At 42.0% G+C, this 137174-nt stretch overlaps 7 protein-coding genes across 11 annotated transcripts in view; 5 read left to right on the top strand and 2 right to left on the bottom strand.

The window, feature by feature from the left end:
- Positions 1-4156, bottom strand: part of LOC308135381 (nuclear receptor subfamily 2 group F member 6-like) — a 9648-nt gene extending 5492 nt beyond the window's left edge. The window contains 5 exon segments of the mRNA XM_080503335.1: positions 534-591; positions 593-651; positions 2234-2441; positions 2443-3074; positions 3421-4156. Coding sequence (XP_080359461.1) covers positions 534-591; positions 593-651; positions 2234-2441; positions 2443-2502 — 385 coding nt within the window. The 5' untranslated portion in view covers positions 2503-3074; positions 3421-4156.
- An 11595-nt stretch (positions 4157-15751) lies between these two features.
- plvapa (plasmalemma vesicle associated protein a) lies at positions 15752-21180 on the top strand. Its single transcript, XM_080503869.1, has 6 exons — positions 15752-16409; positions 17078-17144; positions 17248-17960; positions 18647-19499; positions 20412-20469; positions 20893-21180. Exons 1-6 carry the CDS (start codon positions 16014-16016, stop codon positions 20924-20926), a joined length of 2121 nt encoding a protein of 706 aa, XP_080359995.1. The 5' UTR covers positions 15752-16013; the 3' UTR covers positions 20927-21180.
- Positions 21181-28567: 7387 nt separating this feature from the next.
- Positions 28568-41708, top strand: LOC308135212 (anoctamin-8-like; the record flags this gene model as incomplete). The annotated part of the gene is made up of 18 exons (XM_080503091.1): positions 28568-28697; positions 31430-31540; positions 32420-32552; positions 33727-33865; positions 33977-34073; positions 34153-34269; positions 34427-34554; positions 35089-35250; positions 36468-36620; positions 37032-37158; positions 37357-37412; positions 37511-37585; positions 38393-38890; positions 39581-39754; positions 39844-40035; positions 40129-40260; positions 40509-40619; positions 41052-41708. Exons 1-18 carry the CDS (start codon positions 28607-28609, stop codon positions 41706-41708), a joined length of 3153 nt encoding a protein of 1050 aa, XP_080359217.1. The 5' UTR covers positions 28568-28606.
- Positions 41709-42664: 956 nt separating this feature from the next.
- Positions 42665-45625, bottom strand: LOC308135625 (DET1- and DDB1-associated protein 1-like). Its single transcript, XM_080503703.1, has 5 exons — positions 45343-45625; positions 45050-45130; positions 44893-44944; positions 44717-44778; positions 42665-44523 (listed from the first exon to the last, which is right to left on the bottom strand). Exons 1-5 carry the CDS (start codon positions 45349-45351, stop codon positions 44419-44421), a joined length of 309 nt encoding a protein of 102 aa, XP_080359829.1. The 5' UTR covers positions 45352-45625; the 3' UTR covers positions 42665-44418.
- Positions 45626-51750: 6125 nt separating this feature from the next.
- abhd8a (abhydrolase domain containing 8a) lies at positions 51751-53554 on the top strand (the record flags this gene model as incomplete). The annotated part of the gene is made up of 4 exons (XM_080503056.1): positions 51751-52568; positions 52689-52859; positions 53026-53242; positions 53342-53554. The coding sequence occupies 4 exons, from the start codon at positions 51751-51753 to the stop codon at positions 53552-53554; spliced, it is 1419 nt and encodes a 472-aa protein (XP_080359182.1).
- Positions 53555-57273: 3719 nt separating this feature from the next.
- On the top strand, positions 57274-75146 carry kdm4ab (lysine (K)-specific demethylase 4A-b). Of its 4 annotated transcripts, none has more exons than XM_080503898.1 (23): positions 57274-57405; positions 59736-59897; positions 60247-60422; positions 60526-60640; positions 60757-60950; positions 61187-61236; positions 61931-62034; positions 62903-63040; positions 63174-63391; positions 63666-63829; positions 63916-64586; positions 65580-65687; positions 65892-66006; positions 66174-66349; positions 66988-67201; positions 67450-67529; positions 69086-69141; positions 69642-69750; positions 71226-71417; positions 72504-72674; positions 72824-72943; positions 73365-73457; positions 73553-75146. In XM_080503898.1, exons 2-23 carry the CDS (start codon positions 59757-59759, stop codon positions 73688-73690), a joined length of 3543 nt encoding a protein of 1180 aa, XP_080360024.1. In that variant the 5' UTR covers positions 57274-57405; positions 59736-59756; the 3' UTR covers positions 73691-75146. The 4 variants fall into 4 exon arrangements, with proteins under 4 accessions (XP_080360024.1, XP_080360023.1, XP_080360026.1 ...); XM_080503897.1 differs by having other exon boundaries at positions 65889-66006; XM_080503900.1 differs by lacking the exon at positions 65580-65687.
- A 17848-nt stretch (positions 75147-92994) lies between these two features.
- Positions 92995-134541, top strand: st3gal3b (ST3 beta-galactoside alpha-2,3-sialyltransferase 3b). 2 transcript variants are annotated; one of them, XM_080503643.1, is made up of 13 exons: positions 92995-93212; positions 95762-95909; positions 101516-101578; positions 102084-102125; positions 103314-103356; positions 105323-105415; positions 108983-109077; positions 114226-114289; positions 114382-114477; positions 115565-115751; positions 127420-127566; positions 129406-129552; positions 131442-134541. In XM_080503643.1, exons 2-13 carry the CDS (start codon positions 95801-95803, stop codon positions 131529-131531), a joined length of 1176 nt encoding a protein of 391 aa, XP_080359769.1. In that variant the 5' UTR covers positions 92995-93212; positions 95762-95800; the 3' UTR covers positions 131532-134541. The 2 variants fall into 2 exon arrangements, with proteins under 2 accessions (XP_080359769.1, XP_080359770.1); XM_080503644.1 differs by lacking the exon at positions 92995-93212 and adding an exon at positions 93501-93721.
- The last annotated feature ends 2633 nt before the right edge of the window (positions 134542-137174 follow it).

Genomic DNA, 137174 nt, shown 5'->3' with positions numbered 1-137174 from the left:
TTCAGAGATTCCTCATTGAAGCGCTGCCACTTAAGGAGAAAAATCCCCATATTGGATTTTTCCCGATTGAGCCAACAAAGTCAGAGAGTTTCTGCAGCTTCAACCAGCAGCTTAAGGCTCTGGGACACAGGTGTCTTAGCTCTGTATCCTTTCCTAGTCTTACGCAGGCACTAGATTAAGCCACTTACGACATGGCATTGAGCTGACGCGCATGGCTAACTAAGACATGATAGGGCTTCGCCAGCCATGTGTGGCATTTCCTTCACACTATGGGGCGGAAAAGGCAAGATAACGACAAAGGCAAATTACTACTCCGCCACGATTGATATTTTTCTTTTACACAAAGCAACTTGATAGCAGTAATGAGGAGACACTCTGAGGTTTTGTAGATGACCTCTTTCAATTTATATTTTTTGTATTAATTCAATTGCATATTTGTAGTATTGCATGGATTGAAGCACCATACTCGACGTCTCGGATTATTTCTGAAGAGACGGGATGGAGGGCAAATGATTCATGAACCACATAGATACCTTCTTTGCGCATGCCCACGCGGAAACACTTCTTCAGGCGACAGTATTGACACTGGTTTCCTGTGGTGCTGGTCAATCTGACACTCCCTGTTCGACCTGACAATATAAAGAAAGAAAACTATGTGAATAAAGTCCATTATCAAATTGGTCAAAAACAAGGAAAGTGCGATTTTCCCCCCCCAGAATTTTATACTAATGTGACAGTAGAGTTGCTCAGGATGTCAGACTTTGTGATCCGTTTCTGTCACACAAATTATGAACACTCTGAATCTAATGACAAACGTACAATAAATCCTTATTGTTCAATGACTCACAAGTAACTTCTCTTCAATTAAATTATGACAAAAATTCAGTTTGTAGATTAGATCAGTCTGGCTCCGATACTCCTTTTCACATGATGGCTCAGTATTAGCATTATGAAACTATTTTTTTACAAGAGCTTGTTTACAACATTATCATGTTTAAAAAGCAGATGGCTGTACAAATCATCCAAATATATCAAGGGTTCTTGAGTGTACAGACTATCATTTAACTCAAACAGAGCTTAAATGATGACTCAATTATTGACTGTGTAGATCAGAAAGAAAGTATTTGGTCAAGTAGGTCTTTCATTCATTTCTGAATGAGAAATGTCTGGCAATTAATTGGAGTGAAATTATCTTTTTACTGTTTGCATGACAAAACAATCCATTTAAAAGCCTCCCATACATGCTGTAGATAACTAAACTCTAATTATGTGGGGTATAATTATGGCACATGTGACAGTTTGGGAAATTATGCCAAATTGTTTTGTCAGTCATTATCTATCAAGTCTTTCATGAAGATGTGAATCACAAGAGAAAAGAAATATGTGCAGTGTCTCAATGTCCTAAAGAAGAGCAAGACATTTGTTTTGTACGCGAGAATTATATTTGAGAATGCACCAAATCCAGCTTTGTAAAACCAAACATGGGATAACAAAATGCATCTACATAACCTCGTTGTTTTCAAATACAGATTCTACTGGCAAGTGAGATTAAACTTGTTACAAAGTTGTTTTTAAAGTATGCTCATTTATGTATTATATTTTCCTTTCCTGTCACGCATGCCAGTGACTCTCAAAACAATGTCATACAGCAAAAAGGGAATTTCTGTGTAATTCTCCTCAGATTCACAATAAATAAACTGAAACATTTGTGTTAGAAATTGAGTCGGTATTCAAGTATTGGGGGGAAAAAACATCTGAAGATAGATAGATAGATAGATAGATAGATAGATAGATAGATAGATAGATAGATAGATAGTAGATAGATAGATAGATAGATAGATAGATAGATAGATAGATAGATAGAGATAGATAGATAGATAGATAGATAGATAGATAGATAGATAGATAGATAGATAGATTTTACTTTGTAGAACAACATTATAATTTAAAATTGAAACAATAATGCTCTGATAGAAGAGTCCAAACATCTTTAACAACGTCCTGTAGCTGTGGTGACTCCGTTAGCTAAATGGGTGGACGGAATAGAATAGAATAATCCAAAGTTAATTAGAGAATAATTATCTGAATGAATCTACCACGAGATCTAAACGTTGACTCATCACGATGCTGCATTTGTAACCAACGTGATCCACTGTTGTCTTTTGTAAACAAATGTGCGTATTGTCGCGCGCCCAAACAAAAACAAAACTCCATTTCCCATGATGCCCCTCACTGCAGGTGTAGCTCAGGTTGCGCCTCACGCTCCGCTTGAAGAAGCTCTTGCAGCCCTCGCACGTGAACACGCCGTAGTGCTTCCCGCTGGACTTGTCCCCGCACACCACGCAGTCCACCACGCAGGCCTTGTCGTCCTCCCCCGCCTCCATGTCGCTTCCGCCCGCCTGGGGGGAGCCGTCCTCCTCCTCGCCCCGCAGGTAGCCCTTTGTCCCCCAGCCCGTTGGTGCCCCCGTTGGGATCTCCCCAGCCCCCACTCACCATGGCCATTGCTTGGTTACCGCACCGCTGCAGAGGAAAATGGGACAGCCAGCCGAAGGTTTCTGGTTGCTGTCAAGGTAACATAAAGAGCAGAAAGTCCGCACCGTGTGTGTGTTTCCCCCCCTCTCTTTCACCTGCAGGGGCTTCAGCGTGTCCGCACGCTCATTTGCGAGGTCTCTGGGTTATTTCGGCGCGTGCGTTGAAGGGGAAAGGGGGTGGAGGGGGCAAACTACTCTCGGGCGAAATGGACAGACATCAACGAGAGGAGAAGGGGGGGAAAAAAGCCAGTAAGCTTCGAGGAGGAGGCTGTTTAGGAGAGAAAACAAGAGCAGCTCAGTCTCCGCCCCCTCCACTATGACCTGGAAACAGTCTCGATGTGGCAACTTTTAGATTTGCATGCCTGTGGATTTCAAGATTCCTCCTTTTTTGGTTTTGGTTTTTTGTTTTTGTTCTGTTGTTCCCCTCCTCCCAGACCCCCCCCCTCCAGTCTCGGTGTGCTGTCCTCTTCCTTTTGATCCGGTCCCTGGAGGTGGTTCAGCAGGGTCCTGCCGGTCAATGGTCGCACACTTCAGCCAGGGAACCTTTTCACAGGAAACAATGAATCAAATACACACGGCACATCCTCCAGAAACAGCATAAACAGACAGATTAGCATGTGAATGACATGAGGAGGGAGTTGTTGTATGGCTCAGCTCTGCACACTGTTTCCCCTCACACACACACATATAGCTCTGTCTCTGGAGCAACAGCAATGGCTGAAAAAGGGACCTCGGTGTAGCTCGCCTCAGCACATGCCTGGAGAGGATCTGACCACCCCTCTTAAAGTACCCCTCGGCCCTGAATTTTCCCTTTTGCTCCCGCCAGTCATCCTGCATAAAAGGGAACATGTGGAGCCAAAATTATGGCAGAAATGTTGCCCGGCCTTACCTTGAACTGTGTGTGTCCGTCAGAGAAAATCCTCTCCCTCGCTCTAGATCCTCCTCCCCATGCAGCGGCGAAGAGAGAGCAGACACGGCTCTCCTACTCTGCCATAATCCTCTCGGCAGCAGCATTGTGACCCACTGGTGAAGATCTTCCCCGTCAAAGCAGAGCGAGCGACAACCACTCCTGCTCCCGAAGCGGCTGCAGGCTGCGGCGGGCGACGTGGACCGCCTGGGCTCAACACGAGTAGATCCTCGGCACAAGGAAGTGCTGTCTCCCCTCGGCTCGCTTGTGGCACGAGTGCTCGGGTTGTGACATAAACCTCTGAGCTGATTCCTTACGCGCGCGCACATACACACACACATGCACAAATGGAGAAAGCAAGAGAGTGTCCGTCTGCTCAGCCCTCCGTAGTTCCTGTGGTTTCTCTCCAGGCACTCACTGGGGCTTCTCCCTTCAGCCTTTTGTCAGTGCTTGCCCACCAAGAACTAATGACTTGCGGCCTAGCCCTGTGTGCGTGTGTGTGTGTGTGTGTGAGTGTGAAGCGTTTCCCTATGGCTCAGGCGAAGAGAGGGAGGGGGTGGAAGAGATGGGTGCTCCTCTTCCCCCCTCTGTCTCTTTCTCCCTCTCCCCTGGCTTCAGAGTCCACAAATCAGATTATGATTCAAGGAAACGGCCGAGACCCGACGCAGGCTGGACGTCTCTGCGTTTGCTTTTTGTCCTCTCCTCTCCTCTCCTCGCCTTGCCCGTCTTCCCTCTCCTCTGTCTGTTTTCCTCCAACCTATTTGTGTGTTAGAGAGAGAGAGAGAGAGGGAGAGAGAGAGAGAGATCAAGCAAAGCAGAGCAAGGGGGGGGTAGGAGTGTATGCAGAGGGGGAGGGGGCTGTGTGTGTGCGCGCGCGCGTGCGTGCGTGCACTCCCAGGGATTTGACACTGCTATTCAAGCCCTGTGGTTACCATGGTGCCGGCTGCCTTATATGGCCATTGGAGTCAAAGAGCAAAGAGAGTGGGCTGTGTGGGGCAGCGTGCACACACACACACACACAGGAAGAATGTGGAGGATGTCTCTCCTCAGAGATGCAGAGAGCATGACCCCGAGGCCTCGAAACCCACCCCGACAATACCAGATTACCCTGAAGCCTTGCAGCAAATACAAGCGAGCCCATCTCCCTCCTGCCCTTTGTCTTGTGAAAAGCAATCAGATGTTAACTGCGGATGTTTTCACGCCGCAGCAAACTATTTCAGAAAGCCAAGCAAGGCAGCAAATGTAGGTAAACTTTATTTTCCAACGCCAAGACACATCTTTTCTGTCTGTCTCTCTCTCTCTCTCTCTCTCTCTCTCTCTCTCTCTCTCTCTCTCGAAAGACACTCTGATCCTACATAGGTTGCGAGCAGCCCGCTCGAGAGCAGGTTATTGTGCCGGAAAATAAAAGGTTACCGCTCCGTGGCTTGTTGTTCATTTCTCAAAGGCCCTCTGTCTCGACACTTTGTGGAGCACACGGTGATTTGTGTCGGAGGTTACCCCGAGAGGTCAAACTGACTTTCACACCCCCACCCGCCATGTAAAAAGCCCAGGGTCAAATGCTGATAAAGGGGAAGAGGAGGATGGACAACAACCCTGGATAAGGGCTTTAAGAGATAAGTGATGAATCTGCTTGTAAATATGCGGCTTCTTGGGCTTTGTTTTTTTTTTTTGTTTTTTGAGGAGGGGAGGGGGCAGTCACAGATATGGACAGATGAAAGTGACAATGCACCGGCAGACTCAATGTATGCAGCTTGTTGTCTTATCAAGCCCTTGATGAGAGATTTTAAAGGAACCCCCCCTCCCTTGGCAAATTTTATGACATTCCTAAATCCAAACCAATCCCCCCGCCCCCGGGAGAACACAAAGTGTATTTTGTGAGACAGGGACACATTGTCCCGACCATTGTGTCTCTAATGGCTCATCAGAGTGTTGTGTGAGAGAGAGTGTGTGTTAATTTGAATGAAAGTCCCTTTAATTAGGCCTCTGTGTCTGTTTATTGTCACTTCTTGTGTCGGCAAAGATTAGGCTTGTCAAATAAAGGGTGGTTGTAAAGGACTGTGTGTGGAAGAAGATGAGATATCCAACTGGGCCGTTAATCAATACTTTTGTGTCTCGAGAACTTTACATTCAAGCCGTCCCCTCATCATCACTCGTTAAGTTTTAGTACAGAAACAGTGGAGTGGAACCGTTTTATTTTTATTTTCTTAGTTTATGTACCCCAATACAACATGTTGAGGCTTTTTTTGTGTCATGTTGTATTTTAGTCTCTAATGAATGGGTGTCAAAATAATTTTTGTCCAGAGGCCACATACAAGCCCAGTCTCATCTCAGGCTGGCTGCACACGTAAATGATGATATACAAACCTTTGAATGTATCCATTTGCAGGTTACAAAGTCTCTATTTAATCCTCGCTTTTCAAAACCTAAACTGGTTGACATTTTTAAAGAAAAATACCGGCAAGCTCAACATGTCTTCCTGAGAAATTGGGTGTTATTTCTAAACAACCTCTCGTCTATTTGCGGCTTGTATTCAATCTATGAATTTTGTTGCTTCCAAAATTGTGACAAAATCACTTTCCGCAAAGTTTTCTAAAAAGTTCTGAAATCCCACTTCCACGGCATTTTCTCTTCAGGCTCCGTTTGGTGAAAGTCAGACTGCATGAATCCTGCAACTTTCAGCAGGCATGCTTTCACAGTACCTCACAGCATAGCTGCTAATCCGAATACCACGGCGTACAGTAACCTGTCACTACGGTATTCAAATGCTGATTTATTTGACGTTGGTTTGTGTGATGCATGGTGAAGAATCCAGTAACAACAGCTAATTTTTAGAAAAGTCTTTTGTAATTATTGCTGTTTGTCAAATCCATCTCATGGGCCAAAGCGCCCTCAGGTGTGACCATATGTTTGAGACCCCCGCTACAATGGTTGGACTGAGTCCAAAGTATTTTTAGTAGAAATTGCTTTACTCCAACTACTTGCAAATCCAAATTCACCCCACCTCCACTTTGTAATGCCGTGGATGACATCATACGGTTTCTGCAGTAGCCAGTCAAGCAATTATTTTACCTTTGTTATATGATAGAGGCCAACCCCCCCCCCCCCCCCCCCAAAAAAAGATTCACAGTTTAGTTGTAATTTAGATAGCTATAGTTGGCATGCACCAGCGGGAGGGAAGTGTGTGTGTGAGACTCCTTTTTTACTTTTACAAGTTTAATTTAAAAAGGAAAAAGATGCTTTGCATGCCTTCTGTGTCCACTTCATTGTGCATGTCTGTTTTTGTGGTACTGTCGGGGGCAGGAGTGATGTGACCTTTGACTTACCAGTCAGGAATGTGGTCACTCCCATCGAGAACTCCAGAAATGCAAGGCGGCAAAAAAACGCCTGTCAAACCGCCACTCTCGCAGTTTAATGTCACACATACGCCAGTACAGAAAGCAGTAAAGTACAGCAATGTAACGGCAAGTTGGCGCTCAGACAAAGTGTAAAATACTGTAACCTCAAAGTAATCGCTACTCTTGGGTGTCACCTGAGGTTTATCAAACAATCTGGAGAAATTTGTTCCTGTATGTTTTTTTTTTTTTTTTAGAAAGACACAACTAGCCACAGTTTTGCAGCTTCTCCCATCGTCAGCTGGGATCAGCTCCACCGCTCCATGTTCTCATAGAGATAAGTAGAGAGAAGTCCAATGGCTGCCATGCACTTATTTGTAGGTACTCTCAGCAGGAGGATGAATAAGCATCATTTTGAAAGAGGTGTGTTTGAAACGGAGACATCTGGAACATGCTGCGCTCTCCGGGACCAGGATGGAGGAAAAACTGGCCTGTGCACCTAAATCAATGAATGCCAGAGAAGATGAGCTAGAAGTGTATCGTAAATCCGTGATCCCACAGCGCAAAGTTTACTGGGAATTGTTGTGGCTTCCTTTTCTTGTTTAGAATACTGTGATCATTGGCTTATCTTATTGAAATGCTTCAGCAAACATGTTGAGTTCATGTAACGCCAAGAAATGTGAATAACAACAATGTTCACATCACAAGATATGTTTGCAGACGATGGTTTGTCCATGTGGGAACTTGTTTTTTTTTTTTTAGTTTACCTAAATAACGTTCTTCTTCAATAATCTGTTGGTTGGTCCACAGGGTGATGGACTTGCAACACACAACATCACCGCAAAAGCTTGTCAATGACCCAAAGTTGCATCTTTGTTCAGCTGGCTGCGTCGCACTTTATTGGGGTGAGAGGTCTCCATGTTGGTTGTGGATCAGGAGAACATCATTACCAGGTCGTGGCTGTAATCTGAAACCTTTCTTTTGAGGCTGAGCATGCCCGAGTGGGATTGTTTGCACGTGGACTACAGCTCCGTGGAGGAGTTGGAGAACGTTGTGGGTTACGATTTGTTTTGAATGTGAAAATAGTGGCCGAAGACACCAAAACAGTTTTTAATTTATAACTTCATGTTTCCATATGTCATATTCCCATGTATATTCAAATGTGTGACCTTAATCCTAAGATTATTTATTTCCCCTAGTTGAAGCTCCCTGAATGTCTCAACAAATACTTGTCCCCCTTCGGTGATCAGAGCAGATTCAAGGTTTGACTCTAACGTTATCAGCATTCTTTATTCATCTTTAAACAATAATTGCCAGAGGTTTCTTAAGCTTGGCAGGCTGTCCATCCCATCCAGGATCCTGTCCATCAGAGTCTGAATCATGCCAAGTTTTCTCTCGACGTCAAATTGCAGGATGCGTTGTTGAACCCATCATATTGGTGTCATCAGACGGGGCCAAACATGAATCGCACAGCTATTGATTCAGTGAGCATTTTCAACTACTCGCGTTAACCTTTAATGTCTAATGCCGGTCCGGTTCTCCCCCAGAGGCAGTAATTCAATCTCAGGGTGTTAGCTGTGTGCGCTCAACTGCATCAGCATATGGAAAGTAGGTCTTTACTTGAAGACCTGAGGCGCCGGCGCAGTCTTCTCGCGAGCACCGCGTTTTCATCACGCTCCGACGGCCGTCAAATGTTTAGACTCGCGGTGACAGCTTCACCCTGAGACCAGGGTGACCTGTGACCTCTGAGGAATGGACAAGCCTGGTAACAAAAACAGAGGCCTTTTGTGCGGGTCAAAGGAAAAACATCTGCTGTGTTGAAGACACAGAGAGAAGAGGGGGATTAACTCTTGGGTATTCATCACTTGGTCTTTTCAGCCACCTTTAGATGAGAGGTGGCCTGGTGGGAACGTGCAGAAAGCCACTGTACGTGACATCATTACAGCCACAATCCTCCTTATTTCATTGAGTAATGCCCGCAGCTGCTTCTTGGGCTCTGCAGGAAAAAAATGATTAAAGAATACACAGATAAATACAATATGAGGGGAAGGGGGGGGTTCTTTGATATGAATGCTGCAGTCTCTCTTATCACATCTCTGCAGGAGATACTAACCGCAGCTCGCCTCTCATTTTTAAATTAAATTTGAGTTGGAATAAATGATCTGAGAGGATTGCAAATTCATTTGAACACTTGAGTCGTTTGATATCATCGTGCATTGTCATGATAAATGAGCGTCTGAATTTCTTAACCCCGCTGGAGAAGGACTGTGTCTTTTCAATTCAGCCTGAGCTGCGACTCCAGACAAAAGAAGGCATGGGTTCACTCACTGTGCACGCGCTGTTATTTAGCACCTTATTGTTTATTTGTCTTTGTTCAGTGGTGGCTGAGTAAGATATTTACCACTTCACATGGGTCTCCTCTGTATCCCGCAGCACAGAGACCTCTTTCTTCAGCTCAGCCACCCGATACAGCGCACGGCCGTTATATGAGTAACCGGATCCTTCAAAGCTAATGACCTGTTAGCCAAACATCCCTGGAGGGAAACCTCATGGTGTCATTCTGTTTACTGTCATGCAGAATCTTGTTCTTTTGTAAAAGCACACGGAACGTTAAACTGCGATCAACACTGGGGTAAACGTTAAACTGAATTCTGAATTCTGAATTCTTTCCTAAATATTTGCTATCAAGGGGAGACTTGGACATTTTTAGGAAATGTACTTATTGACCAGTTGCCAGGCAACAAGCAGATATTCAAGTATGTTACTGCTCCCAGCTGACACATAGTCTGACATATAAGCCACACCACCACCCCCAGAAAACTGCAAATACCTTCACAACTTGGCATTGCTTGGATTCAAAACTTTTATGATGTGATGATGCAAAAACTGACAAACTTTGGTTGATCCACACCAAAATATTGGTCCAATGTGGATCTTAGTTTGTGGAGAGGTTAAATCAAATGGTGATGCCAGCCTGGATTTGACTTCATCATGTTTCGCTGTTCATACAAACCAGAGCATACATTTTCAAGTGAATTCAATCAATTTGTTTTCCCCGAAGGAGCAATCCAAGGCCTATTGAGTAGCATGAAACGTGCTCGACATGCTGGATACATAACAAACCCAACATATATCCATGAGAAGCCATCAAACCACCATATAAAGTGTATATCAATAATAATAATAATTATTATTATTATATATGAAAAAGAAAAAGACATATGCATAATTTCCCCATTCTATCAACAGTAGTTGTCTGCTTTGATTATCCAGGACATCAGTCCATCTTAAATACCACATTTTCAAGGTGACAGGGTTTTGAAACAATATTTAAAAATCTCCTTTTGTACAACATCATAATGACTTTGAAATGAATCATTAAAGATGATCTCAGTGCAGCCAGCCGGTTATGGTTCAGAATACTATATTAGATATCGATCAGTAAGGGCTGCCACTTTCCTGCCCAGTTTATACTTTCACAGGCCAAGCGTACATGAAGAGGATGTAGAATAAAGTAGAACTACTTTATCAATCCCTGGGGGAATACTTTGTTGCATTGCCCAACGCATAGTATGAATTGACAGCATATTAAGTGTGAACTGCTGTGTGGCATCATCAAGGACACAAATTAGCAGTTTATGTGCCATATGTGGTCTGTCCACCGTTTTTTTGTGGACCACAACCCAATGTCTAATTAAACAAAAAATACATAAAAAAAAAAGAAAAAAAAGACTGATTTTGTATGTGATAGGATGTTAAAGATATTTATAACCACATTTTACCCAGATCTCTACTACTCCACTAACTACTGAATGCATTTTGAGGGGGAAACTATACAATCCTTGCATGTTGAACACAGTTAAACAGTTGTTTTGATGAGCTTAATACCTATAAATCACATCTTCACTTGGTACATCGGGCTAAGTCTTGCGTGGTGGTCGACTCGTGTTTGAATACCAGTTGTGGCAGGAAGGACATTTGCTGTAAAAAAAAAAAAGGATAAATCTTTAGTATGTTTCTATGACATTATGTGGTGACCCTTGTGAAAAGGACACAACTGAATACACTCATCAGCAGCAGCGATAAATCAAAAGATATTTTTGTGGTTGAAGAGTTCGGGTACAGTTTAACCTTCTGGTAGTGAGCAGGGGAGAGGTTTTTTGTTTTTTTTTTACACCCAACGATAATCAACGTTACCTATCCATGCTGCAAGTTGAAAACTATTATTCAGCAAATCACAGATACATTTAATTAGCACTTTTGAATACGATCCACAACACCTTTAAGTACCAGAGGATGGCAAGCTGTTATAATTATTATAATAATACCAAACACATCACTGATGTGGCATCATGTCTGTCGTTGGACTGGGTTTAGGTTCAAAGAAGTGTATGACTTCACAAATGTGATTTTTTTTTCTTTTTTTTTCTTTTAGATGAACTACAATCAGACTGTGGCATTCAACTCTGAGGCACCTCCTGATATGTGATCTATAAACTATGATCTATTAAATGAAAATATTTTTTAAAGGAGGTATTGATGAACATAAGTACAGAAAACGATCTACTGTGATAATATTGAAGCATTATCCAGTGACTACTCTGGGGTAACCAGAGTAATTACCACAAGCCAAACAGGAAGGAACCCACATCCCAACCCTGGACAAATGTGTCGCCCCTACCTAACTGCCATATATCCAAATCTCAGCTGGAAAGTGAACCCGTGGTTCCCAGCATGTTAAACCCTTTCGTAAAGAAACAGAATAGATCCTTTGTGTACCTTGACCCACAAGAAGAAAAAATGCACACGAACAAACTATGAAGGTTACATGACTGTGTGATGGTTATATGATAGCATGTGTTAGTGAAGCTCCGTTGAATTCAACCAATCTCCATGTACATTTCAGCCTGGCTGAAGGTTAGTTTACATTTTTCATACTTTGGTTGTTTAAGAATTCAAGAGGACAGATGATGTAAGACGCAGTCCATCAAACATTGACTAACCCGATCAAAAGAACAGAAGCTATGAATAAGCAAAATACACGTTTTTGACATGATTCGTGCTGCTCATCTCCAGCACCAGTAATTATTTTCACAGCAGTTTATCATGTCCTTCATGTACATATGATTACTGTATTATGTAAAGACCACTTTTCTTTCCATATTATGCTCATATAGTCATTCTCTGCATTCATCCATGTCTTTGTAGCTGCAATGGTATTCACTATCCACTGAGTGGCAGTGTGCTCCATGATTATTGCTCTGTGTGTGTGTGTGTGTGTGTGTGTGTGTGTGTGTGTGTGTGTGTGTGTGTGTGTGTGTGTGTGTGTGTGTGTGTGTGTGTGTGTGTGTGTGTGTGTGTGTGTGCGTGCGTGCGTGCGTGCGTGCGTGTGTGTGTGTGTGTACCTTGAACGTTGCACTGACGTTGCCCTCTCACTTTGCTGGGGGTGAAAAACAATCCTTTAGAGGTTGTTGTTTTTTTTCATCGTTTAAAATTTGACTACAGCACTTTATTTTACATGATGAAGAGATCAATTTTACAAGATGCATTTCACAAGTCAGTAATTCCTGATATGCAAAATCTGTCCTTATACATACATGTATATTTCAGTTAAATACACTTGCTGCTTTTTCAAATTCTAATTCCTGTGTTTTTGGCAAAAAGTAGTAGATCTCAGTTGGAGCTTTGGGGATTCTGCTGTGTGGGTGTATGCAGTGCTCTGTTTCAAGGAACATAAGCAGGTCCTAAGGTCTCAAACTAAATTGAAAGAAAGATGCACATATCTTCTTTCTCACCTCTACAGAAGCCTCAGTCAGTTAAAAAGGCAATCAACCATATTTTAGCTTCAATTTTTGTAGTTCTCGTAAAATAGTATCATTTTCTAGCTGCACATCAACAACAAAGCAAATATAGGGAATATACGGTGAATTTTCAAATAATCCCAAAAGAAATCTCAGTGGAATCTTTGAAGTGACAGGAAACTATCCCTCAAAACACGTTCTGGTTTGTGTGTGAACTCGTTTATTCATCTTTCAGTACCGGTGACCAACAGTGCTTTCCCTAAAAACGTTCCCCTCTGTTAGACCTGCATAACCTCGCTTACAGGAGCAGATGCTGCTCCCTTACAGTCGTTGCTGCTGTGTGGGAGCTGATGGCTAAGAGTCTAGTACACAAACATGTGGGCAGCCATTATTAATACAGTATAAAAGTGATGTTGTCATAAACAGCCTGTTAAAATGAGCTTTCATAATGTGGCACAAGAAGTACGACACGGGGATGTTTCATATTATTTTGGGCCATCCTCACACTGCTGAAACCACATCGTGAAACTGTCTTATAATGGACATGAATTATTATGTATAATCCTTTGTTGAATTGTGGATTTCTTAATATTTCATACATAATGAATAATAAGAGCTAAAGACTGGTAAAAGCCACACAACATAATTTCTTCTGCTGCTTTTTTTTACCTGCTGCTTTTTGAAAGGCTTAAGTTCTCTATATATACATAATGTGTGCAATTGTTGTCATAGACCATATATATTTACATATCTTATCATTTTGATGAATCTGAAATTAAAAAGAATGAATAGTTTTACCCTACACTTATTCTTTTTCCGAGTTCTCAAAAAAAAGGAAAAAAAGAAAGCTGCCCCACGCTGTGAGAACCATAGATAAGTATCATGGAAAAAGGAAATAATCAAACTTTTTTTTTTAAACCTCAGCAGATTTTTCTAAACCTACAATCAATTCCATAAATTTAATTTTGAGATTTTATTCCTGTAGAACGTTCTAATAATTGACATGGATTACCTGCTTCGAATTTGAAAATCATCGGGCTGTTTAAGAAGTGCTGGCTGCTTCAGCACAGAACAGACCTCAGTTTCGTGTGGCATTGTTCCAGTAAACCAGATGAGCAAGTTTGAAGGGAAACCAAATGTTTGCTTCTCCAAATAACTCAAAAGAGGCTTTCCAGGGAAAACCAGCCTTGTGTTTTTTTTCTTCCTGCTGCCACCTTTTGAACAAGTTCATTATTAAATGTAGTTTTGTGTGTCGGTCCCATTATGATGTCCCATTATAATCTGTCCCATTATGACGTGAAATGTGCAAACCAATAGAAACCATTAAAATGGACTGACAGCATCTGTTACATTTGATTTGTTTATTGATTTACTCATTCATTGATAACCATCTTCCCCTCAGCCTTGGGCCCCAAATTCAAGCTTTCATTTTTTTCCTAATATATCTCTATTTGTGTTTGTTTCACCTGAACGACCTCACTGAAGGATTTTCTCATGTACCACAAAGGGGAAGGTGGAGTATTTAGATATCTATTGTTATTCCCTATCTCAGGGATCTGCAACCTTTATGACCAAAACAGCCATTTTTCTTGTCAGTTCCCACCAAATCAAGTTTAACTGGAGCCAAAAAACATGTTTAACCTTCAAAATGAGGCACCGCTCTTCAAGTTTCAAACATAATTTTGATATAAGAACATAAACTGTATCTTATGTTGCATTTATGAAATTGCATTACAATATAGAATGGTAAATATACTGTTTTAACCATTGTGGCTCTTTTTTTAACAATTTTGCCCCCCCCCCCCCTTTCTTTTGGAAATCCTTGTCATTTTTTAAAAGCATTTTGTTGTGCTTTTTCTCACCCACCCCCCACCCCTACCCTTTTATCCCTTTTTTTTTTTTCATTTTATGTTTGCCTTCATTAAAAAGTATTTTTTAGCCAAGAGTTAAAAGTAATTCTTAAAATGACTTTGTCTCCATAAATACTATGAAAACAAGATAAACTGTATATTTAGGTATAATTTTGCGAAAGTTTGAGGGAGCTGCGACAGAAAGGCCAGAGAGCAACATGTGGCTGCAGGTTGCAGACCTCTGCCCTATCTCTTTGTACATGTTGATGATCATCAAGAGTACATAGCTGATACTAGACACTATTGAGGTACAAAATATGCATCTAATTTATATAAGATTGCTATTTCAGATAGTTAGCACCATTGTCCCCGCATGAAGATAAAAACAATCCACTTTAGGATTAAGTGATTCAACAGTGGGATTGCTTATCTGGACTATTTGCCTCTGATATCCTGTGTTTGTTGGTGTCTTTTTATCAAGGGATCTTGTCCACAGAGTTGCGACTGGTGTGGCCACCAACAATACCTCTATGAATTGTTACTTCCTCTCATGATGAGGCTCAGCGTGTCAACAATGCCTGGCAGGAAAAAGATGCGAATGATACTGTCAGGCGGTAATTTCACATGGAGAGCGTGTGTGTGTGTGTGTGTGTGTGTGTTTGCGTCGTGGCACAGAGGCTCACTGACGTCATCATGTTGGACTGAGACTCAGGGCATCAAAGAGCCACTGACTGACGATTTGTGAAGAATAACATGGGCCATTGTCCTCCCGGCCTGCTGCGTACCGGAAAATACCATTCATGATCCCATAAAAAATGTTTTTGGCAGGTTTATGGAGGAGCTTCTCAAGGGGGGTCTGGTGTGGCCTTTATGACTCACAGGGATCAACAACGAAAACACATGTTTTTTTTCTGGGTCTGAATGTGAATTTTTCATGACAAAACTGTTCAACGGTAACCACATGAAACTACTTTTATGAATAGCTAGCTTTCCTAACCTACCTACACTGTAGCCAAACACCTACGACATGGGCCTTTGTTTTTACAAAATCAATAAATGCTGAAATTTCATGCTCAGATTATCATTATAATTCGTAATAACATCTCTACGAGTGTGTGTATGTGGCCGTATTTGAACTGGACATTCATGCATGCCTGTTGGCTCGTTGACTTGGTTTGCATTAGTCAACATGGGAGGGAAACCAGTGGAGACAGCCGATGAAGGGAGGAGACTAAACCTAGGACCACTTCCCATCATGGGAAATGTGTGGCCAAAGGAGTTTATAAACTCCTGCCCATGTTTATAGCGAATCCACAATTTTATCAATTCTCACGTTATCAGTGCTGCAGAGAGGAAACGTCTGGCCCGTGGCGGTGGTGTTTTACGAGAGGAAGGGGCAGAAGCCTTTCAAGAAATGGACTGTGAAATCTGCTGGCTGGTCTGAAAACATCCAGCATTGTTTGATTTGCCCATTTGGCTTGCACACCACTCTGTTGTGGTTCAGAGATGAACTCGGTTTGAACTTGACTGACAGCTTGTGGTGTTTCTTAAACTTTGGAGTCGACTGCAAACCTTCTCCCTCCACCCGCACCATGTACAGCAGTGGCTATTCGCAAGTCTCCCGATACAGCCCTCCATCCCAGAAGAAGATGAAGCACCGCTCAAAAGGCAAGAGTTGTGGCTACTACATGCGGATCGTCTTCTTCTTCTCTTCGCTCATCCAGTCCCTCATCATAGTCAGCCTCGTGCTCTTTCTGGTCTATGGTAAGACGCAGGACTCGGCATCCACGTCACGCATCCAGGACCTGGAGGAGAGCTTCAGCCGGCTGTCCATAGAGAACGTCGCCCTGAAGCAGCAAAGGAAAAACCTGACCAACCTACTGAACACCACCTTGACCGAGAAGGCTCGTAATGACTTTGACCTGACCAAGCTGCGCTTTGTGTGCAACATGTCGATTCTCTTTTTCCAAGATTATGAGAAAAAGCTGGTAAGAAAGCACCTTTGTTCTTTTTTCTTTTCAATACATTTATCATAAATTACATTATTTGACTGTAATTGAATTACTCACCTTCCACCAGCAGTTGAAAATTATATTAATTAATAATCTGCTAAAATGGTTCATTAGCTTGTTGTTCCAAGTTGGGGGTCTGCAACACTCAGCTCTTCAGCCCCTTTAGTGACTCCCTGCAGTTTTGAAGGAGCAGTATTCCTATTATTTTCATTATGTTTACAGTACAAGGTCACTTTCAGAGACACTGTTATTTGATCAACTAAGATAAATAAAGTAACCTTCCTGCCACCTTTTTATACAAAGCGTTTTTAATCCAATGTGAATGTCCACAGATGGGTTTTCTTGATTTCCCCTTGAAACATATGAGATTGTTGTTTTGGCTCAATAGCAAAGTTACATATGAATGTTTACATATTTGTCTTTGAATTTTTTTTTGTATCTTAATTTTGAAGTTTAGATCCATAAGAGTTAGATTTTATTAGTAGTGTGTTCGTACACTGAGTCATTTCATAAATGACTGATTACTGACAATGCATTTTTATAGATGGTTCAAAATAACATAGTAGATTTTTATTGAATGATTCTTTGTATGTAATGCAGGGGAAAATACTGATGCTTTATTTGCTCTTTGTTAATCTGAACAGCAACAGTGCAACGGCGAGATGTTGCTCTATAGGATGAAAGGCTATAATAACAGATGCCCAGAAATGGGTGAGTATATTTCTTCATTCCAACTGAAAACAGTAACCAGTGACAATGAATTGAATATTTTGGCTTCACCTGACATTTGTATGTCAAACTTTCACATAAACAGCACCAATACCCGGTAACTGCAACTGTGGACTGCTGGCTCAACAAATGCAAGCCAGACTGGAGCTTGTTCAATCTAACTTCACCCAGACAGTGCAGAGGATGAGGATGGAAATGGACCGGACGGCCAAAGAGAGAGACAACCTGAGCTTGGAGACCATTCGTCTGAGGAGAGACAAATCCACGTTTGAAAAGGAGCTGGAGATTTATAGGCAAAAATCAAAAGATGAGTTTACCCACTCCTTGAGATCGGTCTCCAACGTCTCCCGGAATTTCCTACTGAAGATCGAGTCCCTCTTCCCTTCTCACATTGCCTTCCAGATCTCCTGCCCAAAGCAGAGAGAACACCTGGAGCAGATTCGCTCCAACTGCACCAGCCTTTCCAGAGAAATCGAAGACAAGCTCCAGCGTTACCTGAACGTTGTGGGAGACCAGGTCACGGGCATCCAGGCCGAGAACGGCCGTTTGAAGGCAGAGAACTGGCGACTGTCCGAGGACTACCGCTGGTGTGGCCAAAACCGCACGGGAATGATTGTGCAGCACAGACAGAACTTTGACAAGCTTCAGCGCAAGCATGACAATGACAAGGAGACACTCCTGATGGAGAAGATGAAGCTGATTGGAGATATTGAGGTCCTTGAAAACAATGTCAAATATAAAAGTAAAGAGGTTGATCATCTGACAGAGCAAATTAAGCTGCTCAACATGTCATGCAAGGTGAGAAGAAACTTTCTTGTCTAAGCTCTTTTGTAATTTTCTTTTGCAGCTTATGATTAGGTTACACTTTATTTATTCTGAACAAATAATAATAATAACAACAACAACAACAACAACAACAACAACAATATTAATAATAATAATAATACTGCAAAAAATGCAATTAAAGAAAAATGATGCAGATAAAGGCAATAAAGGTAGATGGTGATTTGGACCTCTATCGGAGTAGTTGTATTATGATCTGCATATACTTGTTCAAGATGCGGTTAATTTTTTGGTGTGTAGATTTTAAATTCTTTTATAAATGATATTTTCTGCAATTTTTTTTCTTTTACTCTAACAGGAGACAAAAAACCCCAAACAGAGCATAGGCCGTGTATTATTGTTTTGACATAATGTGGTCTTACACAAGATATACAAGGCAAAAACAGTCTGATTGATCAAGTCCCGCAGGAGGAGGTGGGCAGAAAAACGTATGCCAGTATCCAACAAGAGGGCAAAAAGGTTCAAGCTGGTAGATACTTTTGTATCTGTTATCTGTTAGGTGTTGGCTTATCAAATGTAAAACAAAATGTGAGCTTCTACAATGTTCTTCTAATTAAGAAAATGTATTTCAGTGTCTATATGTATTCTATTAATTCTAAACGGCTGTAAAAATATATATTTATATTTTTCTTTTATTTCAGGCAGGATCAGGTGGAAGTGTATTTTCTGGACTTGTGCCCTCGCGGTCAGGCACACAGAGTCAGCCTGCCTGGGACTCATATGGGGGAGGTGGATCCAACTCTTTTGGTCGGGCAAGCACAGGTGGATTAGGGTCAAACGTAGGCTCTTCTGGGTCATCATTCAATAAGCCTTCAACAACAGGAACTGGAAGCGGCTCATCTTTCTCATCCTCTGGCTCAAGCTCAAGCTCGAGCCTCGGCTCCTCCTCGCTGGGGCTCAATAAGCCAGCGTCCGCCGCTGGGGCATTTTCAGGTTTGGGATCGTCATCATCCTCAAGTACGAGCCTTAGCTCAAGTGGGTCAAGCGCAAACAAGCCAGTAGTGGGTGCAAAGAGCTCTTCATCATTTGGGTCAACCTTTGGGTCAGCCTTTGGGTCATCAGGGTCAAGCACAAGTCTTAGCTCAAGCAACACAGGGTCAAATAAGCAGACGTCTAGTTCTAGTTCTAGTTCCAGTTCCTCTGGGTCAACAGGGTCAGGTACAGGTTATGGTTCTACTGGATATGGCTCAAATAAGCAGACATCAAATAGTGGAAAAAGCTCCTCATCATTCGGGTATGGGTCATCATCTTCTGGTGGATCGTCTTCATCAAGTGGGTCGTCGTCATCAAGCGGTTCAAGTGGGTCATCAACTGGATCTTCTGGGTCTACTGGGTCAACCAACAAGGGTGGATCAAGCAATACGGGTTGGTTTGGGTTTGGAAGCAGTAGCTCGGGACAAACTAAACCAGGAAGTGTTCCAGGGAAATCGTCATCAAGCAGTGGATCTGGTACATTCGGTGGAGGAAGGACAAGTGGACTGGCAGCTGGTTCAAGTGAGTTAAAATAACAGGAGTAGTTAAAAATGATGGTGTTAGGTTCTTGCTGTTCTCGTCTTGTTTTTGTCAGACGTCTCTGACAGCTTCCATCCATGCACACACTTTTAATTTACATGTCCATGTTTCAGATCTCTGATTCATTGTTTATCATCTGATTTATTGTTGCGTTTTAAAAGGGGTTTTAAAGCTACTGTTAAGGGTTTGAATAACATTAAAAAAAATACAATCAAATAGTACATTTTCACTTTAATTCTCTCACAGCAGATTGGCATGGTGGTGCAGTGGTTGGGACTATTGCCTCAAAGTAGGGCAATCCAGGGCATTGCCTGGAGCGCAGTCTTCATCTTACTGTGACGAATGACATGCTTTGATAGGCTGATTTGTATTTGTGGCTCAAAATCGTTGTGCAGTTTGGATGTCGGTGTCTTTCTATGTCGGCTCGTTGATCCGTCATGTTCAGGGTGAACCCTGGACTTTTAACAATGTTTCCTGGTATTGGTGCCAACTGTTCACTGTCTGAGTCTGGATGAAGCAGGCGTAAAATATGGTTGGAGGGAGAGATGTTGCAGAATGCTCTACAGTTTAAATTGCATTCACTCTTTCCTATGGCACTGACAGCAAAGCTGCCACGCAAAGTGTGTGCTATCCATGGTGAGTAACTTATAGGTCAGTGTCTTTTTTCGCCCCCCAAGGACAGTTGGACATGTGGCATCAAGCACCATACTGCCAAGATTACTGACTGGCCTACTTGAGCCACTTTAATCCCTGCTCCAGTAAAAACTAGAGATGGGTTTTAGTGTTAATCAGTTGAAATCTCAGTAGTTTTAGCAGCACTCAAAGGCGAACTGATGAACCATACTTGTGGAAAAGCAATAATGCCAATCGTGTCTTCTCATGTTTTATCCACAGTGAGTCTAACTCAGCACATTCAAGAAATGAAGCGTCTGCTCAACCCCCCTGGCCCAGAGTGAGTACATACCACTGTGTCCTCAAGATGAGAAAGTTCATGTATTTTCTGAATTGTAACGTGTGCACAAAGGCAGTGTGCTCTATTCATGTTGTTGCAACAAAAAAACCCAAACAAAAACAACAATAAATCCACAAATACTCATAATTAGCATGCCTACTTAATATCAACAAATCTATATATTTTATACAGAAAATAGAAACTTTACTATTACTGGATTAGATAGATGTAAGATTTGTCAAGCATAGGTTAAATGTAGTGGTAACAGGAGATGATCAAGTGTGCTTCCATTGTTAGAATACAGAATATCTTCCAAGTTTTAACCAATCCCCCCCCCCCCCCCATGTTAGAAAAATGAGTAAGAATCCTATTTTTTTTGTTTTCTTTCTTTCTCTTTTTCTTTTTCTTTCTGTCTTTCTGCAGCAACAAGCAAGATCTCTCCTTCATGCTGGGATAGTCGACCTTCTGAGGGGGAAAAACACACTTTTATATTACACTGTATCTTTTACACAAAGGTGACTTAACGTTAATGTGTTGAGTTCACGTGTTTATCAAAAAAAGACACTGTATAACCTACACTGGTTTTAAACGCAATATTAATTCTACTAACTTGCACTTTTGAATGTAAAATGTGAAGTTTGTGTCTTATGCATGCACAAATGTCAGTATTTTGACCCTGCAAATACATGAAATAAACGTTTTTAAACTTCAGCACAGTAGCAATATGTCTCATTTGTTGTTTTCGTTCTTTATAAACAAAGCTATTTAAAATATAACCCCCTTTAGACCCGGAAAGGACTGTTTGTCCCTATGTGCGTCACCTATTGTGTGGCTAATTGTCTACAAATGACTTCCCAGCCCTTCCAGCAACAGTTTACTGGTGACATGGTTTTAATCCTTCCAACATGTTTATGTTTACCTGCCAACCTGTCAGTAGTGCGGCCAGGGACAGAATGGAGCAGCCTGTGATAAAGCTCATGCGTCCACCCTGTTGTTAAACAGTGTGATCGGTCTTCACCGCAAAAGAACACGGATATCCATAATCTAAATACATCCTCAAAATATCTTTTATAAAGAGTACTTGAAAGGAGGGAAGTTGCCACTGGAATATCTGATGACAACTGTTCAAATAAAACAATAGCAAGCAGATTTCATCTCCAAACTTTGGTACACGTTCAATAAAATGTGTGTGTGTGTGTGTGTATGTTGGGGGGAGGGGGGGTCCTCCAATATTATGAGAGAAGAATAGGACCTTCCTCTCATGACATTACTCCATATTATCACATTGCCTGATGTTATTGACAACTCCAAGTCTGCTTCAACATGGAGCCAGAAGGGTGGAGGGGAGGATAAAAACCTCCATCATGAGATATGACAAACATCCTGCCCGCTGCACTGACAAAGGATGGGTGAGCACAGTTGGATGAAGAATCTGAAGTGTAGTTGTGCTGATGCCAATTTGATAAATAAATACAGCACTTAGACTCAAGTGAAGTGATAGCCCCTTCCCGTCTAAAGGATATCCTTTGTTTAACACCAAGCGCTTTTCCACGTTTGGAATGTGTGGCTTCACTGCAGGAGAAGCTGTGAGGATATAAAAGGTCAGGTGGTTGAATGCTTCTGGGAGTTGCTTTATTAGTCGGCCTGAGACACAGGATGCGTTAAAACTACTTTACTGGAAAAGTCATCAAGATGATACTGGTGTTTCCTGTCGTCCAGGCTCCTTTTTCTGTCAGCTCACGCAGTTTCTGCATCCCTCCCCCTACACACACACACACACACACACACACACACACACACACACACACACACACACACACACACACACACACACACACACACACACACACACACACACACACACACACACACACTCACGTGCATAAGTGGCACAGTTCACTAACCAGGGTGAAAACCTGCACAGTGGACCATGATGATCATATTTATAGAGAGGGAGTTGAATTTAGGAGGTTTCTCTGATTGGTTTAGGCTTTCAACAAGAAAAGAACAATTACTACAACATTATAATTCTATGCAACCTGAAAATTTAAGTTTTAAACAAATTAGAGAGGTTTTTTAAAAAAAGAAAGATTTTTTTGCTGAATATTTTCAGCAAAGCTATCAACTGCATACAATTGAATTAAATTGTTCAAATGTAATTACTGAATTAAAATGTATCCGTGAATCAATACATTTCTCATTTATTTGAATTTGCTTTTGCTTTAAATATCAATCACATTAGAAGTGATCACCAATGTCTCTTGATGTCTCTATGCTTGATTTATGTGTCTACTTTTTTTACATTTTTGTGTCCCACAATTCTTAAATAGGTCAATATTTAGGTCATGCAGCCACTGGAAACAAACTCTTCTACTACGTGGTCACGCCGAGGACAAATAACTTCCATGCATGATTTAAGGAATCACTCAGTGTTCTTTGGGGATCTCGATTCGTGGCATTGTTAAGACCACAGACGACAAGTTGGTGCCATTGGCCTTATAGTCTGTCCTGGCTCCTCTCCCCCCCCCCCAGGGCAGGAAATTGAAAGGGTGGTTATGATTACAACCTCCTTCCTTAGCTGGAGCCACAGGACTGTGACCCCTTTTGTCTGTTGTCACTAATGTTCCTGCTTTAAAGTGGCTTCTAATTGCGTTTCCTATCTGCAGGGCCTCGCTCATGGTCACATCGCTGACCAGGCTGGTGGAAGCATCGTGGGGCAAACCCCGCTCTCTTCCTTGTGCCGGGGCAAACCGACTGGGGGGGGTGACAGTGCTGGACACAACCCGGAAGATAAAATGTCCCCAAACACTTGGCATCTTTTTGTTTTGAAGTCAGAGTGCAGCATTGACTTTCACCTTGACCTCCCTCAGAAGAATTGCTGTCTTAAAAGGAAAGCGTGGATCATTTTAATCGCTGAAAGAGGGACGTGTTTGATTTTGTGTAACCTGCACTTGATGAGCACAAAACAAGCCTGTCGTGTTTATGAGAGGAAAGCAAAACACTGCAGAATCACAAAGATGGCTTGGTTTAAATCGTGATTTCTGAACATTTATTTTTTCTGAACTTGAATTTCAATAATGAATGGTAAAGTACTGAGAAGTTATATTTTCCTTACATTATTTAACAACAGCCTGATGAGCATAGAAATTCTAACTCTTTGCTTGGTGCCTGTCAGGGTTATTGCCTCATAGTATTTACAGAATTCTTTTAAAAGAAGTGTTTTTATGACCTCTTGTGTAATTCAGCCCCCCACCCCCCCCCCCCCCACCCCCTCCAAAAAGAAAATGCATTTGAAGATAAAGTTGATCTACTGAATCATCACAAAGCTCTTCATTTAAGTCCTCCCTTGGCATTAGAAACTAGCTCTGCTTATTTTAAGATATCTTCTTGTCCATTTTTGCACCATTGCTCATCCATCTCTGATATGTACTTGTGAAAATTTTGGGATGACTCATTTATGTAAAATTCCATTAGTGGAAGATCCTCACTGACGTGTACCTCATGTTAGTTCTCCCCATATCATTGCCTATCTGACCCCAGACAACAGTAGTAGGAGCTGTCGGTTTTGGAAAGTTTCTCAACCTCTCTGCCAGCGGGTGAAAATAAAACAATGTTCTTTCAAAATAAAAATTTGAAACTATATTATTTCTCTAATTGCAAGAAGAGGAGGAGGACGTTAGTGCTTCAATGGCCCCTTAAGGGTCATCAACACAGTGGATCATGTCAGCCATGTTTGAGTGATCTGATTCTGGATGAAAGCTGAAGAGCAGGTCGATCAGTTTGTTGGCCTCAGTCACTCTTTAATGTCAGGCAGAAAAACTATTGAAACATAGTCATATTCGCCAAATATATACTGTACCTACCATGGGGTCAAATGTAAAATGCAAATGCAAAATCCTATCTGCACACAAAATGCAAACCTTCCTACAAAAGCATTGACTTTATCGTTGTCATTGATTAACCATCACCTGCTGAGTCTCCCACCGACAGGGATATCGGAAGATTACCAGTCGTTAAGTCTGCTAAGGCAGGGAAACGGAGTTAAAGCCAGTGTAGCTACAGTATCTGACCTGTTCATTCCCACAAATAGACACCACTCCTCTGCTGGGTGAGCATATCGAGATCTCTAATGGTGTGTTTTTCCATTCTTTTCACGTGAAACTGAAAGTAGAATCAAAAGAAGTTAACTCTGTTATCTGTGTTTTAAGTGCTTCGATGATTTATAGGGTGTCTTCAAAAGGTCGTCCAGCTGCTTCCCGTAGAAATGACAAAAACAATAAAAATCCCCTGATTTGAAACAATCCAAACGCTAATAAAAATATTGCTTTTGACTCATTGATATATCCGTTAGTTTTATTTTATTCTGCATAGATATTTTTCTCTTCCTTTTTATTTATTTATTTTTGCTTTCAAATGTATTGCTAATGGAACAACAATTTTTTTTTAAAAAGAGAGAAGAATCCCTATCTGACCAGTTTACATTAATTTGTAAATACCTGACCTGAATCTGAAAACCGTAATAACATGTGACTCACACAGTGACACCTGTGACTAAATGTGGTTTTATTTGTCATATTTCAGTAAGAATGGTTTAATCTGACATTAAAAAAAGTTTCTAGTTTGACTGGTACTAAGGCTCTTTATGCAACAACAACATGGAAAATGTATTGTTTATAGTAAGAAGCTTGTTTTAAAATGAGGGACTCTTCACATAGTGCTGGTTGTATGGGTTCCAGTCATTTACAGCGTTGGTCTGGATAAACTGTGTATTGAAGGTAGGTGGATTAATGGGTGTGGCTGAACGGTTGTGAGAGAAAGAGTTTTTGATTGATCTCTGAAAAGGAAGCCTGAATGCTGGATCCCTAATGATGTGAAACATTAGACTGTGTGCTGCTTCCATCTAGTGTCACGAGTTATGTATTGCCCCAGTGGTTGGCGCGTGAAGGAACGACATGTGCCCTGAATGAGACACACACACACACACACACACACACACACACACACACACACACACACACACACACACACACACACACCTATTATCAATTTACAATGTGTCTGATTTTTGGTTTTCCAGCTGACTGTAGTATACATAATTCAGCCAAAAAAAAAAAATCAAGAAGGAAAAAGGTAAATAAAAAAAAAGGGGGTGGGGGGGAGGGGGGTTTTTTCATTGGAATTGAGCCAGACTACCTCACAGTGGCGTTTCTACATGTCAATACTTGGTGGGGCAAGATTTCATTTCACTAATGTACCACCGGTGTAGATCAGGAGAAAACACAGCCTGACGAGAGAAGACCATTAACCAGGAAGTAGGGTCATCACACACTAATCATGTGCATTTTGGAGGACTTTATTCACAGACAAGAAAATATTGCAGATCATCTTAAACAATCAATAACGTGCTTTTGCATACAGTCCTTTCTGGTGACACCAGGTGGGGTTCAGCCCCACGTGCACCTGATGACCAGTGGCCTACCTGGCGTCTATTGAAACCCACACATGCACAATGAGAACATGCAAACTCCAAACATAAAGATCCCTCATCTCAGAGCACAACGTAGATTAGAACAAGGGATCATCTTGCTATGGGCTGACAGATGTGAACGCCGACACCACTGTGCTTATTGAATGTACAGTTAAAACTGTGTGATTAGCTGCAAAAAAAAATACATTTCAGCCAGCTTTGATTTTGGCTTTGTCATAAAAGAAAGGTAATCTGCATTCATTGTTTATAAAAAATGTTGCTTTTATTTTTCAGGTTCAGTGGCCTACGACCATCACTATCTGCCTCTTAGTCTGACAGAGATCATCAATGACTTGTTTAATTTGTGTCAGTCTTTTGTTTCACATTCAGATAATACAGCTGGTCATTAGAAGTTCAGTGATGAATAACAAGATCACATTTTTATTTTCTGCATATTTGTGGACTGCACAGCCAGAGTTTAAACCTGCCGCACCACCATTTCTCAAAGATCTCTGTCGGACTGGAATGTTGTGTCTGTGGGAGCCATTTCAGTCCAGTGAAGTCACTGTGATTTGAAGAACCCAGTTTGAGATGAGTTCACCCTTGTTCGATGGCGTGGATGCTTGAAGTGGCCACCTGAAGACACACACACACACACTGTGCTCATAAAGGGATGCACATGGTCATCAACAATCAACAAGTAAACAACACTGGCGTCTTACAAAAGCCCAAACTGCTCCAAGAAAATATCCTGAACTCTGTGTCGTCACATGAAGAATTGATGCTGAATAGATGTAGTTCATGTTGATAACAAATTTCAAACCAATAATCTTACCAGATCAATTAGATCAGGATCCATTTATCTTACTCAGTTTGTCTATTTTGATAAACCTGTCAAAAATGTGTTCTTTCCTTTCTCTGTCATTCTGTGTTTTCAGGTTGTGCCGGTTCTCCCCAGAATGTTGGCCTTGTGGGGATGACTGAACCTGGATCAGCCAGAGGAGTCTTCCTAATGAAATTAAATGGGGAAAAAAACGCCTTTGTACATGTTTGCTACAGCATAACTTGTGGTTTTTCATAATTTTTTAGGCACTATTAAGTGTCTAGTAATTTAACCTGACTGGTGCTTTGTTGCTGCTCACAGACAAAAGGAGCAGAGCAGCATTGCTTCTAATCGGCCCACAAAATTGTGGGTAAATTAGTCTCTGTGTGAGCTTTGTGTGTAATTGTTTACACTATTACATAAAAAAATACAACTGTGAGAAACATTGTCATTCATCATTTTTTCTAAAACGGAGGAGCTATTCATTCATTAATTTTATGTTTTTATTTAAATTTTATTATTCATTTGTCCAGTAAGAGAATGCTTATTTTTGTGGTTGTATTTTGAGTTTTACATACATGAATGGATTATTTTCTTTAAAGATGTCATTACTGAAATTTGTTGCCTTAAACAAGAAGTAGTGACTGAAAAAGCTGTCTGAATGAAACGCTGGTTATAGAGGGATTATTTGTTAATAAACCGATTTTGTTAAGCATATCAATGTGTATAACAACCAATAATGTAATAACAGTAGTAACATAATAACTGTCAGGAAACTGCCATTCTGAATGTAAAAAGCCCATCATGTGAAATGCTGCCAGTAACGTAATGACATAGTAAAATATTTCTTATAATCATGATTAAGTCAATGTTACAGAGTATGATAAGATAACAGATGAGATTAAATAATCCTTTATGTGTTCCACAATGGGTAAAGTGGACAGTAATGAGAGTCGCAAAAGAATATGAACAATAATTACAAATATGAAAAACAATAACAACAGTAAAAATTATGTAAATCAATATCGTAACTGATATTATTTTACATTCTTGCACGATAATGTTGGTGACTGGAAATGTAGCATAAATTATGTTATTATTACAAGTACAGTATTATTACAACTATCCACTTTCCTTTTTATTTATAGGCAAACTACACAAAATTGTATAAAAAGGCAATAAATATGTGTCTACCTGTGTATTGTTTCAATACTGGCTCGTTATTACATTTAGAGTGGACTATCTGTCAATTCAATCATGCAATAATGTATACAATTTTTGGCTAAATGATTTTAAAAAAAATAATGTTATCACAGGACGAGCTTTATTACGTGAGAAAAAAATATCCTAAATTATTAAATTGTGGGTTGTTACAAAGAGGTATACTTGGGAATATATAATTAGACAGCTGAGCTCTACATGCGAAGCTGTCCTGCACGTGCGCGTCATCTCGGAGCCGTGGCCCCGGCGCGCGGTGTTTCCCTCCACTCTGTCGTCACGCAGTCACGACTGGTGCGCGTAACGTGTTGATGCCATGACCAACATGATCCTCCTCCTCCACTCCCTCCTCCTCCTCCTCCTCCTCCTCCTCAATTTTCAGATACAGCGAATACAGTCCGTGTATGTTTGCGTGTGCGCGCGCGTGCACGCCACGGCCATGAAATAAACGCAGGCTCCTCGTGCAGCGTGCGGTTCCACCTGGTTTCTCGGTGCGTGGCAGCAGCGGCATGCAGCAGCAGCAGCAGCAGCAGCAGGCGGCGGCAGCCACCGCAGCAGCGGGTACCAACGACGGTGGCAGCAGCGGCACCGCAGACGTCGACGACAGAGACGGAGCAGCGGGGGAGAGGATGGAGAGGACGGTGCCGAGCGAGCAGCAGGACCGGACCCGCAACCAGCAGCAGCAGCAGCAGACGTCCTTATCACCGTCCGCAGTACTCGGTGAGTTATCCCGGTGACATGTTTTTACTGCGCGAGTATTTATGCACTGGACCCCCCCCCAAAAAAAAAAAAAAAGGATAATGGAGATGAAGCGGCTGTGCATGTACAATATGGTGCAGTGACTGATGCTTAATAGACCTTCGGTGAATGAGTCACGGGAGACCGGACGGGTCCGTGCTGGTTGGTTTTTTTTGTGGTTTTTTTTGGTTGCCGGTGCGTCTTTTCCTTCACGGTGCATGCATGAGGCCCGGGAAGAGTCAGGTCTCTGTGGTCCACAGGAGCGTCCTGCAGGAGGTGGACGTCCCGCTGGGCTCTGCTCTGCTGCCACACTGGACCGTGGAGAGATGAGGAGCTGTGGTGATGATGAGGTGCAGGCTGGGTTTGTTTTGTCTCAGGTCCTTCATAGAGCTGGCTGCTTGGAGAAAGACCATAACTCCTGTTTGTTTGAGGGTTGTTGGTTTTTTTTTTGGTTTTTGTTTTTTTTTTACATTTCTGGAATTACATGGTTTAAAGCAGCGTTGAGAAGAGTTTATCGTTCAGTTTTATCTGCGATGTGTGCATGCTAAAATGAACAAGTTATATAATGGTATTCTGGATTGTTGAATAATCAAATCAGGTGCCATATGGTCACTAGATACTAAAATGAGCTTCAAACAAAATCATTCACATATTTTAACTCGCGACGAGCAAATAGAAACCGAAATAGTGGCTCTTCAGAGTGTTTGTTGTTTTTTTCTTGTGTCTAAAGATAGATATTTACTTTGTATTTTGATAAATGTGTGTTTTCCCACCAAGCTGTACAGTGATTTTGCTAATCGGGTCATATTTCCTGCCGGTTGGCATAAATTCTTCTTCCATGTGTTATTAATGCTCATAATATGGCTCCACACGTGCTGGAGCTCATGTCAGAGACTGCAATGTGTTCAAATGAGGTCTTTGCTCAAACACAGTCTTGTTTGAAGCTGAAATAATTGATGACAAAGAATACTGTTTGTTTTCTCTGTGTGTGTTTTTTTATAGGTATAAATAGAACGAAAATACATTCAACTCCTTTCTCTTGCCATGTAAGGCACGTTAGGCTTCTTGACAAAACCTTGTTATCGTATCAGTATTGGTAATACCGCTTTGGTTTTCTGAAGAACAACAATGTTTTTATCCTCGTGATGCATTACCAGCCCTCGCTGAGCATTTTGACAACACTTTGTATCAGTTGATATGAGGCATAGTTGTTTGTTTTCAAGGTTGCCAGATGTGTTTTTGGGGGATTTCACCAGTTTTTACTGTGCAGTTGGAGTTACCTGTATTTGTTGCCTTATGGTCATGAACTGATACCTACACAGAGGTGAACTTTGTATCAAGATGAAGGTTTTTTTTGTTGATATTTTACCTTGTTCTTGAAGATTTTAGAAGATTTGAACCTTGCAAAGAGATGGATTAGATTGATGACCTAATTCAACCATCCATGGAGAGTGTCGCCATCCAGTTAACTTGTGTTTTGCCCAGATCAGGGGTGCAGGGAGCTGGAACAAATAGCAGCCGAAATTGGTACAATTCAAGTAGAAAAAGTTGGTGAAAACATCGTCCCAGTCGTGGAATACATTCATGATGTTGACGCATCATGGGACAAACACAAAGAAACACATTTTAATGTACAACGTGTAATATATCACCTCATTATTACATGTTGCTGAATACATTCATCGAGACTTGGGGAAGAGATTTCCACATCCCGTATTTAATGAGCAGTGAAGTCACTGAGAACCAGGGGAACCATTAGTCTGAAGGACTTTGCCAACGCAGGACAGAGGAGGCGCAGCCAGTGTCTGTGATGTCGCTTGGCTTGCGTCATTGTGCTCCGCTCAAAGTCAAACGCTCATCTTGCAAAATCACCTCGACATGCCATCATAAAAAAAAAAAAATTTAATTAAAAAAAAAACATCTGAAGATAAATTCACCCTTTGTTGTGCAGAGCTGCTTCACTGATTTAACAACACAGTTTGCCTACGATTCAAGTGTTTCTAGCAGCAGTGGTTGGTGATAAGCTGAAGCCCTCCTGACTCCCCGTGCTGAAAAGTGTGCGACGTGATAATGCAGCGACTCTGCAGAATGTGATTTCCTCATCACGGACACGGACTGGCAGAGTGTCACAGTATAATTCAGTGAACAATGAGGAGAGCAGTCAGTCACTGTGGCGAGCGTGGCTGCCGAGTGGGAAGCCAGGAAAAGCCAAGTGTGTGAAAAAGAAGCGGCAGACGTGATGAGTTCAGACTTCACCGTGATGACACGGCCGAGTTGAGTTCAGCGGTTGGACAGGCACGCTTCGTGGAGTAGTTTGTTTTGTGGGTGTAAAGGCACACCAAGCCGTGATCTCATTGTTTGCTGTTTAGAATGTTTACTCAGAGTCAAATGACCCTCCGGTGCAGAGCAGAAAACCTTCATGCTGGCTGGATAATTATTTTGGACATTTATCTTATTGTGACAGGATGACAGAGCAAAAAAAAAAGTAAAAAATGGAGGAAGCAGAATTCGCCGATGAGTAGTAGAGCGATACTAATGACTAACCTGTCATCTGCATCCAGGATCACACACAAGACGAAAGAAGACCATCTGTCGATCTGCCTTTTTTTTTCTCTCCCTCTAACACGCTCTTTCACTTTAAATGTAAACTAACACACCCAATGTTACTAACTCAGTATCACTTTTTCCTCATGTCACCTTTCTTCTCTTCGCAGATAAGCTGTTCGGGAAGCGGCTTTTGCAGGCCCGACACTACATCATGTCTCGGAAGTCCTGGTTAAAGATGGTTCCGACTGAAAACTGTGATATCCTGATGACGTTTCCGGGTACAGAAGACTTAACACCTGTCCTTGTTTGTCAAAAGAATAATCCCTCGCTGCAGCGAAAACAGCTCTCTGTCGATGTGTTTGGAAAACGTCCAACCACTCAGCTGTCTTATTCCGACTTAAAATGTGGTCTCTGTGGACAATTTCATGCTATTCAGTAATTCTGATCTGCATCACCTTGTGATGGTGCTGTATGTGTGCAAAAGCTGCTTGTGACACAAAGCACAGATGCCTTTATTTTTTTGTATTTTGTATCAGGACATTAGGACACCAAGTCAACATCATAAGCTCTTTTATCATATTACCTGTCAATGGCTTTTATAAGGTCCGTATAAATAGCCTTATTATTCAGAACAGTGTACCCTTGTTGTTCAGATTCACGTTCACATTTTACATAACATAGTCTCGCTTTTGTAATGGCATGAATGTAATGTTAATGGAAACAATGGGGTAATTTAAACTCCAATGCACACGTTCTAACTAAATAATGTCAGGCACTGTCAGCTTTACCTAAGTGAAGGTTTCATTTGTGTAAGAGGCCAGAGATAAATTGGTTAATTAGGACATAATAATAAGCCAGCAGTCAGCAGCTGGATTCAGGCTGGAAATAGGTCCACAGTCTATTCTGTTGACCAGCAGGAAATGTTTATGATACACATCGACAGGAGTTATTGCCGTGACCTTTCACTGTCGCCGCCACCGAACCGCTTCATGGCAAATGACTTTATGTGGAGAGCAGCTCTCTTTCAGGTCGATCATGCAGCAGCACAGGTCACTTCCTCTCTCGTGTATTAACAAAAAGTCGACGTCTACCTCTAATATCAACAACCTATAATAAACAAATCACCATTAATAATGGATATCTTTTCTCCGTTTCAGATACAATAGACGACCACACTCTGCTGTGGCTCCTCAATCAGATCCGCGTCGGCATTCCTCAAGTCAGCATCCAAGTCCGACAGCATAAACACACCCAGGCAAACGCCTTCTTCATCACCACAACGTTTGAGAAGTAAGACGCAACACCCATTTGCACTCTTTTAATTTTGTATTTTACCAGCTGTCTTGATTCCAATGCTTGGGAATAGTTCATTCATGTTTGGTACAGCAGACCACATGGTACAATATGTACTTCAGCCTAAAATCGATAATGTCAAGAGTCAAAATAACAATGAGGATTTAATTTCAAGGGGAATTTTTATATGTGTTTCTGGTATACTTAAAAAGGTCAGGACATTATCCAGCTTACCCCGACCTGTTGAGATACAATTTTATACCACAAGGTGCTGCATTGAGCCACACAAATGAAGCATTGTGGTTCGAATGAAGCAAATCTCTGAAAGCCAAATAATAGGTCAATGTTTTTTTGTACTTTTTTATATTTTTTTGTATTTCTTATTTTTGTCTGTTACAAGGCTCAGCAAGGTGATATATTAAACAGCTGCAAGATACTAATCTATTTAAAAACACCCTGACAAATAAATCTCTATGCAGTATTTACTAAGAAATTGCTATATGTAGTTTGATTCATCTAACTTAGTGAAAACCAGGAATACGAGGCAATAATCCAGCATATTTGTCCATCTTTTAACAGCTAATGAACACGTTTGTTGGATTTTCTCTGTAAAACTGCCCTGAAATGACTTTGTGTTTGACTCTATATAAATAAAGTTGAATTGAATTGATTGTTGGTGAAATGAATACTTCTTATGTGTTATCAATATTACTACTGCATATCTTAGAATAAGCTCCAGAGCGTCATATCCCCACCTGAAATAAGTATTTTGATATAAAAGGCAAAGGATCATTGCACACATCTGTCATTTTCCAGTTTTTTTGTGAGACTTTCTCATTAGTGAGATATAAGCAACGTTGCAGAATCATTCATTCTTCAGTCACTTTGCTGAGCTCAGATAAGCTAATTAACCTCTGGCACTGATTCAAACAAATGCACACACGCACTTATTTTTGACTTGTTTTATTCCCCTAAAATATTTAAATATTTCTTTGAGAATGTCTGTAATTGCAGATTTGAAGCGCAGTCATGTCCCAGTCTGTTGTCGAGCGGCGACCAAACGCCCGCATCCCGTCAACCATCCTGCAGTCCAGCCTCGGCACAGTGTTAGTTAGCGTTAGCGCTCCCTCGGGTTTAACGCCGCTCGCTCACACTCTCCCCTCCCTGTCAGCTTACTGCGAGGAGCCGAGCAGATGGGCATGCACAAGACCGTCAAGCCACAGTTCGGTGGTGGGATGCGGCGCTTTTGCTGCGAGGAGGACAACATCTACGAGAACATTGAGAGCGAGCTCTGCTTTTTTACTTCACAGGTTGGAAGATGTTTGTTTACGTCTTGTTGATGAATCCTATCCAAGCAGGTGAACTCTGTTCTCTTAACTGTTATATATTATGACTGCTTTGGTTCTGTAACTGCTCCCCAGGAGCGTCAGAGCATCATCAAGTACTGGCTGGACAACCTGCGGGCCAAACAAGGGGAGGTGCTTCATAACATTCACTTCCTGGAAGGACAGCCGATCAGTAATGCTTGTTTTTTTTATTGCAAAACGCTTTGAGAGTGTACAGCGGGATATGTTTCACCAACATATGTCCTCTTTAGTTCCAGAGTTGGTAGCTCGAGGGGTCATCCTTCAAATGTTTCCCCTTCATGAACAGAGGATACTTAACCAGCTGATGACATCCTGGGTCCAGGCTGTGTGTGAGAGCCAGCCCCTCGGTACGCAACTTCACAGCTCACAAGTTTGCAAAAGATAACAGTAACTGACTGCAATAAAACCCTTAGATTGACTTTTTTTTGTTAGTATTGTAAATCCCAACAAGTCTTCTCAACTGAATCCCGAAGTGAGTTGTTCACGGTTTTGTCCATTTTGCAGACGATATCTGTGACTACTTTGGAGTGAAGATCGGCATGTATTTTGCCTGGCTGGGTTTTTACACCAACTCCATGCTTTACCCTGCAGTCATTGGCTTTCTGCTGTGGATACTTGCGGAGGCGGATCAGGTACATAAAGTCTTTCATCCAACTATCCATGTTGTTTATACCATTGTATCCAGTGTGGGATTGCGGGGAGCTGCAGCAGATCATTGCTGGCTCTTGGTGATGAAAGCATGGTGTACACACCCTGGACAAGTTTGAATTATTTTATTAAAACACATTTTTACACCTGTATTTGTTGACAGTGCAATGGGAGCAGGTTAAAATATTCAGTTTGAGTGCACGCTACCCTCATTTTGGGGAGTGCTTTAATTTCAATGAGGTGGACTCGTCCTCCCACACTTTGAAAATCCATGTATCATTTGTCGATTAATGGGTATTTGCACATTCATTTTCTGTTTTTTTTATACTTGAACTGCCATGTTGATTTGACTCTTTTCCATTATATCTGCTTAGAAATGTTTAAGTACCTCACACAGAGAGTCACAATATCTTAATACTGTGAATATTAGTGAGAAAACTAAACTCTAATGCAGATAATCATGTTTTCAGGTTCAGATGTAATGATGATCTCATTCACTCTTTCCCTGTCCTCATCAGACCAGTCAGGATATTTGCTGTGTGGTTTTTGCCCTCTTCAATGTTGTGTGGGCCACGTTGTTCCTGGAGCGCTGGAAGAGGCGAGAGGCTGAGCTGGCTTACCGCTGGGGCACTCTGGACACACCGGCTGAGTCTCTGGAGGAGCCCAGGCCCCAGTTCAGGGTGAGGATTGTTGCTATTACACAAATTACACATTTACACAGAATTATAAGGTACGCTGACAGAGAAAGAAGATTTTGTGGAGGGGGTTTTCTGAGGCGCTTGTTGACAGCAGTTAACCCAAGCTCAAAGGAAAGTGAATTTTACCAACACTCAAGTTACTTTATCTCAGTGCATCATTTCCTCTGTTTTCAGGTCTGTGGTTTATTGCACTCAGCAATCAGTTGCACAAGCGCCCGAGCAACTGCAGTGGCACAACACCAGGAAATGTGATCTGTGTGTTAACAAGAGCGTGCCTTTCAAACCCCACGTGCTCTGAGAGGAGGGGGAGGCGGCCTCTTCCCTCTCCCCCTCCTGTTGTGAGGAATAGAGAACTTTCCGGAGGGTGGGGGGGGATGACGTAGGGGATGGGTGTGTTCTAAATGGTATGCGAGTATCATGACACCCAAGCCCGGCTAGCTCAGTCGGTAGAGCATGAGACTCTTAATCTCAGGGTCGTGGGTTCGAGCCCCACGTTGGGCGCAAATCTTTTTGTACATTTTACTTGATGTTAATGAAGTAATTTTATAATCCTGTAATTCTGTGTTATATGTTGTGGTTTTTTTTTGTCTTAGATGAGTCGGCATTTAATTAATTTATGTTTTTTTTTTTTTTTTTAAACCTATGTTTAAAGTGGTAGATTTCAAGTCAAAAATGTACAATTTGAAAATATCACAAGGATATGAACTTGCTCTCTGCATTGTACAGGGAGAAGAAATGGCAAAGTGTCAGGCTAAATTGAAAGGTAAATCTATCAAAAAGAAAAGGTAATAGTGAGAGAGTTACATAGAATATGGCTCCATAGAAGCGATGGACAAAATCACGGTTGAATGTATCTTTTGTGCTGAAAGTTTGAAACTGTGCAAGTTACTAAACTAAACACCAGTCCACCAAACACCCAGACATTTTGCAAGCCAAACTGTTTGTCATCAGAAAAAAGATACTCACCAGTGCAAGATTTAATAACGATACTGTATTTCACATAGTGAAGTTATGAAGTTGGTTAAATGTTTTATTTTTTTTATTGTACAGAAGGGTAGGGAGCAGGTCACCTCGATCTATAATGGTGAAATGTGGATTCCTCAAGAAAAGAAGTTTGCGAACCTCTGCCATAATCTAAAGCAATGATTTATATATTTTCCTTGACCTCCCTGTTTCCTCACCCTCTGTTACCTCTGCAGGGTGTGAAGCGCTGCAGTCCCATAACGGGCTGTGAGGAGTTTTACTACCCGCCGTGGAAGAGAGCCATGTTCAGATGGCTGGTCAGCCTGCCCATCTGCCTCCTCTGCCTCTGTTTCGTCTTCCTTGCGATGCTCCTCTGCCTGGAACTGCAGGTTTGGACTGAAATACACTGTCTGTGTGCGGGTACGTGTGTGTGTGCGTGTGCGTGTGTGTGATCAAAGCAGGGATTTATAAAATCCAATGAAAAAGGTGCCTGTTGTAAGTAACAAACCTGTCAAAAAAGATCCACAACTTTTCTTCACCAAATTTGCTGTATTTTACCGATATAAATCTTGTTTAATAATCAATTAAGTTTTAGTAGTTGTTTCAAACTGGTCGTTAATAGCTCTTACTTCTTAGAAAGAGCAGCGTTGTCTTTTTCATACAGCACAGAATGAAAAAATTAGATAGGCCCTTCCTTTATTCAGAGCCACTCAATGGCTCTATAAAAATAGCCACAGGATTTAAAATGTCAATGAATAGGACTTATTAAAAATGTATGATGCATGTTATTCACCTTGCAGGAGTTGGTGATGGAGATTCAGGAGCTGCCTGGTATCACCAGATTCATTCCTAAGATACTGCTGGCAGTCACTGTAACCGTTTGTGATGAGGTATATAAGAAGATTGCATACTGGCTTAATGACATGGGTAAGAGACACAAATATACTCAAGACTGAATTATTAGCTGTGTGATGCACAATTACAAACTTACTGTTTCAGAAATAAATGATGTTGCTGGAACAAGATTTTCATTCCCATATTGAGTAGATAACTCTCTTTCTCTGATGCCGTGCTGCTTTTAGCCACGTTGACGAATACTGTGGTCTTTTCTGTGTCTTTATCCAGAGAATTACAGACTTCAGAGTGCCTATGAGAACAATCTCATCATCAAGATGGTTTTTGTAAGTCATTCTTCTGCTGCTTTTGTTTGGCGTGAAACAGCCAATTTGTCTCAACCGAGTGTGTGTTCAAATTTCTTGTCATGTCATGTGTTTTCCAGTTTGAATTCATCAACTCTTACCTGAGCCTTTTCTACATTGGATTCTACCTCAAAGACATGGAGCGGCTGAAGGAGGTAACAAGGTTTTTAAAAGAGCAGTTAGAGAGATTGTCGAGCTATAGAATGAGAAAATGTACATTTTGCTTTTTGATTGGCCACTCTGAGGGAAAGTCAAATCTCACTGCTCTCTGAAGGCCTGACAGACTTTCCACTCATAACACATAATGCTGGTAAAGCCGAAGTCAGCATGTTTCTAGACTAAAAGACATGAAAAGGTCGTCGGCCACAAGTTTAAAGCAGCATTTAGATCAACAAGACCTGGACATTTAGCACTGATTTACACAGCTTAAAGGTGCATATTTTTGTGTACAGGAAACTGCTGCATTGAAGGATTAAAATTTAAATGACTCTGAGAAATTAAGAACTTATGCATAGCAGGAACAGTAGCTCTTCTGAAACATATAACAAACTCCTTATTGTTAAAAATGTTCACATGGAGCAAAACTGAAGTCAGTTTATAGCTCAGTCTTCAACATTAGTCCGAGGATTTCATGCGGTCCACCCCAGTTCTATATGTTCATTGCACCTAATGAGTGCTTGTTGAATAACATCCACCTATTTTACAAAATATTGAAATGCAGATTATTGCTTTTGATGCCATCTCATGCTCTCTGCTTCAATGTGTAAAACAATCTAATGTTTGGCTTCTCTACTGTCCAAGTATAGCAGCCTATTAATTTCTCTTCTAATCTACCTCACATTGTATTATTTTCAGCTCCAAAAGTTGAATAGTCTTGGTTTGATTCTTGTTTCCTACTTTGTAAACACGCCTGGAGATTTGAGTCTGTTTCGGGTAATAAGGTAATATCCTTCTCCCGACAGATGCTTGCTACTCTCCTGATTTTCCGTCAGTTCCTCCAGAACATCAAAGAGGTCCTCCAGCCTTATCTGTATGAGCAAAACAAGCTGGGTGTCTTCACCCCCAAGGTGCTGTGGGAGCTGCTCCAAGCCATCATTCTCAAGTACGGCCGCCTTGCTTTGGGAAAGGCCCAAGCCTCAATGACATCCTATTCCTTTCTCAGTCCCAGAGGAGTCCCTGTCAGTCGCACTGCGAATGCCCACCAAGAGACAAAGAGAAGAGGGGATTTGAAGGCAGGATTCAGACTGTCAGAGGAGGAATGGGACATGAGTGACAGTGCCTTGAAGCAACGGAAAGTCAGCTTCACTGAGAAGGTGGACTACCAGGACGTCACGGCGGAAACGCAGGCGGCGGATGACAGCTTCCTAGAGGACAGTCCCACGCTGGTAGAGGACGGGATGGATCCGTCCTGTATTTTTGACAGCTGCGATGAGGATAGTGATTGTGAATCGCTGGCTCAAGTATGTTCTGTGCCCGTTTTTAACTGCTATCTCCCCTTTGTGTCGGTATGATTGTGGCCTCTCCATAAAAACCTCAATGTCACTTTTGCTTTGTTAATCAAGTAGCTACAATCTGGCATTTTACATATTCAATGTCATTTTATGAACAGTTATAAAATATGTGCATAGATTATTTCATCCACATCGTTCACTAATGGGTCACCGCAGCACCCACTGCAATGTTAAGCAACATAAGTAAAAGCCAGTAATTGCTGTTTTGGGTAAATTTCAGCCACACGGTGACCTCGCCTTATTTCTATGTTGAGTTCGCCTGTTTTTCCTATGAATGCATGGATTTTATCCTGGTACTGAGGTTTCCTCCCAAAGTCCAAAAACACGAATTTGAGCCTTGCTCTTCCCATACTCAGCTCCGACGATCAGCTCCAGGACCCCCACCCACCCACCCTGAGAGGAGTTATGGAAATATAGAAGATTGGACATATAATCCAACTGACATTCATACTCTTGAATGTTATTAACTCTTTGGTTCAGACAAAACAAAAAACTCCTATGAAACAATAGTAAAACTGTTCAACGGTGTAACTCTGAAACTACAAACGTTCATCACAAACGGACAAGGTCTTAACACTTGTTTAATGTCATGGGAAACAAACCTCTAAATTAACATAGCTTTAATAAACATCTCAACAGGAGACCAAGGAGAATGCCTCTCTCTCCTCTGCAAAGGAATCCGACTCTCTGTGTCTTCGAAGGAAAAATGCCGATGGAAGAGAGGAAAAGAAGTCCTGGATAGATCCTCCAGAAGAATCTAAAACTGTCAGTCTGACGCAGGCTGAGATTGAGAGCTGCATGCAAACATACGAGGTGGGACCCCTGATACGCCATCTGTACTGAAAACGCACAACATAGTGCATGAGTGTAATATTGTTGGTTGTCGATGTTTGACCCAACAGGACACACTTCAGGACTACCAGGAGATGTTCATTCAGTTTGGCTACGTGGTGCTCTTCTCCTCTGCGTTTCCCCTGGCCGCCATGTGTGCCCTTATCAACAACATCATCGAGATTCGCAGTGACGCCCTGAAGCTATGCACCGGCCTGCAGCGGCCTTTTGGTCAAAGGGTGGAGAACATTGGGCAGTGGCAGGTGGGTGTCGACGAACGTCGGGCCAGTCTTTACTGATTGAATGTAGCTGACGCAGCATCCGATGACACGGAATCCTGTTTCTGTTAACATCAGACTGCAATGGAGGCCATGGGCTTGATAGCCATTATAGTTAACTGTTACCTGATTGGTCAGTGTGGGCAGCTGCAGCGCTTGTTCCCGTGGCTGAGTCCTGAGATGACCATCATCTCCATCGTCTTACTGGAGGTATGCAGCACCGACCGCGTACATCCCCAATATACATTTGTCTTCTTTTTTTTTTTTTTATATACTCCTAATTCCATAATGTGAAGTCACGGCTTTTAATCCAGGTTCATGACTGGACACAAAACCTCACAGGAGTTTTTGTTATGTGTGTGAGATTAGTCTTTAGCCACAAACTAAAGAGCGGTGTTATTTCTCCCTGATGTGATTGCTTGTTGAGCCTGTTCCTTTGTGGTCTTGATGGTTTACAGCACTTTGCAATCCTCCTAAAGTACATCATCCATGTTGCCATCCCTGATATCCCCGGCTGGGTAGCAGAGGAGATGGCCAAGCTAGAGTACCGACGAAGGGAAGCTTTCAAGGTATAGCCGTGTCATAGCTTGAAAGACCTTCGACCTCTGTAAGGCTTGCTGGTGGCTGTACTTTGTGTCGTTGATCTATGTATCCATTAGTGTCCTGTGGTCTCTCTGTGTGCATTATACTAAAATGTACACTAATGTAGCCTTATTTTATAGATGTCACCAAGTACTTTGACATGTTTATGTACCCTGTTATATCACATCACTCGCTCTTAACTTGGTGGTGTCATGTCAGTGAACGCTTTAAGCAATGGTCGGAATAACTTTGCATTAAAATTTAATTCTAAGGCCACTTTTTTTTTTTTTATGCATGTGCCTTGCTTTAAGCAATGCTCGCCACTCTTTCTATGTGACGTTTTACTCTTGTCTCCTGTTATTTTTTATCCCCCCCCCCCAAAAAAAAAATACAAAAAAACAAAACTGTGTACCAATTAGAAGCATGAGCAGCAGGCACAGCAGCACTTCCAGCAGCAGCTCAGACGGCGGCGCGAAGAGGAAGAGCTCCAGCGTCAAGCTGAGCTGCAGGCCGAGGCCCGCCAGGAGAGCGACTACCACAAGGCAGACTCGCAGCACCAGCACCACCACGACAAAGCACAAGGAAACAAGGCGGGCGACAAGCCCAAAAGACCCAGCTCTCTTCTTGGAAACAACAACGTGATGAAGCTGAAGCAGATCATTCCTCTCCAGGGGAAGTTCTCCTCTGGCGCCTCACGCTCCCCAGCCCAGTCCCCGACCGGAGGTGAAGCCAAGCTCCCCGGGTTTCTCAAGTTCTTGAAGTCGCCTGAAGCGAAAAAAGAACCAGCAGGAGCAGCTGGCACAAGCACTGGATCAACAGTGACTTCCACAGTTCCCCCGAGTGGCCAGGAGAGGTCACAGTCCCCCAACAGGACTTTCAGTCCAGGGAAGCTGTTCAGTTTTAGCAAGTCGGAGGGTACAGTGGTGTGTGCAAATGGAACACAGCCGCCTACCCATGCTGCGAATGTCCAGCCGAACAGGGCAGATCTAAACATGACCCCAGAAGAATTGCCCTCCAACGAGTCTGACAAAGGGGATTCAAGACAATTGAATGATGTAGAGAACTCAAAATCTTAATAAACGCTCAGTTGCAGCTACTGTAACACTGTATATGGAGAGCAAATGTACAGGAAAGACACTAATGCACCTGCAGTGTTGGACACCAGGTTAGTCACAAAGACCATATGTAAGGTCAGAGTTTAGACTATTAACTCTTGATGCAAATTATGTCTCACAAAGCATCACACTGTATCTACTAACTCTTGATTGTCTAGCCTCCATGTAAAAATGTACAGTTAGTGTATCTTCTTGAATGGGGCTTTTAACAACCTGTACTTGAGGTTCAAACTTTGCATGACTCAACAGCATCTGAACCGACAGGAAAGATCTGCCTGCAAATTCACAGATGAGACCTTTTTATAAGTTGTTCACTCCTGGTTTGTTCCCTCTCACTGCGCAGATGCCTGTATCGAATGCATGCTGCATCACATGCATGCATTATCTATCAATCACGTCTCAGTTTAGTTGCTAAGCACTTTTGAAGCCATCATATTCTTCCGCAATAGGTCAGATATAGTCACTGTGACCATAAAAAAAAAAATCTATTTTTCTTAACTTTGATTTTCTATGAATTATTTTACTACATAAATTAGTGAATGTACTTCAACGATGCAAATAAATCTCACTTGAAGAAACATCCATCGAGAGATAATGCACAGGCTAAGATAATAAAAATCACTACATCAGAAATTGTGCTGCTGGCTGGATTGTTTCCTGGGTCGGGAAGTTTAGAGCTAAAACACAAGCATTCCCAGATATACACACAACTATATCGGTTTTTCCATCAGGCGGCAGCTTTAAGAAATCGACATCATTACCGGTGTACATATTTCAACATTCACATATGTGAGAAATGAAGCGAGACTGTATGCCTTAAGTTACAGCTTTTATCATCTATACAAGAATAGGATCCAACAATGACATCACATTTACACAATTAACTCAAAGCAAAAAAACAACAAAAAAAACGACTATTAATTCACACAGGATGTATTTGTCAAAAGTAAAAATAGCAGGTTCCTCTATAATCAGACTGCATGTCTCACTTGAGAGGTTTACATTACCGCTTGTGTTAAACAAGACAATATGAATGTACACTTCCAAACTCGCAACGAACAGACTTCAGCTAAAACGAAAAGGAACGGTTTGCTTTTTATTTTCTGTCTCATAGTGTGGCCATGCTAAGTTTCTCCATAATTGTGAAATATTCATGTCACCTGCAAGTTTCAGTAAATCATTTGAGGACAAAGGAAACATTGTGAAGTAATTTTTAATTCGTGGATGCTTGCTCATGTCCACGAACAACATCTCCGGAATTCGACACTAAAACAGCCTGTGAGCTAAGAAGCGACATGAGGTGTGACTAGAAAATAAATAACAAAACTCCTCTTGTGACGTCCTACAATTTCTATGTAAAATCTTGGTTTACAAGTCTCCCCTCAGAGAAAAATATGTATTCAGCCGAACTCTGGCTAGTATGACTCCATCAAATTAAAAGTTAACGTTAACCTGGGGGAAACAATATCAAGAACACGCCTGTTATTACATGATGAAAGTTCAGACCAATCACAATATACATACTATACAAATATACAAAGGTTTGTGGAGAGCTATGACAACTCAAACACTTGACATGCAGCAGTGTGTGCTCAGCCCTGTTGTTGAAACTCCAGATTAATCCAAATGCCTCAAAAAAAAAAAAAAACAGACAAGAACCACCTATTGAAGTAAGTGTAAAGGACATGTTTATAGCAACACCACCGGTCATCACAAGGTGCTAATACACTGCGAAACCTAAAGTGTACATTCACCTGTATTTATCACCAATTCCAAAATGTGCCTGCCTAGCGGGCGATGCATATGAAGTGGTAGACTTTTAAGTTTGGAGCAGAAAATGAATAGCATGACTACAAAACCCTGAAGGTCACACTACGAAAGAAAAGAATGTGCATCCTCTGATTTGATTACGGACTAAAGACTGCATCCATTTGACTACAGTAATTCATCATCCTGAAACGAAAATGTAACCCAAGGGGCACGCTAAGACATAGTGAAAAGAAAAGAAAAATAAATCACTTCCATTTAAGGCAATTAACAAAACAGGAGAAAATTAACATTTCCATCAGTGCTTCGGGCTTTTTTTCTGCAGAAAAGTCCTTAATGAAACCCTGAATCAACTTCTCAATGCAATCCACCACTCCAAAGCACATGAACAACTATTGTAATTACAGTTAGCCTGAATAACATTAAAAACAATTCTCAGGTGGATAAGAAAACACAAAACATGCACAACTCAGAATCTCTATTGATTACTGTATCTATGGCAACAGAGAAAAGGAACAATGGATTTACCCTCAGCTTATTTCAAAGAAATCTGCATGAGCATTGAGTAAGTACAAAACCAGAAGGACTGATGCTACAGAGGTAGATGTATGGTATTTTCAAGACAGCACAGACTACAACTCTGGGACAGAAGTGTAGCTTCTTGGAAGTGAAGGTGCATTGCGAAAGCAGAATGTTAATTGAGGAAAGAAGGTTTTGGTGAAAGAGGAAATCTGGACTTAAAATATGAGGGGTAAGACCAATGTGACATCTGTGGTCTGAAATGTTTCCAATGGTGAGTGCTTCAGTGCCAAGGCCTAGGTTTGCAAACAGATATTCCACATCGCTGTGTGCATTTTATTGAGCAACCAAGTCTCTGCTGCGTGCGCATCCACAGCCCAGCTTTTTACGAATCCTCATTCAGCTCCCGACTGTCTGTTCTGGCTATTTTTCGTGGAGGTGCCGCGTTCTCCCCTTCCGCCTGTTCCTGTTCTCGCTTTTTCGCTGCATTCTGAGAACAGGAAAGAGAACGTGGAGATGAGGACATGAGAAGCCTGCCGGCAGACGTCTCCTTTCTTCCACCAAATTGAAATGAGACAATTTTGCTGCTGCATCATCCTCCGTAAAGAAGCATTGAGGTTGAATGCAGTGTCAACAGTAATTGTACCTTTCACTTTTCCATTGTAGTGATCAAACAACTTTACCTTTTTATCCCACTGCTGGTGAAGATATCGCAATAGAATGTTTGTCTTCTCTGTTACTATAACTGTGGGGAAACAACACAGAGGCAGACAGGATCACGCGAGACACAGTGAAAGAAACAGAAGTACATCGCTCAATGTAGATATTTTCCATGGTGGTTCAACTTGAAGATACTTACTCTGCTCTGATGGATATTCCCGGGTTGGGAGATACACTGATGGTCGACGGTTCTAAAAAACAACATCGACATCCAAGTTTGGACAGATTAACGAAACAAAGCATGGCTCGCATGAACATTTTAGATGGGACTATGAAATATATGATTCGTCACTCACCGACGCTTTGCACACAGAGTCTGCGTGAAACCTGCTGAAGTTGTTCTTGTTGTAAACTGGCAGTCCTTTCAGGAAGTCCCCCTGTCAACGGAACAGAAAAAAAATAACAAACAAAACGATGAGCGTGTACGTAAACATCAAAAACACGTAAAGTCAAAGTGGCGAGGGACGCTCGTGACATACAATACACAACCGATTAGTTTTAAACATCGCAACACGTCAGCACAATAAAACACCATTCAACGTGCAGGTACAGTTAAAATATCTTTTAGAAGCAGAATTAGTGAACCCACCCTCTCCATTTCCAAACGATGGGACAGACAAAAACACCAGATGCTACTGTTAGCTAGCTAGCTAGCTACTAAGCCTTGTTTGTCTTTGACGTAGAGACGACACCGGCTTGTTTACCCCTTCGACACCTTTCAGTGGCCGCTTTAAAACACAAACGGTGCCAGGTGTGATCCCGCCGCGTCAATTCAACCAGCTCGAGAACTATCGCTCGCGTAATTACGCAAAAAAACGAATCCTATGTCATTTGGTCGCTAACTTGCTACGAGTTCCCAACTCCATTTTTGTTTTTCGTCAGCTCAAGGGCGGGGCTTATGATCAATTCAGAGCCTCCTATTGGTTGAACCGCTGGACAAGTGGGGAACAGAAAAATGGCGAACGTAAAGCGCTGATTGGTTAAATTATGATTATGTAACAAGCTCGTCTCCCGTGACGTGTGCTGTGATATGAAGCGTCCAGGAAAACATTATAACTTCTTTGTAGAATAAAATGGAGATCAATGATGGGGTGTTTAGTTAATCATGTTTTATCCAATAATTACTTTGGATAATATGCAGATAGGAACTGGTGCATTCGAAATGGCACCAGCACCCCATATCTTCTTTGCTATGCCTGTGTAACTCAAGCACATTGGGACTCATGTGCTATGATTTGTGGAAAATACTTAGTAGTATACTTAATAGTGGCTGTAGCTCAGGTGGTAGAGCAGGTTGTCCTTCGATGTTCTCCATCTCTCACCTCATCCATGTATCGAAGTGTCCTTGTGTAAGACACTGACAATAGTGTGCAAGCACTCTCACCTACAGTGTGTCTGAGTAGTTTGAAATGCTGCTATAGAACAATCAGTGATTTTGAAAAGTATTTTTATTAGAGACACTTTATCATTAGAGACATCCACAACAACAAAGACAAAACAATCTGCCAATCGGCCAGGTTTCTCTTATCTTGATATTTATATTATTGGTTGTCTGCACGATCAAAACCACACCTTCTATTGATATACAAGTCCTCCCGCTGCAGTCTCAGCACCCCCAGCATTCCATTTGGGGCATTTCCAGTTTCTTAAATGGTCTTACGGGTTTTGCCACATGAACTCTCAATGGGTGAGTGATTTTCGTCCTTTCAGCATCCGCCGCAGTATGACTTCAATGCCACCTTGGGTGCTGATCCTCTTGATCCATCCGTGGGTCCTTTTACGCTTTAAATTGTTGGGCTGATACTCCATCCCCCTTTTCTTGGTGCGGATCTGTTGGTACTGCCAGGGCACCTGCTTGAAAACCCCGGATCCCTCAGCTTGCGACGACAGCGGCCCGGACAATCTGGAGAGTGCAGAAGTTGCAGCCGCTCCGGGTGCAGCAGAGACGGTCCATCCGCTGATCGACCGGAGGTGAGGTGCTGCGAGGTCTGCTGCCCTGCAGGGAACAAGAGTTGTGTCGGCATTAAATGACGCTAAAGTCAGACATTACTCTCAAAATGTTATCCATTCATCATCCTGCAGTTACTGTGCAGGGTTTGGTATTATAACCATCGTCTCCTTGAAGTTAATGTGATGGCAAACAGTCAACTCAATAACATTCAACTAGCTAGCCATCGTGAGTTAGCCACGCGCTTTAATTCTTCAGGATTAACAAACTTCCGGTTTGTATTTGTCGCAAAAAGTGATACAGCTTACCCGCTCAAACGTGTCAATCCACGCAGTAGGGCGAAATTGGACAGAATAATGTTCATTTTTGTAATATTTAACAATTCGACACGAACATGCGAGCAGTGAATGTCACTGGTCTGCTCGTCTTGCTACAACAAGCTCGTCTATTGGCTCAACCCTCAGCCAATGAGAATGCTTTTTGCTAGATTCGATTTCGACAATTATTTCCCTGACGCTTGTTTTCCAGGTTAAACTTGCGACGATGTTTACGAACCCAATTCTTCACAAATAAATCGGTTAACTAAGAACATTAGAGTATATATAATGGCAAATAGCGAGTAAGTCTCTGCTGCTTAATATGTTCAAAGATTATTGCTGGGTCTTAAGCGTACTGTAGCCTAGTTTGAAGAAAATAGTTGCCTGACAGAATTTACTCAGGATATAACACTTTACCACGTAGAGTTCACCGTTTCAGAGAGGTCTGCGCTGTTAGAACAAGTCATTGTGATGATAATTATAAAATATGCAGCCCTTCACGCAATTTATGAATCATAATTACCTCGGTAGTTTTACTAATAATATCTCTGCTAAAATGTTTTCAAACCATCCCTTTTCAGACTAAAATAAAATCATAATTACACAACACACTTGCTCCATACTGAGAAGGTCATAAGTTCATATGCCAGCAATGCCTTTCAGTGCGGTTTGCATTTTCTCCCTGCGCATGCACTGAGAATATTTGCGTATATATAATCAAAACACAGAGGTTCCTGCTGCTCAATACGTTCCTTCAGGTATTCCTCCCACAGTCCAAACACATGCACATGTGGTTAATGAATGACCCTAAAATTCTCATACGTGCAAATGTGAGTGTGTATGGTTATCTGTCTCGCTGTGGTTGCTCTGATGAACTGGCAAGGAGGTCAAGAATGGCCTTGGAGTTAAAATTGGCCTTGTCGACAGTGCAAGTTGTAAAAACTTGCTGTGGCAACTCCGATAAAAAGGAGAAGCAAGGTTGGATATTTATACTGTATTGCAATTTTTAAAAATGAGTCAGTAATCTTGAACAAAAATAAAGACCAATAAAGCAGTAGTTCTTCGAATGTCCTGTTTAACAATAGGTTGAATACTGAACAGACCTACATGACTCAGGAACCCTGGAAACCTTCAGCCAGACATAGATTGACCATGGGCTGATGCAAAATGACCAAGAGACAAATAATATCACACAAAATACCAAATAAGAACAGTGTCACTGACCTACAGGGCTCAAATGAGCACAAATAATCACTGTTGCAGGGCACACCTGAGATATGTTTCCCCTCCATCATAGGGGAAACACAAAGTATTAGTGACAAAAAGTTGTAAATGTGAATGCTTATATAATGTATTTAATGTGACAATATATAAATAAACAAAATTACATATACTGCTATCTTTACGTGATATACTATATGCCTCATTAGTGTTCTGGCCCTATGTATATATTTCTGTGTGGCCATCCAAAAAGTTTGACTATTGTTTAACAAAAATGCCAGTGCAGTGATAATGTCTATCTCTGGTAAAATATCCGGCACCAAGTTGATCATGTTGTTTCCCCCTCCATGTGTTAAAAATGAGAAAAATGTGGGATGTTAGTTGAATGTTTTACTGTGCCCATTTAGTTTACAATCTGTCCCGTGATGAAACGCTGAATTGTTCATCCAAATATCAGAGCATGCCAGGAAATAAAGCAATATGTGTCATTTACTTCAGCTGCTCCACAGCGCTCATTTGGCTCTCTGCCCCATTATAGCCACAGTAGGCTGTTCAGTGACTGGCACAGGACTGCCCCAGCACATCCGATTTGCTGATGAGAGCTCAAGGATAACGTCGGGGGACAAGACTTCTGAATCCATTAGATAAAAAAAACATAAAGGTCATTTTCTCTGCTCAGTGATGCAGCCAGCTGCAGTATATGGAGGTGTTAACGTGTAATTGATGATGCAGTGGAGACGGGATTATAAAGATCAGATGCGCATTGGTCACACCGTGCAGGTCTGATCGTGGCCAATGTGCAATCGAATTTAAACAATTAGCCGGACCATCATTTTATCATTTGAGTCGGACTCCCTCACCGCAGGCAGGGACGCACACACACTGTCCTGTCAGCCTTAGCAACAAGCCAGCACGCCTCTCCCATTGGCCTTCCTCCCTGCACTCATCTCTCCTCTATTCGTCCTGCCTGCTGCCACTCAGCAGCCCGAGAGCTGCTGTTCCTGCTGCGGATTGATTCAAGGGCAGTGGGGCTGGGTAGGGTTCGGCCTTGGTGCGCAGTGGATGGATGGATGGATGGATGGATGGATGCTGAGGAGAGGAAGAAACATCGCCGCTTGTTTTGATCGTAATGGGTGAACTATTGAAACGTAGCTGGCACACGTTCATGCATGCATGCTTTGTTTTCTACATAAGTCCCGCCGTGTTCTGCAGCGACAGCCCGATAAGGCCAATAATAAGGAGCGCCTGTTCTTTTGCAGCATCTCTAGCGTAAACAAATTGTTGCGCCAAATGCAACGTTTTTTCTCGGTTCCGTTTCCCGGGCCCTCGACTGTCTTCATCCAGCTCAGCTTTCTCGTCACCCTAATCCTCAGTATTCCTGCAGGTAAGAAATCCATTTATTAATTAGGTTACGTGGTCTCGTGAGCTGGTGTTAATGGTGCATCATGTTATCGATAAAGAGCTGCAGATCACTGCATGTTTGTGTCTCGTGACAGTGGATAAATAAGAGACCCATCAATAATATAAACGGTGCAATCATGGGCCTGCACATTTAACTGTCACAAGTGATTCATCTGGAAGACATTTGGTTTGCGACGCATTTAATGGGGCCTGTTGATGATACCTTTCTTGCGCATTTCATTGTGAACAAACATGACAGGCTGCAGAATAAAAGTATTAATTAATAAGGTTGTACTGCATCAATAACTTGTATTTTTCTAAATATTGTGTAACATCAGACTAAAATCCTAGACATTTCTGCATTGATGCGTTTTTTCTAAGTCTCCCCCTTTTCTATTTTGAATGTATTTATTATCTCGTGCGTTTTGTTTTTGCATAACATAAAATCCAAATTGAGCAATATTGTCAGATCTGATCATACCCATACCTTTATTGTGGGGATTGAGCAGCACACTGTGTACCAAATGTGTGTTATTTAAAGTCTGGGTAGACATATCAACCTATATATTCTGCATTGCAGACAACGACATCAATAGGACTGGGTAACCTTCTGCCTTTTGGGACTTAAGGGTTTTTGGAATTGAGAAATTAATCCACTAGTCCGCTTTGGTGTATTGATGGAGAGGAGGTCAGGAGGAGAAACCCTCATTGAAATGTCAGGGCTGCTGCTGAGTGCTGTTGTTGTTTTGTGCTACAGAGAATACATCTAGAGCATTTGCTGAGTGGCTGGAAACACAATAGATCAATAGATACACATTCTGCATTGTGACGGGTTAACCGAGCTGCAGACTGGACTGTGTGTGTTCCCCTTTCATTGATTTTATTTTGATGTTTGTGAAAGATAGAGCTGCTCCTTGTATCAAGATAGCCTCCGATACCCTGACCTTCAGGCCGACTGTGACACGTTTTGCACAGACGCATGCATATGAGACTTCTTTTGTGCAAAAGACATGGTATGCAATTATTTTTGATATTTGTGTTGAAGTAGATGCTAAATCAACGTGGGAACTTAATGGAAATTGACGAATGAGGAAAAGATTATTAAAAAATTTATTCTCACTCACTGCATTTAATTTTTTTTTAAAAGTACTTATTACGCTATTTGCATCACACAATATTGTTACTCAATGCATGTTTGAAGTGCAGCTATGACAGACTCCTCATTGCTGTTTGTGAGTGGTCTTCTCTTTGAACTGCAGACAGAAATGTGCACGTTTCAAATTGTGCTCACTTTCACTTTTAACCAGGAAATAATAAAACCCTGCCGTCTGCTGTCGTCGTCACTCCCCCGGCTCTGTTTCCTGCAGATAATCAGAGTTGGTGATTACCTGCAGTAAAAGTGAGGGGTATCAATGTTTACTTGGCCGTACTGCAAAACACAGTCTAGCTGTGACTGGACCTGAGCAAGAAAACAAGAGCAGTTTTTTTGTTGTTGTTGGGTTTTTTTTTGTCATCCCCAGTGGACAAGCAGTAGTTTGGGAAAGGATCACACTTTAATGAGACGCATGTACGAGTCACAGACATGCACACAGTCATACCCCGTGACCAGTGTTTTCTATTTATACACATCCCGATTCTGACCAATGTAAAGAAGGAGGGTTCAATAGTAGCATTGGCCAAGGTTGGATTGTGAAGCGTCAGTCGTCAGTGAGACTCTACAGAACAAGTATGATTTGAGTGGCTTTCAATAAATGTGGAATCCCATGTTGAGCTCCTTCGCCACCAGGTAAGTCGGGGTTTACACCATCCCTGCTCGAGTGTTTTTCATCTCACGCAACACTAATGAAAGGATAAGGAAAACCATTTCAGTGTAGCTCTGTTGCTAGGAAACAGCTTGGATCCAATTTTGTAGGAATCAAGCTGAGCTCTGTTTCTTCCAGTTGAGCGGTTGACATTTGCACGCATCTATTTATGTTGCTTGAGACAGTGAGGGGAAAAGACTGGTGGAAACAGGTTAAGAGGTTCCAGAAACCCACCCGCACGTGTTCCGAGTAAAGCTTATTAGTAACCATTTGTTCTCTGTGTGACTTTCTCCATGCAGGGAAGCACCATGCTAACCAGCATCACTGAAGGGATACTCTGCTGCCTGACTGGGAAGGCCGCCAGTCTGGTTTTGCCCCTGGAGTCATCAGAGCCCTCGGACGGTTTTGAGTTTGTGGAGGTGAAACCGGGGAGAGTCCTGCGAGTGCGACACATCATCCCAGAGCGTCAGCCCGTACAAACGGAGAAGGAGGTGGCAGGAAAGCAAAATGTGGACTTCAACGATGACTGCTACTCTGAGGATTCTCATAATGACACCGACACTGGCAGCAGTGTCCACTGCAAGAGGAAAATCACGGTCTACCGCAATGGCCAGCTGGTGATTGAGAATCTCGGGGATGTTTTGCACTCTGAGATCCTGCAGTGTCAGGATGGGGATTTGGAGCCGTGCAGCACTGTCGAGGTGGAACTGGCCGACTACAAAGAAATGGCCTCATCCCCAGACCCTAACCCTATCCCTCCAGCAGTCCCACCTCCAGCGGGTGAACAGAAACCTGCCCCACCTCCTCGCCGCAGACGTCGCAAGCCCAAGCGCACTGTGCTAATCGACTCTAAGAGGGACATCTCGAGCTGCAAAGGAACGCACTCGGACGTAGCTCTTTTCTTTGTGCATGGTGTCGGAGGTTCTCTCGACATTTGGAGCAGCCAGCTGGACTTCTTTTCTCGGCTGGGCTATGAGGTCATCGCACCGGACTTGGCGGGGCACGGAGCGAGCACCGCCCCACAGATTGCGGCGGCTTATACCTTTTACGCTCTGGCAGAGGACCTTCGTGCCATCTTTAAGAGATATGCCCGTAAACGCAACATTCTCATCGGCCATTCATATGGGTGAGGATTTGGATTTATTTTGTAATTCTTCTTCAATGATTGTAAAGTAAGCAAAGCTCACACTGAAATCCACTTTTGTTTCACATGTCAAATGCAAACGTTTCATCGTTTATTTTCTAGTGTGTCATTTTGCACCTTCTTGGCCCATGAATATCCCGACCTGGTCCACAAAGTGGTAATGATTAACGGAGGTGGTCCTACAGCACTGGAGCCGAGCTTGTGCTCCATTTTCCAGCTGCCATCTTGTGTCCTTCACTGTCTGTCACCTTGCCTGGCCTGGAGCTTCCTCAAGTAAGCTCTACATTATGTGATGCTCAAACTGATTTCAAAAACAACAACAGTAATTTTTTTTTTTTCTTGTCACAGAATAAAAGATGTCATGGTTTATTGATATTAAAATATCCCAACTTTAACTGACGTTCTTTTTTCTATTTTTTTTATCTTCCTAACTTTAAAGAGCTGGATTTGCCCGTCAGGGTGCCAAAGAAAAGCAGCTGTTGAAGCAGGGCAATGCCTTCAATGTGTCTCCATTTGTCCTGCGAGCCATGATGAGTGGTCAGTACTGGCCGGAGGGGGATGAGGTCTACCATGCAGAGCTCACTGTGCCCATCCTCCTGGTTCATGGCATGTGTGACAAGTTTGTGCCCATGGATGAGGACCAGCGCATGGCAGAGGTAACCTGCAATTTGAAATATGAACATGAACAAGAGCCAATTTGTAAAATGTGTCATGACAGCTGTTTTTAATATTTGTTGCTTTGGCTTTGCTCGCAGATCCTTCTGTTTGCGTTCCTGAAAGTCATTGAGGAGGGAAGTCACATGGTCATGATGGAGTGTCCTGATACCGTCAACACCCTCCTCCATGAGTTCTTCCTCTGGGAACCTGACATGTCGAGAAAAGACAGCTGCAAAACAGACACAGAGAAAACTGTTGCCGTCAATGACCGTCTTCACACACTGAAATTTAGTAGACCTCTGGACAAATAACTGACAAGTAACAGTCTCGTTTGACCACAGAACCAAGCAGAAAGCCTTCCCAGCAGTTGGCATGTGTTCTTAAGGCTCCCCGGCTGTGAGCTTTTATCAACAGGGCCACATCTTAAGGATGCGGACGACCTCTGGTGCTCTAAGAAAAGCAAGAAAGAACACCCGAGAAGAGGAAGTGATGCAAACATGCAGTCACTGTCTGCTTCCCTTTTTGATTCCTGTTTCTGTGCTCCATCGCACCTTGTTTGCAAAGTGAAACACCTGGGCATTGAAAGGACTCTTCATACCTGTTTTGTGTGTGAATTGATGTGTGAAGAAGTGATCACAACATGCAGAAGGTATAAATTCCATTAAATGGGGATGGAATCTCTTCACCTTTATCTTAAATATTCTGTAAAGTTCAATAGACATTCGGTTGTCTCTTTCTTCAAGTGGTTGGCAAATGGTTGGATCCACTCTAGATCGGGTCGTCATGGAAATGGGGACAACAATTATAAAGTTAGGAACCGGTAATGTGATGTGTGGTGAAGGACAGGTTGGTCAGGTTGATAATAGTTATGTATTTTCACATACTGAGTGATCGGAAGTGTTAAATGGGCCAAGGACATTGAATATATGCCAATGTACATGCAAGATGTATTACTAATTGCACCACATGCAAACTTAAATTGTATTACGACTGAGGCATAATTATTCACTTGCAATTCTGCCACCTAATAACCACGTCCATTACAATGTGCAGTGTATGCCACCGCAAACATGAACGCTCACAATCACAACTGTCTCTCCAATGGACTGATAGATGTCCAGTTTGTGGAAGTGTACCTATCGTATGCTGCACTCTAATACTAAATCCCAATCGTAAAAGCTACATGTCAGTGGTAAGCACAATATAACCAGCTCATCAATTTATAGCTGCATGTAACTTAAGTGAAGTTCAAAAGGAGATTTTGACTCACAAAATGTTTGCAGAAACCAACGCAAATAAACATGGAAGCCAGATAATTACCCTTTTTTGTTTTCGCAGCCATTTTTAAATCTGATATTTATACTATCCTAAGGATACTATATGTTGAAGCCCTGCATGAGTTCAGAGTGTAAAACAAGTGAGAGTTGTGAAGATAGTTGCAATATACAATATATCACACAGACAATTTCCACTTGTGAATTCCTCTCCACACTAATGGGTGTTTATCTTAATGGGCAAACAATTAAAGACGTTGTCATTGTTTTTCATTTTACTTTAAAATAGTAGCTACTGTCATCACAGTTGCTCTGACCTTTATAAGTTGTTGTGTCTCAAGTATATAAATGCAAAAGAAAAGTGTGATACTTCTCAAGTTCACCCTATTTAATCTATTTGTATCAGACTGAAATAACAAGCTCAACATATTACTAACTGAGAGACATTCATTCATGGATGCTACTTTGTCTCATAATGGGACAGTAAGGTGGTGTGAAAGCACAGTCTAATATGCCCATGGACAGTGCTTATCTATTGCCTGGATATATTCCCGTTTTGAGTAGCACGGGGTGTCAAAAACACTAGATTTGAAAGTGGTTGTGCAGTATTTAGGGTCAAATAGAAGTCAGCCAAAGGAGACAGTTGTGCTCACCACACTGATGTGTTATATACTGTATGCATCAAGAGAGGGCGGGGATGCAAATGTGACTGGTTTTATGCAACTGGAACAAAACAGAGAGAAATAGAGTTCAAATAAACAAAACTGACCTAAAACACAATATATTCTCTATGAACATTACAAAAACCAACAAGTGCTGCTGATGCAATGTACTGTGTGTCTCCTATGGTGTAAAAGGTCAGTGAAATTGTATGGACTACAGGGTACACATGTACTTCCTCCTATGCTAAAAGTGTGCATATACACATTGTCAGTGCTCATATGTGCTAGATCTTTTTGTGGTTAACAAAATGTGTTAATGTTATTGTTGCATTTATTCTTGGGAATAATATATGCACTGCCTGGATGTAGATGCATATAACATTATATAGCCTATCAGAACAGTTGGATTCAGTGTTTGGATGTGCCTTCCAAGGCAATGAATAAAAACAGATCTCCACAATTAAAAAAACGAAGTGTGTTTGATTGTTTTTCTTTTCTTTCGTTGGTTTCTCTGAGTGGTAGAATCAGGTCAGCTGGACTTGGTTTTATGTATTGAACTCCATGCTGAGTGGTGCTAAAATCTGAATAGACAGCAGAGCTGGCTGTGGGCATCAGAACCGTCGCAGCCCCACTCTTTCTCCTCACACTGTAGGATTCCTCAGTCTCCACTGCGACGTCATTCTGCTTCCCGTTTACAACCATTACCCAGGACCTCAGATGGGAGCTGAACATCAAGAAGACCGCCCAGAGAACGTACGTCCTGAGGCAGTTGGAGGAGTCCAGCCAGCCAGAGTCTCTGAACATTGCTATCACTGAGTCCATCCTTGCCTCTTCCATCTGGAACCGTACGCCAAAGCCTTAGCAAATCAGTGTCTCGTACGTTCATGCTTGTGGTCCATCCATCAGGACCAAAACCTCCCTCCACTAGAACAGTTATAATTTTTTTTCTCCATCAGCAAAAGACTTTATCAAGAAGTTCCAGTCAAACCCCTGACGTTTAACACCCCCGCCCCCAAAGCCGTCACCACCACTCTTAGCCAAATAATGTTTAAAAGTATATAAAATGTATCTAAGTATGTTACTTGTAAATATCAAAAGTCAAAGTCAAAGTCAGCTTTATTTGTCAAATGTGCTGATATGTATGACATACAGCCCAGATGAAATTTCGGTCCTCTCAGACCCACAGTGCACAGCTTAATAATATATTAAGAGAACAATATAAAGACTTAAAAATCTATACATCTAAAATCTATACACCTTATAAACATATAAACAGTATATATATATATATATCTGTGTGCTGAGATTATTTTTATTATTTGTATGTCTCTTATGGTGCTTTGTGTATAACTATGTGGAAATCTTATTTGAATATACAGGATGCACGTGTAAATGTCTTTATTACCTTCACCAAACAAAGTTGGGCAACCAACAAATGTTGGCTGAGAAAGTAATGTTTTTGTCTGTGTGTTTATATTACATTTGCCAATGAAAGTTGGGTCACGCAACTTTGTTGGGAAAGGTCATAAATCGGCCAACTCCATAGGTTATAAGTTGTTGTTTTTTTCTATCTTTCTGTCCTCTCAGCCCAACTGAAACAGCAGAAGGTCTCCACCTCTGAGACTGGTTCTGCAGGTTTACGTCCTGTTAAAAATTAGTTTCTCCTTTCCACCATTGCTTATGCTTGTTCATGTGGGGTGTTCCTCTGTAAGAGTGTCTAGATATGACTGTGGAAACAAAATTGGTTTGCGTGGAATTCAATTGTTGTTCCCAAACACAAACACTTAATCCTAGTGTGCTGAATATCCTTGGCAGTGGAGATCTTTTTGATGTACATAATCACAATAAATGCACCATCTAAATGCTTTCATAATAATCATCTGATTTAATAAGCTGAATTCACGATTCACTAAAATGTGCAGTAACATATACATTTTTTAAAGAACCAGCAGCTGTGAGCAGCACTGTAAGAAAAAATCTCTTTCCATCCGGGGTATGACGCAAGAGGAGGCTCGGTATCTGATTGGTTAAGTGTGTACCGTGGTAAACACAATCCGACGTGCGTGCGTGCGTGTACGTGCGTGAAGGAGGTAATGGAGGACAGTGTTCCACTCACAGGATACTGTTAAAGAGCTGTTTTCCTTTGCCATGTCCCAAGCGGTCTTTTCCGGCGATTACTAGGCGATTGCAACGCAGACTACAACCTTTGAGTCGAAAGAGCGGCTGGTAAGTGTTTGCATGTGGAGGCGTTTTCGCTGTAGATTCTATACCCCAATGCTAATCTGGTTGCTACACAATCAGACCTCCTGTACAAGCAATGGAGATGCTACTGTTGGGGCGCCGTCTATTTGCCGGCAGACATAAATTTCTCAACGTATAACACTTTAAATGTCTGTGTTGTATGGATTAAAGCGACTTGACCTTTTCAAAAGGAATGCGTAAGTGAATGCAGGAATAATTTGGGTATTTTTGTATCCGCGTTTTTTATTTTGCGGGCCTTTTTTTTGCACCCCTGAGTCTGTTGGCTTAGCGCACTTCATGAAGAAGCTAACTGCAGTCATCGTGGATGTGATCCAGAAAATAGTCGGTTCCCTGTACGATCGTGGAGGTGAACTTGGACGATTGCTGTCGTGAACCGTCTTTTGACCACCGCATTTTAATTCTAGTCATAGTTTAATTGCGACATTAACTTTCAATCCTATACAGTAGTGCACATTGTCATTTACGTGACGATCGCGAAAAAGGGCTCTGAAACGGCAGTGCTATGCTCGCACACGAGCTAATGTTATGCTATGTGTCGTTATCGTATCAGCTCATGTTACTGGAGCGATGTAGCACATGAGCTAATGTTAGTCAGCTGGGCTTTAACCAGGGCCCCGCATTAAAGTTTATCGTTTGGGACCGGCTGCAGATTTTATTTGTGTTTAATGCTGAAGGCATCCAACTCTTTATTATTATTTTTCTGACTTATTTGCCGCCTCGTTATCGCTCCTGCAATCTTTAAACGATTTGAACCGTTTAAATATCAAAACATGCAGTTTGTTCACGAGATGACTGCTATACAGCATTGATATCTTTAATCGTTTCCGAATAACTCACACACAAAAAGAAACCACTCAAAAATGTCCCATTCAAAACGGATGGGGGCGGGCCCTTATTTAGCTCAAATGAGATCAAATGAGGCCATAGGAGATCAGCTTTATTCAGCCTTTTACATACTTGTAGTTTCTTTAGGAAATGCAAACATCTTGTTTTAGCGTAACAAAGGTTAACTGCTCCCAGGCCCTGTGGGAACAGCCATGTTTTCTAACCAGCTGGACAATTTGCAACACAAACTGGGTTAAGGTTAATCCTCTTCAGCATTTGCAACCTCCTGAGTGACTTTGTTTGTAAACAACATTTGAGAGTCATATTTTTCTGTTTTAATATTGCCACCTCTGCAATTTCTATATATCAGTCAGCTACTTTATCACACAAATTGAACAAAGATTGTGATTGTTACATTGAGAGTGACCTGTGTGAGTTATCAGGAAACATGAACCACACTGAAATGTTCAATTGTGATGTGTCATATATTTAGTATTGTTCTGTTCCTCTTAGTGGGGTGGTGTCAGTCTGTACCAAAATAGAGTTACGTCTGTGATGGATCTCGGTCACTTGTAATTGTGATTCACATACAATACGAACCTGTTCCACCTGAATTTCCTTTTATGCATCCCACCCCAACTTTGAGCTCATAGCACACCCCTGGTTTCTTGTTTGACATGCATCTTACCCTCATGTAGAGCATTTTACTTACTAAAGTCCATAATATATAAAAGTTTTTTTTTTTTTTTTTATGGCCCATTATGGCTTTTTTTTTTTTTTATAACATGCACATTAAACATTAAAAACAAATCAAAACTCCACTGCAAGGCTAGAAAAAAAAGGTCCACATTTTCTACTTTGATCAGACTTGGGACGCCTGCGTGTTTGTGGCCACACAGTTACACACTTGTATCTTTAGTATAATATATGGAGAGTAGAAAATGTATGGTTTTATTCAGTATTAAAGGGAAAAAGCACTTAATTAGCCACCGGAATCCAGTTACTTTTTCTACTTGTAGACCAAGTTGTGGTTGTGCTCGCTTTACAGGGCAAAAAGCGAGAAGCAGTAATCCTCATTTGGGTTGGTATACAGCAGGTCTATAGTTATCCACTCCCTCGTGTGGCAGAGAGCACACTGAAGAGGCAGAGGGTTGGCATTGACAACAGGGAGCACAGTTAAAGTCCTCAGAAGGGAGGATGTGGGACTTGGGGACATGATGTAAGCTTAAGCAGCTGGGACAGAGCGCAGGCGCTCGCCACAACAACAAGGTTGTGCTCGTTTCACGACGTTTGTTAGAGTGCTCATCGTTTACCGTGATTCACTTACACTATCTTAATTTTTCAGTTTATTTAGGCTGTGGAGGGGTTCAGGGTTTATGTGAAATTGTGGGTAAATTTCATTTGGAACTGTATCTACTTTGTAAAAAAAATTTTCTTAAAAATCACAATTTCCCTCTGTAAACTTGCAGGTGCTGCCATTGAGAGTCAAGATGGCGTCGGATGGTGTTTCCCAAAGCCATGCCTCCAAGGGGATCATGACCTTTTACCCCACTGCCGAGGAATTCAAGGACTTCTCCCGCTACATTGCTTATATAGAGTCCCAGGGAGCACATAAAGCAGGCTTGGCAAAAGTAAGTTGTAGTTTTTGGAAGATTCTGGTAGTTCTGAAGTGTGTCAGCAGTCTCAAAAAAACAAAATGTAGTTTCACTTGAATTCAGTAGGGTACTGGCAGGAAATGAGTCACTTGAAGTGCAGTGCTATTGGATGTTCCTCTCACTGCAGTCAAAACACTTGAAGTTCTCATTCGTGTGAAACCCTGCAGGCCCTGTTCACCCGTGTAATGCTAAGAGGAAACTTATCTTTCGCTTAAATTGTTTGCAACTTGTGTTATTTAGTATTTCGCAAATGTGTTCCAGCATCCTGTCTGAAAATGTACCCTAATGGCAAAACAGTAACTCATCACGCTGTTTTTCTCCCAAGGTTGTTCCTCCAAAGGATTGGAAGCCCAGAGGTTCCTACAATGACATCGACGATTTGGTGATTCCTGCCCCCATCCAGCAGGTGGTGACGGGCCAGTCGGGCCTTTTCACGCAGTATAACATCCAGAAGAAGTCCATGACTGTCCGAGAATTCCGCAAGATTGCGAACAGTGACAAGTGAGGAGTGTAGAATTAACAGATTGTGGCTCTTCCATTCAATTGTCTGTTGTATCTGCAGTGGTATTACTACCAGCCTGACGCTCCTCTGTGTTTTAATTAGGTTCTGCTCTCCACGTTACGACGACTTTGAGGAGCTGGAGAGGAAGTACTGGAAGAATGTGACCTTTAACCCTCCCATATATGGTGCAGACGTTAATGGGAGTCTCTATGATCCGGTGAGTTTTCGCTCTCTGCATGTTGAAGTTCTCATTCATTAGTATCGACGCCTGTTTCGCGACAGACATTGATCACAAGACTGACAGTGTTGATCTCATGTGTTGTCATTTGGCAGGATATCAAGGAGTTTAATATTTGCCACCTGGGTACAGTCCTGGACACTGTAGAACGTGATAGCGGCATCACTATTGAGGGTGTCAATACACCCTACTTGTACTTTGGCATGTGGAAGACGACCTTTGCGTGGCACACCGAGGACATGGATCTCTACAGCATCAATTACCTGCATTTTGGAGAGCCTAAATCATGGTAAAGAAAATGTACACTCTCTTACCGTTAATAGATAAAAGTGTGTTGCAGTAGTTGATTATAATTAAATATTTATTTGTCATTATTGCATCACTGCACGAATTATAGCAGTAGCCCGTCAAACATGCACACATCATTGGAATGGAAAAAAAAATAAGAAATCAATTCTAATCATTGTATCACATGCTTGACTTTAAAATACAGGAATGTAATTGTATTGATTTGACTGTGTGCAGGTACTGCGTTCCTCCAGAACATGGGAAGAGACTGGAACGTCTAGCTCAGGGTAAGAAAACATGACTTATCGCCTATCCTGAATCAGGTATTATAGAATGTCTGAAGAACTTAATTTGAGTATTTATATTTCTGATGGGTTTCTTTACTTTTGTTCCCTGCATTTAAAAATGGTGTATTTATTCTCCTTAACAGTCTTGAAACTGGCTCGTTTTTTTTTTTTTCGTTATCTGTGGATGAAGTTTCAGAGCTTCAGTGACTCGATCAAAGCAGTTGATGGTTGCAGTTATACGTAGTTCAAGCTGATGAATTTAAGAATGAGATAAGTTGCATCAATAATAGTTCATTTGTTTGAGAAGCAGTCTTTTTCCAAAAACTGATAATCAATGCATCAACCTTCCATAGTATTTGAAATAGCTTGATATTTCTTTTTAAATACTGTTATGGTTTCAGATATGTATATCTTCTGATATACATGATAAATATACCACATTTATGAAGAATGCACTGTATTGACTGATTCACGTCACGTTTCTAACCAGATTTGAAGTTTTAGAAAGTGGTGTGATGTTCAATAGAAAAAAAACAAACCACACTGATGCAAACTCCTCGCAGCTTTTAAAAAAACCTGTCAAATGATAATTAAATACTTGAGATCTTGGAGGGACTGCTTAGTCCTTTAACTGGTCTTGATCTTTGTAGATCCACATTAAACGTCAACTTATGTGTGTTCTTTTCTCTTTCAGGGTTCTTTCCTGGTAGTTCTCAGAACTGTGAGGCCTTCTTGAGGCACAAGATGACTCTCCTCTCTCCTTCGATACTGAAGAAATATGGCATTCCCTTTGAGAAGGTAGCAACAGTGTTTTATGTCAGATGTCATCTGTAACACCGAGCAGAGCTCCTCAGGTTGCCAGTTTACTGGATTGTTTATGTGCCAAAGTTCAGCAACTGTCATATTACTGATATTTAATATTTGACTGTGACTGATCCTTCAAAGAAGGAAATCGGTTTCACGTGCCAATTTATTTGTAGAACATCATCCGGTTCAGCCAGTATATCAATCCCATAATATTTGTCATTGCGATGTTGCTCGTCTGTGATGTTTGCACATAGTACAGCATCCAACTATACTAGTAGCATTAACAGAAAGTGTTTCTGCTCGCTCCAGTCCAGACTGTTATTTTCTCATAGAGTCCATTACACAGGTCTAATGTGAACTATTTAAAAGTCTTATTATGTTGAAGAGCAGAGTTTTGTCTTGCGTCACAGCTTGACCTTGTGTATTTGAGACGCAAAATTACCATCACATCGGAGGAGGTCTAAATTTGATCCAATCAATTCTCAGACTATGTTCCAGTAGTTCTTGGTTTGATAGATGCTGTACTCTTAACCTATGAGATTATGATGTCATAGGTTTGTGTTATCTCTTTATCTTTTTTTGCAGTGTAAAAATTGATAATAAAAAAAAAACACTCACACCGGTGACATAAAACATAAGCTTAATTGCATATTGAATATATTTTTACTTTGGAAATGTGGTTAAAGTGGTCCGTTTGAAACTGCTGTTATAATTCCAGTCTGCCACCAGAAGTCACTGCTCTTCAAGCTTGAAACCTCACATTTTTATGACTTCAGTGAGATGGAAGACTTCAGAACTACTGAAGGTTATAAACTTACTCCCTTGCTTTTTTGTTGTTGTTTTTAATCCTCCCCTAAAGATGACCCAGCAGGCGGGGGAGTTCATGATAACCTTCCCCTATGCCTACCACGCTGGCTTCAACCATGGGTTCAACTGCGCAGAGTCCACCAACTTTGCCACCGAGAGATGGATCGAGTATGGCAAGCAGGCTGTTTTGGTGAGTGACGTATTGAAAGTACGCATTCACATTGCTTCACTGAGATTAGATCCTGTAGTACTTTAAAATAGGACAAGACATCCACGAATATACTTTAAAATAGGAAATAAACCCTGTACCCTCCCTCTTCCAGTGCTCGTGTCGTAAGGACATGGTAAAGATTTCCATGGATGTATTTGTGAGAAAATTCCAGCCGGATCGTTACCAGCAGTGGCTGGCTGGGCGAGACGTGGTACCCATCGACCACTCGCGGCCCACCCCAGAGGCCAAGGAGTTCTTGGGCGAGTCTTTTAACGACTTCACCAGCAGCAGCACCAAGGAGAGCTTTGGGGACGATGGCGAATGGAAGAGGTGTGTTGTGACTGCAGAACATCAGTGTTTTCGTGTTGTGCGGTAATGAATTTGCATGGCTGTGTTTGGTATTTCTGGACATTCTGCCCTCTGCATTGTGAACTCTTATCTATGTCGCACCTGGAAATCACAACAGCACTTTGAATCCTCTCACTTTGTCTCTGTAATGTTCTATGTATACACATTGTGGCATCAATTCAATGATAACATGTTCATACTGAGACTTTTGGGTCAGTGCTGAATAGCTCAATGTTAATTTTTAACTTCCACTCAGCACTAAACGGAGGATAGAGACCAAGAGACACAGAGTGTGTCTGGAGGTGCCCAAAGAGGTTGTTCCAAAGGATGAAGAGGATGATGTACCACAATTTGGAAAACGTCCCAGGCTAAGTCTAATACCTCCACGAACTACTATGCAAGATGGCAAGAGAAACAAAGGTATTTATCGGCTCGACATTACACTCTTTCATTTGCTGTAAAGAAAGACCACAACCGCTTTTAACCCTTTGTGATCCACTTTACAGGCCCACCAAAGTTGGTTGTCACACCAACGAAGCTCACGTTAATGGATCCATTTCACAGAGGCTTTACCCAGAGCAACAGTAACGGAGGCCGGCTTCCTCATTATACGAAGACTCGCGCTCCTGCCATCTCGTCTCAGACCAAGCCCAGAAACGGACATCTGCCCATTTCGGTTGCCCCGGCGTGGACGGAAGCCGCAGCACAACCTGCCCGCAAAATGGGGGTGGCCAGTCTCCTCTTCCACAGAACAATGACACCGAAAGACACCCTTCAGGTCCAAAGCTACTCGGTAGAGCAGCAGAAGCAGCAGCAGCAGCAGCAGCCACACACACAGCTCCAGGTGCACAGCTATGCCCGGGAGCACCAACCCCGTCACCTCCAGCCCAAAGCCTCCACACAGTCACACACACAAGTTGAGCTTTCGTCGACGGCACCGGCCTGCGAGAGATTGAATCCGCAGCAAATATCTATAATCATCCAAACCAAAGGAGTACAGGATGAATCTCAAGCAGAGACTCCGGACGTCCAGCAGCAAGAGATCAAGCCTCGTCAGGCCGAAGTGGAGGCGCCGCGAGTCGAGCCCACAAATAATTCCGTTCCTATCCAGATAAAAGTACCGCTCCAAAACCACGGCCAGGGGGACACGGAAGTGCTCAAGACCAACAAGAGAAAGGTCTGTGTTTTTATTTGGTTTCTAACGAACTCACTCACAAGCAAATCGTAGAAGTTGAAAATGGAACTGTTTGCCATGCGAATCTCTGTTGCATGTCTGCACTCCTTAGTGCATGTACAACGCTGTGACCTGAGGTCAAACGTGCATGCACTGGCATCGCCTTAATCTTACCAGAGAGTTGTGGTTTGAAAAAACAGATATTAATACTCCCATTATGCGAATGCATTCAAGTGCTAACATGTCTTGCGCCGTAGTACAGTGGCATGGAATGAGCTTGATTAAAGCGCCATTGCTACAGTTTTACACTGTGTTGTGGATTCTGGGTAAAGGTTGAGCCATACCATATCTTCGTCTTTCTCTCACTTGGTGATATTTACTACTGATCATGGTTGGTTTGCTTCACATTTCCATAGTCAATTTAAGGCATGTAATGCATGGCTTTGCTTTCTTTTCCCCAGTGTAAACTATATTTGAATGCCAGGATAGACTGTTTTTGCCTTGATTCCATGAAGTCTAGTCCAGTGAGCAGCATGAACGGCTAAAGCTACTTGGTCATACGTGTAGGAAGATGTTTCACCTCTTGTCCAAGTCCAGTTGACCTCATTCAACTTTGCATCAAGATGAAAAGGATCTGGTCATACAGCATGTTGTATTCAATTGTGTCACGATTGTGGAGCAAGTGACCCAGAGCTGAAGTGATCTGTGTTTGTCTTCTCCGTTTTGTACATCAGGGTTTTAATTTTAAGCCTTTGACTTTTTGCTACCTACTGGTTTACACCAGTGTTGTAGAGGCAACAAGAAAAACAGTGAGAGACTCTAGTGGTTCTGTACAAGTGCATTATCCTGGCATGATGTTTGCGTACTAACCCTAAACTCTGCCTCTAATACTAATTCTTCTTACTAAACCAATATTGTAGATGATCACACTTTGAACAGACGGCTTTTCAAATGTGCCATGAAAATTCAATATAATTCATGCTGTTTAAACTGCAGAGTAACCAATGCCCCCTTGTGGATAATGGCATTATCATCCTGAAAGACACCATTCCTGTAATAAAACCCATGCACAATGAGGTGAAGGTGATTCCTCACAATTATTATGTAAGTAGTTACCACCTGTGACTCAAGCTTTTTTTTTTTTGAAGGCATGGTTGTCCCTGATGTTTTTGTTTTTTTCCTTGAAATGTGTACCTGCCAGTACAGAGCTTCAATTACACCTCATTAACATGGTGACACATGATGCTCTTGTGTTCACTGCAGTATTTTGAATTTGTGTCTTTGCTGCACGTTTGATCCCTCCAGCAGGTGGCAGAAGAGCAGTCGTACTGCAAGTCGGTGGCAAAAAAGCAGCTGGAGCAGGCCCAGCTGTGCAGCCTGCCTCGCCATCACCCTCTCTTCAGAGAAGTCCACAGTGACGAGGGTACGTCGTCGTCATCGTGTTCGTTTGCGGAATGCAAAGTATTTTGTACTGATTTAAAACCTAATTTCTTCCTCTTTTTAAAAAAAAAAGTCATATCACCACTTTCTGTGCTTTCTCTACTCGCTGTTAAACGTGCAGTACTTTTGTTCGCCCTCTCATCTCTCTAGAGGTGTTCGTGGATGTGGAAGTTGAGCAAGTAGAAAAAGAGGATTGGGCAAAGCCCCTCACCCAGTTGTGGCAGTGTCGACCACATGACCCCCAGGCGGAGAGGGAATACAACAAACGCATGGGCCAGCAGGCTCCTTACTGCTCCATCTGCCTGCTCTTCCACACCCACCATCAGGTGAGGTCTCTTTGTTCTGTTAAAGTTCTTTGTATATAGTAAAAAAAAAAAATACTCTGTGATCCAAAATATTAGCATCAACTCTATAAACTGACCAGTTTTGAAGGAAACATACAACCTCCATAAATGTGGTAGACGCTTGTCTTGTCACTACACATGGCTAAAAATAGTTTCAGGACTAGAAAAGACACCCATTCGCATCGTTTGTTTGTTTTACTTTTAATTGATTTTGTCTTGAAGATGTTTGGAAGAGCTATATCTGATGTTAATGCATATCATAGATCTGTATGTGTAGCGAGGGGAATATCGGTAAAGGAAACTTGCTTTAAGTCCAGTAGTGGCTTCAGTATATTGAACAATTAAAGGGACGATGTGTAATATTTTTGTTTTATGTAAAATCCACTTGAACTTAACCACCTTGGTCAGACAAAACTGCCCTGGTGTAGTCTTTTGAGACACTTTCACGCTTTGAACTTTATACATTGTGCCTCTCTGAGTAATTTAAATGGCACTCTCCAGCAAGTCATTCCTCACATTGAGTTAATGATTCCCAATGTGTTCTATGAATGGATCAGTCCTTCATGAATTGTCTTAAGGAACCTTATGAACTGTAAACTCTTGTTCCCCCCCCCCTCCAGTCTGAGTCCGGTGGCGGCAGCTCCACCATGACGCTGGTGAACCGTCCAGGAGGACGTCAGTGGTCCAAACCACTCATCCCAGAAATGTGTTTCAACACCCAGTCCGGCAAAATGAGTGACAGTGGGGAGGGACAGCTGTTTAACCCTCATGTAGCAGAAGACGGGACCAGCCGGCTGCTCAGCTGTGCTCAGTGCTGCGTTCGTGTGCACACAAGTAAGCGCCCGGCTCTCACAAGTGCCCAATTAAAGATTGAATGAAATCTCGCTTCTATCCCAGCTGTAGAGTTATTCTTCGGTTGTCATTACAAACCGTTGAAAAGCCTTGAAGGCCTAACGGTTTTGCAGAGAAAACATGGACAGATGTGTCTTATTAGAGGAATCGGTTTCTTGTTTAAATCGACCCCAGAATTGAACATCGTGAGAATGGAATGCGCTGTGACGTGTTCTTCTGTTCCCGTTTAGGTTGTTATGGCGTGTCTGGGGATGGAGCTGAGCTGGACGATTGGCTGTGCGCCCGCTGTGAGGCTGACGCCATCACTGAGGTGATTTACTTCGACTCGGATGCTTTCCTATACATTGTTTTATATAGACAACTTTCATAAATATGATCCCTGAAACACAACATCGTAGGATTACAGCCAAGAAAAATTCATGGGAAAGAAAAAGCTTCTTTTTATAGAATAACTTTTTTTTTTTTTTTTGGCAATGGATCTGAATTGGCCAGCTTGCAGGCATTTTATGTGAACACATTTTTATGGTTATGTCCGTGTGGAACAGTGAAACTGTATGTCCTGAAATGGCCTACAAGCAAAACCATATGGAGACTTTAGAGGTTCAGAAATAAAGGCGAACCTTCATTTACTTGCTTGGTTTCAGCAACCGGTCCCAACATGAGAGAAAACGACAAACTGCAATCATCCTTTTACAAGTACAATAATTTAATTTAACTGCAGCTCCTATTTGTTTAAACCCTGTGGCTTATTTTTTGTATTTTTTTTTGTCATATTATCTTTTTGGTTCATTGATTAAGCCTGTTCTGAGTTTACACGTAAACAGTCCTGTTCCTTCTCTGCTCACTATCGCTTCCAGGGCCAGTTCTCTCAACTAAAGGTCATGTGGATAACTTTGTGTTGGTGTCGGTCAGTGGTTAGGTTGCACTTTTACCCCACACCTTCATAAAAATGATTCCCTAGTGTTGTAGTTCAATTAAAGGTGAGCTTTGTCACAGGCCAGTAAACTCACTGTTCTCCGTCTTCCTTTGTGCCGAGACGGTGAGTGTCTCCTTCCTCAGGGTGTTACTGTTTGGGGATTTTTTTTATTTTTTTACCCCCCACCTTTGTGGAGTTTATCACTGAATTTCCTTTTGCTTTTCACATTCCAGTCAACTCGGAACAATAGACAGCTGTGAAATATTCTGGGAATGTGGCTCAGATTTAGCCCCAAACACCTTTCAAGTGGGCAATACTTTAATTTGTTTAGACATAGGAGAGGATTCAGTCAATTCTTCTTTAACAAATGGGTTGTGAAGATGTATTAAATGCTTTGTTGCGGTGTTCTGGGCTTTGGAGCCCTGCATGTTTACCTCTTCTGGCATTAACTGACATTTAAATGGATGAGATGTTGGTCCTGCTCTGCAGAAGCCTGATGTATAAATTGTTAAAGTGAACATAATAACATGCTGGACTGGAAAAACAGAAATCTGCTGTTACTGGGTTTAAAAAGAAGGGGGTTCTGGTTCTTATTGTTATTGGTGTGGCTGAGATCATTGGCAAACAGTTTCCTTGTTTGTGTTCAAGTATTTGGAACACAAACATTTGGAGTGCTTGTGGAGTGTCTGACAGCTGGATTAGCAGGTGCATCAAACAAGGATGATTACTAGTTTAATTTTATTTATTTATTTAAATAGGGACGGTACATATTGATGAACATATAACATAAGGAAATAAGTGGGATTGTAACCATAAGCTCAGTCCGAGCTCTATATACATGGAAAGGATGCATGTATGAAAAACCAGATGCTGCATTTACATGTTTAGATAGTAAGATATGTTGAAAAATGTGTATAAAAATCCCCTTACATTTCTTCATCCCTCGGCAGGATTGTTGCCTGTGTTCGCTGAGAGGTGGCGCTCTGCAGCGAGCCAACAACGACAAGTAAGTGTTGCCAGCAGAGAGCAGTGCTGCCGCTGTAGAGCAAACTGCTGCACAGAACCACCACACACTCTCTCTGTCTCTGTCTCTGTCTCTCTCTCTCTCTCTGTCTCTGTGTGACTGCTTTGTGCTTTTTATACCTTTGATTGAACTGAACTGTTACAATCCCACGTTACTTTAAGGTGAAAGACTAATCCAGCAGAGAGACTTGTTGTACAACACTTGCTGATCATAGTGTGGTACTTTTCCAAACGTATGTCAGGTTAATTCATTTTCATTTATTCCTCATTTTCTGGTTTGTAGCATTGCGGCTCTCCACTCTGGGTTTATTTTCCCTTGAGCACTTCCACGTACTTCACTTATTTCGACTGTGGTTTTAATTGAGTCAGTCTTCAAGTTGTTGAAACCACATTACTCAATATTTGCTTTGACATTTGTGGAGACTTTGGTCAGGGCAGTGTATTATTTGTCCTGAATCCATTTCATGTTTGCCTTTCGCGTAGGTGGGTTCATGTGCTGTGTGCCATCACTGTGCTGGAAGCTCGCTTCGTCAACATCACTGAGCGGAGCCCCATCGACCTCTCCGCCGTCCCACTGCCCCGGTTCAGACTGGTAAGGCCTGGCCTGTGTGTCGTAATCTCATGGGATTGATATAAGGAGAGCTGTTTTGTCGTCTCATCCGCAGCTTGGATGTCTCCTCTTTTCCCACCTGCTGCGTTTCAGTGATGTTGCATCATCTCAACACTGGGCAGTGGCTTCTCTTTGCACCCTACAAGGAGAAAAGCCTGGTTGCAAGCCAGGACTTGGTTTACATGTTCTCCCTGTGCATTCATGCCTCGGCTTTCTCTGTCGTTTCCTGCTACAGTCCAAAACGTACATCCGAGGTCAATCAGTGACCCTCAATTCACTGCAAGTTTGGACGTATGATGCGTGTCTCGGTATTTTCGCCTTTAATAAAAGACACCGTCGGTTTACCCAGCCCCTGCCACCGCAACCGTAATTTGGATAAAGAGGAACGGATGGATAGTTTCTGTTAATTGTTAGCACTTCCACATTATCCCCCGACCGTCTCATTGTCATTCAGTGACATAAAAACCAAATTGCCAAAAGGATTTGCACACAATTGCCTATAAAAACCAAAGTTTGTGATTTGCAGTTGATTGATTTGTTGCTTTATAGATCGACTGCAAATAAATCTTTGACTGCTGCGACACTTGTCGCCAGTGAAGAAAATCAAACTCCCGTCACTCTACTTCATTGTCATTTGTGCAGTTACAATATATTTTTTTTGCTGTCTTGTGTTGGTTTGCATATTTTTGCTCTCATCGTGTTCTTTATTCCCTTACTCATAACATGATGAGTCAGATCTATTTTCCCAAATCAAGCACTTGTAGCCCACGAGCTCTTGGTGAACGGAGCTGTATTCTGACAGCATCTGTTTGCGGTTCTCGCTAATTGCCGGTGTTTAACCTCGACGGGGCCGTTGTGGCGCCTGTTGGCCCGTCTTTACACTTTCACTTCTCATTCCTGTACGCGGTGTGCACGGCGGAAACGTGACGGCGTTTAACTCGTGAAATTGCTCCAACGCACAGCGATAAGCTGTGAATAATTTCCTTTTTATATCGATTCATCCAGCATCGGGTTTTGGTCTTGCCGCAATGGGGGAGAATGGCTGCGTGGCCTCTTGTGAGTGTGTCATCAAAGGTTTGTTGGGAATAGCTCGGGGCTTTGGTCTCAACAGTTGGCCGCGGCTCCATTGTTAAAGGTCTTGATCTCAAAGGATCAACTTCTAAATGTACCAAAATCACACACATGATGTCAGGCTCTTGCAAAGGAAGTTGTGTAATTTCCCTCCACGTATCTGGGTTCCAGGTTGTGTCTGGCTTCGCCTGCTCTTTACAACCTTTGATAACTTTTTTTTTTTTTTCTTTTGAAATATTCCTCCCACTCATCTCCTCCTTGGCCGTTTCCCCCCTCTCTACTCCTTTCCTTCCTTTTGTGTTTCCTCTACTTCATCCGACCACTTGTACCTCACGACACTTACTGGTCTTTCCCCCTTCGTGCCCGTGTGTTTGTCCCTCTGGCAGAAATGTGCGTACTGCAGGAAGAGGATGAAGAGGGAGGTGACGGGCTGCTGCGTGCAGTGCTCCCACGGGCGCTGCTCCACGGCGTTTCACCCCACCTGTGCCCAGGCGGCCGGCGTCCTCATGCACCCGGAGGACTGGCCCTTCACCGTCTTCATCACCTGCCACAGACACAAGACGCCCGTACTACCCGAGGTGAGCCGCCAGATTCAGTGAAATCCTCTGCTCTCGCTGCAGAGTTTTTTGTTTTGTTTGTTCAGCTGAAGAGCGGCTAAAACACTCGATACTGAATCATTTTTCACTGGTTTCATAGCCGACGTGTTTTTTTTGGGGGGGTGGGAGAGAGAGGTTTGTTATTGCTTAATTTTTCAGAGCACTGCCAAAACATTTCATGGGCTCACTGCCCTATCAGGATTTATAAAAAAAAAAAAAAAAAAATGATTCCACATTGAAGATTATCTCAGTCTACACCAGTGTTCCTGCTGGGAGAAGTGAAGGGACAACAGTTCAACCTCTTCTACTACCAGTTGAAAAGTCCACTTCCTCAACACCAGAGCTTCCTTTTAATCTCGTGTCAAAAGCAGACAAACACTGTGCAGAGGCTCCAGCAATAGTGCCGTTTATACATAGATGTGTGTGAATGAAATAAAAACAAACAGAAAATGTACTATAGATTTAATTCTTCTGATCATGATTGATTCTAAAGAGCTGTGCCACATCACTTTGGGACAACTTGGGCCATGAGATATATATATATATATATATATATATATATATATATACATACATTTTAATTCTACCAGCTTTTTTATTACATCCTATCGTATTTTCACTGAAAGTTTTTAAGACTCTGTGATTTTTTTTTTTTTTTGTTTATTTCCAGGATACTACTCCCTGCATCATGACTCTATCCACTGTAATCCTTTACTTTTATTGTACCAAGTAAAAGAGATTAACCTGCTGGTGCTGCTTTGATGCTCGTGTCTGGAGAGGACAAACTGCTTCTTTCTGTCCGGATATGTGAAGCACCAACATTCTTGTCCAGCGCACTATCTCGCTGCGAGGGTCTTGGCCTTGTTGTTGTGGTATCGAGTTATGTGGCTCCAAGTCTGCGCCTGTTGGGGCAGGTTTTCAGCTGTAAGGCTCAGAGCGGCGCTGCCCCCATGGAGCAACAACAGCAGCAGCACATTCCTCACATATATTGTCGCCGATATTGGAATAATTCAGCTTGGTCACATTGTTTGAGCCTTTCGAGGGTAACTCTCAGCATTTCTCCCGCAGCGCAACAAAACGTCCATGCCGGAGCTGGCGGTGGGCCAGAAGGTGATCTGTAAACACAAAAATGGCCGCTACTACCACAGTGACGTCGTGGAGCTGACCACAGCCACTTTCTACGAAGTGGTGTTTGACGACGGCTCGTACAGCGACAACCTCTTACCCGAAGACATTGAGGTTCGTCAAGTTGTCTTTGTGCTCCAAATCGCAGAAAAGCTTTAAAAGTCCGCTGTCGTCTGAGATGGTTTCACGTTCCCTTTTCCATCCGAGCGTCCGCTCCTAACCTACCCGCCCGAGTTGAGCATTTTTGCCTGATCCGTTTGCAGAACCGTGACTGTGTCCGCCTCGGGCCGCCCTCTGAAGGCGAGGCCGTTCAGGTGCGATGGACGGACGGGTTGATCTACGGAGCCAAGTTTGTAGCGTCGCACTCCATCCCCATGTACCTGGTGAGCCTCTTTGTCTCTCTCTCTCTGGCTCTGGTCAACCTGATCTGCACACAACTCAATTTGCTCAGGCCACGTCAACAGAAGTAAAATTAGGTCTAGTGTTCTTATCGCCCTCTCTGTGGTTAAATGTACAAACACTGACACATTAATCACTTCAAATGTGGATGAAAAAAACAACTGCTGGCATATAATTCAGTATTGGTCTGAATATGAGGTTATATTTTATATTAGAAGAAGATTCATATATAAGAAAGTGCACAATTTAGTTTTTTTTTTATATATATATATATATATATATATATACATATATATAAATGGTTAATTCTAGGAAAACAAAAAAAAAAGACATTAAAAAAACAAATGAAATAAAAAGATCTAGGATTTTCAAATTCAGATGAAGGGACTCTGCTTGTCCTTTCAGGTGGAGTTTGAGGACGGTTCCCAAATCACAGTGAAGCGAGACGACATCTACTCTCTGGATGAGGATCTGCCCAAGCGGGTCAAGTCACGATTGGTAAACTAAGAGATCTGCCACTTCGGCATTGAATTTCGCATCTGACCAGTGACGCAGACGAGCAGTAACCCCGGTGTAATGTCCTTCCTCCCCAGTCGGTGGCGTCGAACATGCGTTTTGAGATCTTCACACAGAGCGAAGTCAAGCAGAACTCCAAAAGACAGCGAGTCATCAACTCTCGATACCGGGAGGACTACGTTGAGCCCGTCATCTACCGAGCCATCATGGAGTGACGCCCCCCCCCCCCCCCCCTTACCATGAGGATTGTTCTGGGTGTCGTATGTCCCTCCTCATCAGCTCACCACCGAGAGGTCGACACCCCCCCCCCCCCCCCTCCACTCTTGTTCTGTCAGGCACCATATATATACTACGGCTGGGACTCTAAATGATTTTTGTGTGGATTGAAATTTCTTTGACACCGGTTTTCCATCTCACTCTTGGCTATTTTGGTCCTATTCTCCATCGTTCTTTTCTTTTTCTCAGGAAGAAGCCATCGACCGATTGCTAAATGTTGATAACGTTGGACTATTAAACTGAAAGGAGGTTTTCGCTCTTTTCTTAATGACCTTTTATTGGAATTTGAATTCAAGAAAGAAGAGTGATCATCGGACAGTTTCCCTGCTGGTCTCGATGCCTGTTGTAGCAGTTCCATCACAATTAGATTTTATCTGTTAATTTGTGGTTGGACTCTGGTTCTGCCATTCATGACGACACCACAGACGATATCAAATCATCAGCTGAATTATTAATTGTCGTAAGATACAACCCCAAAGAATTGGAGCTATTGATACTTGAGGTACCGGAAATTTTTTTTTAATACAACATCCTTCATGATTGTACTTTTCACCTGATTCTTTTCCCGGAGCAGTTGGGAAGCAGACATGTGGTTGAAGCACCAAGCCGTGTGATTGTGCGTCTACTGTGAGGACCTGGGAAGCGTAATGCAGGCCCCAGCCTTACATTTCAAAGGGCCACGTGTCCTTCCCTTTTCTTGGGTTTGTTATGACTCCTGTAAGTAATTAATGTTATTACTATACTTTATTTATGCTAGTGCATTAAGTTTGAGAGCAAAGCTATTTTTATCTTTTCACAATTTGTAGAAAACTACAGATGTATTTATATTTATTAAACAGGTCTTCGAGGCGCTCAAAGAACAATCTGGCTCAAGTCTTAAAAGAAATTTTTTATTTTTTATTTTTTAAAGAAAAGTCCGGTTTTTGCAAAGTTTCAATTAGTTTCTGCTTGAAGCCGGGTCTGGAGATCGTAGTTTGATCCTTCAGAAAGGAGATGCAGCGAGAGGGATCATTTTTCATATTTGAAGACTTTGTCTTTCATGCTAAATCCCTCAGTGCTGCTTTGAAGTAGTTTTGTGTAGAGGACTCAGGACAGTTGCTGGCCTCTGTAGGACGATGTGCCCTTTAGCAAGCCTTCCTTTTGGATTTTCCTTTTAATCGGTAGGATCAGATTGGACAGTGTATCAAGGGGACGACGTGTCGAGAAGGTCCGGCAGCAGGGAATCCACCCAAGGACTCGCGGACCCGTGTTCTGTACACTCTGAACTTCTCACCCTCCACTCATGTATTTCATTACTGTTCTTGTTGAGTTTGGTTTTATTTTGGGCCTGCCTCCAAGGCAGCATTAAATCTGTACACTCTTTGTAAACTGAAACTGGTTCAGTAAAGTTTGACAAAAAACCAACCTTGTAAAAATGACTTTGTTCTTTACTACAGTCACACTTAAACGGCAGATCAAAGCTTCAGATTTAGTTTCATTACCACCTTTTACATCTTGGTTCGCTCTCCTTTGTCCCGTCCGGGAGCTTCACATCATCCACTTTGTTGGACAGGCCGGATTTCTCTCTTAATCATAATTCATCATATCCGCTGTTGGGTCTCACAAAAGTATTTAAACTTGAGATAGTAACTTGATATTTTACCCAACACCTCTTCACCCCCTGTTTTTCGACCAAAGCCCAATAGAAAATGAAATCACAATTGTCTTTTTTATATTTGTTTTTCTGATTTTCTTCATTTTAATTGTTACTTGAATGTAACGGTGATTTAAGATGTCAATGCTGACAGGATAGAAACTAAGGAAATCCATAATATGCCGACTTAAAAATCTAAAAATCACAGATGCAGGTCAAAGTGCTTCATGTGGAAGAACAACTAAAATCAACAAAACCACCTGAGACAAAGACGAATTCAAAATCTTTTTTTTTTTTTTTTTTACAATAAACAAGCACAACAACGGAATGGTAAAAAAGGGAAGTTGATGCCTGAAAGAATACCCATCCAAATGAAAAGGTTTTTAATTTTAAAATGTCTGAAAGGTTCCTGGCACATGTTGAAAGAAATCCTGATTTTCAGGTTTGGAGAACAGGAAGCTGCTTCAGCAGCTTACAGGAACATTTAACATTCAATTATCTTAAAATGCAGGTTTGATGCATCATTTTGTTAAAATAACACAAATGAATGTCGCTCAGACGTAACGGAAACACAAGACAACCACAATAATAAGTACAGAATATCGACTATTATTAACTACAGGCAAAAAAGATCATTGTGTCTCAACTTTTATCATTAATATCCTGCTTTATTAGTATATTTGCATTGAATACTCTTAAGGTCCCATCTTGTTCTAAACAATAAAACATGGCTGCATCTTTGCCGAGTGCACTGGATCACATTCATGACGCACAAAACTCATTCCTGACCTTTTGCTTTTTAACCATCTTCACAACATCATTTTCAATAGTCTGATAGTTAAACTCCCAATAAAGTTACTTTTAAACTGCACGGGTTTCATTGGTGAAGGGGCGAGGCCCCTGGCTGGATCATTTGTTTCCTAGGAAAATAAACCACATATGCATAAGCACTTTTCTCTGTTACATACCCAAGTAATAACTGGATATGCTCTCAAAACTGTTGAGCTATTTAAAAAAGACCTTAAATAAAATTATTTTAATAATTTTGTATTCCAGGGAGTGCAGAAAAGATGTCCAAGTACCATTTTTTCCACATTTATTTCTTAATTTCCAGATAAAAATGGTTCAAAACACTACAGTGTTTTTTCTGTTATAAGGAGTATTAGAGATTTACACGTGAGTAACTATGGCCATAAAGAGTTAATCTCACTCGGGACCCTGTGGCGTAAATCTCCTTTGTGTGGCTTTCATGAAAACGTCAGACTCCCTCTCGTTATAGAAAAATGTGTTTGTAAATTAAAGTTGCATAGTTCAATTTAAGAGTTTCACTCAAACTGAAGGTTTGTCACTATTTACGGAGAGATTTCAGAAACCGCTGGGTTTTTAAAGGTGCACAGTTGTGTAACGTATTACACTCTTGCTGCCCTGTTCTCCGGTGCGTTTCCAGACTCCACACCCCTCACTTAAATCAAAGGCGACAGCCTATAATAATCTTTAATGCACCTGTAATTAAATGCCTTGCAAAGTGAAGGGAGGGGAGCTTCTTTCTTCACCACTGCAGCAGAAGTTTAGCTTCTCTGTGCGGCTGACTGAAGTAAGACGTGAATGAGTAGCGGCACGTCAACAGGATGAATTATCGGCTGCATTACTTTATTGGTTTTCCACATGCGGCCGCTATGAAGGGAATGAATCAAGCGCCTCTCAGAAAGAGGAAAGAAAACCTGCCTTGAGATGTAACATCCGATCCTCCAGCAATAGCCTCCTGAGAATAACAATTTGTCAGTGAGAGAGAAAAAAGATGGTTTTCTCAGCGCAAAATTCAAATACCTTGTTTGAAAGAGGCAGAATTACATCATGAGGAATTCCTGAATGTGCAACACAGAGTTTATATTCTTCAAAATTATGTTTTTCTTTCTTGTTTCGTGTTTGAGATTCACTGTAAAAATGTAACTGATTGATTGCTTTTCGTTGATCTGCTAAAAGGCCCAAATCTCACTTTCAGGATATTTGATCAATTTGAAAGATTTTTGATCATAAAAGAACATTTTGAACCGTGGGAAAACTTCAAATATCAAGTACACATATTCTTAAGAAAGAACCTCATGGAGAAGATCATTAAATGAGCATCATCAATCATCAAGCTTGGATTTTGAATGTTGTGGTACCCGGGTTTAAATCCTAATTATGGCCTGAAAACCAAATCTACATTATAAGTTGTACAGTTTTGCTGTGGCAGCTGAGAGAATAGACACTTCCATATATTAATGTATGGACTCAAGAGTTTGAAGAAACTCCAGCTATGTAGTAAAATGTTCCTGTTATATTATAAGCACATGGAAATCTTAGAATATTAACATTTTGCATTTTATATCATAATTCATTTGTGAAAACAAGTTCGACGAAGGCTTCAGAAATGATAACACGAGAAACAGGAGTCTAAGGAGTAACAGTTTATATTTGAATAAATAACAAGGCATTTATAATAATATATTTGAATAGAAAAGTACAATTGTAGCATATTAGTGCCAGCATGAGAGTATTTGGCAGTGTTGTGACACTTTAATTATTGTTAAGGTTTGAAATATTTAATCCACACTAACAGAGGGCCAAATGGAACGGAGCACTTCTACCATGAGGATCAGTGAGGATTATCGCAGATCTTTTAGTGAAAACGAGTATGGTTCTCATTGTTTCATTCATTTATTCATTTTTTTTAACCTTTATCTGAACCCAGTAATATAGTGATTTGATGTCATTTCAATTGGTCGATTTATTACAGTGCATCATTGCACAATTACCTGCAAAACCAATGGTTTATTAATGATTAATTTTTGGCTACAGGTTAATCGTCTTGAGTTTATTCTAATGAGTGAGAAATTGATTTTTATTTGAATACAGGTCAAGAATAGTATTGAAATGTATGTTCGTCTTGGAGGGTTTTTTGATTAAATATGATTTTTTTTTTTTTTTTTTACACTCTCGTTCAACATGGTGAACCTGACTTACTGAGGTATTATGCTCTTACGTCATACTTGCATTGGTGACTCACAATGCAATCAAGTTGGCAAACGAAACTTTCAAAAGAAATACCACCGGGGATTTTGTGGACTCGCTGAACCAATGACTTTCTTTTCTCCTCTTGACGTGAACGACAAGTGTGTCCGTGTGGCTCACAATCGGCTTTGCAGTGTATGGTTTTCAGCCGAGAGCATTGAAATATGGGCATCCTGCTGCAAGTTTTGCAACCGTGTAATACTTTTACCCCAACTTCCTCTTAAACGACTCACACATGCCGGGTGTGAGTTTCAGTTTTTGGTTTGTGGACTTTCTCAGATTAACTGATGATGCAGATGCTCATCTTTCACAGGGGATCATGTAATCGCCATGTTTGACCAAGCGCTGGTTTCACACTCTGGGTGTCCTTCCTCACCCTGCCCTCGGTGGAATTCAAACTCATTTCACTTCTACGTCAATTTGCCCTTGTAAAGTATTTCATTTGGAAATCATTGCAAAGGAAACTGGTTTTCAGCCAGGAAGGCACAGGCATTAGTGGATAAATGAGGTGGGTCGATTGCAGCGTCAGTTCACAACCTGCAGCAGACGCCATGTCTGAGCAGCACTGCTGCATCTGTGGGGGTTTGTTTTTTTTCGCACCCATGTTTCATGCTCATGGAAGATCATGAAATCTGACAATGGTCGATGAAATCCATCAAGTGATTCATATGTGTTACTGATCTGTGATGGAAGTTTTATTCAAACACACACTTTCACCCAGAGTTGAACTCCTTCATGCAGAACATTTTCAGAGATAACAGAAACCATTCAGTTTATTTATACATGTTTTCTCACTATAACGGGTTACAACAGACATATGGATGGATGGATGGATGGATGGATGGATGGATGGATGGATGGATGGATGGATGGATTTATCTCACTGACTGACTGGGCTATTACTGTATGTTCCACTGTATGGTTTCCCAAAAGTTTGATAAGAATCTTCTTAGTCTTCTGAAGTGTTGCAATGATGCAGATGAAGTAATGAATTTCTCTTTTGCCTCACATTGCTTTGCTGTTGCTCCGCTCTATCACCACGGGCTGCTTTCAATGAGCCTGTGGGAGCGAGAACAAAATGAAAGGGCCATTGTGTGGTTTAGTACTGATGGGAACTCCAATGTGCCGGTGTAGATCAACCCAAGGAACAAAGTGATTGTTATGTTGTAATAGGGACGAGCCCTTCATGACTGAAACTAGCACGGTCATGTGAATTCATCTGAGAGTTGTGCCAGTTCAGCCTGTTCACTTTGACTAGAACAGAAGCTCAGCGTGGATCACTGAGCATCGATTCAATGTAATAATAATAGGAAACATCTGTAAGTATTCAGATTTGAATTTTTTTTTCTCCTATGCTCTTGCTGCTTTTATAAATGACTTATTTGTTATTGACTTTTATTTTCAGCTCAGATGTTGCCTTCACGTTTTGAATCTGCGGTCCCGTTTAGCCCAATTTCATCACCAGTAGGCCGGACCGGTACAATGTTGCTTTAATAATCTTTACATTCAAACTTTAAAGATTTTCTTTGTTGTGGGACAGTATAGATGTGATGAAAATGTCTATATTTTTTTGCTGAACTAAATTATTACTTAAGATAAAGCCAATAATGAAGCCAATTTTAATTAACTCTTCTGTTGCAAAATACAGTAATATTAATATAAACGTTTTTTTGTTTTTTTTTTACAAACTCCCCCTGACAGTATGACTCTGAGGCTAGATTGCTTGCAGTGGGGTAGCGAGCTTTCATGGCAGCATCACTGATGTCTGGTTGTATTCTATGTAATCTATGTATTCTTTGAAATGTATTAATTTTCTTGGTGGTTTGGCAGACCAGATTGGAGTCTCTTGTGAGGCCAAGTTATGTTTGACACCCCTGGTTTAAGAGGTAAACAATTACAGGATACTTTTATTAAAACACAGCTCACATGACTGGCCGTCCTCACACAAAGAGGAAACTGGGCAGAAAACCAGTCGGACGCAAAGAAGAAGATTTCTATCGTTGGCTTTGTAAAACGTGCACCATAAGCAAATCACATCTCTATTAAGAGCTTTTCAAAATGTTCTATATTAGAATAATTTTGATGAGAAATATTATCAGAAGTTGTGATTAGCATTATTTTCGTAGACAGAAGTGTCACAGTTTGCACGTTCCTCCAGCATGGATTTTCTCAAGCGACTCCAGCTTCCTCTCATTGTCCCAAAACATGCATTTGATGTCGTCTGTGACTCTAACCTGCCTCTCGATGTAAGTGTGAGCGAGTGTGGTCGTCTGTGTGTGTTTGCCTTGTGCTGAACTGGCGACCTGTGCAGGAGCGTATCCCGTCTTCGTCCATAATCTCCATGGAATCAGCTGTAGCCCCACTGAGCAGCTCTTCCACCAACAGGCTACAACAATGCACTTATCATGTCAACATGCGACATCGGCTACAGCAACATAAAAGTCAATTTCACAACCTCCAAACACAACTCTGACGCCAAACGAGTGGATTACCAACGACAGAAAGCCTTGTTTCAACAATCCGGCTTCCCACGTTTCAGATGCCAGCACTGTGCGACTTTGTGCCTCACAAACAAAGTACACAGATTACACGGATAAAGTGGTGTGGAATTGTTTCAGGAGATGCCTAAAAATAGGCCTGTTTATAGAGCAAGTCAAACTTATTACGCAACGAATATTCTGCAGCCTTAAAGTGGTTTTGTGCTCTTTTTAATCAGTCGGAAATATTGACTTATTTCAGGAATTGTTTTAATGAAGGAAAGTTCATCATTGATGCTATATAAATGAAATATAAAACTCTAAAGTGCTCAAAAGCCTTCTTTACCAGCAACTATGAGCCCATAGGAATATCTCAGAGCTTTTCAAGCGTGTACTGAAAAGCATATTCACGTAACATTTAGTCACCCTTTAATGCCTCAATGTACTCAAACTAAATACGTGTTGCACAAATGCATTCAATTATTGAGAAAATTATTGGCACTAAATCGATAGGCTTCTGTTCATTTAATGTTGTTGATTTCCAGCGTGTTCGTAGTAAAGACTATCCACCACATTAACACTGATACAAAAGGGTTAGGGTTCGGCTGATGCGGACGCAGTTTTAAAGTGTGAAAGCAAATGGCTTATTGTTTTGACACCAGTGCGCCACGTGTCGGCGTGCCCCCACATCCGAACCCCACACCGCCTCTCCCTCCTCTCCGCGAGACCGCAGCTGTGACTCCCTTCACATCCCGCTCTCGTTGGGTTACTGGAGTCTGCCACTGCCTCAGAGCAGGTCACATGGCAGTCAAGTGATCGAGCTCAGGTTACTTTGTGCTATTGATGTCTGCATTTCCAAATCAGTGCACCCAAACACACCAGGAGCCACACAAATGCCTAATTGTCTTTGCAAACGTTCTCTCTGGTGCTAACTTTAGTGTCTTTGTCTGTGCACACAGTGACGGTCTGTGCAGTCGAAAAGCATGACCCGGTAGATGAACATATATTGTTTTAAATGGAATCAACACATAGAAATAAATAATATGGACAAACAGACTTTATTTCAACCGGAAGGGGGAAAAAAAACCCCCAAAGGGTTTGAACTGAAATACATAATAGAGAAGTAGCATAATACAGAAGTAGCAACCAAATTACATGCATAATATACTTGTTATATATGTGAAGAATGAACCAGAAAGATAGAGTGCAGGCTGCATCAGGCTCAAAATATCACATGAAACACAACCATTAAGCACCCATTCCAAATACCCGACATGATTTATGGTCTCACACAGACACACACACATACATGTGTCTGCCTGTCAACCTTCCACATAATTATCCATGCATATGTTGACCTGTGCCGGATATATACATCTGGTATTGGTGATGAGAAGATGAGGTCAGATGAATAAATCAAGTGAATCAACGTAAAGCCTCGTTCAGTCATTGTCCCTGCTCTTGGTTGTATTTCTTCAGGTTAAAACTTTGCTACTTCATGACTTTACTCCATAGTAACATCTAAACAAAAGGTAGAGTTTAGGTAGATCATTTAGAAAAAAGAGAGTTTGCTAGGTTACATCTCAGGCTTACTCACACTGGACCTTTGTACTTTGTTTAGGCGAACAACAAGCAAAGAGACAAAATTGATCTCCTGAAAAAAGTTTCAGAACAATGATTTAAAAAAAAAAAAAAAGAAGAAAAGATTGTTTTAAGCAATTGGCTGAACTCCTCTGCAACTTCAAGTATTGAGCTGAGGTGTGTCTGAGATGTATGAGGGCAGGTAGATTTAGATTCATGAGGCATGCAGAGCATTTCTGGCTGTTCCTTAAATGAACATGTAAATGTCAAGCTGCGGTTTTGAGATATCCTTGACGACACAAAGGTGCATTATGCCTTCAGGTTTTACCACCGACGTCTGTATTGTAACATCTGAGAGAGTAAAACTGACAAATAAAATTTTAAAAATAAAATTACGCACAGCAATTTCTACTCAATGACAGCGTCTCAACATGCATGGAACACAGATATTTTGTGCTGATGCCTCAACGTAGTCATGGGACGTATTTGCCTGTATAAACAGGAAACATCCTTCCTTTCTGAAAGTACTTTATATGAGATGCTGCACACGATAATGACTTTTGCAGTCTTTAATAGACTGTGCAACAGCAAAGTGTTCGTGAAATCCGAGGGTGACGGTTCACTTTGATTTGTTCAATAAGAGTCAGAAGTTCCACCAGAGCGATCTCTCCACTGGTTGAGATCCAGAACTTCTTGCTACCATCTTTTTGTAGATATACAGAGTTTCTGTTCCTCACTTTCATGATGAATGCATGTCAGTCTTCTTCTGAAAAAAGAAAAAGAAAAGAAGAAGCTGCATTTCAGAGCATACTGTCGCCCTCACATTAATCATTAGCGTGCAAGAGATGATTGCCACTCACAAGGGGGAGGCCAGGCATCAACCACTTGTTCATTAACAGCTATGTACACTGCCTCGTACTTCACTATTTAACACTGCGGACGGCTTAACGGAGGACGCTGAGCCCACTGACAGGGTCCTGCAGCCCGACAGGTGAACTGCAGGTCAGTGCACATCGGGATTACTGTCAACCTCGGTATGTGTATTCAGTGTTTGACTCTCCCTTCTTGACTCATATCGGTTGAAAAGGTTTCAAGCTGGCAGTATTGGAATGAGTGACTCAGAGCAGTACGGTAATCCTAATAATCAGGGTCCGAGCTCTGAAAGTGCCAGAGGACGCTATTGAAACATTAGGGTTTATTCTTATTCTTATTAGTAGTAGGCTGTACATTCTAGTGCATTTTTAAGGGCCCTAAACATACATAACCTTTTGTGAATCTTTGCATACTCATGGGGCCCGGCGAAAAATTCACACTGCCAGATTGACCTCAACGTTGACATCATGTGGTCCTCATCACAACCAGGTGATGATTCTGACTTGTAGTGCCATTTTAAGGCCATGACAATGGCCAAGCACGCCATTGAAACAGGAAGTGAAACGTAAATAGCCTGAACACGGTCTGACCGGCCTTAAAGTCGACACATTGCATCAGTGACTGGCCCCCAGCCAGCAACTTCTTCATGGCACTTTGTGTATTATTATGATGTTTACCTGGATGCCAGAGTTTTGTATCTGTCAGTGACTTAGCTTTCCTGCCTCTCAAAGGAGTTTGGCTGACTTTTGAGTCTACGTTAACATTGCAGCAGTACAACACATAAAAAGTGCAGTACACCGACTGACATTCTCGGTCGGAGTCCCGGAAGTAGCGAGGACCTGTTCAAGGCTGCTTGAAGCTTTAATTTAGGGTTGAGCCTCAGCAGAGCGGGCGAAATCCGATTCTAATGCAAGGAATTATATTATTTATTGTCATTTCACTACTCTTTTACAGCTGGAACAGCTGCATTTTTGACGGCCTAAACAATTCTCCGAGGGGGTAAGTCCTAGAGGCCTGGAATTTGGGCAGTACATACAACAGGCCTTCTTGATGAAAAAGCATTCAAATAAAACTATGAAGTCAAAGGGCGTGGCCATGGCGCTTCAGTGAATATCAGCAGGTTTGCCAAGTAAACAGGAAGTGATGTGTAACTCTGCTCTACTGGCCGCAATCTGTCTGAAACTTCATGTGTGTTATCACAGTGCTGCCTTGAACACATCCATATGCTAATGTCCATTTGTAGCGCCACCTATTGGTAACTGGAAGTTTAATAAATGAGGAAGTGATGTGTAACTCTGCTCTACATGCTGCAATGGGTCTAAAACTTTACATGCTTTATCAAAGCAATCAAATGCTTGATCAAACCCATATGCCAATATCCATACACAGACATGTCATGTTTTGCATTTTTATGTCTAACACTTGACTGTATTAACCCTAAATCTGGTGTTGTGAGTGTTAAGTGTGTACGTGATGACTCACGGTGAAAATGGTCGCTTTTCGTCTAAGGCCGTGTCCGTAGCGGCCGTATTTTCATGTCATATCGTTTGCCCACATTTCCATTGCGCTCTGATGTGCACAAAACCTTGGCATGGACCATATGCTCCAACGTGTGTGTGGGTGGGTGAGGACGTGTTCAACGCTGCTTGCAGCTTTAATTTACTTTTGTTTTCTGTTCGCTTACCTACTTACCCAAGCAATGATTGTCTTGCTTCTCTTCTAAGATTTGAGGATTTTCACAGGAGTTAATAAAAGCTGTCTAGCGTTTGTGTGGCTCCAAGTCAATCACATGATCAGATATATTACTGGCAATAGTGTAGATCATGAAAACAATCTCTTTAGGTACTCACCATTACATTACTTTCCCTCCTGGTTTCACCTTTCACTGCAATTTTTTTTTTGGAGGCGTAAACATTCTTCTGATTAAAAACATCACCTTCCTTCAAGGTGTCTCCAGTGAGTTATATCAGTTTCACCTGGATCTCATTATCCTTCCTTCTCCTGAGTGCATTCAGTCTGTGTAGCCTCTGAAGGCTGTCAGATCTTTCTTGCTTCATTACAGAGACTTACTCGTGAAATCCTTTTTTTCTCTTTTCAACATATCATTTGTGAACATGTCATTGAGTGCCCTGCCGGTTCTACTCCGGTATTCACCCGCTGCAACAGATATTCAAATGTCAAAACAGAAAAGCTGAAATGAGGAACTTGGCAGACCAGAAGAAGTCAGGTGATGCCTGATCAGAGTGGCAGACACCTATAGCTGACTGAAACTCACATTTGAGGAATCAACAGTCTTCACGTGTGTTTGTGTGCACAGTGGACTTGCCACAACCTGCCTGCCACATGACGAGCCATTTCCTGCTTCTTGTGATCCCCCCCTGCACACAAAGAGCTCAGCAGTACATTCTGCCCAGTGAAATCGAGCAGCCGTGTTCTGGATACATCAGGTAGCAAGTAAAAACACACACACACACGCACACACACACACAGGATGTAGAATGCAGTGTGGTTCTGTGAACGACAGAGACAGAAAGTCTCTCTCTCTCTCTCTCTCTATATATATATATATATATATATATATATATATATATATATATATATATATGGCTGCTTTGTTGTGATTATGACAATGCTGTCATACAAACCACACTGAATTAACGCACAGTAGTATTTGTGTTTCATTCAGATTGGTCCTTCTTGTTGTTGCCACCTCATTAAACAGCAAACTGCAGCAATCTCAACATATAACCCCCCCCCACCCCCACCCCTCGAGGCTCCACTGTGGGCCTGCTTTATCACATGATGGATCGAGCCCATAATCGTCAAAGCAATTTAGCATTTGCATGCACGCAATATTTCCCATTTGCAAAGTCACCAGCTTCAGTCTGGCCTGGCTGAAAAAAACTATGAGTGCTGTTCTCACAGTTAAATTTTTTTTTTAAAAAGACAACTCTTTGGAATTATGTTTGTTTGAAGCAGAATTCAGCTGGGTTTTTTCATTTACCACTTCTGAATGGGTGGAAAAACACGTGTAATGTAGTTAAAATGTGAGCTGCATGACCCAGTTACCTAAACTTTGCTGGCATGCTTCAGGAACTGAAACTCTGTTGGTAAATATTGACTGTTTTTCCATTCAATTCTAAGTATTTGATATGTGGGATTTTTTTTTTCCTGCAGTAACTTTTATTTACTAATGTTTCATGTGTTTTATGAGAAGTGAAATTGTTTGTCTATGTACAGGATATACTTCAGGATGTTGGATTATCAAAACAGCGTGACCGGCTCATGATACTAAGGTTGTGTATTTGAAACTTAATTTGTATTGACTTACCTTCCTCATGCCTGTCTGGATGATTGTCAAGTTACTCTGTCTTTCTCTCTTTTGTTCCGGTAACCAGTACTATAATTGACCTTCAGATCTATGATACCTCTATGATGAATGGGTAGTGTTTTCACCCTATTTACTGAGAGTAGCTCAGATCAAAAGTTTATCTCGCTGTATTTAAAAGCCACAAGGTAAATTAATATGTCGCAAACATCAACTGATCCACTGGCTTTTGTCATATAATAAAGTATAAAATCATAGTTCATTCAACCACAAAAGCCCCCTTGCTTAAACTGCTATGCATGTTACTTTTCAAAAAAATCCCAATCCCACTATGTCACAATGTGTCCTGATTCAAAAGTGCTTATTCTGTGTGTGCTACGTCTGGCGCAAAGGTCTCACCTGCAGTTATCGTCACAGCTGTTGCTTCATCCGCAGACAAATTTGATGAAGTAATTATGCCACAAACAAGCTCTCTTTACACACAGTCGCAGTCATTCCTGTGACATTCAGATGTTATTGGTTAACCCGTGTTTGAAGAGAGAGCTTGAAGGACAGTGAATAGATTTCTAGATAGCTCTCATTTGTGAACCCCACTCTCTGTGTGTGACACGACTTATTCTTTTAGCTGGGCTGTACTTATATTCTGAATCGAGGACAGATGAAAAGGTAGGCCTTTTTTGTGACTTTGAATTTAAATTATTTGGAAAAGTGACAAAGATTAGTCTGCCGGATGGATGAGCGTGATCTCCTTTAACATATGATGGTTTGGTTATCATTTCAGAGAGCTCTATGTAACTAGTCTCTCGAGTTGAAATCGGTAAACTGTGGGAGTCATAGCAAATGATTCACTTCATCTTTGTGCTTATCAAAGTCCCTGCCTTTATATGCTTGAAATAGAGAACTGTCAAACAAGATAACACCACTTTAGTGATTAAAAAATGTATACATTTCCTCACTCGTAACAACACTTATTGTTTTGCAGTGACTCCTCTCTCAACAGAGGCAGGTTGACCTATACCATGGCAGCAAAATACCCCCAAAGCATACCACAGCTCAATCCGCTCAATGCAAGGGTCAAGCTTTCAGCTCGTCTTAAATCTCAAATGTAAAGTAGAGGAATGTCTCACAGAAAGCAACGAAAGCCACATCATCAGCTTTGCAGCTCTCTTCTGCTGGTGATCTCTTAAGACTCCAACAGATAAAAGCATTTTCGAAGCCGAAATAATACACCTTATATCAGCATTTTTATCCCAAAGATATCCTTCACATTGTTCTTCTGCTTGCATGAGGATGTTTTCCCCATATAATCTGCAGCAGCATAGATACAGTAAAGAAACAACAAACAAGAGTTATTGGCCGGCCAAGGATGAATTCATGACCTCAGTGCAGTGGAGCTTAAAATAACCTCGCCGCTGTCTTGAGGAAGGTAGACAGGAAAAAGAAAAGTTTAATTTCATTAAAAGAAAAAAGAAGTAGTTTTATTTGTCCTGGTTCCCATTTTATCAATAAAACCACAAAGCTTCTCCTCCAAAAACGAGTTACTTCCTTTAAAATGGATTTTAGAGATTGAGATATGACCGTAGAAGGGGAGCACACTGAGGGAGTAGTTAATACTGTCGCCTCACAACTCAACAGGAAGTAACCTGAGTTTCAATAGTGTCAGCTCTTTAGCTTGGAGAAAAATGGATCAAATGAATGACGGATCAAAGACTAATCATGCGAATTCGAGATTGATCCATTAAAAAAACAAAAAAAAACAAAAAAACAAACAACTTGAGTATGCTATGGAAGGATGTCTATTTGACTACTTTAATTACTTGGTTTTATGTCTAAATATTTAGAGCCACCAATGTTTTGCTGAAAAAGGTTCTTGTAAGGCTGGGTAATATATTTTGAATATAACATATTGATTATAATAATTTCTATTCAGAAATGTGTAATACAGAAATATGACACAATGAGCAGTTGTATATCAATCATAGCTCATCAGAAATCTCATTGTAGATGTATTTTGGTTGCAAAGTATCAGTCATTTCCCCTTTATCATGTTATACCTTACATCACTTGGAGTAGCAGCATCGATTCGATTTCCGGATAAGATGAGATAAAACTGGTTAGTTTGTATTTTGACAGTGTGACTTAAATGTTCTCAAAATCCTAATCAGAGATATCACTTAATTATGAGGGAGTGATAAATTGTTTTTGAGATGCATTAACTTCCGTCTAAGCATCTATCGTACTGGATCGCTCCAGCACGTTTATTTCTCATTTGCTTCCCTATATAGCAAGAAGCCACACCATTAAGCAAACACTTCATCTATGATTCAGATGTTACAACACTGAATTATTCATCTTGCCACAGTTAAGTCTGGCTGCACTCATGCAGGAACTTTGTTCGGGGAGCTGACAACAACAAACAAGGAAAAGCTGTGGTTACTGATTCTTGTCAGTAGTGAGTACAATTAAATAATGGGGGTTACACTTGTCAATGTGGTTGTACTTGTAGTTAGATAATGTGCTGCAGCTTATTATGAAGGCCAATTACAAGAACCGAAATCAGTATTGTCTCTGCAGATATTACTGGTTACTGTAAACTAGTTTCTAAGTGCATTCTCTACTGACCTTCTTATGAAGGCTTGAAAAAAAATCACCCAACTGCACAAGCATGCAAAAGGCATTACAAGTATCATTTCACTGTTTACATCCTGTATTGATCCACGGTACCATCAAGCTCTCGGAGTGATCTTAAGTGAGAGTTCCTGCATGGCACACACTTCCAGGATATATGTTGTGACGTACCACTCTTTTTCACGAGCCTTTCAATAAGGGCAGTTTCACATTTATGTTGCTATAATTTAAAAGAAAAAAAAGGGCAATCCGAGCAAAAAATAACCTCACTGTTTTAAAATTGCTCAAACCTTAAATGGACAAATTAATTCAATTTGATATAATGATAGCTGGTGTTGTGGTAGACAGGAGGACAAACGTATAAAAGGAAAGGTGCATACCACTTCAATAACACAGCTCCTTACTATATCAGACAAACACGGATGACAATGCACTTCCCAGCCATAGTTATACACTGGAACATTACATATCCTTGCATTGTTTTCTATTCGGCCATTGATGTTTTCCTTTTGTAAGTAGTATGTAAATATATGATCTTGGTGTCAAAGGCCATGAAGTACTGCCAAATCACCAGGGAAGCCCGTGTCTGCTCTGTGATACTTGAGCGCTTCAATGGGGGGGGGGGGGGGGGTGTGCGTGCATGTGTGCGCGTGTGCACGTGCAAACACATGTATTTCAGTGTTTGCTTGTGTATGCATTATAATATTCTCTTGGCTCCTGCTAATCTCCTGACCCCAGATGGAGAACAGTGGGTGAGCCGATTCTATTTCCTGCTTGATTCAATATTAATAGATCGGTATGCTACTCGGCCGCACTCTTTGCTGGGCAAAAAAAAAAGTGGAAGACTGCATCCCACCCTCTCGCTGAACTTGGCCGTCTGCCCAGTAACTGCTTATGTAGGATATAAGGCCTTGAGAACGTTGGGGTACAAACAAAAGGGGATATTTGCGTGAGGAAACTGAATAAACGGTGTAACCCGAGCAGGTGTGGAGGACAGGACTATGGATCTGATGCCACACAACAATCTGCTGCAAGCGGACACATGATCGTGTTAAAGCCCAGCTGGGATTGAGGCTGAAACACAAACTCTGCAGGTACTGTATCTATTAGGTACCTGAGCTGGGGTGATTTCAGTGGCAGTGTTTAACCGATTCGTCCTCTACATCACTTCCTCTTTTCTTTTCTGCGAAGCCTCATCACATCAGATCCTGGCCATGCTGATTGGAGGAGATCAGTAGTAATGACAAATGCTTTAAAACTCACCCCAAAATGGAATTTAGAGATAGAATATGTAATGAGATTGACATGTATGATGCACTTTAAACCAAGGTGCTGTATATTGGTAAATTAAAAAACAGATTAAAAAAAATTACAAACATTTTAATTGGACAATAAACTCGGTTTTACAATTGAAATGGGGAGTTTGTAGCTTGACTTAAAAAAAACCCTCCAGTGCTCAGGCCTGTCTGATATCTGGAGGTAGACTGTTTCATGACAACGTGGCTCGAAATGCAAACGCCCACTGACCTACTATCTTTTGTCTTGATCATTGGAACATTTAAAAGGCCAGTATCCTGAGAGAGCAAAGCATGAGTAGGCACATAAAGGTTTAAAAGGTTAGCCACGCAATGCCATTTAATACTTTGTAGGCGGGAAAAAGGCCTCAAAACACCTGAAAATGTGCTCCTCAATGAGCATGTTGCCGGTAAACTTCTTAACAAGTCAGTGATTAAGTGCCAATAACAGAAAAGAAGGGTTTTATAATAGATATCTAATTTATTTCAATTAAAAAAAAAGCTTTGTTTTTGTTTTATTTTTAATGCTTGTTCACGGACATCATGCTTATGCTGATCTCACACTGCATGAGGTTGGAGATGTAAATAGCCACTCACTCATAAAAGTATTTTTAGCTTTCTTTTTGAAAGTGTGTACATGAGCTTATGTGAGTGTTTGAAGGTGGCTGTGGGGATGAAATGGAGACATGCTTATTAGCTTTATGAGAGTATTGTAAAATGAATGAAGAAGAACCATCATCCATGAGTAGTTTTGGAACTTTGCAGCTCAGAGACATGCAGGAAGTGATTCTCAAGGAGTATTTTGTTGTTCATTATATTAAGCAGTGATAGCTCAGTAAAAGCATTTCAGAGAAGTATGAATGGTGACAAGATTATCACTGTGTGCAACTTTCTGGAACAATCTGAGAAGAGGGTTTTTTTTTATATACAGTGTGAACACTTCACAATATTCTAATAAGAAATAGAAAAGCTACAACATTATAGGATAATATAGTTTAGTTGGATCCTATAAGATTAAAAACACATACTATAACAAGTGTCGTACTCATGCTTTTAGTTTTAAATAGTTGGTATGTTGTTACCCTGTTACCCTTATGCATAGGTGTCAAACATACATTCTGCGAGTCTTAACCTGCCCACCAAAAGGTTCAATTCCAGCCCGCAGGATGAGCTTGCAAAGTGTACAATACTATACTGAAGAAAACTTCACTTTAAACATTAAGAAGGGTAAAAGTTGACATATAAAAAGAATCTGGATAAAATTTCCATTTCCTAAAACAAAGGTACCGGTAAATCATTTTTATTCTTTTTTTTTTTTTAACTGATGAGGTATAGATCATCTTGCTCTATTTTATACCAAACACTAGATCACATTGGGCTCCATTTGGCCCCTGAAATCAAATGAGTTTGACACCCATTAGTTTTCCTTTTAAAGCCTATCCTGTCATTTTAATTCAACTGCTTTACATTTCCGACAAATTCTACTCAGAAAGTCATGAAGATTTCTTCTCAGGTTGTGTGGTGGTTGACACTGTTGTCTATGGTGAGGTCATAGTTTCCAGGGGTTTTCTGTGTTTTATCCTGCATGTTCTACCTATGCGAGTGTAGGTTTTCTCCCACAGTCAAAAACATGCACATGACTGTCTATCTCCGTTTACACTGATGGAACCAATGAACTGTTACCACAGTCAGCAGGAATAAGGTCCTGGAACGCTGCAACCCTGAACAAGATGAAGCAGTGAAGTTTTATGCCACTTTAGTCCGTTGTCGGTTTGCGGGGCCATTGCATGGAGCCAATCCATACTCACTATGGGTGAGGGCGAAATACAACCTGGACAGATCACAATAAACATGTTGGACCACGGGAGGAATCGGGAGCACCATGAGGAAGCCGATGGAGAACACGCAAACTCAAGAGAGGCCTGGGCATGTAACCCAGACCACTGTTCCACCATGCAGGCTGGCAATACAGCCGGAGACTTTGAACACCAATGGGTTATGATTCTAATGTTTAATTAAAACGAGCAGTTTAACCCCTATAGACCCGATTTTGGAGGAAAACAGGCCTATAATAAAATTTAAAAAAAAACCCAGTACTGTTGATGAAGCCAGGACTGCTACAGTGAAGAGGTGCTCCCCACGTTATAAAATGCACATACAAACCATCCAGCAACAGAGCCATGATGATGATGTTAACAGCTGACGGAGGAGACCAGGGGCACCACGTGAAGCGGCGCAATGAAACGGCGCATTCATCTTAGCGCCGCAAAAACGGGAGGGGAGAAACCCACATCCCTCACGTGACCACACCGGCGGCGGCGGCGGCGGAACCGTGTTGTTGTGGACCAGTCGAAGCCTTGTTGATGGAGGGGGGTGTATTTCACAGCCTGTGCCAGCCTTGATGCGATCCGGAGCCGCCGAGCAGCAGCGGAAAGACCGCAGTCGCAGAGCCGCCGACGTTCGCACATCGCACCGGGATGGCGTGGAGAGGAGGGAGAAGACGGTCGTTCTACCGACCCATCAAGTGTTTTCTGTAGAGCTGGTCCCGCGTCTGCCTCGGAGCAAAAGGAAAGAATCAAAAAAGAAAAAAAGGTAACGTGTAACGGTTTGCAACGGCGAGGCTTTTGCTGCGCCGCGTGACGCCAGCGGTTAATTGGAAGTGAACCCGGCGGTCCCCCTCCGCGGCGGCTCCCCCGAACATCAGCACCCCGGACCGCCTCCGTTATTGTCCTCTCTGGACATCTGCGACGCTCGTTCTTGCCCTGCACGGTCCTCCTCTGTGTGTGGACTGCTCCGGCGGCTGTTTGCCGTGCTTGTCGCGGTACTTAAGAGGCTGGTCCGGGCCACATTCTTCTTCTTCTTCCCGGTGCTGCTTGTGCTTTGCAGGCCCGCCGAGCAGCGGATCAAGGCGAATCTCACCACCGTGCCAACGTAGCCGCTAGCATAGCAGCTGGCTAGCGCGAGCTAACAACAGTTAGCTTCTCCTCGCTCGTCTTTTAACACCTCCGTTAAATATGTGGCACACATTTTATTATGTTGACGCTGTCATTTGAAAGAGGTGGCAGGGGAGAAACTTCCTCCCCCATCCGAGACAAAGCCAGGTAAGCCTGAAGTAGTTCGCTTATGTGATACAAGTCTGCGGTGAATTATCGGAGCGCAAAGTTCCGTTATTTTTTTTTCTCTTTCTCCGCTCGGTGAGGAACATGGCAACACTGGAGCAGGAGGTGAATTACACACCCTGGGTTTATTAACCGGCCACACAATGTCACCTGAAACACGGCGCTTTGGTGAGTGTGTGTGGGGATATAAGAGAAACGGAGTGGCGTGAGTTCACCGTCAGGCTTGTGATGCTGGTGCGAACTAACGACCACCATGGTTCATGTTTCCTCCAGAAAAACAAAAACAAACCCCTTTTCACTTTTGATCACGGACCATCGCTAATATCATATTGTGTCGCAATCCGTAAAGGTTGAATCTGAAAACTACTGTTATGTTTTGGCAAGTTTCCCCACTGCTGGCTGTACAGGTGTGTTTCAGTCTTTCTCAGGTAACTTCTTCCGAAAAACGACTCGCCTTGAATGTAAATAGTTGTAAAGTTTGAGAGCCTTTCTGGATGCATCCTCTGCACATTCTCACCACGATTTAAACACATGCATTTGATGCATTTGTGGCTTTAAATTGTGTGTGTGTGTGGTTTTTTTTTTCTCTCTCTCTCCCCCTGATGACCTGGCCAGGGTGCATCCTGCCTTGGCCCATGATGAGCGTTGTGGAGGATGCATAGTGACATGATCTAGATTTTAACAACAGACACATTGTGCAGGTTGGCGCTTGTGGTATCAGTACATCTGTTGCCTCACAGGGATTACAAAGGTCTGAAATGTACGGTTTCTGTAACGGTATTATAGTCTTATCTGAGCTCGGCTCTGCCCAAACGCCTCTCTCGGCTCAAGGTTCGTACTCCCTCATTTGCAAATTGCCCCGAGCAGTTCTCAGGATGAACCGGAGATGCAGATGGAAATAGAATTCAATATTTTTAAGCACGTCACATCTGAGACCGTCTGCCCTGCGTGATATGATTTATATATTTATGCAACATTGAGTGTGAAGCTGTAATACAAGAGCACACAGACGTATGCAAAATTGCAAATGCATAACGGGTTGCGTTTGTTTTCTGTTCGGTGTCATGATTCTTGGCATGTCGTGTGGCGTGTTTGATCTGATCTATGTATTACGCATCCAAGTCAATTAGGCTTGAGATGCAAGGGTTATTAGATCTCGCAGTAATCTAGGTCCACTGCTAATTAAATGAAACAAGAATGACTTTGGTGAGGTGAAACGCTTTTAATATGCGGCTTTCAGCAGCAGTTGGGTGTGGTTTCCTGTAAACTATTAGAAGTATTGCTGTATTTTGGGGAAGGATGTCAAACGGCTGCTTCGACATCAGATGAGTGGCAATATATTGCAGTTCTCACCACTCGGCTCAATTCATTCTTGGAACAAAACAAAATTCCCTGGCCTTGGCGTTTTGTTTTTCTGTTTTGCTTCCTCTATTTGAACTGGTTAAAAAGAGTTCACACAAGGAAATTTGACAGTCCCTCCCCTGTACCGCTTAATCTAATTTAAGGTCATCTGCCGATCCCAGCTGACCCGGGGTCTGTCCGTTTTGAACTGTGCTTTCACACAAAGTCAGTCAACAAGGTAAACAGAGAGTCTCACCGAAAGGGCATCATTTGCCAATTTTTGGACTGCAGGGAGAAATGGCAGAAGGCTCATGCATGTACAGAGAGAACATTCAAACCCCTTGCAGAAAGGTCCTGAAATAAAAACAAACCAGGGATTGTTTGACCAAATCGGACACATCTGTTGTAAATATGATATTTTGGGATTTCTACATCTTGTTGAGAGAATGGTGCAGTCGTCAGAGGAAGGATATTTCCTATCACTGGTATTTACCCTTCAATATCTGTTTGTTTACACACTTATCTTAACAGTCCTCTCACCCCCAACCTGGCTGTAGTTTTGGCTTCAGTCTTTCCCCACTTCCTCATCGCCTTGCTGTTTTGGTCAGTTGTTCTTTCAGCTGCTGACAGATTAATTTCTCCCTGCGAATCAAACCTCCCACCATGCCGTTGTCTTTGCAGGTGATGACCTGGATGGTGCCATGTGAATGACTGAAGACCATGAAGCCCACACACAAGCTGCTGTTCGTCCTGTGCCCCATGCTGGTCTTGGGCTTCATTTACTATTCCTCCGGGAAGCTACATCTACACGTGTGGGGCCAGAAACCTCGTAAGTGCAGCCTGACTGACTCATCGCTTCATTTTGCTGCTCATTGTGCTGAACCGTTATGCCAAACTATGTGTTTGTGTCCCAAAGCCTGCATGTTTCTTTCGGTTAGTCGGGGTTTTTTTCACTCGTGCTACCAGAGCACCGGATGTTGTGGGGACAATTTAATCAGATTGTGTCATCCATCTAGCGTGAAAGCAGTGGATACACCCATGTGGGTTGTCTTCCAGATAGAAATCTACTGGCAGACCTCAACCGTTTGGAACTCTTGTCTTAACTGAAAAGGGTAACGCTTTTTCAGTGTCTGTTGTGCGACCTACTTATTCTCTCGCCTGCGTTTGAAGACGTGAGGAAATGTAATTTTGAGATTTCCATGCTGCGATGATGAAACACTTAATGCTCAAAGTGAAAATGAGCTTCACTCCGTCATCCTAACACACCCGGATGGCACGTGTTTCATTTTCCAACTAAAAAAACCCCCTCCAAAAAAACAACCTTATGTGTGACTGTGTGTGTGAATGTTACTCACAATGTGGCGTGTTTTACTTGTCTGTTGGATATCCTGTAGTCAGACCTGGCATTTCTGAGCTGGGTATAGAATTATGTCACACTTTGGAGCTGCAGCTGGAACAACTGCCGGAGCCCAGCAGAGGGGGCTAAAACATTTCTTAAAAATGTAACTTTCTTTCACTTTGGCCCCACACACAATGTTGTTAAGTGATACATTCTTACAGAGGAGGTATTTGTATACAAAACACACATTTTGGTGTTATAAAGAACCAAACTGGACCTGAATGCTTCGGAAACCTGTTTATCTCCACTCTCTTGCCATTGTTAGAATTGTTAGAACTCTGTTTGCACCATCATGGGTTTTGCCATGGAAATGGAGAAAATTCTAATCCCAGACATCACTAATATGGGTGAGGCTGACTGAGCAGTCTGCCTATTTCCATCATACCTATTTTTTTTTTCTTCCCTCAACTGTTGCCTGTGTGGGCCGAGCCCTTCCCTGCTCTTCATTATTGGTGCCAGTTGTAATCAACTTCTGCTTTCAACTGCTTTCGTTCCATTTGGACCATTTATTCAATGCTTCAGCCGTTGAAACTAAGCTGGAACTTGCAGCCTCACCAGTTATCGTGACATGGCCAATGGGAGCATTGAAATGACTCCTCTGCCTTTGTTTCACTGCAGTCTCTGAACTCACCACTGCTCTCCAGCAGTTCTCAAAAGCGGCGGCAATAGTGAAGTTGTTCCTCGCATACTTATCTCACGTTCAAGATGCCATCCCCAACGCTATCACGCACAGACATACTACTTTAATCAGTATTAGCTGTGCAATGTCATTTTCACTCTCAAGACATAGTATTACAATGGTTGCATGATTGGACCCGATTATAGATATTAAAGAAAACCAATGATGAGAAACCAATATGGGAGGTGTGTGATATAACCTGGTAATTCAAGGTTGCACTTTTGCTGCAGCACAGACGTTTTAAAGAGTTGTTTGAACACCCTGATAACGGGGGAATTACAACAGTCCAGTCTTGTGACAACATGTCATTACATCAGTCTTGGGAAACATGTTATTAGTCTTGGTAACTATATCAAGGGAAACTGAGCATGGCCATTCCCAAGGCAGATTTTATGGACAATAACGCTTTTAACCGATTCACAATATCCGTTTATACACGCCTGGTATGGAATGTGACGTATTAACTGTTCCCATTGTCTGCTTTGTCCCAAGCTTGTGAAAGACACATTGCAATACTTTATCTGACATCTAGAAAATTGTCAGCCCACTACCGTCTTACATACCTATTAAGATATTTCATTGAGGAATGTTGAAGTTGCCGCTTTTATTCTAGTTTCCCAGAAAACATCGCTTCTTCTATGCTTTCCTCGACCTTCAACCTCTTACGTCGTCAAGCATAGTTCTAACCATTGTCAATGAAACTCTGCGAGCTTAGGTATTTGAAATTCTCCGAACTCCTGACCTTCACTGCTCCTCTGTCTTGTAATGTGTAATGTACTGAGGCAGTTACCAGTTGAAACGTGGCCAAAGCAAACTGCACAGTATGTGGATATCAGCATAAATGTTAAAACATTCTGATTGCATCGTTCATTTTTTTTTACAAGTGAATTCTGTAAATTATTTCCTTGTGATATGGTCAAACCTGTTTGTGTGTTGCCTTACCCCTTTGACACTTCATCATCTTGTTGCACTCCCCAGCAGGGAGAGGATCTCCATGTTACTCGACTCTGGTGTTCTGTTACAGTGTGCCATATTTTCTTACAGTGCAGTGTGAGCAGTTCCCACTCTAAATCTTTGATGGAGAATGCTTTCTTGGGGTTGACACATACACACACACACACTCACCTAAAGACACGGTTGTAACGCCACACAGGGAAAGGGACTTTGCTCGCAATGCAAAATATTGGCTTTCTGCTCCACTCCGAGGCCAGATGTTTGGCTTAAAGGGGGGGGGGGGGTCAAAGGAGAAAGAGGGAACATGTGGACAGTCTCTCCTGCCCTCTGTCCTGGTCAGCTAAGCTGTGCTATCTCACTGAGAGGATCAAATTCTGAATAATCTCTCCTTCTCATTCTTAACCTCGACAGCCAAAGACTCTCTGCTCCAGGGACAAATGTCATGCAGAGGCTTATGTGTTTTTTTAAAAGCAGCTCGCGAGTCGTTCTGTATTATTTCCACTTGATAGAAACGGCGTACATGTATGAAAAGAAAAAATGCTGTTCCCACAGAAAACACTTTGATTTGAAGTTGTAGTTTATATATTATATTGATGTTTATATAATCGAGTGTTTTGCGTATTTCCTTAACCAGTAATTCACAAGAGGAGGCTTTTAGTTAAAAGAAGATGCTAAATGTTTAAATATTTAATAGTTGGTTTCAAATCGGTTCACCTTGTTAATGCGTTTGAATTGAAAGTGAGTAAAGTTATGTACATATAAAACCGCTGCAGGTATTTCACATGAATGCCCAATGCTTTTAGTACATGCAAATAATAATAATTGTCAATCTAATATTTTTTTTAACTCTTCATCATTTGTTACACAGACTACGAGATATTGCAATTTCCTGACGTAACACTTTGGGGCGTAGTGAGTCAAGGAATGCTCTGTCAAGGCTTTATCACATCTCCGCGTATGTCATACTGGTTTATGTGTTAAAGCTAAAACGGTTCGAGCGCTAAGGTTTGTCAACAGCCAAGGGCAGCATTTTCTGTGGCTGTTTGTTTTTAGCCCGTCTTTGACCTGGCCATGTGTGCTGCCTTGGAATATTTGTTTTCAGGCCAGTTTATTCAGTCGTTGTCATTCCAGTGTCAGCAGGACTGTATATTTGAAGCTTGTAATGTCTGAGTCATAAAAAAAAAAGGCTTCCTTCACTTGAGCGGTTGACTTTTATATCCCGCTTGCTGTTAACCTTTAAGATGTTCTTAATGTAGATACTTCAGTCGTGTGTCAGTGAGCACGATAAGCACACAAAAAAAGAATCAAGTTATAGTTGTTTTTTTTTCAAAGTTTTTTGAGCTCATCTGGCAGTCTTTAAGTCTGGAAACCACCATCAAAATATTTGCTGTTGTTGTGAAACAGTTCCGCCCTGCCTGCTGTATCGCTGTGTTGAAACCTCAACAGACCTCTGTGTGTGTGTGTGTGTGTGTGTGTACCGATTAAGTGGTGGAACAACTGATGTATTGATGTGTGACTGCAGACATGAGAGGGTGCTCATGCTATTAATCAGCCAGACTTTCTTTTGGCCGTCCTCTCCTGAATGGTTCGAGTGTCAATGTTGGCATTTACAATACGGCTGTTGTCATTGATTCCTCTTCCGCTGCTGCAGAGCAGGGCTGATCTTTCACCTCTTCAACATGCAGTGTTCAACATGTGGTATTTTCTCAAAGGAAACACAAAAGGAAAACCTGTTGAAATAATTGTATTTACTGTGAGTTTAAAAAAACCCATTGAGGGTTACACCGTTTTCCCACCTCTACCATATAGAGATAGCACAACTATTGCAAAATTGTGGCCTAATGTTCACCGTTGAACCTTTTTGCTTACAGCACTCTGGTTTAATAGCATGTTAGCAATGCTTTTAGCCAGTATCTGTTTGCAATATGTCATCATAAATCTTTGTGAATGTTGTAGTTTATAGAATAAATTCTTCGAACTGCGTTTTGAAATAACAGCTTACAACCAGCAGCAGGGTCACTTATAATTGGGGGTTTTTCTTCGCTAGTAACAGGAACACCACCTCAGGGTGTTAAATCACGCTTGAAATTAACGCCTGCGGGGCGAGAAAAGAATGTGCGCCACCAGCCGTGCCGCAAACACTATTTTGCTCTATTTGCAGTAGCCAACAAACCACATTTTTAACCCACTTCAAGCCTGAACTGACTTTAAGAGGAAGCTTAAGTAGCCCATAACGGTGTTAATTTTCATCCCTTCGATGTACAAGGTTGTTGCGCTGTAATTGTGACGTCTCCAGGTTCACTTCCTCCCTGCTGCCATAGGAATGTATGGTTTAAGTGCCGAGGTGAGCAGCTGCTCAAATGGCACAGTCCAAATAACGTTGACCCCGACTTGCTTCACCTCATCATGGATGGGCTTCGTTTCTCTTGGAGCCGTCCTGTTACACAGATACAGTTTCAACTGTAAGCAGGTGTGAGGTTTACTAATTAAGGAACCTGATCTGGTATTTGCCCTCACGTAGAGAAGTTGGTCACAGAATGTCAGTCACTGTAGCTTTTGTCCTATTTCCACCTCGTGAAACTGAATGCGTCACTTACTTATTTACACGACAGCCCCCGCAAATACACTCAAACTGACATATTATTGTGTTATTCTGGTGAAAATTGAACATGTCACAGTACATCTACACACATAAGCTTGACTGAAATTGAAGGTTTTGTCCAGATAACGTGATTCAAGGTTGAATTACTCCTGTATCTTTACAGACTGGAACAGGGCGAGCGGTTCTTGTCAGGCTTGACGAATTATGATATACAAGAAAAGTTCATCTTGACCTCAAACGGAAGAAGCTGGCTGGTCACTGAACATGGCAGAACCTGGTGGCGTTTGTATTTGGACGATTATGGATTGGTAGCAAACTTACTGTTCATCATTGTGGTGGTCTGAGGCGACATGATTTCAACAATAAATATATCTGCCTCCGTGTTGGAATACCAGGACGACTGTGGATTGATGAAACTTTGTTAAAATTGTTAAAAGTATCATAGTTTTAAGTTGCAATAGTTGACCGTCTGTGGTTTTAGTGCAATATTTGGAAAGTCAAATACGATTCCATTAGATTGTGCAAGTCTTTTAGTTTCTGAAGATTCAGCTGTGTTTCTATTGCGGTTTGCTGCTGCTGCTGCTGATTGTGCCACACATTGGAGGGTGACGAATAAAGCTATATTTTTGGTGTCTGTGTCTGCCTCTTGCTTACGTGCATTGTTGTTATGTTCCGCCAGTGTTGCTTTACTGAAGCTCATGTTTTACCCTTCATAGATTTGTGGCGGTTAATAGTTGCCCCACAGCCCTACACTGACCATCTTGACCTCATTTCAGCATGTTAACCCCCTTTTGTTTACAGACAGTGATGCAGGAGAGACAACTGTAGCCCTCACTAAAGGTGCTGAAGTGAAAAGAATTCCAGGTAGAGGCTCTGGGACTCTGCCCATAATGGGTGACTTTTGTGGAGCGGGTGTTCATAGTTTTGGTTGATGCGTGTTTTTTTGTTTTTGTTTTTCTTCCATGGAATAAAACAAAATCTCTGCTAACTCAAGATTGAAAGCTTTCCATATTTACCGTCCTACTGACTTGTCATTTACCCATCATTTTTTTCTTTTTTGTCTGGTTACTGGAAGTGTTTGTGATTATTTGCTCATTAAGTTTTCATGGGTGCCTCTGTTGTAATATTCGCACAATGATGGCTTCTTGAAATTAATTTTCTACTTCATTGGGCTTTCTGTCTTTGAATAAAGATTGATAATTAGAATTCAGCCAACTGGGATTAAAGCCAACTAACCTTATCCTTCCCACTCTCCTCCTCCTTACTCTCTAATACTTGTAATTTGCACTTGGCTTTATTTCCACGTCCGTAACGGTCTTCCACAACAGACTGACCTCGATTGGTGCTAACTGAAGCTTTTGTTTTTCAGAGATGGAAACGGACATCACCGCGGGACGAATAGTAGGCTCAGGTACATCGGCAGCCCCACCAGACAAACCCTTGCCCATCCTTGTTGTCCCTCCTCCATTTGAGAGATGATCGCAGAGCTATTTAAAACCCTGAAGTATTTAAGTTGCTTCATTTGGATGGGGCAACAGGCAGCATACAAAATAAGCCCATCAGCTTTTTTTTGTATATCGCCAAAAGATCAACCAAAAAGAGAACGAGAGAGAGAGAGAAAAACTTTTCATCTGCTCAATCATCATTCGTAACGTTGTACAACACTGCCCTCTGTTGTCATGGCTTGGAAACAAATGGCAGTGCTGGGGGGTTTTTGCTGCATAATACTGTCATACCTTGTAAGATCAACATTTTTCTGGCGGGTACCAACCTGCAGCTTTAATTTCTGCCTTCGGCTGCTTTATGCTTCTGCTCAATGAAAAGTTAATGTACATACACACGCACACACACTCACTCTGAATCATCTTGGCTGCTGAAGCAAAGTTCCCATCCTCTAGGGCAGTGGTTGGATTCTTCCCTAACCAGTTGTCACACATTCCCATTGTCCTTTTCTTTATCTTTTATTCTCCAGCTTCTCTGTGAAGACAAGATCCGCAACTACAGGCGTAAATGCACAATATTCCTACTTTTAACTAATGCTTGTATTAAACCTAGTCTCCTGTCCTGCTAATGTTAATTTGCAGAAAATAGTGACTATAGTATTTTTGAAGAGCCTGTAAGACTTTGTTAAAACTGCAGTAGAAACTCTAAAGGACATACTATTTTTCACAATGAAGTTTTCATTTCACCTTTAAATTTTTCCTCCTCGTTTTCTGTGCTTCTCTGTCTTCTACCTCAGCACTTCACCAGGCACCTATTGGCTGTCCCTCTGATTGTCCATAGGTGGTCTCTAACTTATTTTCTAACTTTATTTTAAATTCAACAGATTGTTTTGGCTGGCTTCTCCTTTAACCTTGCTTTGTGTCACAAAACCTCTTTTTCCTGATGCTTTTAATTTCACATTTTGCCATATTGTTTTCCCTGTGGAAATCATGCAGGTTGTTCACAACTACAGCTGCTGAGCTGATAGTTGAAACATTTGTAGGATGGATAATTGTATACGGTTTCCTCCTAAGATGCCATGCTTTTCATTCATACGCTTTGTGGACGTGTATGTTAACGGGCCGTTTCCACTTCTGCTTTTCTCTTTATTTTCCAGTGTATGATAAGCAGGGCTTCCTTCTGCAGCTCGACACAAAATTGTGAGTACGACTCTCATCTCATGTCAAGAAAACACTTAATGTCATGCACACATGGAGGGATTCTCCATTATGTTCACAGTTTAATACGGTTTTTGTCAGACTCATTTCCTTTGGATATATATTCTACATCTGCTTTCACAAAGTTCAATTCCGTTTATTTATATGGTACCATTTACAACAATGGCCATCTCATGGCAACAGTCTCACATTAGTAATAGGTGACAGCGATGAGGAAAAACTGCAGAAGCAGATGGTGGTTTTTCTTCTGCATAGGTGACAGTTAGGTGATGTCAGGAGAAGAAAAGAACAGCAGATTGAGTGTAAAAACAGTCTATCAGCCAGCAAGCTAACTGCAGACATGGTGGAGGAAGAAAGCACTTCTTGTTCCACGGTCAGTGATCCTGCAGGAAGGTGAAGCGAGTACAAACTTTGTTGTAACATAATGTAAGGGACATGAAATGTTAAATACAAATTTGGTCCGTGGTGACCTAAGCCAGCCCGAACCAGAAGCTTTATCAAATGTGGAAATTTCCCACCTGAGACTGAGTTTGTTCTACCAAAGAGGACCCTAATGGCTGAAAGCGAACTCCTGTTCTACTTTTTGAAATTTTAGAATCCTCCAATGAACTGGTTAGACTGGTTGCTGTTGATCTATGGGAAACGGCCATGTATAAAAATGGTAACGTTTTAATCTAACGTGATATGCTAAAATAAACCACGGCCAAGCAAACATGCATGGTGACAAATGCACCAATACAATCAGTGGACTGAGTAATACGTTTAGAAACGTGTACGAATTGAGATGTGATAAACATTTCCTGTTTATTCCACAGTAACTGTGATTTGACAAGGCGACAGGCTGCTATAAATCATTTACAGAGGGGTTATTGCGTCGAATTCCCCGAATTGGTTTGACATTTTTCTTCTAAATTGGCAGAGTAAGGTCCATTTCGATGCCCCTGCTTTACTTTGCCGTCAGTTGTCATGTTGTCATCACCACCACGGCTTTCACAGTGTGTCTGTCCACATACTGGAGGGACTGTCAGCACATGCTTCTCGGTGGATTTCACATGGGTTCAGGTTATGCAGTAAAGCTTCTTGCCGTATGTCTTCAGTGCCATTAATTACACCATTAGAGCCCAAACATACAATCTTGCAATTCGTTTTAAAGCAAAGTAATTAATTGTGACCTGGGTTATTTATCACTGCTTCCAGGTTGACGGATAGAAAAATGCCTCTAATGCCTCATTTACACGGCAACGAGTGTATCCGCAACACCTTCTTCACTTTTGTCCCGTTTACGTCTGAGTTTTCATTACAAAATCAAGCAACGGCGTCCTCCAGTGGCCCGGCATACTAACTACGTTGTTGTCAGTGTGGCGACCGCTGCAGTGTCAATGTGCTCCTTTTTTATTTTTTTCACGGAGTTGGCGTTACCACGTGAAACGTTGTTGTGTAGACGGGGCCTACATCATCTGCCAGTGTGAGGCCAGCGAAGACCAAGTGACAAGCGCATGCATGAGAGTACTGGAATGTATATTATCATAGAAGAGCTTTAAGTTCTATGTAGACAGGCCCAAGGTAAGCTGCCTCTCCTACCAACTAAGAGTCAGGACCTCACATAGTGTGAAGACCTGGCCCCTTCTCACCCTTCTCCGTGTTTATTTGAAGTAGAATCGATGCATACGTGAGATTATTAATGACTGTGGTAGTAATTGGAGGCTCTAGCTTTAGCTCTGCCAGAGTGATTATTTTAACAAGGCCTCTCTGCTTTGTTTTGCCGCTCATAGGTGATATGCTGACTTATTGCTGGGTTCTGCAACTTCTTAAGTAATTTGCAGTCAATATGTCTCAGGAAGATTGTTTGACAATCTTGGGTTTTTAATGCTTTGAATTTGTCACTGTGTTAGAGAATCACTTCTCACAACGCGTCTGACGGATGTGTTCCTCTTAATTGAATGTGCAGACCACTGGAGTTGGTGTACAAGTATGGAAACCTCAGCGAAGGAGTGTGCAAGCCAGGATATGCAGCAGCCAAGATGACCACCATCTATCCTAGGTAAGAAACACCGTTTTGTCAAAACGAAGTCTCACATGCGTTCATGTCGCTGTGTGAGGATATATTGAATATGTTGACTGAAACTCTCCACTGACTGAACTCTCTGCCTTAAACCCCAAACGCACACCTCCCCACCCCCTCCAATGATGCACCTTATGTTTTAGTTTTCCACTTTGGCTTCTTTGCACCTTAATCTGCGCCACAATTGACTTGCGCTCATCACTGCCGTGTGTTCATGTTTGCTTGTCAGAAAAATCGATTCAAGCGGTTGGATTTCTAAGAGCTTCGATTCAATTAGCAACACTGATGTACACATCAGAAACTTCCCAAACAAATGAATTCAATTGCGTGTCAGTGGTTAAAAGCGGTGCTGCTCAAGCATACCAGGATGCATGATGTCACCCGTCGAGCCAACTGAACTGTGCCTCGAGGGTTTTGAGGGTGAAACAGAAAAACCTACATTCCGATCCAGTCTTCCCCAGCCTCAGTCATGTTTCTGTCATCTTCTCTGTCACAAAAACTTTACTGTGTCCCTGTGATCCCCAGGCCGCACACAAGCGCCTCTGTCATCCTGTCATATCACAGAGCCTCAGAGGCTTTCTCTGTGAACCACACCAACAGCTTCCTGTTTGACTCACTGGGAGCTTCCTGTTGCTCAACCCACGCCATCCTCCGTGGTTCTCTTCATGTCATTTGCTCATTTGATAATCCTTTGGTCTTCTATTTGCTGCCCATCTCTGCTTGATCTATGAGGCATTGTCCTATTAGCGTTCTTGAAGCTCAGCAAAAGCAATTTTCTGCATTGCTGAACAATGGCTAGTGGCACTACATTGAGCTCTTGACCTCGTTCTGAACAATTTTTCCGACTGTATTTTCTAAGATGAGACATTGAGCTTGTTTTCTTTATTGCCTGAAACTGCACAGTAACAAAAGGCCGAGCGCTGTAATCAAATATATTTAAAATTTGATTAATTGCATAATTTTACGGTTATTTTGTGGCAGATTACGTATGCTCCTTAAGAATACCTGCGCACAGCTCCAAGCAACACTCTTGGCCCCACTGCTCTAAAGTGCAGTGTGCTCAAATAGCTGGGAGCAGCACTTTTGTGGAGCTGCCCTCCACCTATAGGAGAGGGTGGCGTTAACAACGTCCTCCCTCATAATGACTTCCTCTAATCAGCCGCACGTGTCGGATCAAAGTTCTGTACAACACAAAACACCCCTGGGAGCACACTGATTACTACCACCTTTAATCCACTCACACCGGGTCAATGAGCACAATTAATACTGCATGTAGTAGATCTTTTTGTATATTTGTATACACAAGTGTGAACGTATGGTTAAACATACAGTTGTGTATGCTGATGGTGATTGATTGTGTTCTGTATGGAAGGCAGACAACCAGTTGATTTCTTTTTTTTGTGTGTTTGTTTGTTTGTTTTTGCCTGATTTCTTTGCTGCCTGCTGTTTATGTTAAACAGTGAAAGAATGAACAGCTGAGATATTGTTGGTAACATTTTATCCTAAATAGGTGTATCCTGCAGTTCAGCTCTTGGAGAAAGGCTACTTAACCTCGATCACCTCCCCTTCTAATCATCTCCTGCCTTCTTGTTTGTCTTCTGTGAAGCCCATTGCCCTGCAGAATCCACTTTATTTTCGACCACTCCCCTCCCCTCCGTCTTACCCAAAACTGTTTGCATTGGAGCCCTAAATCAAGTGTTGGCAGTGAACTTGAAGTGGCTTGGTTATGAAAATATTGCCAGTGAAAGATGGACCCAGCAAAGGAAATGAGGACAATGCATCCCTGCCTGCTGGATGTTGCAGGGAGCCCTGACTTTTATTTAACAACAAGCAGCCTCGCTGTCTCTCTGCTTTGTCAGGATGTCAGTGACTGACTGTCGGTCAAGGCTCAGTGACTTGTAATGGTCCCGTGTTATTTATAGTGCCTCATGGCCCCGCCAGTCTGTAGTTTAATGAATTCCCATTTGTTTTGGCAGGACAGAAGTCTTTGTGTGTGGGCGCGTGCGTGTGTGCGTGCCTGTCAGGTATCGTGAGGAGGAGCGAAAAGTCATACATACCATCTTGGGCTAAGTCTCCCTCTATTCTAATGCTTTTAAAGCTTGGGGAAAATAAGGGCATCAGAGACTGATTATGGTCCTTCGAAAAAAAAAAAAGAAGATTGAACCTCACCGGAAGATCTCTCAACAATGTCAGCCATGTTTGGTCATTGTGGCTTATAGAGCCACATATTTCCTGTGAACACATGGTGGTGTTACGGTTACAAGCTTCCCGGGATTCCTGCCGAGAAACGGGGGGGAAGGCAGCCATGCTCCTGATTTCCCAGTTTAAAATGCCTTTGCTAGTTAGCGGTGGTCTGTTGGCTGTGTTCACTGTAATTTATGTCCGCTTGAGAAAGAAGAACGTGTGCGTGTGTTTAACACAACACCAATCATCAGCCCCTCAGGAGGATGCAACAGTTCTGTTGTTGGTGGTCTGGTTCTGGCTCGAAGAACAGTTCAGCAGTCAATGTAATGTAATCTTTGCACGTCTTTGATCATAAATAAAACAACGCACGCCAGCTTAATAGATCTCTTCAGGTCTTTTCTTTGGGATTTGTTCTGATTATTATTCACGTCGGACATGAGAATGTTCACAATGTCTCGTACAAGCGTGTCCATAGAGTTTCATGCATGTAAACATAAAAAAAAAAAAAAAAAGAGTATCTATCTTGTCTCTCGCATCCCTCTCGCTTGACGGCAGGTCATAAAAACACACATCTATCCTGCAGCCAGACTTGCAGTAGTGGCACATAGCCCAGCATTCGGGTCACAAGCATGACTTAGAGGAAATGGAGTCTTTTGATTTTTGGAGCTGCTATTAATCAAAGAAAGACACACTTACTTATATAGACACACAGGATAAGCAAGAGATCCTACTGGAAGTAGCAGTTCACGGGGAATTGAACACATTGGTTAAAGGCATTTTCTTACAACGTCAAACCCTCGTTCAAATTGGACTGGAGTAGTTTGAACATGTAGAAACCCAGGAACAGCCTCCTCTACATTCTCATTGGTAAAAACAATCTTATTAAAGCTCATTTGATGTTTTTTGGCATACGCTTATCATCTCAACAGGTTCTTCACCGCCGTCTGTCAGTTGTAATTCAGGCCTGGGAGGAAAGTTGTGTTGATGGATTGGCGGTGGAGGTGCCTCCAGCCTCTGGTTGTCTGTTCCCTGCACCGTGTTTGACTGCTCTGCCAAAGTGTGTACACGCATCTCTTGTTTTGGGGGGGGGGGGACTTTGACTGGGTGCCTGAGGGGGAAACGTTATTCATTTAAGTGGACCGTGGAACAATTCAAATCAATGATCACCTGTTTACGACGTAAAATGTTCCAAGAGCAATAATATTACTCGACCAGGTGGAGCAGGGAGAGTGTGACGCTGCTGAGGTTTGAGAAGAATGTCAAAGAAGAACAATTCTTCACATAAATAGATTTCACAGCAGTCGCTGCTTCTGTAAATTTTACTCCCTTATTCATTTTTCTTGTGGTTTTTTTTCTTTTCAGGTTCATGAAACCAGCGCCTATGTTTCTTGATCGGAACTTCAAACATCTCGGGAAAGTCAGCAATTACTTACCTCCATTTGGTTTCAAAACGCAAGGTAAGCATCCTCCAAAATGTGTCTTTTCTAGCACCACTTCATCGTCGTAGTGTTTAACTTTTAAGTTGTAATTATTTGCAGGATTAGCTAAAATGTTTTCTTGGGCAAATTTAGTTGGCCACCAATTAAAAGTCGGAAATAAATCTAACTTCTTAGGCTACTATTTCTGTTGAGTGAAGACTTTGTTCACACAAATGATCTTGGTGTGAAATATTTGGCCATTTGTTGACAGAATAATTTAATTGTTGCTGCCATCAGGCTCTGTTGTGAGGATTGTACAGCCCTGATGACGGCTCAACACCACACACTGTTCCCTCATAAGTAAATTATGGATGTTGTACCTGTCGGCGTGTGTGTGTCAATTCTGAAATTGTTCTGCAGCAAGAGCCAATAACCAAAAGAAAAGCGAGCGCACATGTTAACAATGACTGGCTGCTACCTCTTTTCAGAGGTATGGGCGGATGCAGAGCTTTGTGTGTTGTGTCAATGGGATCTTGACGTGTCCCTCTTGTCTAACAATAATCGTAAAAAGAAGTCGGCTGAAATGCGATATGACCTTTTAGACTTGCCTGCAGTGTGGCAGGTTCTTCGCGGCTACATGATACAAGCGGCTGGTGTCAATACAAAGCCACAAAGCTCGCATGTTTCATGATTAACTGGTTTGCCTCCATTACACTTCGGCCCACAGATGGCTCCTCACACTTGCAGGTCAGTGCACCAGTGACGTGTGACCAGGCAGCAAAATATCAGACTTTTGACAGCCTGATATTCACAACAAAAGAATCAAATCTCTGGAGCCATTTCTCAAAATGTAGAAAAGCTGTTTTTAGCAGAATGCAGCTGCAGTTGCAGCCAAATTTTAATTCTCAGCAAATAATAATGCACAGAGGGAGTGATTGTAGTCGTCACAAAGAAATTATCAGACTTTTTTTTGTTGTTGTTTAGTTTTTTAAGCATTTTATTTTGTATTATACATGTCTGGTTGTTCGATGACTTCGGTGTCAATTCCAAGTAAGATGAAGTCACTAGTTGGGAAAACATCTTGAGCCCTCATCCCGATGAGTGTCCTTTTTCACGTGTGACTTGGGAAGATCTTGACCTGTCGAGCACAATTGAAGCAATATCATAAATATGTAACCGTGTTCTCCTTTGTCCGCACATACTCTTGAAAGTTGCAGATCTTCATAAAAAATGTTTTCAGAACACATTACTCATTACCGCTAGCAGGTCATGGGTTAATACGGCTTACAAGAACCTCTGTGGAATAATGTTTTTAATGTTCATATGATAAATATAGATAGTATAAACATCTTTGTAGGTTGAACTCTTATCGTTGGAGGCGCGAACATGATGTCTGCCAACACTTTTAACTGTACTGTGTCCAAACGCACTGCTTGTACTCGTTGTCTGATCTTAACACACTCCAGCACTTCAGATACCCCAACGTGTACACACTACCATGGGAACTGAAGAGATAACGGCAATCTGGCTTCATTGACATGCTCTGTCACATATTTTCCAATACTTATGAGCAGAAGGCACAGTGAATGTTACCTTTGTGCTTTGGCAAGGTCTCCGCTGTCACTTTAACACACACCCACACAGACACACACACACACGTTCGGTCAGAGCGACTATCAAACGAGCACTCCCTGTGTGAGTGTTACACCTGGTTTCTGTTTTCTCTACAGACTGTGATGGCTGTGGGGTTCCCTTTTAGTGGTACTCATGTGGAGAGATGATACGTGTGGATCTTGAATAGAAAGCCACAAAGGATTCCAAATTGGGAACACTGAGTGATGGTGGTGGAAGTTTTATTTTTACTTCTCACTTTGGCAAGACGTATCTTTAGCACATATCAGCGTGACGTGAGAACAGTTGAGCAATGGTGATGTTGTTTTGAAGACTAGATCAAAACATGGACTGCATTTGACATGCTGAAGGGTTGAAGCCACGGCTTTTAATGTGATACTGGAAGTAATGGCATTTGGCTGACCAGTGTTGCAGTTATTCAGTCTTTCATTCAATGTCAGACATCTGCATTTCTCTTTCTACGAGGCTCCAGTCTTCAGCCAAAGGGTTTGTTGTTTTAATAAGTGTTTTTAGTAGTGATTCTATCTCCTTTAATGTAAAAAAAGATTATGTATTGAATTATTTTTGTTTATATTTAGGGTCCGAGCAATGACTGTGCATAGGGATTGTTACGTATTGTAATCCAAATATTCTGGAAGTTCATGCAATCAAAGTTCTTAAGAACTGTGAAAGTGAAATCTGTGCCGAATCCAATTGTACTGGTTTGTTAAGATATTTCATAGAAATAAAGTGCATGAACAAGTTTTAAGCCTTGCCTGCATTTTTAGAACGAAACAGAACCACGTCGATCTTGAATTGAAAAAAAAAACAGCACAGACAGATTGCTTATACTATTGCAGTCATTTTATTTTATTGTCGATTTCAAGTCCCAGGGTGTGGAGAATCCCTTCATAAAATCTTAAAAGCAGACATTTTTGCATATATTTTACAGGCCTACAGAAACAAACCCTTTGTGTCACAGCTCGGTGTAGTCCTTTAACTTCCTGAAGGTTTTACCTTCAACAAAGTTGCAGCCAAAACCATTTTTCCAGACATCATAAACGGTTTAAATTGATGAGATGATGAGCGGTGTAATTTTATTAGCACATGTGATATCGGTGTCTCTGGTAAAGGATATCAAATTGGCCTGAGTGTGGCAAGCACCGCTAACTTCTTGCAGTTTATTATCCAAAACTTTGAGTTAAATGTGATTTTGATCTGCAACAGCTGCATGATTTTCCTTTCTGAAACAGCCTACATTCTACTTGTTCTCATTTTCTAGATGGAAGTACTGCCAATTTGTTTTGGGTTTATCAAAGGCCATCTCTCCAGCTTTCCACCGTTCAGTTTTAAATCTCCAGTTTCCTCCAGTCCCGTCATAGGTCGGGATGTGGGCGTCTTGTGTCTCCGTAGCGCTGACTAGTGGTGGGCAGTTGCATCACACCTCAGCTATCTTGTACATGAATAAAACACAAATTGATTTAACACAATAGTATTTGAGGGGCAGCTGTTAAATATTTGAAATCAGTTATATTTAGCATTTTAATTATTACAGGCCTGATGTAGTTTTACGTTCAACTTGGCGACAGAGATCTTAATTCTCTTGTGAATGCAGTTTGACGTTATCAGAGCAGTAATAAGCATCTGTGCTCTATAGCATATTGCAGGGTTTCACAACTTGATGAGTGGTAGCAGTCTACCACCAGGTGCTGTTTTCATTCCTCGCGTGCCCACCTAATAAACTGCTCTGTAATTTTAGACATAGTTCAGAGGAAACATGACTCAGCCAGGAAGAAATGATGAAACAATGCCAAGCATTTCATCATATCGATGTCGAGCAGTTTTTCCAAATCTAAATATGTTTGAGACATTCGTCATCATCATACTGTCAGTAGTTTATTGTAAATTGTTAGCGAATTGTTTATTAATCATTGTGTCTCATCATGTAAAGTCAAAAGCCCACTTAAGTGCAGGTCCAAGGAATACCATTCTCTCACTGTAAGAGGCTTGTTATTGTTTAGGCTACACTCTTCCCAACAGTGACCCTTTTGTTGATGTATCATCAAATGCTTCTGCTGTTCCCGTGTTCCCAGTAAAGATTTTTGTCATTTCAAGAGTTCCTTGGGGACTAATGTCTGAACCTACAATCATTCGTCATTGGCTCTGCCACGAGACATAGTTTGCTGAAATGTTTATCTCCGGTACTTATAACAATTAGCTTCCATGTCATCCTGAAGAAGAAAGCGCTGCCCATTGTGATTTTTCACTTTTCACTCGGTCGGAGCCAGGTGTGGTCCTCTGTGTTTATGCTGCTCGGGGTGATGCTTGACGCCAGACATCGACACCACATCCAAACAATGGGTGGCGGCTTTACTCGCCTCTCCTCAGCAGTTTAATCATTAGGATCGTTAGCCAGTGTGAATGGCCTATAATACGTCTTACAGACTGCTTTGAGGCCCCAGTCTAAGCTCTTTCCTTCTCACAATCTCTTCACTCTCACTTTTGCTGTTTCTTTTGGCCCTTCTTTGCAGACAATGAACCGTATGTGGTTATGCTGATGTAGAGGGCCATGAGAATGTGTGTCATTTTGAACAGTGTGCAGCAGGTTGACTGTCGGATACGGTGGTAATGAAGGAAATACACTTGGAACCTTGCAACCTTTTATATACGGTTGCATCATTAGAAAGAATGTAACATGGTTCAAATGTAGTCGCAAATGTAATCAAAGCTGGGTTATTATCGAAGATAAATGATTAACGGCCTGAAGGTGGTCACTGAGGAAACCAATGTGGAACATCGAAGGCTGGACATATGACTCCTGCAGAATGCACCGTAGAACATGGCAGGAATGCACACTGTGGGTAAACATTGCAGTGTTTCACCTTGCGATCAGAAGGGCGCTAACCACGCAAAGCGAGGAGCTCAACATTGCCCACTTAACCAGGAGAATGTGCTTGTTTGAAAACAGCATTCCATTCTGAGTGCTTTTATGGGAGCTCTCCATACACACGCATACCATCCTGTACTCTGTAGGTCTGTTTCTCCCAGATTCATTCCTCTCCGGTGTACAACAGCTTTTTTCCCTCCGTGGTCCCATCACGGCTATTTTTGGAGTTTGATTGGTTGCTCCTTCCTTATCTGCAACCGAATAAACGGAGAAAGGCGATCTCTCTCCTCCTATCTTAAGACCACCAAGATTGCCACATCTCCAGTGATATGCTGAGATTCTTCACAGCCTGTTCATCTGTCAAAGTAGCAACTTTGTGTAGGTTTCTGAATTTTGTAATCGCCGAATAAAATCATTGGTGTGCTATTACACGGTTATGTCGTCCAGTTAGAGTGGAAAGCACGAGCTCACGGATCCTGATAACAAAGGGATATCTTTTGAGTGGGAAGTGATGGGGAAAGTGTTTTGGTTTAAAGAACTGCACCCGAGTAGATTAATCATCGTGGTGAATATGCTGCTACTGTATGAATATATGCAGCTCAGCAATACAAGTGATGATTAAAGGTTAATAACCTTGTCCTTTTTCTTTTTTTGTCTTCATGTGATCATTTGTTCCTTTTCATCTGCAGAGAGAATAATTGACAGCATTTTAACTACCACAAAGTATTACGGGCTTGGAGAGAAGCTCGACAGGTACCCCCACCACCCACTCACATTCAAAAGGAAGTCCTCCACTGTGTCTGCCAGTTCTCAGTTGCAATAACTTTTGGTCTTCCACCTCTCAGTCTCAGCTGCAAAAGATGCATCATTGTGGGAAATGGTGGAATCTTGTCCAACAAGTCTCTGGGCTCCCGTATAGACGACTACGATGTCGTCGTGAGGTAAGCTCCTTCGTGATATAAAATGCTTTGCAGAAGCAGTTTGTCCCAAAGAAATATTTAGGATAAGATATGTCATATCAAAGACTGATTACTGTTGTCTGGGATAATTACTGTTTGGGGGGGGTGTAAATGATACCTGTACCAAATGCATAAAAAGGAGCCTTTCTTCCGTTACTGATTATATTATGAGAAAACGATTATGTGAACAAGCCTTTGCACGCCATTTAGTCAGTACTTTGCAATGCACCCGTTTGCACGCCGATGCAGACATTTGAACCCACTTGTCCTCCACATTACCTCCAGCTCTGAGATGTTTCTTTTCTGTCTTGCGCAGACATTCACGCCATCCCTACAGATTTCTATTGACCTCCATATAATAGAAATATCAGTGAATGCCACTCAATGTTTTGGATCCTCGTCATGTAATAAAAACCAGCGTTTCTTTTGTTTCACTCCGACTCGCCGTAGGCCTGTTGCATACCGATTTTGACGTTTCACTATGGAAACTTCTCCAAATCAAGATGCTTTCACTCCCGTGTGTCCAGTGTGCAAGGTGTTCTTTTCATCAGCTGTCACGCTTGTTGCTCTCCAGACATGCCTTTTTACCAAAACAAAAAGCTCATGATCACTTCATCTGTCTGCTGCTCCCGTTTCCAGAGTGGCTCTCACTTAACTGCATGTTGCTTTGCACACTTCATATGTTGACATTTGTGATGAGGTCACACGTAAGTTTACCTTGGGATGGTTTTCGCATTTGGTTGACATATTCACTCCTATAGGCACCCATTAACCTCAACCATATGCTTTTGGACTGTGAGAAATTGAGTGCCCTCCACATGTATATAGAACATACAAACTCCACTACACCGTCATTTGAAGAAGGCTTGTATTTTACAATTTAATTATCTGTGGGGTTCCAGTTGTTTCTTTTTAACTTTCAACCGAAGGTTTTCTACTGGACCTTTTTTTGCAGACAATTCGAGTTTGTGAAGTTTGAATGACAAACATTGCCAGGTACTTGATGTTTGCCTTACAGGCCATTGTCAGACCCAGACTCTCCTCAATAACGTCTCCTGTTTGCTGACAGGTTGAACGAAGCCCCGGTAAGTGGCTATAGCAAGGACGTAGGGACCAAGACCACTTTGAGGATCACCTATCCAGAGGGAGCCATCCAGAAGCCCGAAAACTATGAAAAGGACTCGCTCTTCGTTTTTTCGGCTTTCAAAGCCCTCGACTTCAAGTGGCTCAGACAGATGGTCTTCAAAGAGAAACTGGTAAGGGCACGCTTATCGCTCCATCGGGCAAGCGGCCATATTTATCATTTCATCATGTCTTCACATTACTGCCAAACTAAGGTTGTTCCTTAGCCTGCATAACTTCTGTAATGTAAAACAAGTTTTCCTTTACTCCTAACTGACTAACTTTTTTCCCTAACTTTAAAACGTTTGTGAAATGGTGAACAACTTGCCACAAAAGCTGCATTTCAGTATGCACAGGTTAAGTTATCAATAAAGAAATCAATGTTAAAATGAGCAATTAAAAGAAAATGCAGACATCCAGGAATAACGCAGGAGCCGCTGCTCATAAATCCAGACAAATCAAAGTGTGTTAAATGAGTCCCAACTGAACTCAGCCATTAGCAGAACACATTTCAGCTGGAGACTCACTCACATGTTTCTCATTCATTTCATTTCATTCATTTTTCTTCCACGCAGACTTTATCCAGCTCCCGACTGCCGACAATTTAAATCTTTTTTTGTCTAAACATGTACGAGTAGCTGAGTAATGTGAGCCTTTTTTTAGCATGACATAACTGCCCAACACCTCTGACATTCTGAACATTCCTATTTGTGGAAACATCGGTGAGGTTGAAAGCATAATTTTACTTTACACTTTGGTGCACAAGTTTCTTTTGCCAAGTCTTTGTTTGTTTGCTTGCAGTTTCTTCTGCCATTGTTTGTTTGCCACAAATTATGACCTGGCCTCATTGTCATTGCCGTCGGACTGAATGAGACAATTTCCTCAACGGTATCTTTTAAAGCAGCACAGACGACAGTGGTAATGAAGGTACAGGGGATGTTAAAAAAATATCTGTCAAAGAATTGCTCTTATAAGCATGCTCACTCACTTCTTGATGTACACTTTCTTTTATCAAAGATGTATTTTGGAATCCACTCACAGCTCCAGAACAAAAAGCTTCCAATGGAATTGAAATAAATGAATATATTTTGTAAGCTGCAATATTTCAGATGGAAAGGTCATGTCAGAGTATGGGCCTCCATTCTTTAGAGGCATGGGTAATGTGTGGCACAAACATGGAAAATACCTGCAGTAAAATATTTAGAATCAAAACTGTTTGAGCAGCAATGTGAAAAATGATCATTGCAAGGTCTGAGTATATTGGTGCCAGCTCGTTCCTTGGGTAGACGTGATGGATTCACCACTCTCCAGTGTCGTCGCTGAGATTATACAGCGAAGAGAAATGCAGGGATTTTACCAGAGCCAGCACATTTTCCGATGTCCTTGACACAGTTGGCCTACCTTAGGAAAACAGCAGCTCATTTGAGGAAACTTGCAAAAACACATCTTGATTTATTTGATTTGAAATGTTTAATTTGGACACATATGAACAACAACACGCTAAAATAAAATAAAACACAAACGTAACATAAAAAAGCAAAGAAAGCACAAAAAGCCATTAGATAACTAAATAAATAGTGACCCAACATATCCAAAAAGCAGTAGGAAGAATCGAAGCTTATTCATTCCTATCCCTTCTTCACGTCAACCAACACTCATTCATATCCCTGTAGTTTTTTATTTACATATTTACCAACAAAATCTATATATTCATATTTTCAAGAAATAACAGTAAATATATCAACTATATGACCTGAATCCATATTGACTGTAAAAGTATTTTGTGTTTGTCTAAGAATTGATCTAATCTGTGAATGAATAGCTTTTCTAAAAATGTGGAGAACTATGGAAGCAGAGAAACTGGTCTGTAATTGGTCAAGTGGGTGTACGCATTCTGTAATCCTTTCAACATCCAGGCTGGATCCATATTTTCATTGTTGTCTGCTATATTGTTTGCTTGAAGTTTTTTTTTTAGCATATAATGATGTGAATATTTTGAGGCAAGTATTGTATGCATTGTTTATATCCTTTTCTTTGTAAACAGTTCCTCAATCTAGTGCCATTAAGTTATATTTTTAATACTTTATGGTTTCCTCTGTCTTCCCTTGTCTGTTCCTCTCTTTTACTTTAGGGTTATTTTTTAACTTTAGTTGCTGTCATACACTGTAAACACTGGCAGGTGATCTCTGATGTTGTTGATTCATAATCCACCCGCTGCGTCGTTTCAATGTCATTGGTTTAGTCTGTTTCGTCCGGCTGGATTCCGTCCCACTTCTGTTTTCCGCGGCTCGGCTTCACACCCAGAAGACGCAGCGCCTGCTGCATCGGCGTCTGCTCGCCCACACCCGTGACATGTCGCATTGCTCCATGCCATGGGCCGTATCCACTGTTGTGAGGTCTGATTTGAAGAATGGAAATCTAAATTTGTTATGTGATTATAGATGGTCAGAGAAAAATTCCCTTCATTTGTGGGGGGAAAAAAAGTTGCTTATATTTCGCATCACGTACAAAGGTATTGATCCAGAAGCATAAAAAAATCTTGAGAAACCGTATGTGAGTGAACATGTTTTAGGTCTTGCCTGCATTATTATAATAAATCAGAACCATGTCTATCTTGAATAATAAAAGCAGTACAGACTGCTCACTTATACCATTTTAGCAATTTTTCATTTTATTGTCGATTTCAATGCGTTGGCTGCTTCTGTTTTATCGGGGAAAAGCAAGACTGGAGAGATTTGCTTCGCTTTCCCACACAGCTGTGTGACATTCAAGGACCAGCTGCCAGCTGGAATTTTTACAAGGTGACATTTGTCAAAGTAGTGAGTCGTGAGTGAGAAAGTAGGGATTAAAAAAACAAAAGGAAAACGGCTATACAGACATAGAGGGGGGATGGAAAGGGCAAAGAATGGCAAGCTGTAACTAAGTAATGGTGTGAATGTGGATTAAAGTACAAGAGGAAGCGATAGATGGAATGGATAAAGTGAAATGGGGTAAAGGGATAATAGCTGGGGAAAAGAAAATGAGCAGTGGAAGGTAAAAGTAAAGTAAAATGGAAGAAAATGGCTTTGCTTGGCTGGCTGATGGCCCCTTCAGCCTTTGATAGGGCCCAGATTTTTCTGGTGTGTCGGAGGGAGAGGACAGTGGAAATGGCTGCCTAGGATAATTGATCTGGCCCCTGGCGTCCAACTTGGCTCGCTTTGATCTGCTGAAGAAGGAAGAATGTTTCTCATGGGTTAATAATCAGTGAACACACACACACACACACACACACACACCCATACACACAAAAAAATCATCAGGGTCTTCTGGTCTGAGCCTTGATGATAATACGGATCAGGAGAATAGACAGATGTGCAAAGACCCTCGTTTGACCTCTGCATAGGTACAATACATGTGCAGAATCTGATTTATTGTCATATAAATATCATTTTAGCTGTCTTTACTACTTTTACATCATTAGAACCTGATTTATAGTGTTTGTAAAACGGTACGTAAAGTGACATCAGTGGGAAAGCTGTAGTTTATGGAACGATATGGGAGAAAAACCCCTAAACCATTTTGACTTTGAAATTCAGATCAGCACAAAGGCAGTGTTGGTCAGTTGCTCAATCAGATGGTTTTTGCCCGTTTCGACCAGATGTTTAATCTGCTGCTTTTGCTCATCAGCGTCTGCTATTGTTCCTTTTAACTAGTGTTCTCCAGCCGTGGATGTTTGGACTTAATGTCCTGATCTTTTTAGCAGCCTTCCTGCTCCAACACACCTGATTCAAATGAGTGTTTCATCATCAAGCATTGTTGTGCAATGGTTGATGCCTGATTTATCACATGTGCTTCATCAAAGAGGCAAATTAAACATGCAGGATAGTAGCCTACCAGGAATGAAGAACACAGCAAGAAACCCCTGAGTATTATAGGTGATTATTAAATGCACTGTGAAATAATTCAAATTTTCCTATAACATGCAAGTGCTTTATTGAAGGTTTTGTTGTTGTTTTTTTCCATACGCTACTTTGTGAGGCAAGGATGGTTAGAATACATCTGCACATGGGGACCGGAGTGAACAACAGCAATTTCATTCGTGGCATCACGATACTGAAAGAAATCCCCCATGAGAACAAAAGGAATGGTTTTTCTTCTGTACTGGGGGAGTCAAACATATGATCCGAGGGCTAAAACCAGTCTGCCATGACGTCCAATCCTGCTCTCTGACTTTGTTAGGTGTAACAAAATGGCAATGAAAATATTGACTGGGATTTTTCAATAAAATCGACTGCTGTTGCTGATTTATGCAGCGGGGATTTTGGTCTTTTGAGTGAGAGTGATGGACTGAGCACAATACTTCAATGAACTGAGAGATCTTTGATGTAGCAGTGAACACTAGTGACCTTGTTGCCTGTGAAGTATCACCCTGTGGGCTGAATATACAAAAGTATGCACAAAGACTGCAAAATGCTTCAGAAAGGAGTTGGTTTTGTGAAATTGTGCTCATTTCCCTGGTATATTCAAACTTTTTCAGCTCTTGTATAAGGATATTCCATCAAATGTAAACTCTTTTCATAATGTACTCGTACCTCTTCGCGCAAAAGGAAAACATTTGGATTTGACTAAAAATTGGGATGCGGTCATGTTACTGATCTGGTCCCCTTGAGACGGAATGGGACTATATGTGGTCCATCAAATAAAATGAGTCTGACGCCCCTGACCTTACATCATCCATCTATCCTTCTTCTATACTGTCTTATACAGCTTGGGATTTCAGCTGACAGGTCGACAATCCATCACAGTGCAAACACACAGACATTCATACCAACAGACAGTTTAGAGCCACTGATGAAACCCATTTGCATGTTTTCGGAGTGTGTGATGAAATTGGAATACCCAGAGAAAACTCGCACATGCTCAAATAGAACATAAAAACTCCCCACAAAAAGTAATGTAAGTGATTTAAAAGCACAGTTGAGAATCTGTGTTGAACAAGCAAGCTTTTGTGTCTCGTCTTTAATTATTTCTATCGGATAATGAGAAAGCTCTGAGTAAACGGACAGAACACGCTATCGACAATGACTTGACTGTCCACAAATCTGAGGCTGTGACACCAACAACGTCTTCCAAAAGAAACAATTCTAAGTAGAGGGCCCATTTAAAAAATAAATAAATAAATAAATGGTGATGTTTTCATTTTTAGAAGATAACTATAGTTTTGAGGAGAAAGAAAACACGAGTACACAAGCGTTTATTGGCCAAAAGAAGATTGTTTCTATGGCGACGAAATATGTTTACTAGTAAATTATACTTCATCGCAACAGCATGAAAGAAATTGGCGTCCCGTTAAAAAGAGTCAGCGTATCTGACTCACACCCAGCTAAGACAAATGCAGTGGAAACAGCAACATAAAGAGGTATTTATGAGTGCATGTAAACCTGCCTCCTGTGAAGTCGGAGGGGGAAAAAACATTCCCAAAACAGCGACTCGTAAATATTTTATGTTGTAACTGTTTTCACTTATTGCCAGACCAAAGCTATTTAAACTGTCAGATCGAGTCTGGAGAACGATGCCCACAACGAGATGTGCGGCAGGGAATCCTCATCCATTAACACTCAGCTTGGTGCGCCGTTACTCTTATTCTTCTTGTGCATCGTGGAGGGAAACCTGATGTAACTCTGGACAGTCGTCCTCTGGGAGCTTTTACATCTGCCGGCCACTTCTTTGTGCAACCTGCACACTTACAGCCGGGAGGGACGCAAAACCTTTTCACTCTCTTGCTGCGGTTATGAAAGCAAGTATATTTGTTTGGTTTTTTTCCACCCTTCCTCTTAAAGGTTAGCGGGTGGTACACCACTGTTGTGCAGAAGACTCCTCCAAGCAAGTGGTTGGCGTGCTTGACTATCTTGCGCCGTCGTGTCTTTTTGTTGTCGTGGAAATTTGTGCAGAATACAAATTAGCAAGGCGAATTTCCGAATATGTTATTGAATGTCTCGTCGACTCTCGGAAACACGGCTCACATGTGTACACACTCATCAGCTTCAGGGCTGAGTCCCGATTTGCAAGCTCATCCTTTTAAACCATTTCCTCCGATATAATATCACAGTACTGCAACATCAACAAGGCTTCTGACTTCCCCGATCCCTCACGACCACCGGCCGACATGATTACCACTCGACTTTGTGGGATCAGCCTTACAAGCAGAGTGACAAACGTAACCGTCTACCTGATTGCTGCTTCATACAGTGTTTACAAATGTGCTCAAACATGATTTCTTTTTCTGCTGTGTCCAATTTGATTTTTGCCCCCATGCACCGCGCACACGCTTCACGCTCACACTGCCGCACTTGTTTGTATCTGTGGATGTATTTTTAAACAGAACCAGTGTAGGATATACAGCCGGTGGTAAACACGAGGGTTTGAAGGTGGAGTGTCGGTGTTCTGTCCCTCTTGTTTGTTTACAGGAGCGTTCTGTGCTCGCTGCGAGGCAGAGATGAATGATGGATGCAGACAATTTCAGGAAGAGCGTACTTGTCCCTTAATAGAAATACAGCCTGAGGTTCTTATTCAGATCCATCAAGATATTGTCGTGGGGCCAATTTTCTTTTTTTTTTTTTTTTTTGGGGTGGGAGGGCAATTATATGTTATATATTGCATAGCGAATAGGGAAATCTCTTGGTGTTTTACTTTAGTGATTTGTCATCATATCCCATAAAGTTTATTGGAATTCTATCTCTGCGGATGCTCCCCAGGCTGCTATAGGGCTCCTTTTTTAAAAACCCAAACATCTGTGAAGAAGCCCCAAGTCGCAGGCATACATGCACCCATAAACATTTACATACTCGTAAACATGGATTTGAACATGAACCAAGTGACTAACATAGTGTCCGGATGTCACTGATTACCAGTGGTTTTAGGTTTCAAAGGTGACTCACCTACCCGCCCTGCCTCGATGAACACGCCGACCTGTACCCTCAGTTGTTTCTCCGAGCAAAGCACCCGGACGCATTGGATGTCGAGGGATTATTTATACAAGTTAAAGTACAGTTTTGACTGGTCACTATAGTGACTAATTTGTTTTGGGGTTTTTTATTAGCAGAAAAGCAACGGGTCCTTGGGGCTTTCCTTCTAAGATGTCACCTGTTATTTCCCAGAGGCCTTGCTGCACCTACAAGACTTTAGGGTCACATTGTTGTCAACCGCTGACACTGTTTTCACGTTTTCCGTCATGGGATTGTGGAGACGAGGGTTTCACACACGGGATAACTTCAGAGAGGCCAGTAACTGAGAAACCATTGACCTCAGTGGGGCCAAAGGTTGTGGTATGTGTCAAGAGAAGTGAAAGACAAATTGGCAAATGCTTCAGATTCTTTCCTAACAAAAGGGAATAAAATTTCCAAAGCAGAGCAAAAAAAAAAAAAAAAATCATCTACCTCCAGAACCTTATGGACTGTAATCCCTCCACTGTGCAACTTTTCAAACATTCTTCCTGACACGGTTCCTCTGCTGCAGGGCACTTATGAGGTGAGACACTGCAGTTTGTAAACCCAGAGACCCAACATGTACACAGTGCTAATGACATCCAGACCACCTTAATTGAGATTATTCACAGTTCAGGGCTGCCTTTTTGTTTCTAAATTGCTTTAAGTCTGCCCTGCAGAATCCGGTCCTCCGAGTTTGAGTTTTCCCACTCCATAAACTTCAAGTGCAACGACTTCTTCTCATGGTGGCTTAGAGGACTGACGAATCCAGGCAGAGATCGATCGTATGATCGCTGTCTATTAAGGAAGCTCACCCATGTTTTTAGAGTATTTTTTTTAGGTCCTAACTTTGCAAACAGACATTCTGTAGCTTGTCACCAGACACATGTTCTCTGTTGACAAGCTGTTCTGGCGTCTCTTCTGGGCCATTGGGACACCTGAAGTTTGTTTGTGTGCATTTACATTGCAGAGCTTTAAACCACCTGCAGTCCCCCAGCACATGTGAAACATTTTGTGCTTCCCTCACCCCTCATATTTCAGTCCCACTCAGCACGTCTACACTTTTCGAGCCGTCCCGCAGGAGTTGTAAACTGAGCGATCTGCTTCGTTCAACGAGCAGAAACATTTGAGTTTAAAGGTGAGGTAAATTTCATTGGCCTGTGCTTTAAGCCACAGTGAAACCAAACCACGCTGAAAAGTGTAAGCACAGCTCAAGCTGTTTGTTTTGGGGAGTTTTTACATTTGGGCAGTGAAGCACAGCTGAGAGGAATTTTCATACTTCTAATGTATCTGGAAAAAGATGCATCCCGTCATGTTTTTGTGTGATTTAAGCATCTGACCAACAGTATCCCATGGTTACTTTCATCTCTGTGCATCCCCTTTTTCCATTTTACTTTTCTTTTTGTCAATGCTTCTCTCCATCTGTGTCCTTGATCCACATCGCTTTCTCCACCTGTGTGATCCCTCATGTCTTTTGGCTTACAGTAGGTCGTCTTTTCACTCCGGTATTGTCCTCACCTGATCCGCTGCTTTAAGCTTTCTTTGATGGTTCGTGTTTGAGTCATCTTCCTACAGCTTTGAAATTGCAAGACAAATACTTGGTCTTTGTAGAGCTTTCACTGCAGCCCACACCACAACTTGTTTTTATATTCTCCATGTCACAATAGTCATATATTCTGAAATTCCCCACGACAGACATGTTAAGACGACTTTCACACTCACGGTTTTAATTGACTTTCCAGTGTTTAGGATTTTCCTTCTGAGTGAAAACATGCTGAAGCACAGGTAATCCAACCTCATGAGGGTAATCAGGGGTAGAGATGATGAGTTTGGTGGGGGTGCTTTGCCCTAATGGCAACTACAGTCCCTTCTCTCCACTTTTTTTAAGAGGCAAAGTTGTATTCATCTTAAAATGATATTGTCCTCCAGAATATGACACCGGACTTGGCGATATAGGACATGGCGGCTATTAGAAATGCATAAATGAATCATCTTCCTCTTCCAAGTATTTTGAAGACCCTGCAGTGGTTGCAAAACTTTTCAAAAGGGCAAATTGCTCCTATGAGTCAGCATTCAGTTTATTCAGTGTGGAGTACTGCCGCAACATAGTGAGCGGTAAAAGAAACAACTTGTTAATTATGTACTGAAGTAGAAAAACAACATATGATTTTGCTTTTGAAAGTGATGATGTCAAAAGTCTTTCATTCCATGTATGCTCAAAAAGGAAAAATGTTCACCCACAAAACCTTTAACCTCACCAAGTAACAAATGTCAACGTCCAATGTAACAATTACTTATAGGAGCACATATGAAGTAACTGATGGACTTAGCTTTTGTAAATGGTCCACACACACATTTCAGCAAACATTAAGTGTGAAATCTACCCCCCCCCCGACTTTTAAGTTCTTCTGACTGAGTAATGTTGACCGCTCGCCACTCTGTTATTGCAATGCGAATAACTGACGATCCAAGTTCAGGATCGTTTTAACAGGTGTTTTATTGAAGCTCACAGCCTTGTGCACACACTTAAATCTAATAATACAGACCAATTTACCCATAAAGCTGTCGCGGGAGAAGGGAAACAGTCATTTCCTCTCTGAGCACTGCCCAAACAGCCAAATCTGCTCACCTTTGAGCATGTGTGTGTGTGTGTGTGTGTGTGTCAGTTCTCGGTGAGTAAGTGGTCTTGGACCACTCTCCAGCTTCCTGTTCTGATCCTGTTCATATGCCACTGTTGCAGCGACCACTCTTGACAAACTAATGTGCAGTCACACCGACGTTAGCAGCCGGTCCGGAGGGGAAAGTATATCCTGTTCCCTTGAGGACTTGTGCCAGCGCTCCCGGGTACACATTATCTGCCACATATTTGTTGGATGAGACTTACTTTAAGCCGTATTAGACATTGCCTCATGTTGATGATGCTCGTTTTAATATTCGCTCCCAGTATCAGGCTATAAACACACTTTTCTTGGCTGCTGTTTTATCGCCCTTCTGGAAATTGTTGGGAAGCCAAATACTCTGCTCACAACACCCGGTGGATGTTGTTAAAGGAGGGTGGAGCGTTCACTTTCCCCTGTCTGGATCCTCGAAACCAGTGAACGTTTGCGCCGGAGTCCTTTTTAACGTAAGCAACTTCCCACATTCTTGCACACAACAGCACCCACAACCCCCTCCCTCCTCGGGTTTGAATCCCTCCATGCTAATTGCTCATTTCTCAAAAGCTACCTGTACTTGTCTGAAGAGCTTCAAAGAGATCCCCACCCTGTGACAGTTGTGTACATGCCAGGTCATTGCTGTGTAAAGCGAGGGGTGTGTGTTGTGTGTCATTAGCCTCTCTCCTTCACAGAATAAAGAGGAAAAATGCATCACTGTCTTTATTCAGCGTACACAGACGTGCACACATCCAAACAGCGCCGCTAAATAGATTCCTGGCAAACACAAGCTGTGTTGACAGGAGAGATGAGCCGCTGTTCCTGTTGCAGCTTGCCGAAGGCACAGTGTCGGGCCCGTGTTCAAAAAGAGCCGCCGCTGTTGAAGCCACAAAACCAGCAGACTTGTTGCTACTGCCTCTGCCAACACACACAAAAACACACACAGTCATGCATTGCTGTATCAAAAGCGGCCAGGCGGGTGCTTGAATATTTGAACAGGTGATTCCCATTTACATCTGCTGACCCTGTTGGCTGGTGGCTTTTCGGAAATCATACTGTCGGGCTCGTCGATCTCGCACGCCTCGTTTGTTATGTGTTCATTCCGTTCTTCATCTGAAGTTGTGATGAGGGGCACTTCATTGCCAATCACAATTTGGCATTTACTTGCATCATGTGCCGACTTTTTTGGGGGAATACCCTTTGTGTCTGAGCTCCCTCACATCCAGTAACGGTTTTGGTATGATCAAGCCGGGCCAAATGTGTTTCATTAGACTTATGTAATTTTATTCAGGCGCTGTTGTTGGCCTGTCTTGACAGGTTGTCCTGGCGACTGATGATGATTGCCTTGTGTAAAAGGACCTGACACCCTCAGGTCAAGATGTGATTGGAACCATTTCCTTTCTAATGACATATTTAACCACAGATGTTGGCTATGGATAAAGTTCAGCATGAAGTTTCCCACCCGTGTGTCTCAGCACCAGATAAATATAGAACCAAACACAATCTTTTGTAACCAGGTGTTGTTCATCAATACAGTAGAAATAAAGCACATGTTTCACATATATTAACAGAATTAAGAAGCAGAAAGAACAAATCAGCCAGGACCTTATGAGGACAACAGTGGAATAGATTACTTGAGGAACTGAAAGGAAAACGACGAAATGTTATGTAATTCACTGAAATTTTGACACCACAGTTACTCTTGTGTCGATAGTATGAAATGCACTCATCTTCCCATTGTTTAGAGAAATATGTCGAATACTTTCTGATTTGAGGGACCTTTCATTAGAAAGCCTGAAAAAAAAAAAAAATTAGGGTTGCGCAGAAGCGCAGTAGCACTTCACTCACTGCAGTTGCAGCCCTTGCAGACCTTCCTCCTGGTGGGTCGTAATTACTGATGTCCTGCAAGCCCCTCACCCTGACTTCATCCATTAAAGGTCCCAAAAGCCCTTTACCTAATCAGAGGTAGAGAGGGTCTGGCTTCTCGAATGCTCTTGTGTTTTATGTCAGTGTTACAGAGGCTAATCTCACTTTGATGTCTGCCTGATAGAATTCATTGAGCTATCCCCACCGGATGTGTCATGTGTCATTTGGAGGGGACATTTGTATATATGTCTGGGGGGGAAAAAAGGATACATGAATAGAAAACTAATGATTTTTTCTTCTTTTTGTCTGTTTGAACTCTTCAGAGAGGTACTGAGGGCTTTTGGAAGTCTGTGGCTCACTACGTTCCTCGAGAGCCAACGGAGATGAGAATCCTCAACCCGTACTTCATTCAAGAGGCAGCCTTCCAGTTTATAGGCCTGCCCTTCAACAATGGTGTCATGGGTAAAGGGGTAAGAATCACATGCGCATTCACAACTTTCGAACGCAGTAATTCAAAACTTGCTGTGGGAAAAGGCAGCCACATATAGTAAACAATCATCACATCACAGTTATTAAATTGGTTGACATTTAATCTGAAAGCAGCCACTAAATCTCTTTGACTGAATGCTACTACTGGAGTGAGTATTCACATTCTGTTGTGGAGTGAGTAAAAGTGAAGTATTTGTATAAAAGTGGATCATAGAAACAGGGATTTTAATAGGCCCAGCATTGTAATTGTTTCCTAAATGAGAAACATAACGGAAACATTGCTTCCCTCGGCTTGCACAATAGATTAAAAAAAATAAAATAAACACCCAAAATAAACAGTATTATATAATTTCTGTTCCTGGAATCATTTCAGTCTGATTTTAAAAGTATGATTCTAAAATTAGATTAGTCAAGTTGTATAAAAACCAGAACAAATGATGTATTTGTCGCTGTACATAACTTGGTCTTCTGTGTTTTACGTTTTCTTTTACTTGAACATATATATGTACGTCAATCTTTATATCTTCTACCGAATGACATTTATGTAATATTGCTACTGTCAGAAAAAAGGGGGAAAGAATACCACACACGTTATGCCAAACAATTCCTCATTGTTGACATTGCTTCAAAGTTGAGTACTTTGTGTATAGCACATCCGGCCTTCAGCAATTCTTCAGCACTGCATCATGTTTCAATCTATTTCTAGACAAAGATGTTTGCACCTTTAGTTTAGAATCGTGTCTGACTGGAACTCAAACTGCTCTAGAGAGGCTATACTTCTCTAACATAATATCTTCTGCTACTCACTTAAAGTTCAGTTTACTGGAAAACAATTAATTACAGGACAGAGATATGATGAATTAAACATCCTGCGGCATTTGAAATTAAATCCTAATGTGCATGTGGATATAGTTCCATACATGGACATACTGTGTGCTGCTGGTAACCAAAGGAGGGATATTGTTGGAGAATTGGAGGGGACATGAGGAGTGTATCAGCCTGACTCTACCCTCTGGGGCCACCGCAGCACCCCTGCATGAACTCCACTCGGCAACATGTGTTGAACATGTGTGTGTGTGTGTGTGTGTGCAGTGCTGTCTTGTACAATGCAGGCTGCAGCGGTGTATGATTTGGCACCTTCTCAACCCCCGAACACGCTGCAGTTTCTCTCCTGATCATGGCAGAGTGTGTTTATGTACATGGAAATTAATGAGGAGGTCTATTAGTGATACTCGTGTTTATGTTGAGTGTGTGTGTAAGTGCAGTTGTGTAAAATAATCTGTATTATAAAACGCGGTGGGGGGGTCGGCCAGCTGCTTGTTGGGCTCCACCTACCCCGAGGGCTGCAAATCAGGGTAATGATTTAAATGGGGCCTCCATCCACTCTTCTTTTTTTTTTTTTTTTTCCTGCACCCGCATTTTTCCAACTCTGTTCCTCTGCACGCACGCACGAACCTCCTGTACCCCATAGATCTGTGGCAGCCCCGCGGCGTTTAGGAAGCACAGTTCAACCCTCTAGATCACTGTGTCGTAGCAAGGGGTCTGCAGAGGTCATGTCTTAAAGGTAATAGTTAATCACCAAGTCCTCAAAGTCAGTTAGAAGCAGTGCAGGAGAACAAAGAGTCCGGCACAACGGAGGGAGGGAAGCAGATACACGAAGTGGCAACGAAGGTCCGTCTCTGAAAAGCTGTCAGAGGCCACACCAGTACAAATACTTCGTATTTATAGTCATCCTTGAGATTACAAATGATTATTTTGTCTGCTAATGCCCTCGGTGAGTGTTTACGTGCTTTAACCTGAAATCACTGTTTCCACTTCAGAACATTCCAACTTTGGGAACAGTGGCTATTACCATGGCTCTGCATAACTGTGACGAGGTGGCGGTGGCTGGTTTTGGCTACGATATGAACACACCCCACGCACCTCTGCACTACTACGAGACCGTCAAGATGTCCGCCATGAAAGAGGTGAGTCCTCGAACGCATTCGACTTGTTCTTTGATTCCCGGCAAAGTTATCCAGCGATCGAGGCACCGCGAGGTTACCAGATTGTTAAGATAAGTCACGTAGACGTAGCATTGGCGAAGGTAAGAGGAATATTTTGAGTCTTTTACTTGTTCACTGACGAACTAAAAGAACTGAAGAAACAAGAAAATGTAGTCTTTGATTAGGAGGGACCACCACTCCTGTGAAGCCTCATGGGTGGTTTGAACTGGACTCAAGCCAAAGTACATTTACTACAAAGCCTTCACTATTTGTGCTCATGGAAATATTCGTCCAGTAATTTTGCTGAGGTTCAATTTTTTTCACTGCCCTTTTCCTCCAAGACATTTCCAGTTCAATGCGTCATATTGCAACAAATGTGTTTGATCTCCATTAATTGAACTTAAAAAGTAGTGAAATATTTTGTGGAAATTCGATTACTTTTGATGCGGCTTATGTTCTTCATGAATGGAAAGCTTTGAATAATAAAGTTATTGCCTTCTGGTGTTCCTGTGTTGGTTTATATTTCTGAACACGCTCTCATGACTGATCAGTTAAATCTTCCTCCTCGGTGTTTACGCTAAATCCCGGTGGAATCAGATGTCACCCATGTGCTGGAGTGCGTAAACTATGAGCTCAGTATGATGATAACCTCTGTCTAAACCTCGAGTGAACCCTTTGACATTTATTATCATCTTCATCAACCTTGTCATCATCAGCCACACGTGTAATTAATGGGAGTACTGGGGGCTTTTTTTGTTTGGAACACTTAACCACCGCCGGTCCACTGGGCTTTTCTAGAACCACACAGCCGTGAAACATACACCTATTGTTCCTCCGTTTTAAAGAGACAAAGTATTTCTAATTTATGTGGATGCTGAAAATCTCCACAGAAGTTATGCAAGTTCACAAAACTTAATAATAAAGTGTGAGATGCGTCAGTTTAGAGTGGTGTTCGACAGCCTTGGTCCTGGAGAGCATATGCTCCATGTCAAGGCTCCCGTCACAGAGCAGAGACGGACCTCTATGAGCAGAGCAAGAAGAAAATGTGCAACAGTTAATGCGCGATTCAGTCATATGCTTGGCTTTGACCAACTTTAGTTCAATAACACTGTCAACAAATGGACTTGTGTAACTTATAGAGGCCCTGTATTGCTTGTATGAAATATGTATGACTAGAACTCGACTTTCATGTTTAATTTTCACAATAAAAGTGCCAAATATTGAAGCTTTCAAAAAGTCCTCCCAATGACGGCAGAGTGCAAGTATGAAAACCCCGCAGTGCCAATTTTATTGGCTCCTCTATTGGTTTAGTTGTCAAAAACTGCTCCTTGAATTTTGGAGTTTAATGAAAAACTATTCAATATCATTATGTAAACTGGGCCGAGTTGCTATTTGAGGTAATTTTGGATAAACCTAAAGCTTATTGATTTCCTGGTGTAATATATAGGTAAGCGGTTTCACCCAGATGGGCCAGCAATGTGCAAGACCAGCCTGCATTTGCACTGCTTTCTTTCCCTCTATAGTTTTTCTCGACACCCTTTACCTTCTTTGTTCACTGTCTGGCCGTTCCTTCATCTCTGCATCCCGAAGCGCCACACAGGAACCTCCGGCTCTGGTTACGTAGCGCCACGCTGGGCTGACTCTTCATAGCACAGCGGGAGGAAAACCGACCCAGCATGGCTTAACACACACATTTGTACATTTGGACACCCACATGCCTACAAGCTGGGACGATGGAAGTCCCGCACTAACTTATATATAGAGCGGTGTCTGTGCACAAAGTGGCGTCGGACGTCACCCCACAGGGATCGTCTTGCTTTATCTGACAAGTCGCCACTTACCTTTTGTTCTCTCCTCTGATTCTCCCGCAGTCTTGGACGCATAACATATCCAAGGAGAAGGAGTTCCTCCGCAAACTGGTGAAGGCCAACGTCATCACAGACCTGACCAACGGTATCTGAGTTTACACCCATTCACAGTCTCCCTGCGCCATTCCCAAAGGACTACAGAACAGGAAGCTGAGGAATGGACTTAACTTGACAAGAAATGATCCCTCAGCGTCTGGGCGGCCCACACACTGCCGGGGGTTTTTATATCAAAGGAGATTTTAAATAAGAGATAATACAGGAGGGTTTCTGTGGAGAGATGCACAAATGTGCCTTCTGAACCAAAGACTCCTGCTGACCGAAGCAGGGAGGGGGTTGGGGGGGGGGGCATGAGGAGGACTGGATATTCCTGGTTCCTGGCTCGCTGACAAGACGGAAGCAAGAAAGCTCTGCTGGCCCCAAGCTTCAACGTTTACCACTTCAACCCCCCCCCCCCCCCCACTCCCACCAGAGTATCACACAAATGAATAGCGAGAGCAGTGATCCTGCGTTGACCTGCAGGAGTCGGTTTAGCTCGACTTTGCTGGTTGACCCGATGAAGGGACAGAGGACAAAGGGATGAGACGGGACTGTAACGGAGTGTGGAGACGGGTTGTGTATAAGCAGTGCCAAACGTACCTCGCAAAGGGGAAAGGGCATCCCCGCTCTCTTTTTGCTGCCTGAATGTATTCACTTTCCTCAGTGTAAATATCAAAGATTTTTACTGTGCTTTTTAATAAGCTGCAGCAGCCCCCTCATCCCATCCTCCCGTGTGTCTTTGTCCATTCATCTTGAGTAATTTTTTTGTTTCCAGCTGTACGTTCTCGGTTCAGAGTTTGGTGTGCCACACAGATGAGTATTACAGTGCGACAATAACACTGTTGATCAGAGGAGAGGCTCGCAGCTTGAGGCACCGTGTTGCCGTGAAGCCTCAGCTTCTCGTCGCCTTTCAGAGGAGAGCAGGAGCAGAAATCCAGAGATTACGAGCCAACGGGAGCACCTCCGGTCGATGGAGGGTGATGAAGTACCTGAGTGCAGACCTGCCCTGGGATTATATCAAATGCCTTTGCAGATAGATGGATGGATGAATAGATGGATGCTTTATTCGTCCCAATGGGGAGACTCACTACTGTACTGTGAGTGTGCTCATGTACATGGACTGTGAGTTTGAATCAGAGCTCTGAATTTGATCTTTAGTGAGAAGAGAGCGTACTCTAAGAAAAAGACTGGGAGCAGGTTTCTAGTGAAACTCAGTTCCAATATTCCAATTGGTCTAAATTATTTCTGATAGTAGATTCTTATTGCTCTGTGACACAGCCCACTATGGCAGGAGAGCCCTCACCACTTGAGGATATAAAAACTGTGACCCCCCCACCCCCCACCCCGGTTCTTGTCTCCATCACTTCTTCTCCAAACATGCAGTGCAGTAATGCTCCGCTCCGTCTCCCATGTCCGATCCTCCTCCATCCTCCTGTTGCTGCGAAGCTTCTTCTTCTTCAGTAAATGGTCAAATCATGGATTGTAGGATATAAATATATATTTTTGTTTTTAGGGTTATTTTAATTATTTATTTTGTTACAAAGTCCCAACATTTCGGTCACAGGTGGGCCTTCCTTCTGTTACAAATGGTAGTCTTGTTTATGAGAGTTTGGAGTTCACCACCACGTGCTTCCTCCTGAGGCTGCGTCTTGTTTTTGAGTTTCTGGCCGAAGCAGCATTGTGACTCAGTCTGTTTGAAATTGGCTCACTGTTACAGTCATGTCTGCAGCCTTTTTGTTTCTGAGCTTTATGTGGTGTACGTTACTAAGATGCGTGTGTGTGCTCTGTGCGACTCGGGAGTAGGATTTAATTTAATTATTCTTTTTGATTCAGAGGATCTGTAGGTGACGACTGCCAATCTCAGACCGACACGACGCTGATCAGGCCCTTTGCACTTTGCAGAGGTTCTGCCTCACACTTCTTCAGTGTTTTCAACATGCAGTGTTTATCACAATCATTTTGCGCCTTTTTGTTTTCCAAATCAACATGAGAATGTCTACATGTCACCACCTGTCATAATCACACGAATGAGCAATCAGCTTTATTTAGTCATGGTGCATTTAAGAACTGCTTCACCAAAGCAGGATTTTGTTATTTTAACAGGGATTTCACCTGTTTTCTGTTCTTTTTTTTTTCCTCCACTTCCTGAGAAGTGCATGTTTACTGTTCATTACGGTTTGTCCACAAACATAATTCACACATGTTCACCGCCATTCGCAGAAAGCTGCTCTCATTGCAACGTCCACACTTGATTCCATAAGAAAATGTTGGGCTCCTGCAGCACCACGTCCTGCCTGGTCCCCTCAGAACAGCCACTGGGTTCAATCAATCAATCAATCCCTTTTTTTTATTCTTATTTGGAAAAAATTAACCCTGTTGGGTCGTGGTTTATTTTTTTTCTTTTTTCATTTATTATTTGGTTTGAATAGTTGATTTTCTGAGAGCAAAGGTATAGTGAACGGCTGACCGTGCCTTGCACCTCATCACTTGGAAACTTGTAGTGGGGGAGTGTGACGTTATAACAGCAACCGGTCTGGCGTCGGCGAACGACGGCCCACTGCTCATATCTTTAATGTGAGACACCGAGTTGAAGCATTATGCTGATAGTTTTGTATGTTGTAGCCCATAAACTACAAACTACAACATCAAAATGGTTGATTTGCAGTACAGTGGTGAGTTTGCTGATCAAGCAGAACCCAGAGGATGAGATACTGTAAAATTATGTTTGTACTTTATGTGCTGAAGCATATAAAAATACCAATTTTCAGCTTCAGTTTGAGGATGTCCATTTTATTTTTGCAAGTTGGATTTTCGTTGTTGTTGTTTTTTTTTGTTTATCTTGTTCAAATGCTGGATGACTTGAGATTAGACCCAAATTGCCTCTTCTACTAACCTGTTCATTATAAAGCAGAATGTATTCGCTTTTGTCATTCGTCGTATTTAAGAACCTTTATCTTTAACATTTCATTATCAGCAGGAAATCAAAGTGATCAAAAGTGTTAATATTTTTTTTTTGTATACAGTTATAAATGGCTTTCTGCAACTCAATAAATACATTTGTAATGGATATTTGTCTGTTCATGCTTAATTCTGTGGAACTTTTTTTTTTTGTCCTCCAAAAAGTCTGCCACCCCCCCTCCTCTGTATTTTTCTTACTGTATATACATGTTTCTTTTCACTGTGACTTCTCAGTATGCGCAGTAAATATTTTTGATGTATTTAGTCTGCTTTTTGTTTCATGTCAACAGTCATACTTTACGCTTCATCCGTGCTTATGTTAATGTGACAGCAGGCGACTGTTTGTTCAGACAATGAGGTCCTCAGTGCCACGGCGAGCTCACGGCTGAGCAGGCCTTGCAGCAGGTGGTGTGCGTGCGTGCGTGCGTTTCAGAGGTTACAGACTGCAGGAAGCTGTATAGAGCTGAAGGAGTGATGGGATGGAGCAGCGTGGATGAGTAGATTTCCTCTCTGTACTGTGCATCGCCAACCTGCAGAGCCAGGGGAAATCACTTTTCACCCCTCTGTCCACCGGACTTCCTCACTAAAGTACAACCCTCTTTATGTGTGTTTATGTCTTTCCGGCTCTAAATCTCCCACTTTTCTGCCAAACTTCACCGCCATCCCCTTCGACACTTTTCAGCTGGCTGTCCGTTCCCTCGTCTGAGCCGTGCAATTTCTTCCTCTTCACCTGCCCGGGGCCGAGTTGGATATCTCCTTTCACTTGGCATCACGAGGGACCCATGTGTGCCCCCCCCAGTGACCACGCAGGACTCCAGCAAAAACACTCACCGCCCTGCAGCATCATCATAAACCAGAGCAGCGCTGGCTGAGAACGAGCACCGGTGAACCATCCAGCTGCGGGCCGCTGAAAGTCTTTGCCGGCGTGAGTCGGGACGAGGCTCCGAGGGACCCTTAAGTGCCTGTGGACCGTCCCGTCCTGCTGTTAATAATGGGGTGCCAGAAATGTCTGAGTCACGCCTCGCCGGTCACCAAAACTGCTGAGCCCCGTCTACTACGGGGCCACAGACTTTCTCCCCCCTCCGCAGGGTGGGATCGATTGCTCGCTCCCAAGCAATAGGAGAATATTCGCCACCTGGGATTTAGCCCGAGGCAGCTGGCTCGCCTGCCGGCTGGAGGCAGTCACTCCTTGTCCGGCCTGCAGACGGAGGTATGAGCACGCCTGCACCTCCTCAGCCGACGGGCCTTTTATTCTCAGCGACAGGTTCCCCCGCCCCACCTCCTCCCTGAAGTGTTGGAACGGAGGGGCCACGACCTCCGGGCCTGAAATTTAAACTCCTCGTTAAAAAAAAAAAAAGGACCTGGGAAGAGGAGAAAACACCCATTGAGACACCCACTTCTGCTGCTTGCACTGTTTACTTAATACTGGGTCAGCTGGGACGAGGGAAAACAACTCTGCCCTCTCGGCACTGCGTCCCCCAGTCTGTCACTTTACCTTTGTCTCTGGATGTGACACACCTACAGGCCTGTCCTGCTCCTGCAGCACTGAAATGACCAGTAATAGCTCGTCTTTTATGATTTACAAGGTTGGGTTTGTTTGTTTTTATGTCCCTCCAGCACCGCAGTGGTGTAAAATCCTGATTGGAATGCAGCCTTGGGGGACCTTTCTGTGTGGAGTTTGCATGTTCTCCCTGTGTGTGTTTTTGTTTTCTTTTCTCTCCAGTTACTTCCCATTTAAGGTTAATTGCACATTAGCTGTAAATGTGACTTGACTGTTTTTCCCGCATTGCATATTGCCTAAGGGTCTAGGGTTGGGCTTGGAACAAAATTACAATTCCAAATTAAATTCTTCCTCATACTTTTACCCTTCTTTCTTTATTAACCACAGTAATTTCATTGCGCCTCTGTGTTTATGAAAAAACGATATGTGGTGAAAGACACTTAAAATGTACGTCGGTTTCTACAACAGATGTTCTTGAGGCAGGTACAAGGGCAGCTCCTCGTCCAGGATTTGAGGGAAATGATTCAACGCCAATGCCAGAGACACATCGAGAGATGAAATGCTTTCCTTCCTCGCCCCGGTATTCCCCCTTGTTCATGTTCCGTTCTGTCGGGGGGGGTGGATGGCTCAGCTGCTCAGTGATGTTTTAAAGTGTCCTCCTGTATGAATTCTGCTTCTTTCACTACTCTGATGGACAGTTCAAGACATCAAAATCTCGGTCAGTCATTATTCGCCAGTCATTATTGGCTGTTCCCATCTGCAGGGCTGTTTAGTTCTGCTTAACCCTCCCGTCTGCACCTCACAGCATTAATGAAGCCACATGTTCATGCTCTGCTCTATGATTTGTTTGTATGCACAATGATACAACGAATGTGAAGGACGGCTCCAGAAGTCATCAAACTCTGATGAAGTAGTAATTATCTTTGATTCTACCGCCCTGTGTTCAGTTATTGAGCTAATGTGGAAACATGTCGTTATGGAGCTCAATGTTTTGTTCTGGGAGCGATGATACAACTTGATTTGACTGAGAGCTGGAGGCATGTGTCCTGGCTGAAGGGGAGCTCCAACTAAAAAAAAAAAAAAAAAAATTGAAAACAAACTCAGCATTTTCGGAGGGGCCCAAGAGAAGAATGTCACCTTTTTAGATGGAGAGAGCACAAAGAAGACAAGAGAGGAAGAACGGGCCGGGAGAGCAATGACCTGTGGCTTCAGAAGAAACCAGAGAAACCCTTGGAGGAAAT

The sequence above is a fragment of the Blennius ocellaris genome (assembly GCF_963422515.1).
Source record: "Blennius ocellaris genome assembly, chromosome: 10".
NCBI lineage: Eukaryota > Metazoa > Chordata > Actinopteri > Blenniiformes > Blenniidae > Blennius > Blennius ocellaris.
This window is presented reverse-complemented; position numbering and strand designations above follow the sequence as displayed.

What these genes read in the sequence shown, in the direction of transcription:
- plvapa (XM_080503869.1), top strand. Translation starts at nt 16,014, where the DNA reads ATGTACAGCAGTGGCTATTCGCAAGTCTCCCGATACAGCCCTCCATCC. An exon ending in AAGATTATGAGAAAAAGCTG is followed by an intron (nt 16,410 to 17,077) that starts GTAAGAAAGCAC and finishes TAATCTGAACAG; the next exon opens with CAACAGTGCAACGGCGAGAT. An exon ending in TGGACTGGCAGCTGGTTCAA is followed by an intron (nt 19,500 to 20,411) that starts GTGAGTTAAAAT and finishes TTTTATCCACAG; the next exon opens with TGAGTCTAACTCAGCACATT.
- LOC308135625 (XM_080503703.1), bottom strand. An exon ending in ACTCTGTGTGCAAAGCGTCG is followed by an intron (nt 44,945 to 45,049) that starts GTGAGTGACGAA and finishes GTTGTTTTTTAG; the next exon opens with AACCGTCGACCATCAGTGTA. An exon ending in GGAATATCCATCAGAGCAGA is followed by an intron (nt 44,779 to 44,892) that starts GTAAGTATCTTC and finishes GTTTCCCCACAG; the next exon opens with TTATAGTAACAGAGAAGACA.
- kdm4ab (XM_080503897.1), top strand. Translation starts at nt 59,757, where the DNA reads ATGGCGTCGGATGGTGTTTCCCAAAGCCATGCCTCCAAGGGGATCATG. An exon ending in AAGATTGCGAACAGTGACAA is followed by an intron (nt 60,423 to 60,525) that starts GTGAGGAGTGTA and finishes TGTTTTAATTAG; the next exon opens with GTTCTGCTCTCCACGTTACG. An exon ending in CAGCGAGCCAACAACGACAA is followed by an intron (nt 69,142 to 69,641) that starts GTAAGTGTTGCC and finishes CCTTTCGCGTAG; the next exon opens with GTGGGTTCATGTGCTGTGTG.
- st3gal3b (XM_080503643.1), top strand. Translation starts at nt 95,801, where the DNA reads ATGAAGCCCACACACAAGCTGCTGTTCGTCCTGTGCCCCATGCTGGTC. An exon ending in ATTTGGTTTCAAAACGCAAG is followed by an intron (nt 109,078 to 114,225) that starts GTAAGCATCCTC and finishes TTTCATCTGCAG; the next exon opens with AGAGAATAATTGACAGCATT. An exon ending in TGGTCTTCAAAGAGAAACTG is followed by an intron (nt 115,752 to 127,419) that starts GTAAGGGCACGC and finishes TGAACTCTTCAG; the next exon opens with AGAGGTACTGAGGGCTTTTG.